A 106,403-nucleotide genomic window follows, 5' to 3' on the forward strand; every position below is an offset into this window, starting at 1 on the left:
CCGCGGTGGATATTGGCTTGCGCTGCGAGAAGGAAAGGGGGTAATTTAGGCCAATAATAATAAAATAGCTTGCGCTTGAATCAGCCAAGTCTTTGTGGTTTTGCTAACTTGGCTTCAAAATGTACAGAATGGGGAGTGTTTCTCCCTGAGGGAGGAAAAGAAAGAGAGAGAGAGAGGAGAAAGTTGATGAGCTGGGCGCCTGTAATCCGAACTATTCGGGAGGCTGAGATCTGAAGTTCGTGGTTCGAAGCCAGCCCAAGCAGAAAAATCTGTGAGCTTCTTATCTCCAATTAATCATCCTGAAGATAGATTGGTGCCGTGGCTCAAGTAGTAGTAGAGTGCCAGCTGTAGGCAGAATGCTAAGGGAAAGAGACCAGGCCTTGAGATCTGTACTGGAACCCTCAAGCAAAGAAAAAGGGGCGTGGGGAGAGGGAGAGTCTTCCCAACTAGAAATGCAAATTTCTGATAAGTAATAGAATGTGATACTTTGTGTCTTTTTTCCCTCGGGGCTGCCACTCTACCACTTTTGCTACAGCTCCACAATGAAGATACTTTTGTATCTTTATTTGTGAGAGAAGGTAGACTGAATTATTTAAGAGTTGCTTTATTCATTCAACGAATTTGGGTTAGCCCTGGGGATACCCCTGTGACCAGCGCAAAGATCCTGTGAGAATTGCTATTTTGTTTTTATTTTTTGGTGAGTTTAGGGTTTGAACTTAGAACTTCGCACTTGCTAGCCAGGTACTCTACCACTTGAGCCAGACTTGCCTCCAGTCCTTTTTTTTTTTTTTTTTTTTTGCGGGTCATGGGGCTTGAACTAGACCTGGGCACTGTCCATGAGCTCTTCAGCTCAAGGCTACCACCCTACCTTTGAGCCAAGTCCCACTTCGGTTTTCTAGAGGTTAATTGGAGATAAGAGTCTCAGGTCCTTGTGTTCCCAGGCTGGCTTTGAACCTCAATCCTCAGATTTCAGCCTCCTGAGAAGCTAGGATTACAGAAGTGAGCCACCACGCCCGGGCTGCAGTCTAATTTTGTGGGTTTTACTTTTATTTTTCGCTTCTCTGAATAGATTTAAACCCAGGGCTTCAATATACACATGACAAGCACTACTACAGAGCTTTATCCCAGCCTAACCCCTTGGTGATTTTGCTCTTTATTACTTATTTATTTAAATTAATTTTTATTGTAAAGGTGATGTATAGAGAGGTTACCATTACATTTTCTTTTCTTTTTCTTTTAACTTTTTGTTAAAATAGCATAATTGTACAGTTTGATTGTGGTATTTGCAACATGCAAATAATGTACATTGACCAAATGCAGACCACTCTATATTAAGTGCTTGCTTGCTTGACCTCTTTTCTTTCTTTCTTTCTTTCTTTCTTTCTTTCTTTCTTTCTTTCTTTCTTTCTTTCTTCCTTTCTTTCTCTAGTCCTGGATCTTGAATTCAGGGCCTGGGCACTGTCCCTGAGCTTCTTTTGCTCAAGGCCAGCACTCTACTACTTGAGCCACAGCACCACTTCTTGTTTACGTGGTGCTGAAGAATTTGAACCGGGGCTTCATGCATGCTATTATGTAGCTCCACCACTGAGCTACATTCATAGCCCCAGTGTGTTTGCTCTTAACTGCTGTATCTATAATACTTTTGTTATAACTACATTTTCCTGAAATTGCAGAAGGTAGAATCTCTCCCTTTTTTTAGCACAGGCATGAAATTTATCCAACTCATAAAACACAGGAAAATTAGGAAAGATCATGGATGATAAATGTCTTTCTCCAATGTTGAGTTTAGACATGTTGTTGTTTTTTTTCTTTTCTTTTGTCTGTCGTGGGGCTCTAATTTGGGGCCTGGGTGCTGTCCCTGAGCTTTTTTGTTCAAGGCTAGCACTCTACTATTTTGAGTCACAGTTCCCCTTCCAGTTTCCTGGTGGTTAATTGGAGGTAAGAGTCTCTTGGGCTTCCTGCTTATGGTGGCTTTGAACTGTGATGTTCAGATCTCAACCTCCTGAGTAGCTAGGATTAGATAGATGTGGCAAGTTTAGGATTTTTTTTTTGTATATGCGTTGTTTTCTATATTGATCCACAAGCAATCAATCTGGTTGCATTTTACTCTAAAGAAAATTTAACATTACAAATTTAACATTAAGAAACATGTTTTTGCCTAATGCATTGCCTCAAGCATGACTCTACTTTGAAGTCCTGTTTTTCTAAGTTGCATCATAAGTTTTCTATCATGATGGAAACTTGGTGTTATTTTGACCTTTACCCATCAAGTTTTGCTACCATTACATATTCATTTCCTGTCATCATCCCCTCTGTGGCCCCTATCTTCTTACTACTTAAAGTGCAGCAGTATTCTAACTATTCAAGTTTTTGACCTCTTCCTTAGCGTTTCCTGCATAAAACTTTATAAGCCATAATCCAAACATTTTATTTTATTATATTGTTGTATTTGTACAAATGAGTTAATAATACTTTGTAGTTAACGACATCAGAAGTAGCAGTTAAAGCTGGGAGCCTGTGGTTCATGCTGGTAATCTTAGCTACTCAGAAGGCTAAGATCTCAGAAATGTGGTTCAAGCCAGCCTGGGCAGGAAGGTCCATGAGACTCTTATCTCCAATTAGTCACCCTCCCTTCAAATATACTGAAAATGGAGCTGTGGCTCAAGTGGTAGAACGCCAGCCTTGAGGGGGGAATGTGAAGCTCAGGGACAGCCCTCAGGCTCTGAATTCAAGCTCTAGAACTGGCACACACACACACACACACACACACACACATAAGTGACCAGTTTTGAACAGAAAATGGGATGAGTATGATTTTTCACTTCTTTTACTTTAAATTCAATGCATGAGAAAATTCCATGTTAAAATCAAGGGTTTCCATGTAACCCAGATTACCCTGGCTTTGGCTTTCAACTGTTTGCAGACAGTCCAGCCTCCTGCAAAGTACATCCCTGGCTCAATTATTTCCTTGCACCCCATAAGGAGTCCACACCTGTTCACAAACAAGGCCAGTCCTGTGATATTCTACCAGGTGCTGCTTCTACTCCATGCTGTTTTAGCAGATGCTCATCTGTCCTAATGGTGGCTGAGATGCCTGCTTGAGAATAGAGGGAAATAACCTTTCCCTTTTTGTTGTGCCCCTCATATGCCATCATGTTCAGGAAATAGTTCTCTCAATTTTGCCTGTGCAATCCCTTTTAAATGTGGGAATTAAAGATGCATCCAGGTAAGTTGTACCAAGAATAAATTCAAGGACTATATTACTTCACTTTCAACTAAGACTGTATTCCTAAGTCTTAAGCCAGTTTCTTCTTACCTCAAAAATTATTCTGTTAGGGGCTGGAGGTATATATAGCTCAGTGGCAAAGTGTTTGTTTAGAAAGCATGAAACCCTACATTCAAACCCCAGTATTGATTTTAAAAAAGGGTGGGGGGAGAGAAAGGATGAGAGAGAAGGAGGGAAGGGAGGGAGAGAAAGAGGGAGGGAGAGAGGGAGGAAAAAGGAAGGAAGGAAGGAAGGAAGAAAGGAAAAACAAAAGCAAAAGAAAGGGGCCTGGTGTGGGACCTAGTGATAGAGTGCTGGACTAGCATACATGAAGCCCTGGGTCGATTCCTTGTACCACTTACACAGGAAAAAAAAAGTTGTGGTACTGTAGCTCTGGCCTTGAGAAACCCAATGGCAGTGCCCAGACCCTAAGTACAAGTCCCAGGACTGGCATGAGAGAGAGAGAGAGAGAGAGAGAGAGAGAGAGAGAGAGAGAGAGAGAGAGAGAGAGAGAGAGAGAGAGAGAATGAGAATGTTCTGTCCTGCTAACCTGCCACTTTGACAATACATGTTAACCTTGACACAATTGTTCTTAAAGTATAGATTTTTGTATTGGCAGTTAAATGTTGAAAATAAAAATTTTGGGGGCTTAGGGTGTGGATGGAGTGCTTGCCTAACATAGTCAAGGCTCTGGAAATAAAATAAACCTGCCAAATGACATGAGCTTCCTGTGATTCTGCTCCATGTAAAGTTTGATTATCATGAATCTAGCACCAAGGAAGCAATCTTCCCCACTTCTTTGGTAAGTAAATAATCTTTAGCAAAAGACAGTTTAAACCACTTCTGAACTTACCTTCTATATCCCATGTTCAATTTCACTACTCCGCCAAATTCTGCAAGTATTTGCTTGCTAGTCATGTTTGTTTAAACATTTGCCTTTGAGCACTGTGTGTGGATAGATTCATCTTTCGAGACTATCTTATCCTGATCTTAAATTATATTTTTATTTTGCTTTCCCATATTTGCTTGTTTTTGGCAATCAGTAGGGTCTAAACTCAGGGTTTTGCATCAGGTACTCGACTGCTCAAACTTCGAGACTTTTTTCCCATTTATTTCTGAGATAAAATCTAGCTTTTTGCTGAGGTTGGCCTGCATCACAGTCTTTCTATTTATACTTCCTTCTATTTGCATCTCATCTATGTCTGGGCTAGCCTTAACCCTGATCCACCAATTTCTACTTCCTGCGTAGGTAGGATTACAGACAAGAGCTACTAATATTTGGCTTTCTTATATTTTTCATGCTAAATCTATATCTCTGTCATCCACACTTTAATTTTGTTTTTACTTACACTTGAAATGTTTGAGTTAGCTGGTTGTGGTAGTACACATTCATAATCCCAAGAAACTAAACAAGAGTATCTAGAATTCAAAGCAAACCTGAGGTACATAGTGATTTAGATCCTGTCTCAGACAAAACAAAACAAAAGAAAAAGTTGAGCATATACAATGAACATTTCTGCCTCCAAAGGTATAAGAAATTCAATGCAGGGTTTCAGGCTTAATAGGCAAGTGTTGTGTTCTGCCACTTAAGCCACACCTCTGAGTCCAATTTTGCTCTCTTGATGGAAAGCCTGAACAAATCCCTCTCTCTCTCTCTCTCTATCTCTTTTTGTGGGTCATGGGGCTTGAACTCTGGACCTGGGCATTGTCCCTGAGCTCTTCAACTCAAGGCTACCAAGCTAACTTTGAGTCACAATCCTAATTCCCATTTTCTAGTGCTTAACTGGAGATAATAAGGGTCTCATGTCCTTTAGGTTCTTTAGTGCCCGGGCTGGCTTTGAACCACAGTCCTCAGATCTCAGCCTCCTGAGTAGTTAGGATTATAGGTGTGAGCTACCGTGCCCGGCTTAAACATACATATTTTACATCTAACCATGCTACATCTAACCATCAAGGATATCTTATAATCAAAGAAACATATTTTTTTTTCTATTTACTTGTTGACACTGACTTTCCAAATCAACTTAGTCACAGCCAGGTACCTTTAATCTATACCCTTAATTCCAGCTACTTGGGAGGCTAAAGCAAGAGGATAAGAGTCTGAGGCCACAGTAGGCAATATAGTGGTACTATGTTTCAAAAACAAATAATCAAATAAATAAAAAGCCAGATACACCCAATTGTGTCGTTTATTTCCACAATATTCTTTATTATGCGAGTAGTTGTCAAACTTTAGTGTCATTAACTCTGTGGGGAGCCTTCTAAAATGTCTGTTTCTGGGCTCCGCCCCAGGAATTCTGATTCAATAGCATTGGAAAAAAGCCCAGGAATTTGCAGATTCAATAAGTATCCTAAATGATTTTAATTCAGGTATTCCATTGGTCATTCCACTGCAAAACACGAATCTAGAACTGTATCAGATAATAACCACTTGCATTTTTGGGAAGTATAGTTGGTAATTGTTAATAGGCATAATGTAAGAGTTATGATCCCTTTGGATTATAGTTCTAATAACAAATGTCCATAACTATTTATTGAATATTTACAGTATAGTTCTTTGGGGGCACGGAAAGGAATGTTAAGTATGCTCGCACAGAGGCAGCCTGCTGCAGCAGGAAAGAAAATTATAAGACTTGGAATCAGAACCTGGTTCAACCATCTCCTAATTTTACAAGTTTAGGGAGATCAATTTACTTGACTTCAATTTCTACTTTTTTTTTGTAAAAGGATAAAGAAAAAAAGGCAAGGGGAAGTCATTAGCATAAATGATTTGCTATGCTGTAAGTGAAATGGAAAATTACAGCAAAGGGCTTATAACCTATAGGAACCTTTTGAGTATATTGTTATTCTGTGTGGTGTTGTTTATGTATGCTGTCTTTGTTCCCTGGATAATCTGAGAGTTTCTATAAAGTAACATATGATTCATTACACATGATGGATACTAGTGAAACAGGTTTTGAACTAAAATAGAATTGAAATGACTGGTGCCTCAGGAGTGTAGGAAAACTCCAAGGACTTTTTGGTCTAGTGCTTAAAGTGGAAGTCACAGATTCCAATACTGACTGGGATACTATGGGCCTGAGTGACATTAGATGAACCCAGTCCAAAGAGGGCAGTCTATGCTTACTTCCAGCCAGCTGATATGCAACAGTTCAGGTCTCTTTGAGCCTTGAAGTTTTTAAGAAAAATTGAAATCGTGGCTATACTAGGAAAACTCCCAGAGGTTGATTATTTTGATGAATAATTAAGAAAATAATTAACTGAAAGTCAAGCTAAACTTATCTATGAATATAATACGGGTTTTTGGAGCTATCAGGTTGTAATGTGTACTTTAAAGGCTGGGTTAATACTTTTAAGAAGAAAGGAAGAAAGATAAAAGACTTGGAGAGGGAAATGTTCAGGATTCTTTTGACATTTTCAAAAGCAGATGAGGTTAACTGTAACAGAGTTAAGAGGAAAAGAGAAAAAGACTAATCACTGAAAATGGAGCTATGGCTCAAAGTGGTAAAGCACTAGCCTTGATTAAAAGAGCTCAGAACTAACCAACAAACAAACAAAAAAAGAAAGAAAAAGAAAGAAAGAAAGAAAGAAAGACAAAGATAGAAAGAAAGTGAAAAAGATTAGGCAAATGAGTTTGGTTTGGGGCAGCCCTTCAATATTTAACTGATTTTAGGAAGTGAGAGAGCTTTGCTAGTTTTTGAATAAATTATCACTGAGTTCAATAGATGTGTTGGCTATCCATTTTTCTAAATACTGAAGTCCTGTTTTTAAGACCCTCATAATGCATTGTTTATACTTACCTTCAAGAATTATGAGGGCTACAACCGAGTGGTGGCCGGAGCGAGCGGGGCCGGAGCGAGCGGGGCCGGAGCGAGCAGGGCCGGAGCGTGCGGGAGCGAGCCGAGCCAGAGCCAGCGAGGCCAGAGCGAGAAGGGGCCAGAGCGAGAAGGGGCCGGGGCCGGAGCGAGCGGGGCCGGAGCGAGCGGGGCCAGAAAGAAAGAGAAGGGGGCCAAAAAAAAAAAAAAAAGAATTATGAGGGCTAGAGGTGTAGCTCAGTGGTATAGAGCTTATGGTGGTGTGGGAGGCCTTAGGTCTGATCCTGAGCACCAGAACAAAGAAAAGGGATGAGATCTATCTATCTATCCATCCATCTATCTATCTATCTATGATGCTGGGAATCAAACCCTGGGTCTCACACATGCTAGGCAAGCAGTTTATTACTTAGTTACCACTCCAGTCCAGGGAAGATACTTTTGTTGTACAGGTACTGGGCTTCAAATTCTTCCTTTGCTTTTTTTGCTCATGGCTGGTGTGCTCTACTACTTGAGCCATGGCTCCAGCCTAGTGCTTTGCTGGTTAATTGGAGATGGAGTCTCTCAGACTTTTTGCTTTGGCTGGCTTAGCACCCTGATCTTCAGAGCTCCTCCTCCTGAGTAGGTATGATTATAGACACAGCTGCCAGCACCCTGCTTAAGCACTGGGTTCGTTATAAAATTTAATTATAAAAATTTGCATAACATAATTGTTAGAATGAATTGTAGAGAATATTGTACAATACAAAAGGCCATGAGATATCTAGAAGTTGACAGCATCTCTATAGAACAGTAAAACTCATGTAACATCAAAATAATGTCTGCAGATAACTGTTTCCTAAGATTGCATTAAAATTGATTCTTTTTGTGTATCACTGAGGTTTTTGTTTTATTCATTTATTTATTTTTTGCTAGTCCGGGGGCATAAGATCAGGTCTGGGAACTGTCTCTGAGCTTCTTTTGCTCAAGGCTAGCACTCTACCATTTGAGCCACAGAGCCACTTCTGGCCTTTTCTGTTTATGTGGTACTGAGGAATTGAACTCAGGGCTTCATGCATACTAGGCAAGCACTTTACCACTATGCCAGATTCCCAGTTCCTGAATTTTTTAAAGGAAAAAAATAACTGCATTTTATCCTCTGTTAATTACATATATATCGTTAGAAATGAATGAACACTATTAATTATGGTAGTTTTGGCGCCAGAAGTTTGGCCTAATGGTAGAGTGCTTGCTGAGCATGCACAAAGACATGGGTTCCATTCCTTGGTACCACATACATAGAAAAAAAGCTGGAATCTGTTAATTACATATATATCGTTAGGAATGAATGAACACTATTAATTATGGTAGTTTTGGCGCCAGAAGTTTGGCCTAGTGGTAGAGTGCTTGCTGAGCATGCACAAAGACCCGGGTTCCATTCCTTGGTACCACATACATAGAAAAAAAGCCAGAAGTGGTGCTGTGGCTCAAAGGCTAGAGCTCTAGCCTTGAGAAAGCCCAAGGACAGAGCTCCATGACTGGCAAAAAAAATGGTAGTTTTGGAATTTCTGAGTCTAAAATATGGAATAAAATTACAATGATCAATTTCTCAAATCTAGAATCAAAGACATATTGTTTTTGAGGTTTTTTGTTACAAGCTTACTTTTGTGTTATATTAAGTTGCATAAGTTAAACAGAGCAAAATATAAGGAATTTATTTTTAGTGATATTTGTAGTGCTTTGAGCTAGCTCAAGCCAGATGCCAAATAGGTGAAGAACACCTAATTAAAAACCATCCATGACTTCTAGCACATGAAACACGAATGTAAAGAAACAACGTGAATTGCTGAACAAATGAACATGCGCCTTATAGGAGTTGGAGAGGTGACAGGTGAAGGTTTTCTTTACAGATGGGTATAGACAGTGAGGGTATTGGGGACATATTTTTTTTTTTTTGTACTGTAGATTAAAAACTGTCTGGCTTTTACAAAGGCCTACACTTTGACATGAAACTGCATGGAGAGGTCAGAAAGGTATCCCTTAAGCATGATGTCTTTTCTTTCTGGTGGTTGCCTGAGGGATCTATCAGTTAGGTGCCCATCACTGGTGGCTGTCGCGGCTTATAATTGAAGCTTGCGGGGACTGCTTTTGTTTACTTGGTGGCCGTGGTGCGTCACGAGAGGCAGAGCAAAAAAGAAGAAAAGAAAAACCACCTCCGTTTCTTGCAAAGGCGCGGAAAGCAGTCCCTCTTGCACCTTCTCACTCCCATTTTAGCCTAGGTGAGGTCCTCAGCACCTGTAAGACTCACCCTAGAGCTTTCACACCGGGAACCAGGCATCCCGTCCCGGGGGCGGGGCCAGAAGAGACCCCGCCCACAAACCCCGCCTCCTAAACTCAATCCCAGCTGTCCGCCGGCGGACAGGAAGCGGCGGCGGGCCCGAGCAGCCGGGGAAATGGGCGCTGTGCGCACGCGCGCGGCCCTGGGGCGCCTGGGGGAGGGGGTGGAGCGGGAGGTAGGGGCGCGGCCTCGCGTGCGGATTGGGTGCAGATGTGTCACGTGATGAGGAAGGAGGCGGAGGTCCGAGACACGGTGGGGCGAGGGGGGCGGGGGAGAAAGAAGGGAGGAGGGAGAAAGAGACGAGGCCAGGAGGAGGGAGGGAAGGGAAACGGGGAAGGGAGGAAGGAAACGGAGGAGGGGGAGGGAGGTCCCTGTTTTGGTGGAGCTCGGGAGCGTTGCCGGCCCCCGAAGTGGAGCGAGAGGGAGGTGCTTCGGCGTATCTCCTGCCGGGGGAGGTCCCGGCTTCCCGCGGCGGCTCCGGACCAAGCCCCTTCCAGCTTCTCCCTCCGGATCGATGTGCTGCTGTTAACCCGTGAGGAGGCGGCGGCGGCGGCGGGCGGAAGATGGTGTTGCCGAGAGTGTTAATTCTGCTTCTGTCGTGGGCGGCGGGGCTGGGAGGTGAGACACGACCACCCCGTCCTCGTCCCCCTTCTCCGACTCCCCCCACCACCATCTCCACAAGCGCCGCGGAGCCCCGCGGACCGCGGCGGTGGAGCGGAGCCCGGGCCGAGCAGAGCCCAGGCGCGGCGCGCGGCGGGCGCGTCAGTCAGTCAGCCCGGCCGGCCGGCGGCGCCACTCGGGCGCGCCGCGCTCCCCGCTCGCTATTGTCCCCCGCGCCCCGACCGCGTTCCCAGCGGTGGCGGGCAGAGGCGGCTGCGAGCCTCCAACGAGGCCTTCCCCCCCCCTCACGTTCCCCCCGCGGTCCTTCCTTCTCCTCCCCCACCTCCTCCTCCTCCTCTTCTTTTCTCTCCCCCCCAACCCCCCTTCCCCGGTGACAGGGGAGAAGCAAAGTCGGGGAGATCCGGGTCGTCCGTGGAAACCCAGGCCGGGCGTCCGCAAACCTTCCTGAGGGCGCGGACAGCTGTCGCGGGGCTGTCGTTGCCTCGCCGCCCTCGCTCGCCCTCCTCACCTTCCTCTCCTGCCCCTCGGACCGGGTGGCCGATGCCAGGAGAGTCCGCTCCTCCGCGCAGGCTCGTGGGAAGTTGGCGATGTGTGCGGCCCGGCTCGTTGTATTGTTCGGTCCCGATCGCGACGATCCAGACCGTTCCCCCCCCTCGCCGCCTCCTCCCCCCTTCCCCCATCCGCGGTGGGGTCGCCGGTGGAGTGGCGGCCGTCAGCGCCCGCTCGTCCCGCACGAGTGCTTGGTGTCCCGGGTTTGACCGGGTATCGAGCCGCCCCTAGTGTGTTTTGGGGAGAGAGAGAGTGTGTGAGAACTCAGGAGGGTGTGTTTTGTGCTGAGGGTAAACATTTCTGTCGCCCAGGGGAAAGGATTTGTTGGGGTGAAGGGCAAGTCGTCTCGGGGTGTTCCGTGATCTGTTGGATCTCTTTGGAGCTGAGAGGATGGACCGTGGAGGTGACCCAACTTGCAGAGTTTAAGAAAACTTGCAGGTGCAGTTCCGTGGATTGTCATAACAATGGTCTTCTTCCTCCCCCTCCCCCCCATTGGAGGTACATTGGCCTGGAGTGTCATTTCTGGGTGACTCAAGTTTTGAAGAACAGTGATGTTTAATTTCCCGTGGCATTGTTTTGCTCTGCGTGAGATGGTTTATTTTAGGTAAGCTTTTGACTTGTCCCGAAGTAGACTTGAAATCCTTAAAGTAGGCTTATCCTTAAAATATCCTTAAAGCATTGATTTGAACGCTTGGCGTGAGTAACTGTCTGTAGCCTAATTTGATCATTCAAGTATTGTATTCTTCTGTTGTATCCCTTTGTCCCCTTGACTTAAGACTGCAAGGCCAGGCATACTTCTATGCTGTTTCTGCTTAGTCTGTGGCTGGTATTGTGTAGGCAGACTTTTGTTGTTTGTAGTCTTCCGTTTGTTAAATGCACATTTTAGACCCAAAGCTGAGAATTCATGGTTAGTTTTAAAGTGATCAAAATTGGAGACTTCACAGGAATTCTTGCATTTAATATTTGTATTTCTGTTTTAATTTTTGTGGTTTCCAACACTTGTCTGGCTGTTTTTACTTTGTGTGATTATAGTCAGGAGTTAGACACTATTCTCCACGAAGTAATAAAAGACAAACAGGACAGGGGACACTTTACATGATTAATGAGTAGTGCCTTTTATTAGAGGTTGAAAGCAGAAACTGATGACCCCCCCAAAAAAATAAATTAACACCCTTACACAGACATTTAGTCCTGAGCTTTGAATTCAGGACCTTGAGCTTGCTAGGCATGTCTTTTACCACCCTTCAAGTTGTAATTTTTGAGTGCATGGTCATATTTGTAATTTTATGGAACAACTTTGGTTGTTTTGCAAGATGTTTGTGAGGTGTAAGTTTGAGTACATTCAAATTGAATATATATTGATTTTAGCAGGTGAGTTAAATTAATGTTTTCTATGAGATTAGGAGATTATACAGATACAGATTTAATTTAAAAGTATAAATCCTTCAGGTTAATAAACTACTAGTTGCTTTTTCCCTTTCCAATCTTATCAGTCACTGAATGTTTTCATACCTATTTTGGTCTGGAAAGCTGGAAAGGAGAATTAAAATTGAGTTTAGAATCATGAAACAAAATTTCCTAACAATGTTTATTCTAACATGGCCCATCTGTATTATCTTTGTAAAAGGATGGAATACCTGTTTCTATAGTTCAACAAGTGTCATATCCTTATTTAATAAATTATAAATAATACTTTATTTATTTATTTATTTATTTATTTTTTGCCAGTCCTGGGCTTGAGCTCAGGGCCTGAGCACTGTCCTTGGACTTTCTCAAGGCTAGAGCTCTACCACTTGAGCCTCAGCACCACTTCTGGCTTTTTTCTATGTATGTGGTACCGAGGAATCGAACCTGGGTCTTCATGCATGCTAGGCAAGCACTTTAACCGCTAGGCCAAACTCCTGGCCCCTAAATAATACTTTATTGTTTGGAACTTTACGGATTAGACAAGGGTTAAAATTGTAGGTGTGTGTATATTACATTTAAAAAAAAAAAGACTAGGTCTAGTGGTGTTCCCAAGTTACTTAAGCACTCAACCTCAGAGTCTTGCACTTAATAGACAAGCACTCTACCACGGAGCACCATCTCCAGCACTTTGTAGACCCTAGTGATCTTCCTTTCTAGTAGCTGGTATAGGGACTTGAGCACCTAGCCATCCTATCTTGCCTGGCTTCCTTAATTTCTGGCATTCTACCACTTTAGCCATACCTTCACTTCTGGCTTTTTTTTTGCAGGTAAACCAGTGATGAGTCTTTAAGATTGGTCTGCTCGGCTGACTTGTAGTATTCAGATCTCAGCCTCTGAAGCAGGTAGAATTTTAGACATAAGTCATCACTGGCCTGCTGGGTGTATTTATTTATTTTTTACTTGAAGTGTTTGACAAATCAAAAGGTATTTTAGTTGTAGTAATAAATGATATATAATGCTTTGGTGTGATAAAGTCACGTATGAAATAGTTGGAGTACGATATACTTCTGTATGAAAGAAACGTGGTGTAAGTGGTCTGCTTACCACGCACTGTAGAAATGGGTGATCTGGAAGTATGGCCAAAAGAATTGATTATTAAAGCTTAAGCTTAAAGCTTATTTTTTCTAACTTCTAACAGCAAGTTAGTGTCTCTGAGATTAAGGAAAGAAGTCTTTGTAAGGAGCTCTGGCTCCATCTCTTTAATTAGAGTTCAAAAGTTCAGTAAAAGCTCTTGTCACCTCAAGAAGACCCATTTCTAGCTATCCTCTCCTTGAACAATATCTTCTCTGTGTATGGATAGGACCTCCATTGGCAGGGGTTGAGGGCCTGGGCATGGCAGGCACTGCTTATTTCAGCTTATTTCAGACGTCTTAAGACTGTCACAGGTGTATGGTGTTGATTCACTTAAGTTTTCCTAATCGCTAGGGCTAAGTGTGTGGGATATGTGTGTAAAGGACATTTCTCTGATGTCTGTTGTACATCTGAAGCTGTTCTGGAAATTTCACTTTTCGACACTTATGAGCTAGGACAATACTTTACAATTGAGCAAATGGCAGCTTGAAGGGATAAGTATTCCAGCATCATCTACTGCTCAGTGGTGAAATAGAAGTGCAAATCATGCCAGAGGATTTGCAATATTTTTTGTTTTTGTTATTTTTCTTTTAAAGTCAGGACCTGGGTTGCTCTTCCTTAGCTTTTTGGCTCAAGGGTGGTGTTCTTAATCAGGTGAGCACCACTTCCAGCTTTTTGGTGTTTAATTGGAGAGAAGAATTTCATGGACTTTCCTGCCTGGAATGGGCTGGCTTTTAACCTCAGTCCTTTGATCTCCTGACTAGCTAGTATTACTGGTGCCCAGTATAATGTTTGTGAATTTTATGTATTGGTCACTCAAGCTTGTTTTTTTTTTTTTTCTTTTTTGGTGGCAGGGCTTTCACACATGTAAGACAAGTATTTTGCTGGGTGGGCTTCACACCCAAACACACACACACACACACACACACACACACACACACACCTTGTTTTTGTAAGTTGAATTTCCCTTATCTGGAAATAGGAACAGTCTAGATTTTAGGTTTTCAGAGATAGGATGCTCACTTACTAGAGGTGATGCAAATATTCCACAATCTGAAAAACTTCTAGCATCACATGTTTTGGATAAGGGATATTCAACCTGTGGAAAACAGTTTGTAGATTGTGTTTTTTGTTGGTTGTGGTGCTTGAACTCTGGGCCTGGGTGCTGTCCCTGAACTCTTTAGCTCAAGACTAGTGTCCTACTGCTTTGAGCCATAGCACCACTTCTGGTTTTGGGGTTTTTGAAATAGGGACTTTTCTGCCCTGGTTGGCTCTGAACCACAATCCTCAGAGTTCAGCCTCCAGAGTAAGAAGGATTACAGGCATGAGCCACCAGTGCCTGGCTCATGAAGATTTTTAAGAAAAAGTGATGGGTTATGATTTCACCACATCTCTTTATCTCAGTGAGAAAAAGAGACCATTTCTTTTTTATTGGGATGGATAAGAAACACAGAAAAAATTAGTTGAGGGCCATAGACTAGAAACCAATTTAGCCCTTTCTCTTTGGGATATAAGCAGAAACTCTGCTTTTGAAATGAAGGAAATGAAGTAAGCAATGTATTTAAGAGTTACATTTTTCGATAATTTGAAAATTCCTGTGTAATAAGTCTCTGAGAACAGACAAAGTTTTGGCTATTTTAGGTAGTTTTTCTAGAATGTATTGTTTACTGTCATCTGAAAGCAGATTGAATTTAGTCTTGGCTTAAATGTTTGAGGAAAACTTAGTTTGGGGACTGTATTGTTTCTAAGTTTTTTTTTCTGGAATGTATTGGCAATTTATCATTTTTCTAAATTTATTCTAATTATGCTTTTGAGTTTTATACCTAATTTTAACATTATGTCAACTTTTTGGTTCTGTTCCTTGGGTCCCTTAAAAACCTTGAGGATGCCACCTTCTAATTAGTTTCTAATTCCACCGCTTCTCCCCCCCCTTGCTAAAAAATCATACTTGCATGTGAAGTAGAAATAATTAAGTTTCAACTCTTCCATGGAGAAAGTATAAGTCTAGGTAGTTTTGCTGTTTTTTGTTTTTTTGTTTTTAATGTCTGTGTTTTCTCTTTGTAGAGTTCAGTGTTGGAGGTGTTTTAGTCCCTCTGAACAACTGGGGTAAAGTTGTACTCATGTGCTTCTTGATAGAGTGGGGCAGGATAGAGTGCAAACTGATGAATAACCTGGAAGACACAACAGATAAAGCCAAGTCTTAGACCTGAGTCATGAGTACTATGGTTTTAAACTAATGTGCTACATTATTGATACTCAACATACCTACAATGTACAATTGTAATACTATCTAAAGGAATGTAAGCTGCAAATTAAGAAAACATTTTTTTTCCCTCTGTACTTTAGGAAATTCAGTAAAAGGTAGATGGCAAAGGGTCCTGATTCTGTGTTTGCTTTTATTTTTACTTTGCATGTAGTTTGCATACAGTACCTCTGTGTTCCAGGTTTTGTTTTTTTTTTTTTTAATTGTATTTAAGTTCGATGTCTTTCTTGTTTGTTCACTTTTTTTTTTTTTGGTGATAGTCTGGGATCTTATGTCCCATCACTGAACTAGACCCCTCAGCCCTTGTCTTTTAACTATGTTACGATGGTTAGAAAGTGTGTGTGTGTATTTTGTTTTTGGTTTCAGTGTGTTCTCAAACTTGGGGTTTCAAGTGATCTTCCTATCTCATCCTTCCAGGTATCTGGGATTACAGAAAAATGCCTCCTTGCAGGGATATATTTTTGGAATGGCCTCATTTAAAATATAGTGTCTGTGAAGTACCAACCATATACTTTGTGTGTGTGGAGAGTGTTGGTGTAAGGCAGCAGCAATTATTGGCATAGTTGCTAACACAGTTTCAGTGAGAAGCCTGTGTGAACACTCATTGGGGTAGATACATTGTAAATAGGAAAGACTGTGAGCAGAGAAACATTGTGGTTTCAAATCTGAGCCTCAAACTCAAAATCACTGAGGCAAACCTTCCACATTGTAGTAATGTTCACATAGGCAGGCATGTGACCAACTTGGTAAAGAGTCTGGTGTTTGGTTTTGTTGTTGTTGGGTTTGTTTGTGTTGATTTTAGGAGGTATAGATTTGTTTAATGGCTTGTAATGATTCTTTCAAGCAATTCTGAAAAGTCTGCTCTTTCTGAAATAACATCTAGCAGTGGTAATTTTTTTTTTTTGCCAGTCAGGAAAAAACCCAATAATTTTATTTAAAGAAATGTTTCAGCCAATCTTGGAGGTGAAAGTAGAATCTAAGATTCAAAGCATAGCATCAGAGAATACTGCTTAGCAGTGGTAATTCTAAGTCCAGCTTTCAGTTTTACACTAAGGCAGAGAAAGCAATGTTAAGGATCAAGTAGAGAAATGACTTACTGATCCTACCAGCTAGATTTCCTCCAGGGTATCCACCTTGCTCTCCTATCCTGTGAAAGTATTGCTTTTATACCCCTGAATCTATGCCTGACACAAGTGGGTTTCACAGACAGCAAGGCTGAGAACAGTCTCAGAGGACCAACTCTTCTTTTGCTACTGAGTTCTTTTGCTACTGGGCAAACAGCATCTGAGGCTATGACAGTTCCACGTAAACTATGTAAGCTGTGCAGTGAGAACAATGCTGGTCAGACACCAGGGATTATTGTAGATCTGGCTGGTTGAGTTAGGAAGCCGCAGTGTTGAATGAGAAGAAAAGTTTTTTTAAAAAAATGCCTGAATTTATCAGAGTAGATGAAATGCCAGGATATAAAATAGATAGTTGCCAGCAGGGCACTGGTGGCTCACACCTATAATTCTACCTACTCAGGAGGCTGAAATCTGAGGATCATGGTTGGAAGCCAGCACAGACAGGAAAGTCTGAGATGCTCTTATCTCCAATAAACTACTCAAAAAAGTCAGAAGTAGCACTGTGGCTCAAGAGGTAGAGGGCTTGCCTTGAGCAAAAAGAAGCTCAGGGACAGTGCCCAGGCCCTGGGTTCAAGCCCCAGGACTGGCAAAACAAACAAGCAAATAAATGTATATATGTATATAGTTCCAGTTCCAATATTGTAGTTGCAGGTGAAACAAAGATTCACTAAGCTGCAGGGACATCAGGCAGTTGAGGAAGGACTTTTGGATAAAAGAGATCATGTGGTTATAGTAAAGTGCATATAGATTTCCTTGCCTGGCATATTTGGCTATGACAGGAAATTAGAAATGCTAACAGTCATGGTAACCAGGATTTTCATGATCTGTTTCTAGGCATGATAACTATTATGGAATGTTGGTTGCTCTCTATTTTGAGGAGTTGAGATATGGTACAATAAAGAATAGCCAGTTAGTGAACTGGGTGATTGAGTCTTAGTTATTGTAGAAGTAAATATAGAAAAAGAAATGATATGGAAGGAAAACTAGAAAAACTTGGCAAATGTTTAATGTGAGGCTTATAAAATTTGTTGAGGGCTCATTGTGTTGAATTTAGATCTTAGAGGCTTTTACATTGGAGAGAGTGTAGTTTCATGAAACTTTGAAGACTGTAGTCTTTGAAGTTGAATATGTCTTAAGATTTTGAGTGTAGCTAGAAGTTGGTGAGTTGGCATGGTTGTCATGCTTGTAAACTCCTGAAATATTCTGTACAACTCTTCAATAATTTGTGACTAGATATATGGGAAACACAATTCCCCATTATTATCTTTTCTATGTGCTATATTTTCAAAACAATTTTTTTCCCAGTCCTGGGGCTTGAACTCAGGGCCTGGGCACTGTCCTTGGACATGTCTTGCTCAAGGCTAGCACTCTTGAGCCACAGTGCCATTTCCAGCTTTTTCTGTGTATGTGGTACTGAGGAATCAAATGCAGGGCTTTGTGAAGGCTGGGCAAGCATTCTACCACTAGGCCATACTCCTGACCCCTCAAAACAATTTTTAAAAATTTCATTGCTCTATTTTCTTTTCTTTTCTTTTTCTTTTTTTGTGGGTCATGGGGCTTGAACTCAGGGCTTTGGTGCTGTCCCTGAGCTCTTCAGTTCAGGGCTACCGACCTACTCTTGAGCCAACCCCCACTTCCCATTTTGTCTAGAGGTTAATTGGCAATAAGAGTCTCAGGTCCTTTTGTGCCCGGGCAGGCTTTGAACCGTGATCGTCAGATTTCAGCCTCCTGAGTAGCTAGGATTATAGGCATGAGCCACCACGCCTAGCTTTCATTGCTGTTTTCTTAAATATGTACAGAGTATTTGAATCATATTCATCCCCCTTTGCCCTCTCCTTTTATCTTCTCCTGCTGGTTATACCTCCAGACAATTCCTGTATTTTTATACTTGTTACTCACATTTTTTAAACTTTAGATTCTGAATGTGAAAGAGAGACAATGTATTTATTTGTCTTTTTCAGTCTGGCTTATTTTGCTTAACATGTTGATCTGTAGTTCTGTTTATTTTCCTGAAAAATGACATAATTTTAGTCTTTATGGCAGAATAATACTTCATTGTTTTGTATATACATTTTATCTTTATATCGAACCTTTCAAATCAAAATACAGATAACTCTTAGTATTTGGAATATTGGAATATCATTATTAAATATTAGAAAAGTCTATGGCCATACTACCCTGAATGCGCCCGATGTCATCTGATCTTGGAAGCTAAGCAGGGTCGGGCCTGGTTAGTACTTGGATGGGAGAAAATAGAATTTAAGAAAGCCTATAATTCCTTTTCCAACACAGTTTCATCCTTTCTTTTTTTTGCAGCATGTTTTTTCTTCTTCTTCGTCTTCTTTTTTTTTTTTTTTTAATTGCCAGTTCTGGGGTGTGAACTCAGGGCCTGAGTGCTGTCCTTGGGCTTTCTCAAGGCTAGAGCTCTACCACTTGAGTCACAGTCCCATTTTCAGCTTTTTCTATGTATGTGGTACCGAGGAATCAGATTTGGGTCTTCGTGCATTCTAGGCAAGCACTCTATCACTAGGGCAGACTCCCAGCCCACAGCATGGTTTCTCTATATAATCCAAGCTAGCCTTAAACTTGCAGTCCTTTTGCTTTACACCCTGAGTGCTAAAATTATAGGCATTCACTACCATATCTGACTTTTATGCCTTTCTAATATTAATCATTTAGTCTTTTGAAATGCCCATCATGAATTTACATCATACTATTTGTAGAGTTTTGCGTCCTCTAAAAATAACGTGTTAAAATGAGCATGTAGGGGCTGGGAATGTGACTTAGTGATAGATTGCTTGACTAGTGTGCATGATCCCCTGGGTTTGATTCCTCAGTATCAAATAAACGAGAAAGCCATTAGAAACGCCATGAGAGCAAAAAAAGCTCAGAGACAGTGCCTAGGCCCTGAGTTCAAGCTCCAGGACTCTCCCCACCCTCCACCAAAAAAAAAAAAAAAATGTGCGCAAAGTAGACTTTTTGCCAGTCCTGGACTTAAACTCGGAGTTTTTTTGTTTACAGGTAGGGCTCTACCACTTGAGCCACACAGCTTCACTTCTGTCTTTCTTTTTTTCTTTTCTTTTTTGGTGGTCATGGGACTTGAGCTCAGGGCCTGGGTGCTATCCCTGAGCAGTTCTACTTAAGGCTACTGCCCTACCTCTTGAGTCACAGCACCACTTCCGGTTTTCTGGTGATTAATTGGAGATAAGTGTTTCATGGACTTTTTAATGCCTGGGCTGGCTTTGAACCGTGATCCTCAGATCTCATCCTTCAGAGTAGCTAGGATTACAGGCACGAATGATGAGAGTCCAGCTTAGACACAGTATTTATAAGTAAAATGACTCGAAAATATGTTAATCTTATTTCTGCTTAATTTTTTTCCTGTCTTATAGCTATCATAGCTTTTGCCTTGAAACTGCTTTATGGTGAATTTCCTGATCAGGATCTTTTATTACAATGGGAATTTCCCAGAAGGAAGTGATTTTATGCTTAGTCTTTGTACTAGAATCTAGCACAATGCCTCGCTTGTATATAGATTTATAATAAATGGCTTTATTAACTCCACCGGTTGCTAAGTACATTTATTGGGATAAGTGGACTGGACTTCTGAATAGATGTTATATATCCATTTTCATTCATAGCGTTTGTATTCTGTTGAAGCAGGCTTCCAAGTACTGACCATTACTGTGTATGGAGGTAACTTCATTATATGAATCTAAAAGTAATCATAATTTTTGTTAAAATTAGGTGTTCTTTTTGGGTGCAGGATGGTCTTGGGCCTTTAACTCAGGACCTGGGTGCTGTCTCTGAGCCTCTTGGAATCAAAGCTTGTTCTCTATCACTTGAGCCACAGTGCCACGTCTGGCTTTTTCTGAGTAGTTTATTGGAGATAAGAGTCTCATGAACTTTTCTGCCTGGGTGGCTTTGAACCACGATCCTCAGATGTCAGCCTCCTGAGTAGCTAAGATTACAGGTGTGAACCACCAGTGCCTGGCTTACAAAGAGTGTTCTTGTAATCCGAAAGTGACCTTCCTTATCAGTCCATTGTATTATTATCAGAATCTAAAATATGTAATAATAGAGTGAGGTGTTTTATTTAATCCAGCAGAGGTAAGAGAACAGTTTTCTTGCCAGTTTTGGAACCTGGAAATCCTTTATATTTTTGAACTGTTTCTGAAACCAGAACTTCATATCTATCATAATGTTATAAACTTAATTATTCTGTTACCCTCTAAAATATATTTTTACCCAAATGATAGCAGGAATGTCCTGTTAATTTCAGGGTCCCTTGGAAGAGTAGACCATGTAGTGGGTGGGGTTGTATAGCAAACTCTAGTGCAGTGATTCTCAACCAAGAGGTAATGAGGTGTGTATGTGTGGGGTGGGGGGTGGATAGAAAATAGTGGAGTGGTGACTGGAGCCTCTTTTTTCTTCACTTTAATTTTTTTTTGGCCAGTCCTGGGACTTGAACTCAGAGCCTCAGCACTTTCCTTGGGCTTTTTCCCCCAAGACTAGCACTCTGCCACTGGAGCCACAGCACCATTCTGGCTTTTTCTATGTATATGGTACCAAGGAATCAAACCCGGGTCTTCATGCATTCTAGGCAAGCACTCTACCACTAGGCCAAACTCCCAGAACCTTCACTTTTTTAAAAGTTATTTTACCTTTTATTAGTGTATAATAATCGTACAAGGAGTTACATTTGACATTTCCATACATGCATATATTTTGATCAAATTCAGTCCCTCCATTCTTTCTTATACCCTTTTTTGTGTACAAGCCAGAGTAATGTAGACAGTTGAAAGTTACAATGCTCTGTATGGTTCATACCTGTATTTGTGTCTGTGTTTATTTGAAATTGTTTTTGCTGGACGTGGTGGCTCACCCCTGTAATCCTAGATACTCACGAGACTGAGATCTGAGGATCTCTGTTCAAAGCCAGCCCAGGCATTAAAGTCCAGGAGACTCTTATCTCCAGTTAACAACCAGAAAACCAGAATTGGTGCTGTGGCTCAAGGTGTAGGGTGGTAGCCTTGAGCTGAAGATCTCAGGCCCAGTGTTCAATTCCCATTACCAACTGGGGAAAAAAAATTGTTTTAATAGAGTTTCAGATCTGATAGATATAAAAGCTAAACTATGTACACGGTTCCATCTTTGGGTTTTTAATATTGTGTTTTATGAGTGGTAGAAATGTAATATACCCAGTAGAATTAAATCATTCATGTTTTGTGTCCTTTATGATAGTTTTAGTTTATATGTATGAAAGAACTACTTAGTTTCATTTCTGAGTCAGTGACCTTATTGTTTTTGTTTTAGAGCCTTGCTTCTTTGAAAATGTGGGTGTGTTGAAATGTGCTTTTAATCTTGGCATACCCTCCTATCGCAGACTTTCACTTGTAACTGGGAAGTGGAGATACTGGCTTCTAGAAATGGTTTGACTGATTTTCCAGTGAAGAAATGGATACGGGCTTGTTTGAAGTCATGTTGAGGAAGCAGCTTATCTGAGTGCATTGAAGACACTTAAGTACTGCTGAATATAAACTGAATGATTCCTGCCTGGATGGCTACTGTTGATGTACAGGCGAGACTTTGTGGGTCGTACTCGGTGCTTTGAGATCAGAGTGAGAATAACTTTCAAGCTTCACCCTTCCTCATTAGTATGACATTTGAGGTGCAGTTGATGATTTAAGTAGAAACGAAATGCACTTTTATTCTCCTAGTATCCAGTATTGAAGCTGTAGAAGTGAAAAGTCTGTTGGAAATGAGTACAAGTTATTTTTTTGAAAAATGAAAATGTGCCAGCTTTAGCTTATTCTTTACACCTCTTCTCATTTATTTTAATAAGTTTTTCTGTATAAATAGGAAGATTTGTAAGACCAAAACAGTTTTGCAGATTCTCTTCTGCTCTTCTTTTTTTGTTTGGTGGGTCATGGGGCTTGAATTCTGGGCCTAGGCACTGTCCCTGAGCTCTTCAGCCCATGGCTCTCCCCCTACCCCTAGAGCCACAGCACTACTTCCCCTTTTCTAGTGATTATTGGAGATAGAGTCTCACAATCTTTAGTGCGCAGGCTGGTTTTGAACAGTGATCCTCAGATCTCAGCCTCCTGAGTAGCTGAGATTATAGGAATGAACCACCATGCCCAGCTTCTTCTGCTTTGTGTGTGTGTGTGTGTGTGTGTGTGTCTGTGTGGGTGTGTTGGCGGGGGGGGTCATAGGGCTTGAACTTGGCCTAGGTGCTGTCCCTGAGCTCTTCTGCTCAAGGCTACGGCTCTACCCTTGAGCCAAGCCCTACTTCCCATTTTGTAGAGGTGAACTGGAGATAACAATCTCTAGTCCTTTTGTGCCCAGGCTGGCTTTGAACCTTGATCCTCAGATCTCAGTAGCTAGGATTACAGGCCTGAGCCACTGTGTCCGGCTTCTTCTGCTATTGTTAAGACTAGAAATCAACTTATTTTTGGATAAAGAGAGGAGGAAACTCCCATATCATTATATTGATCCACCATCAGAGGGCTACACTGTTGTTTTACCCCTGTTGTTAATGAAAGTTCCATTCTTGTCACTCTATGGTATCTGTCTTCATATGGAGTGGATGATTCTAAGTTTTAGAATGAACGGATAAGAAGGAAGCTTTTATTTTCTAGAAGGGTTCCATGGAAATATGATTCTGCCTCTTGTTGGCATATGGAAAATAATTGTTAGCATCTGGTACTCTGCCAGGCACTGTTTTTAGGGCACTTGATATGGTACGATCAATACACACAGATTTAAGCACATGTACACACAGTATGTATACACATATATATATATAGATTTACATACAAACATATTTGTGCACATAAATTTACATACATTTCTAAATCCAAACACATACACATATGTGTAAGTATAAGGTGTTTATGCAAATATAAAAGGCATACATATATTTATATGTGCATAGAGACATATGCATGTAAAGCCGTGTACGTGTGTGTGTGTGTGTGTGTGTGTGTGTGTGTGTGCACATACATGGTGCTAGGGATTAAACCTAGGGCATCACACTTCAGAGAATTGCTTTGCTATTGAGCTACACCCACAGCTCCACAATTAAGTGCTTTTTCTTTTTAAAGATGAGTCTTGCTATATAGCTTTTGCTTGTACTTGTGACTCTCCTGCTTTAACCTCCTTGGTGCTAGGGTCACAAGTGTGTGCCTGGCTTTTCCCCCAGGTTAAACTTTTTTTCTTTTTTAAATTAAGGTGATCTGTTTTCTTCATTGTATTGATCCAGTCTAGTTTTACAAATAAGCATTTGTTTGATATTCTTCATTTTCCCTTACATTTTGATCTTGAAAATTTTTACACTGTTTGGATGGTTATAACTACAAAATAATAAAATTGCCATTTGTATCTATTTTTACATAAATGACTTTATTTTCTTTTATATTTGTTTTACTATTCTAGTATATATTCATGTTTTTCCTGACCTATTTGTTAGTAAGTTGTACCCTGAAAAATACTGTCTAACTCTCAAGGATATTGTCTTATGTAACTAAAAGATTATTATTATTATTACTATTGTTTTTTGAGACAGTCTTCTTTTTTCCATATATTTTTTATTGTAATTAATAGAAGGGTTACATGATATTTGCCAGATAGATGGTGCATTAATTCCCATACATTGATACCCTTTCACATGTCTTGGTCCCCATTTCCCTCCCCCCCATCCCCACCCTGAGACAGTCGTCTTATATAGCCCAAACTGGCTTCAAACTTGTCCTCTTACTTCACTGCCTTCTAAGTGCTGGGATGACAGGCATGTACCACTCACTACTCCTGGCTAGTTTTTGCTTTTTCTAGACAAGGTCTTTCTCTGTAGCTCAGGCTGGCCTCTAACTCTTAATCTTTCTGCCTCACACTCTTGAGTGCTGGTATTACAGGTGTGCATTATGATACCTTGATTATTTTTTGCTTTAAGTAGAGAACCAATGGTAAGCTTTTTTTTTTTTAGGGCATGGGACCTGAACTCTGGGCCTACCAGGGTGCTGTCCCAGGCAGCTCAAGGCTACTGCCCTACCCCTTGGCTTGGGTATTGTTCCTGAGCTCTTCAGTTCAAGGCTACCACCCTAGCCCTTGAGCCATAGAACAGTTCCAGTTTTCTGGTGATTAGTTGGAGATAAGAGTCTTAAGGACTTTTTAGTGCCTGGGTTGGCAAGCTTTTCTGTACAGGTAAAATAGAATACCAAAAAAGAAAGATGACACTGACAGAATAAATTATAAACTTTCATGTAGAAACAGTGGCACCATATGTGATTTTGAGATCATCACATGATTTTGGCCTATTCTGCTAAAGATATTGTTAAGGCTGAGCCTAAGCAAGTAGGGAGAAAAATCAACTGTTCAACTGAAACATTTGACACATAGGTAAACTTAAATTGTCTGGAAACTTTCCTGATGGGAAGTTGTCCTTTTCAACTGGTCTCATTGGAGTATTTTACTCTATACTTTACCATTATGTGGTAACACCTGTTTCTCTGTGGTTGAGGTTTCATGGGAGCAGAAAAAATAAAGGGAGTTTTAAGGTTGGCATCTTATCTTTTTGTTCTTGTTACTGTTCTGAGAATGGAGCAAGCATTATGTTCCCCAAATTCCATGTTCAGAATGATGGACACATTCTGAGTTCTTGTCATCTTCTCTTTTGTTCATTTTGCCCCAGGTCTGTATTTAGAGTTGACACTAATTTCTCTTTTATTGTTTTGTTTTTCACTCCTGGACTTTTTTTTTAACAAGTCTACTTGATATATATAAAAGATTTAAGGTAGATGAAGAAAAATAATCTATTATGGTGTACACACCATATGTTTATTAAAATGGTAACAGACATTTGGAAGAAATAGTTTCTCTGTTTGTACTAGTAGTTACTTTTATTACCTCTTAATTTAGTGATGACATCCATATGTTTCTGCTTAGTCCAGACATCGTTCTTGACTACCAGACTCCAGTATCTCAACTGCCTTCAGACATCTCTGGTTAAATATTTAATGGGCATCTCAGACATAACATGCCCCAAACAAAACGTCTGTTCCCCTGCATCTCTAACTTCTTTACTTTATTAGTCTTTTCCATGTCAGTAAATGGAAACTCCAGTCTTGAACTGCTTATATCCAAAACTTGGAGTCATCCTTGATTCCTCTCTTTTTTTACCGTGTGCATTACTTTGCACAACAAATCCTGTCAGCCTCTCCTTCAAAGTATGCTGACTTTAACTCCACTGCTACTTCTTGTTGACATGAGTCAATATCCATGGCTCTGGTAAGGGGTGAATGGTTCTCACCACTTTGTGCCTTCAGTTCCCTTAACACAGTAGTCAACGATCCTGTTCAAAATCTTGGCTTCATCTAGTTAATGGCCAACCAAATTGTATACTCTAGAATGGTTAAAATGCTGGGTTTTTTCGTAATGTGAATTTTACCACATTAAAAAAAATAACAGCAAAAACAATAACAAAATATATCAGTTGAATAATATACTGTTGTCAGTAAAATGTCAAAGCCCCCAGTCCTAGGTATATAAGTTTTTAAAAGAACATGCATTTTACAAATGCCAGTCTTATTAGAAAGTTTGATGCTTCTTGTATATGTATTATAGGATCACATATTTTCAAATGATGCGTTTATGGTGTTTATTCCTCACCCTGTTCAGTTTTACTGGGGGCTTGAATTCAGAGCTTCATACTTGTTAGGTAGATATAGTTAAGACTCTCTTAATCAGCAAGGCATAGTCTTTCTTTATAAATATGAATGAAAATGAAAATTCCTGTGAAACTTTGAGAAATTGTTTATATTAATATTTATTGAGCACCTCTTTTGTACTGGATTGTTCTAAGTGTTGAAGACACATAATTAGTGAACAATGCAAAGCCTTTGTTCTCAGGGAATTTGGAATTGGTTGTCTAGTGTTAGTAGTGGTGGAGATATATGTTAGTTAGAACTCACAAAGAAAAGGAAAGTAGGAAATTAGAATGAGAATGATGAAGATACTCACTTGCAGATAATATGATCAGAGAAGATTTGGACAAACTGAATGCAATTTCCACACTTGAGATGAAAGTAGAGAAACTTTTACACTTGAATGAAGTATAGAAGTCATTGGTGCTGGGCCGGGAGTTTGGCCTAGAGGTAGAGTGCTTGCCTTGCATGCACAAAGACCTGGGTTCAATTCCTCAGTACCCCACATACATAGCAAAAAAAAAAAAAAAAAAGCCGGAATTGTGCTGAGGCTCAAGTGGTAGAGTGCTAGCCTTGAGAAAGTCCAAGGACAGTGCTCAGGCCCTGAGCCCAGTCCCAGAACTGGCAAAAAAAAAAAAAAAAAAAAAAAAAAGAAGTCATTGGTGCTGTGGGGAAAGATGTTCCAGGCAGAGGGACAATAAAGAGTCTGTGTAGCTGTAGCACACAGGTAAGAGGAAAGTGATAGAAGACTAGGTAAGAGAGATGTGGGAGTTGGGCAGGGGAATGCAGCCTCTTACAAGGGTCATTTGTTCGGCCTCGTTAGCTAGTTAGGACTTCAAGTGAATCTGGACACTGGGGAAGGTTTTGGCAGAAAAATGACATCATTGGACTTTTCTTGAACAGTTACTGTTCCTGCTGTGTGAAAAGTAGATAAACAGATGTGTAGCTATAGAAGTACAAAGGAGGTCAGTTATTTATCATGGTTTATAACTGTCTCCATACTTCTGAAACTTGGCTGTGTTCGGTACATGTCAGCCTTATCAGTTTCATCCCCCTAATTTTTTTATTTTTTTTCCAGTCCTGGGCTTGGACTCAGGGCTTGAGCACTGTCTTTGGACTTTCTCAAGGCTAGCACTCTACCACTTGAGCCTCAGCACCACTTCTGGCTTTTTGCTATGTATGTGGTACTGAGGAATCGAACCCGGGTCTTCGTGCATGCTAGGCAAGCCCTATACCACTAGGCCAAACTCCTGGCCTCATTCCCCTAATTTAAACTTCCCATCTCTTATTTGTACCCAGAACAGAGGCATATAAACAGGTGTTATGAACTGGATACCTCTGATCTGAATAATCTTGGTCGACTGGGATTCTAATTGAGCAGAATGTTTACTTGCTGAAGTTCAGGCATATATGACAGCACCCCTCCAGTTGTTTTCAGGTTCCCTTTCTAATGTGGAAGTGGGCTCGGAGGATAGCTTAGCTTAGTGGTAGAGCATGTGTTTACCACATGTGAAGGCCTGGGTTCAATTTCTAGTACCACAAACAAAATACAAACAGGGTGGCATTAGTGTGGCACTTTTCACATATTTTGAGGGGCTTATGGGGATACCAAGCTAATCTTGAGGAAGATGAAAGGGAGGAGGATTCCATTATCCTAGTTGCTTTGTAAATAATAGATGATAGGCGATCACATTAGAATACTTCAGTATTTATGAGAAAAACTATGTTTTTAGGGTCAGTTTTCTGAGTAGGTATACTTTTTTTTTTTAAATTGTTGTCTGTTTTGGGACTTGAACTCAGGGCCTGGGCTGTCTCAGAGCCTTTTTTGCTCAAGGCTCATGCTCTACCACTTTGAGCCACAATGCCACTTGTTGTTTTCTGGTGGTTAATTGGATATTAAAAAGTTTTATTGGGGGCCAGGAGTTTGGCCTATTGGTAACATGCTTGCCTAGCATGCGCAAAGACCTGGGCTTGATACCTTGGTACCGTATACATAGAAAAGGCCAGAAATAGTGCTGTGGCTCAAGTGTAGAGGTCTATCCTTGAGAAAGCCCAGGGACAGTGCTTAGGGCCCAAGTCTTAGCCCCAGGACTGGCAAAAAAAAAAGTTTTACTGGGGCCTGGAGTGTGGCCTAGTGGTAGAGTGCTTGCCTAACACACACGAAGCTCTGGGTTTGATTCCTTTATACCACATACACAGAAAAAGCCAAAAGTGGTGCTCTGGCTTAAGTGGTAGATTGCTTGTCTTGAGAAAGCTCAAGGACAGTGCCCAGGCCCTGAGTTCAAGCCCCAGGACTGGCCAAAAGAAAAAAAAAGTTTTACAGACTTTTCTGCCCAGGCTGTATTCTAATCGTGATCCTTAGATATCAGCTTTCTAAGTAGCTAGGATTACAAGCATGAGCCACAGGCGCCTGGCTAGTGCATGTTGATTTATATGGAACACAAAACTTGGATTTCTACTTGTGTCTGGTGGTACTTCGCCAAGTTCATGATTTCTCTTGATTTGTTTAATGTTACAGAAAGGATCATATTGTAAGTATCAGGCCGTCTACAGATTGATAGAACCTGGATTGGAAGAATCTAGCAAATAACAAGGACAGGGCTTGAGTATGTGATAAGGAATTGGAGTAGAAAGGCAGCTTAACACTGGGGAGATCAGGAAATTGTTTATCACAAGGAGAAATCTGAAAAGTGAGTGGGTCAGAGGCTAAGCTTTGTTTAAATAGATATGGGTGCATGTTCGCAGGTTCAATGTGATTTGATGAAAGACTTGTGTTCTGTCTCTACTTTCCAAGTTTTTGACTGGTTGCTAAAGTATAGGAACAAATCTCAGTTGAGTAGGTCTAGACTCTGCATGTGGGAACAGGCAATTTTGTGGTGTCTGACTGAGGTAAGTATTGTAAGGGTTGGAGATTGGCCAGGGCTCCTGTGGAGTAAATCATGCCAATTGCAATTACTAGCTGTGGAAATCAAAGGTATACACACATTTTTTGTCTATAAAAGGTACATTCTTTTTTAGTAGTTTATTAAATGGCTTTCTACATCTTAAAAGTAGATGTCAATTCAATTTTAAGAAGGCTTGTGTCCTGTACTGTATTTTGATTTTTTTGTTCTTTTCAGTTTTTTTTTTTTTGGAGTCTCATCAGAAACATAACTTGTGACTACTGCTTATGATGAAGGCAATAGTATTAGAGATTGTGTCAAAATCATTGAAACTAAAATTACCTCCTTCCCATTGCCTCTTATTTGCTTTGTGACCTTGGACTTGTTATATATCCCTGAAACCTCAATTTTCTTTAAAATTGGCAAGCAGTTCTTCTACTATAAGCCTATGAGGTGGATTAAATGAAAAAGTGTAGAGAAGTACAGAACCTGCCAGATAGCAAGTACTTGATAAATTTTATCTAATGTCTTATTGTTAAGACAATTAATCACAGTTCTCAACTTGATTGTATGGAGAAGCATCATCACCTGTCACAGATGAGCTAAGCCTTAATTTAAATTTAGACAAATGGACCATTCACTCAAGTTCTGTAGTTAGTGGGCAGAGAAAATAGGCTGGTGAAGTGGACAGACACAAAGGCCTGAGGTGACTTACTGCAGTCAGATGGTCCAGAGCTTCCTGATGATTTTCTTCATGTCACTTTCTTTTTCTTTTTTCTTTCATTGTAATTAATAGAAGGGTTACATTATATTCACCAGATAGAAGGTACATTATTTCACAAATATTGATACCCTTTCTCATGTCATGGTCCCCTTTTCCCTCCTCCCTCCCCCTGCTCATCTTCATTTCCCCCCTTCCCTCTCCTATTTCAAATAACCAATTAAGCATATATAAAATATATCAGATAACAAGGTGAAATATTGTAACAATAGAAGATAACCAAAGGACAGCAAAAGAGATGAGAGATAACATAGTACATTAAGGACAATAATCACTCATTATATGGCTCTTGTTTCTATATCCTGGAGGTCCTTACATTTAGCATCATACTATATGGCCTTATGTATCTAGATTTTGTTCTATTGTGAATCTCTGCTAGGAGAGCCCAAGGTTTCTACTAATTATGACAAATGAGGGAAACCATTGAGCCTATGTTCCTTTGAGTCTGGTTTACTTCTCTTCATGTCACTTTCAAACACCAGGAACCATGTCCAAGAGTCAGAGAATCTGCATGCCCCTGGGGTAGCAGGGTGTGTGTCAGGAATCTAGGACCAAAGAAAACCATCTACACAACCTTGCCCAGAGGAGCTGGTGCCAGTCTGCTATGCTGGGGTTGTCTCAGTATCAACCTGATTGGATTGAGAAACACCTAGGAGATTAGTAAAGCACACACCTGTACATATCTGCTAGAGCATCTCCAAAGAGAATTAAGAGGAAAGAACCTCCCTAAGTGTGGGAGCCACCATACCCTAGCCTGAAAGTCCACATGGAATAAAAGAGGAAGAAAGAGGAAACTTGCAAGTGTAGGTACTCTCTCTCTGCTTCCGGTCCACCTTAATGTAGCTGCCCTGCTCTGCCATACCCTTCCCACCATAGTACACGGAAACCTGTAACTCTGAAGTTGTTTTTCCCAGTACTTTGTCATAGTTGACAGACTAACACGATTGTTTCATTAACTAATTAAACAAGACTACTTTTGTGATCATAAGCTATTGATGCATTGAAGAAAAAGACGGATTTTTATTTTTATTATTTTTTTAAGGAAACATAGGTAAGGTACAAGGTACTTCCTTTGGTCAGGGTCTTAATCTCTTGCCCCAGGATTAACCAGTCAGTTGAATGAGAGACTACCACTTAGCTGGGTTGTCACTATCCCAAGTTCCAAAGCCAGTCCAGTCACTGTGGCAGGAGACAGCACACAACTCCTCTGGGCTTTGGCATCTCATCTATAAACTTCAAATTGTATTAGCAATAAGCTTGCTATCAAGATTCTTTACGTGCGTGCTTGCGTGCGTGCGTGTGTGTTGATTCTAGGGCTTGAACTTAGGGCCTGGGCACTGTTTCTGAACTTTTTTTTGTTTTTTATTTTCTGGTCAAGACTAGCACTCTACCATTTGAGCCATAGCTCTTCTTCTAGCTTTTTGGTGGTTAATTGGAGATGGGTCTCATGGTCTTTCCTGCCTGGGCTGTCTTCAGATCTCAGCTCAGGATTACAGATGTGAACTACTGACGCCTGGCTCTAGTTTTGTTTTTGAATCTTGAATGTACTATATGTGTGTGTCTACATATATATGTGTGTGTGTGTGTGTGTGTGTGTGTGTGTGTGTGTGTGTGTGTGTGTGTGTGTGTGTACTATATATACACATAATTTCTAGGATATTTGCATATATTTTGACTAAAACAGATTAGACATTGTGCAATATTAGTGGAATAGCAGACACAATGATGGAAATTTTCTAATATGAAACAAAAAAAATTTTAGCTCATGCCAGGTCATGCCGGGGCTCGGTAACTTATGCCTGTAATCCTAGCTACTCAGGAGGCTAAGATCTGAGGATCAAGGTTCAAAGCCAGCCCAGGCACAAAAGGACCTAAGACTCTTTATCTCCATTTAACCTCTAGAAAATGGGAAGCATGGCTTGGCTCAAGGGTAGGGCAGTAGCCTTGAACTGAAGAGCTCAGGGACAGCACCCAGGGGGAGTTCAAGCTCCAAGACCCACAAAAAAAGAAAGAAAGAGGAAAAGCCCATCAGTGGAGAGTGGGAAAAGTTTCAACAGAGCAATATATATGTATTTGGAGTCTTTGCGGAAGTGATGAATAAACTTTTCCAGCTTTGGGAAGTAAGTAAACTAAAGCTTAGGAAATATCAAGAATACTATACCAAAGCATCTCATAAATTGCCCAAAGACAGTAGTAAAAAGGAAAGCCTTAAGGGCAAACTAGGAAAAGGCAGCATATATTTAGAGAGATAAGGAGGACTGATCATTTATTGTTAGAAAGAATACAAGTGAAAATGATGGAGCAACTTTTTCCCTCATCTTTTTTTCTTTTTCTTTTGACAGTACTGGGTTTTACAGGGTAGCACACTTTCTAGGAAGGTGCTCTACTACTTGATCCACTTTGGTCCTTTTTGTTTATTTTCTTTATGTTCAGGCTTGCCTGAACTTCAGTCCATTGCAGGCACATGATCCAGCCCTTAGTCATTAGTCCAAATAGGAATCTTCTCAAACTTTGCCTGGGTTGTTCTTGAACCTTAATCCCTTGATCTCTCCCTTCTTAATAACTAGGATTACAGGCTTGATTATTAGCTCTAGAGCATCATTTTTTTAAGTACGTAATGAAAAAAATTGTTTTTAAGAAAAATAAAAACAAAAGAAAACTTTATAGCTGTCAACCTTGAATCCCGTGTTTGTTGAGAATATCTTCTGAAAACAAAGAAAAAAAATGGGTGGAAAAATTTATCATACATGGAAAAATTTTATCACCACTGTGGAAGGGAAATGATGCCAGATGGAAATATGAAATGTTTCCCATGTAAAGGCATGATGGTAATCACTAGAAAATATAAATGCATACTTTTTTCTTATTTTAAATCTCCCTAGGAGAAAATTTTCTAGTTAGATGAAATTTTAAGTCTGAAGGTTTAAATAGAAATATATAAATTTATAAAGGGCAAGGAGAAAAATTGGCAATACACTAAGGTCAGGTCCTTATACAGAGTATCCCTTATCCAAATTGCTTGGAACCGACATGTTTTTGTTTTTGTTTTTGTTTTTTTTGCCAGTTGTGAGCTTGAGCTCAGGGCCTGAGCCCCGTCCTTGGACTTTCTCAAGGCTAGAGTTCTACCACTTGAGCCTCAGCACCACTGCTGGCTTTTTTTTTTCTATGTGGGTGGTACTGAGGAATCGAACCTGGCTCTTCATGCATGCTAGGCAAGCACTTTTACCACTAGGCCAAACTCCCAGCCCCTTGTTTTTTTTTTCTAAACCTTAAAATACGTGTGTGTGTAAATAAATCTAAACAAATTTTTTTGCTTCCTATGTACCTTGTATACATAGTTTGAAGACAGTTTTTTACATTGTTTATAGTATTTCTGTATTTTGACTATTGTCCCTTACATGAGATCAGATGTAGAATTTTCTACTTGTCATTAACAAAGTTTCAGATTTAGCAGGTCATATGGCATATACTTCTAAATCCAGTACTGAACTCGACAAAGATAATACCAGAAAACTACAGACCAGTATCATTAACACAGATAAAAATTTCAGATAAAGTTGGATCAATAATTGAATCTGACCAAGTGAGACTCATCCCAAGAAGGCAAAGTTAGTTTAACATAAACAAATCTGACAGTTTAAATCACCATATTAACAAAGAAAAAAAATAAATGATTGTCCTAATAGATAGAGAATGAGAATCTATTCCTAATAGTTTAAAATACACACACACACACACACACACACACACACACACACACACACACACATATTTGCCAGTCTTGGGGCTTGATCTCAGGGCCTGGGCACTGCTCTTGATCTTTCTCAAGGATAATGCTCTACCACTTGAACCAGAGCACCAGTTCTAGCTTTTTTGTATGTATGTGATAATGAGGAATCAATCCCAGGACTTCGTGCATGCTAAGGCAAGCACTCTACCATTAAGCTACACCCTCGGCTGTGATGTTTTGTTTTATTTTTAATTAGTAAAGAATGAGATAGGGTTTTTTTTTTAGTAAGTAAAATATGATAAAAGCAAACTTTCAGATGAAAGATATGTAAGACAAATCTACAGCTAATGGATAAACTTTTGTATATAGTTGGAATTACCATTGAAGTTTAAAAAAATACATGTGAAAACAATGGAGGATTCATATTACTACTGGGATTAGTAGAACACTTGTTTCATACATATTGATAGATAGTTGCACAATAAGGGAAGAGGTAGGGAGACCTTCAAGATGATACTAATTCAGACTTTTGTCTATTTTTCATAGGTCAGTATGGAAATCCTCTAAATAAATACATTAGACATTACGAAGGATTATCTTACAATGTGGACTCATTACACCAAAAACACCAGCGTGCCAAAAGAGCAGTCTCACATGAGGACCAATTTTTACGTCTAGATTTCCATGCCCATGGAAGGTGAGTAAATTTGTGATTATGTCTGACCCTTGCTTTTACTCAGTTTTAAAATGAATTTATACTGTTATTTTTTTTCTCTTAATGGGAACATCCACACTTGAAAATTCAGCTTCCATTGGATTTCAGTGTATACATTTTAAAAAGTCTTGTTTTAAATAGATTACCCTTTTATATTTTTAAGGAAACAGTCAAATTTAAATGTCTTTGAATTTATGAATCAAATCTTTGGTTATTCTACAGAAGACATTGTGTGTGTGTGTGTGTGTGTGTGTGTGTGTGTGTGTCTGTGTGTGTGTGTGTGTGTGTGTGTGTGTGTGTGTGTGTGTGTGTGCGTGTGCGCGCATGCGCATATGTTTTTAAAAAATATTGTAAAGGTGAACTAGGGTTACTTTTATGTAAGTAGGGAAATGAATGTGTGTGTGTGTGTGTGCGCGTGCGAGAGAGAGAGAGAGAGAGAGAGAGAGAGAGAGATATTAAGGAGTATTCTGTGTTCACATCTTCCCTCTTTAAAAAGAAATTTGTATGTTTCATGGTCAATCTTTCTTTTGATACCAATAGAAAAAGTAATTAGTTGTTTGCCACTGAGTAAATCGACTAATTTCTTCCATGAACTCAATTTTATCAGTTCTTAAATAAAACTTAATAGACAGATTACCTGATGTACTATTGCATTCTGAAAGGAGATTCTTAAGGAAAGGAGAGCCGAGGGGGAGAGGTAACAATCATTCTTATTAAGTGCCTGTTTTGTTCTCAATGCTATATATTTTCTTACTAATCTCAGCATCCAAAGGTAGTAGCTGTCTCTGTGTTTGAGGAAACTGGCTTTAGGGAAGTTAAATAACTTACACTAAGCACAGATTTGGACCAGATCTTGCAAACTCAAAAACTCATTTATTCTTTCTGTCTCTTGCAGGACTACTTAGATATGAAATCTTGTCGTCTTTGCCAGGCCTTCCATCTTATCTGCTGTAATTATTAAATATATACTCCTTTTTTTCTTATTCTTCTGGTGTAACCTGGACTGAGACCCATTTTATTCATTTCCTAGTAGGTCTCTTAGCTTTCAGTCTGTTTATCATTAAAGTTATTTTGAACTGGACACTAGTGGCTATAATCCTAGCTAATCAGAAGGCTGAGATCTGAGAATTGCAATTCAAAACCATTCTAGGATGAAAAATCCTAGAGATGCTAATCTGAAATTAACAAGCAAAGCTCCAGAAGTAAAGTTGTGGCTCAGATAATAGAGTGTTAGCCATGAACAGAAAGGCTAAACTAGAGTGAGAGGCCTGGAGTTCAAGCTCCAGTGCTGGTGGGGGGTGGGGGGAGCTATTCTCCTTATAGCTGCAAGCAATCTGATTTTTCCCTAGATGCATATCTCCCCTTCCTTCCTTCCTGCCTTCCTGCCTCCCTGCCTCCCTGCCTCCCTCCCTCCTTGCCTCCCTTCCTCCCTGTCTCCCTATTTCCCTTCCTCCCTTCCTGCCTCCTTTCTGTCTCCCTTCCTGCCTTTTTATGTGTGTTTCTGGTGATGGATCTAGGGCCTGGTGCATATGTGGCAAATGGTGTACCACTGAGATATACCTCAGCCTCCAAATTCTTCCTTTTTCATGTTTATTGCTTTGCAGTGGTCCACTAATGACTGTTAACCAGATTTCCTAATTTGCCTTCTCTGCAAGTCAGTCACAGACTGCTATTCTAAACTAACTTTATTCCACTTCCCAGTTTCTAGTGTCCTTTTCACTTAGAATATCCACCTGGGTTCTTGCTGTATATACATAGCTGTTCTTTATGGCATTTATGTTAAATTCTGATCATCTTTTACTTTTTTTTTTTTTTTTTTACCAGTTCTGGGGCTTGAATTCAAAGCCTGAGCGCTATCCTTGGGCTTTCTTAAGACTAGTGCTCTACCACTTGAGCCATAACACCATTTCCAGCTTTTTTCTATGTATGTGGTACCAAGGAATCGAACCCAGGACTTCGTGTATGCTAGGCAAGCACTCTACTACTAGGCCAAACTCCGACCTCCTGACCATCTTTTAATGTACAGTTCAACTTTTACTTCTTAGACACTTCATCCCTTCCTCTGAAGTTTTAAATTTCTTATCATTGATATTTGATTGTTACCTTTTTCATGTGTATATTTCTTATCTGTTTTTCTTTCTTTCTTTTGTGTTGGTCGTGGAGCTTCAACTGTGGGCCTGGGCGCTGTTCCTGAGCTCTTCAGCTCAAGGATCTCACTCTACCATGTTGAGCCCCAATGCCACTTCTGGTTTTCTGGTGGTTAATTGGAGACAAGAGTCTCACTAAATGAAAGGAAGTCTAGGATATGGAAACTAGAGATTTATCTTGTGTGATTATTGTTCTTGATGTACTATGTTATTTCCTTCTCTTTTTTTGCCCTAATGGTTAATCTCATATTGTTACAGTATCTGACTTTGTTACCTGATAAATTGTATATTTGTTTATTTGACATAGGAAAGGGAAGGGGGGAAATCAGTTGATTGGGAAGGGTGGGGAGAGGGAAATGGGAACAAAAACATGAGAAAGGGTATCAGTGTGTGAGAAGCAATGTACCTGCTACCTGACAAATGTAATTGTAACCCTTCTATATATTATCCCGACAAAAAAACCAAGAAAGAAACTGGGTATTTAAGAAAAAAAAAGTTTTACTTATATTTTTCATTATTATTGTTAATTACAAAGATATTTTTACTTCCTTTTTTATTGTATTTTGTTGTTGGGTTAACATACAGAGAAGTTACAATTATATTTGTTAGGTATTGGGTATATTACTTCATGATCATTTTACCCCCTCTCATGTTTTACTCTCATTTTCCTTCCTCCTACCTCCTCCCAATCAACGTGTTTTTCCCCTTTCCTTTCCTATTTCAAATAAACAAACAAACATATGTACAATATGCCAGGTAACAAAGTCAGATACAGTAACAACATGTGATAAACCATGAAGGGAAAAAAATAAGAAACTTCACATAGTACAGTTGTTCTTAATTACAAAGATTTTAAAATGCTCATTTATCAATTGATATCCACTGAGGAGGAATTTCATGTCAAATACTGAAAGGGTAAAATTAAATATAAAGCATCTAGGCACATGTAGCTCAGGCTTATAATCCTACCTATTTCAGCTACAATCAGAAAGATTATGTTTCAAGGCCAGCCTGGGCAGAAAAGCCCACTAGAGTTAATATTTAATGTTGAAAAAGGTGACATTGGTCAATATTATATTCATAAATTGCTTTGTTAAGTAGTGACTGCATTGTACATTACTTAAATATAATAACAACAACAACAACAAATGAGGGACAAAAGAATACTAGAATAGAGGCTGGGAGTTTGGCCTAGTGGTAGAGTGCTTGCACGAAGACCCAGGTTCGATTCCTTGGTACCACATACGTAGAAAAAAGCCGGAAGTGGTGCTGAGGCTCAAGTGGTAGAGCTCTAGCCTTGAGAAAGTCCAAGGATAGTGCTCAGGCCCTGAGCTCAAGCCCAGGACTGGGGGAAAAAAAAAAGGAAAGATAAAGAAAAAGCAAGAGAGAAAGAAAAAAACCAAAATAACCAGCATAAAGCCGAGCTGGAAGTGTGACCCAAGTGGTAGAACACCAGCAACTAAGCAAGCCAAGTGACCATGAGATTCTTATGTCAAACCCCAGGCCCACCAAAAAAGGAAAGGTAAGTATGAAGTAAGTACAAAGAATGAAATTTTATACTTTGAAGATTTTATACTTTCATCCACATCTACAAAATATGGATGGAATTCTAAGTTATGGAATAAGAGCCGGGTTTGAACTAGTTATGGGAAGCTCAGTCTCAGGATGCCTTCCATTGGATCTCTTCTGTCAGTATGGGAGAAACAGAATTGCTCATTTGACTTATCAAACTGATATTTTCCCCTAATAATAATTCAATCTCTAGGAATGATGAACAATTCTTACATGATTCTTAAAATGTCTGTAAGAGAAGACAGTTGCTTTGAAAAGCTGAAAAAAACATCTCCAAAAGGAAGAGTGAATCTGCTAGGGCAATAAGAACAGCATTTAAGTGGGGGTGGGGGTGGGTGAGGGAATCCCCTGGGTGAGAGCACTGGGAAGAACCAAGACCCAAGCACTGACGAGATGGTTAACTACTTTGCAGTGTCAACACCACTTTTACAAGGAAGGGAATTTTCATGTGCCAGAAATGAACATAGCATCCACGTCAAAGGCAAAAAATAAGTCAGTCAACAACAAGAGAATAAGGAGATTTTGAGCATTGTGTATTGAAAATAATAGCCAAGGAATATGCCTAGCTAGGAAATAAGATCCTCCCTCAGAATTGAAAAAGGGCTGGATTTAGGACTCTCTGGAAAAGCACCTACTTAGCAAGTGTGAGCTTAAACCTAAGAAGTTCATTTTCTCTACTAAAACATAAAATAAAAATTTCCAGAAGTGCCATCAAACTCATGAAAAGAAATACAGCACATGATAAAACAGAGACAGTAGAAGATAGTGCTGACCCTGTAAGAAGAGAACTTGGGGAATGAGAATGAGACAGTATGAGTGTTAGCTGAGAGGCTGTGTTGTGTTAGCTGGGAGTGTTTGTGAGTGGCCCCTACAAATGTACTACGTTCATTCTGGATAATAAGAAGAGGAACCCCAACTCTTCTCATATACACAAGAGACTTTGAATACCAGAGGAAGACAATTATTAAATTATACATTCCATATACCACTGCAATTATAACTTAATTTTTTTTTTTGGTGCCAGTCCCGAGGGTTGAGCTTAGAGCCTAGCCACTGTCCCTAATCTTTTGTGTACAAGGCTAGCACTCTTTTTTTTGTTTTAATTTCATTTTATTGTCAGGGTGATCTACAGAGAAGTTACAGTTGCATATGTAAGATAGTGAGTCCATTTCTTCTCTAACATTGTTACTCCCTCCCACATTTCTCTCCCATTTTTCCTTCCCCTCAATTCCTCCCTGTCCTCCATGTTGTCAAGTTCATTTCCAACGTATTGACAAGGCTAGCACTCTTGTCACTTGAGCCACGCCTTCAGGCTTTTTAGTGGTTTGTTGGAGATAAGAATCTCATGGACTTTACTACTCAAGCTGGTTTTGAATCTTGATCCTTAGCCTCCTGAGTTACTAGGATTATCTATATGTGTCATTACTTCCCAGCTGTCAATTAAATTTATATTGAAAAAAGAAAAAAAGAGTCATATACTTTCCTGCTGGGGCTGGCTTTAAACCATGATCCTCAGATCTCACGATCCTCAGATCTCAATCTCCTGAGTAGCTAGAATTTCAGGCGTGAGCCACCAACGCCTGCTTTCTTACCTGTTTTTCTATGACCATGTTTTTTGTTCCTTATAGGCAAGCATCCTAGTTGCAATTGAACATTTTCATTGTATTGTATATATGATACAGGTCCATAGAAAAGATTTTAATGAATGAAAAATCAAATTATCTAAAATATTATGAGACTTCTTTTGCATGTGTAATTTAATATGTTGCCCACATTGTATTCTACTGTGATTTGAAGAAGATAAAAATTGTGATGATGGCAATTCATATGCATTTTTATGATGCTTACCTGTAGATATTATAAAATTGTCCATTCTAGTGGGTACCAGTAGATAACACCTGTAATTCTAGTGGCTTGGGATGCTGAGATCCAGAAGATCAAGGTTCAAGACTAGCAAAGGCATACACAAGACCTTTTCATTCAATAGTCAGATGTGATGGTTTGTACTTGCCATCTCAGCTCTGTGGGAGTCTGAGATCAGGAAGATAGACTCTTTTCTTCTTTCGGGCATGGGGCTTGAACTCAGGGCCTGGGTGCTATCCCTGAACTCTTCAGCTTAAGGCAACTGTCCTACCCCTTGAGCCACAACACCACTTCCAATAAGACTCTTAAAAAAAAAAAACAAAAAAACAAAACAGTGCAAAGCAGGATTGGAGTTATAATGCAATGGTAAATCATCTGTCTAGCAAGGCTGAGGCCCCTGGTTCAATCTCAATACTTCCCGTCATAATAAAATTATAAATTCTTCATTATATCATGGAATAAGAAATAATTAGCTGGGCCGGGAGTTTGGCCTAGTGGTTAAAGTGCTTGCCTAGCATGCAGGAAGACCCGGGTTCGATTCCTCGGTACCACATACATAGAAAAAAGCCAGAAGTGGTGCTGAGGCTCAAGTGGTAGACCTCTAGCCTTGAGAAAGTCCAAGGACAGTGTTCAGGCCCTGAGCTCAAGCCCAGGACTGGCAAAAAAAAAAAAAAAAAAAAAAAAAAAAAAGAAATAATTAGCTATCCTAAGTTTTTAGTGACCTCTCAAAATACACTGGATATTATTTCCCATTATGGTTTGAGTGGTAAAAATGTAAGGTGACGTTCTGCCTACCTTTAGTTTGAATACCACCTTCCTTTTTTTTTTTTGTCAGTTATGGGGCTTGAACTCTAGTCCTGGGCACTGTCCCTGAGCTCTTCAGCTCAAGGCTACCGCCCTACCCCTGGACCTGGGTATTGTCCCTGAGTGCTTCAGTCCTATCCCTGGAGTCAAAGCACCACTTCTGGTTTTCTAGTGGTTAATTGGAGGTAAGAGTCTCATGGTCTTTAATGCACAAGCTGTTTTTTTCTTCTTCTTAGTGCAGATCTAACTTTATTCTACTAAATGTGCTCGCTAAATACAGATCGAGCTGTTACAGCCACGTGCACAAGCTGGTTTTGAACCATAATCCTCAAATCTCAGTCTCCCGAGTAGCCACCACACCTGGCTTCCTTTTGTTTTTAAATTTTTAAAAATTAGCTTCGTCAGACCAAGAGTGTGATCTAGTGGTAGAGTGCTTGCCTGGCATGCACAAAGCCCTGGGTTTGATTCCTTGGTACCACATGCACAGAAAAAGCCAGGAGTGGTGCTAAAGTGGCAGAGTGTAATCCTTGAGCAAAAAGTATCTAAAGACAGTGCCCAGGCACTGGGTTCAAGCCTCATGGCTGGAAAAAAAAATAAAATTAGTCTCTTCACATATTTCATGTAACATGATAAAGCCAGATCTCTAGCTCCTGTGTGTGTGTGTGTGTGTGTGCGCACGCGTGCGCGTGCATGCATATGCGTGTATATGTTTATGTGTATGAGAGCTAGCCTGTAAGCATGCTGTTACTTAGTCATCCCCAAACTATTTGCTGGTTAAAAGTTACTCCTTTAGCTGTAGATGATGGAGTCATATATCTAACAGGAGCAGTGAGGTGTGTATGAGTCATCGTATAGAAGAAAGATAATGATATGGTGCTTTAGAGATTCATGCTGGAGATTCTTTAAGGAGTTAGAACTTGTGGTCAAGGCTCTGAGCAAAGGACTGGAGCTAGGAAATCTGTGTAAAGTGGTCTCAAATATATTATTGACCCTTAGTAGATGATCATCTTAGAGTACTTTTAACAAAAATCTGACTACTATAGAAATAGACATTTTCTGTCATTGAACTAATTTCAGGTATCTTACTTCCCTGTCTCAGAATTTGCCCTAAAATATAGTAATTGTAATTATCGTCTAACATAATTCAGTTATAAAAATGTAATGAGGGGCTAAGAGTGCGGCCAAGTGGTAAGAGTGCTTGCCTAGCATGCATGAAGACTCAGGTTCGATTCCTTGGTACCACATACATAGAAAAAGCTGTAAGTGGTGCTGTGGCTCAAGTGGTAGAGCAGTAGGCCTTGAGAAAGCCCAAGGACAGTATTCAGGCCCTGAGTTCAAGCCTTAGGACTGGCAAAAAAAAAAGTAATGATATTGGGTATTGATGGCTCACACCTATAATCTTAGCTACTCAGGAGGCTGAGATCTGAGGATTGTGGCTCAAAGTCAGCCTGGACAGAAAAGTCCCTGTGAGACTCATCCAATTAATCACCCAAAAACAAGAAGTAGGGGGATGGGCAGAGTTTGGCTTAGTGGTGGAGTGCTTGCCTAGCATGCACGAAGACCCAGGTTCAGTTCCTCAGTATCACATAGAAAAAAGCTGGAAGTGATGCTGAGTCCCAAGTGGTAGAGCTCTAGCTTGAGAAAGTCCAAGGACAGTGCTAAGGCCCTGAGCTCCAGCCCAGGACTGGCCAAAAAAACCCCAAAACAAACAAAAACCCTCCAAAAGCTAGAAATGGAGTTGTGGCTCAAAGTGGTGGACCACTAGCCTTGATCAAAAGAGCTTCAGAATAGTACCTAGGCCCTCAGGTCAAGCCCTACTTCTGCAAAAGAAAGAAAATGATGGTTTTATTTCTCCTTTCCCTTAAGATAGAAGAATAAAATAATTGGAATCTTATAGATTTCCTACTAGGTATCTTCTCTATAAGAAGAGCTTCTTAATTACACTGTAACTCCTAATAGGGTTTTATGTCTGTACACATCATTGATTATTCTTCTAAATAATACCTTTTATTTTTATACACTATCTTTTATTTATATTTACTATGAATATAATTATGGAAGACTGTAGGCTATACTTAGCTATAGCCTGGCTTGTAAAATGTGTATCATTTTATTCACTGTGGTGCAATTTCTTATCTAGTTTTCATCCTTTAAGAAAGATCATACTGTGTCATAATCCTAGTAACTTGAGAGGCTGAAGTTAGAAGAATTGAGGTTCAACACTAGTCTGGACAGAAAGTTTTTGCAACCCCATTTCTCCTAGTAAAAGCCGGGTAGTGGTACATCTCTTTCCTATGTAGGAAACATAAATAGAAGTATTACAGTGCAGGCCAGCCTGGACGTGAATGTAAGACTTCATTTGAAAAATAACCTAAAGCAAAAAGGGGTTGTGGCTCAAGTAGTTAAGCATCTACTTGGCGTGGTCCTGAATAAATTCAAATCTGAGTAGCGTATTAACAAAGTGCATAGGTTCTTCTAAATTTGAACTGTCAAGAATTCTATGGAAAGCTGTTAACCTTGAAATAGACTTCAAAGCTTAGTACTAGAGTTTTGATGAAAGATATTTTAAAACAAAATATGTTAAAATTAGGTGGTAGGATAAAATATATTTTTTACCTTCACTTAGGAATTTTGAATCAGTTTTCTCAGGGTATGGTGGTCCATGCTTAAAAATCCCAGCATTTCCAGAGGCATGGGAACTGAGCATTAAAGGCCAGCCTGGGCAGATGGAGATAGACCATATCAAAAAATCAAAACTAAGCTGGGAGGGCAACTTAAGTGGTAGGACACTTGTCTCAGAGGCTTGCGGCTCCTGGATTTGATCTTCTGTACTAACACCCTCCCCCTGCAATTATCCGTTGTCTAGATTTCTGATTTTTTTTTCTTTTTGTGGGTCATGGGGATTGAACTCTGGGCCTGGATGCTGTCCTTGAGCTCCTCTGCTCAAGGCTACCGCCCTACCCCTGAAGCCATGGCCCTACTTCCCATTTTCTAGAGATTAATTGGAGATAAGAGTCTCAGTTCTTTAGTGCCTGGGCTGGCTTTGAACCAAGATCTTCAGATCTCAGCTAGGATTACAGGCGTGAGCCACTGCACCCCACTTGAGCCGGAGTCTTATTTACCTTTTTTACATAGGTGATGATCATGTTGAATGAATGAAGAAAGAAAAGAAAGAAAGAAGAGAAGGAAGAATTGTAAAAGGGAGTATAACATTTATGAGCATAAATTGCTGGCAGGGAAGTATATAACCAGAATTTTTTTTTTTTTTTTTTTTTTTTTTGCCAGTCTTGGGCTTGAGCTCAGGGCTTGAGCACTGTCCTTGGACTTTCTCAAGGCTAGAGCTCTACCACTTGAGCCTCAGCACCACTTCTGGCTTTTTGCTATGTATGTGGGGTACCAAGGAATCGAACCCGGGTCTTCATGCATGCTAGGCAAGCACTTTAACCACTAGGCCAAACTCCCGGCCCCTATAACCAGAATTTTTGCTTAGGACTTGCTCTAACTATAGAGTTTAATTAAAAGAAAATGAAACATCAGTTGCTTATGACACTTTTAATATTGTGCATAACTACACTAAAGTGTAAGAAGTTAATTTTCAACTTAAATATTTTTTCAACAGGTTTTTCTCTCCCCTTTCCCCAGTGTTGGGGATCAAACCCAGAACCTTCACTGCATGCTAGACAATCTTTCTATCCACTGAATTATGCTGCTAGCTTTTAGTTATTTTTCTTAACCACTCAGTGATTATTATAAGAATACTATTTTTTTTTCCTGTTGATCATGGGGCTTGAATTTTGGCCCTGGGTGCTGTCCCTGAGCTCTTCAGCTCAAGACTAATGTTCTACCTCTTGAGCCACAGTGCCACTTCTAGTCCCTGGTGGTTATTTGAAGATAAGTGTCTTGCAGACTTTTGTGCCGGGCTGCCTTTGAACCCTGATCCTCAGATCTCAGCTTCCTAAGTAGCTAGGATTAAAGGCATGAGCCATCAGTGCCTGGCTAAGAATACCATTTCTTAACTATTCAGTGGTTTTTAATAAGAGTTATCATATTATGAGATGTAAGACTTCGGTGATAATTTCTAAAAATTCATTTCCTCCTCAAAAAGGCATATGATGTCTAGACACTGGTAGCTTATTCCTATAATCCTAGCCACTGAGGAGTCTGAGATCAGGAGGATCATGGTTCAAAGCTAGCCTGGGCAGAAAAGTCTGTGAGATGCTTGTCTCCAAAATAACCAGAAAAAAAGGTCAGGCTGGAGGTGTGGGTGATAGAGCCACCAACCAAGCAAATGTGAATCCCTGAGTTAAAACCTTAGTACTGGCAATTCAAACAAGTGAACAAATGGTATGTGATGTGCCAGGTATTGTATGCTTTTTCTTGTCTTTTTTGTTCTACTTTTTTTTTTTTTTTTTTGCTAGTCCTAGGGACTGAATTCTGGACTTGAACACCATCCCTAAGCCTCTCTGTGCTCAAGGCTAGCTAGCATTCTACCACTTGAGCACCACTTTCTGCTTTTTCTGTATATGTGATACCTGGAGCTTCATGCATGTTAGGCAAGCACTCTATAACGAAGCCACATTACCAGCCCAACTTTTCTTAAATACTAAGTAGTAGATGACACGCTATATTCTGCCTTGTCATATATTCCTGACCTTAATATGTATTCCTTGCTTAACTATCATGCATTTTAGGCTTTCATAATACCAATGTATTCTAATTTCATTAGGAATTTTACTGATATGATTTTTTTGTGTGTGAAATACAAGTTTAATCTTGTTTAAGTCTTACGTCTACAGATATCAAGTAGTATTTCTATGGACTGGTTTGGAAGTGTCTTGGGCTTTATCTTTTGTCATGTCATAAGTACTAGAGACCTTTTAGCTCTGTTGACAAGCCAGCAGATATTGAGAAGTAGAGAGGTAGGAGTCCAGGAAGCACAAAGGGATGTCTGCTCATAAAAACAAAAAAAGACCTAGAGACTACATTTGGGTTGTACAAAATCCAACGTTACTATGGATGTTTAAAAAGAAACATTTGAAAAATACTTGGTAGATTAAATTCTATTAAAACTCACATGAATAATATATTTGTTTAGTATCTGTGTTTGTCACATACACATAATAGCTAACACAATAGATATAGCATATGCTATTAAAGTACATCTCACACTCTTTGTTTTCAGTGGTGGATATTCTAAAGTGTGGTATATTTCGTTCTTTCTTGCTGGATTCTTCATATAGAAGTTAAACTAGGTACTGGTGGCTCACGACTGTAATCCTAGCTACTCAGAGATCTGAGGATCGAGGTTCATAGCCAGCCTGGGCATGAAAGTTCATGAGACTCTTAACCTCTAATTAACCACTAGAAAACTGGAAGTGGTACTGTGACTCAAAGTGGTAGAACCTTGAGCTGAAGAGCTTAGGGACAGCGCCCAGGTCCAGAGTTTAAGCCCCATGGCAGACCCCCCCCCCCAAAAAAAAAGGAAAAAAGAAATTAAAGTCCTAACAAATAAATCTTAAAAGGAAATGTGAAAGGAAAAGGTTTTGAATTATAGAAGTATAAGATAAAGCCGGATCTGATATGTTTTATGTTAAGATTTTCATGAATGATTGCAAGGACTTGGTTATTGTTCATTTCTCTGGTTCAGACTAGTTTCTGTGTGAAGTATAAACTCATATTGTGTATCCACAGTGAAATCCCTCAGTTGTTCTGCTGTTATTTATAACCTTCTTTTTGTTCAATTTTGTTTTTACAAATGGTTTGCCCTCATCTGAAAAACTGAGTAACTTTGACATTGTTTGTCTTGAGAGACCTTAAGCTCACTTTATCCAAGTGTTTTTGAGATAGTTGCGCATTGCCACGTTTACTTCTGTGAGTCGCTCCTTTCAGGTTTCCTTCTGTTGGCATACTATTCTTGGATTTAATATTATCCACTCTGTTGTATAGGTCATCCCTTCACCTTGTCTCTTACCAGCAAGACCTGGTTTTCTATGTGGTTTAGTCCAGTTTAAATCAATATTGGTAATGCTTGATGTGTATTCAGTGATTTCCTTACTGTTAAAGTCACTCTTGGGTTTGGAAGGGGCCTAATTCAGAGTCTGTTATCTTTCTGGTGTATTTAGTTTGTGTGAGTGATGTAAAATTTTTTTGGGGGGTGGTATAGTGCAGGCCTTTTCCATTTAGTACAAATGTTTTTGAGGCTTTCCCCCTTTCCTCTTCCTTTCCCTTGCTACATAGAAGACTAATAATCTCACCATGGATTTATTGGTGACAGATTTGCTGGGTAATAAATCCCCAATGATAAATTAAGCTCTTGAATATTTAGTGTTTAGACTATTTAACGAAGATGGGCATTAAGAGATAGTACTCTTACTGTCAAAAGAGCATATAAATAAATGAGGTTAGTTAAAAAAGATAGTGTTATAATAAAGTGTAAGTGTAATGATAAATTAATTTTCAACATAACTCTCTTTATAACAGATAGTGTATGTATTGTGCTTATATATGCAGTTAAGAATTTCCTGTTAGTTGCCCAGAGTTATTATGAAAAGACAAAATTGGACAATAGTAATTCAGGCAGGAGTTTTTTTTTTTTGCCAGTCCTGTGACTTGAACTCAGGGTCTGAGCACTGTCCTTGGTTTTCTCAAGGCTAGCTAGAGCTCTACCACTGGAGCCACAGCACCACTTCCGGCTTTTTCTATGTATGTGGTGCTAAGGAATCAAACCTGACTCGGTGACATGTTTGACTTCAGTTACTTCCTGAAGTGAGTTTCTAAGGACTTATTTCATATCCTAGGGTCTCCAGTCACCTGGGAAGACCTAGGACATTATAACAGGTAGAAGGTTAACATAACATAAAGGATGCTAAAGGAAACATAAAATTACAGAGAAAATACACAACACTTATAATTGTTACTAATTTTTTCCTGGTACTAGAGACTGAATCAGGGACTTGTGCTTGCAAGGCAGGCACTTACTCTCTACCTTTTAAGTCACACTTTGAGCCTTAAAAGTGTTCAAAGAGTCAGATTGTTGGCTTTCTGAAACTAGTACCCTACTGTAGAAAGTACACCTTACAGTTCCCTATAGACGTAAAATGAAGTATGTTCACATGGAATATGGAGTTTGAGATGAATTTGACTTGTATAATTATCATTCAAATCCAGATAGAAGATTTTCCATCTTATCAAAGTTTTCCTTTATTCTTAGTGTCTCTGTAGGCAACTAGCAACCTGCTAGTATGTGTCACCACAGATAGGTTGACTACTCTAGAATTATATATAAATGGGATTACACTGTGTATATCTTTTGTGTCTTAATGAAAGTGCATATTATAAATAGTTTGAACCTTTTTTTTTTTCTTTTTGCCAGTCCTGGGCTTGAGCTCAGGGCCTGAGCACTGTCCTTGGACTTTCTCAAGGCTAGAGCTCTACCACTTGAGCCTCAGCACCACTTCCAGCTTTTTTCTATGTATGTGGTACCGAGGAATCGAACCCGGGTCTTCGTGCATGCTAGGCAAGCACTCTACCACTAGGCCAAACTCCCGGCCAAGTTTGAACCTTTTTATGGTAGAGTATTTTGTCATTGTATGCATAAGTCATAGTGTCTTTCATTGTTGATAGGTTATTTCCATTTGTGAGCTTTATGGGAAATATACCAAACACAGGCTGTGTCAGGAGATACAAACCACACATTAATTTGAAGAGTAAAAGTTATGTAAAGAATTACTGCCAGGTGCTGGTGGCTCATACCTGTAAACTGAGCTACTCAGGAGGCTGAAATCTGAGGATCAAGGTTCAAAGGGAGCCCTGGCAGGAAAGTCAATGAGACTTATCTCCCTTTAACTACCACAAAGCCACAAGTGGAGCTGTGACTCAACTAGTAGAGTGCTAGCTAGCTTGAGCAAATAAAAAAATAAAAAAATCTATGAGATAGTGCCCAGGCTCTGAGTCCCAGCCCCAGTACTGCACCTAATAATAATAATAATAATAATAATAATAATAATAAACAAAAATTACTTACTGTATTTGTGAGGATTAGTTACTATAAGGAGAAAAAAGAAGGAAAGAAAACCACTAAAGTACACTCTAAAGGCTCCTTGAACAGGAGGAGATTAGCCAAGAAAGCAAGACATTTGTAGGGGATTTCTTCCAAGTTATATTCAGGTAGGATTTTGTCAGACAAAGGATTTTGTCTCCCAGTGATCCATTTCCCATTCTTGATGATTATCTTTGCTATTACTTTCTTGTGTATTCTCAAGAAATTTGATGCATATTTTATATCACTAAGAGATTTCTCTACAGAACTGTGGCTGTATGTATTCACTCTCCCCCTTTTGTATTTAAAAAAAAGTACCATCAAGCCCCATGGCCAAAAAAAAAAAGAAAGAAAAATACCGTACTATATTCCCTTTTCTGTAGTTTTCCCCCTTCAAAATACCTATTGTAACTTAGAAATTTTGATTTTTATTATGTATAAAAAATTTGTATTTTTAGCATTGTGCTATGCAGTTGTATGATGTACTACCACAGTTATTAGTATAATTGTTTCAATCCTTTGCAACTATAAACAGTGCTATGATGACTAATCTTTTTGAGTGTTTTCTAATACCAGCAACCAGTTCTCTTCTCTCTCTCTCTCTCTGTCTCTGTCTCTCTGTCTCTCTCTCTCTGTGTCTCTCTGTCTCTGTCTCTGTCTCTGTCTCTCTCTCTCTCTCTCTCTCTTTCTATTGTTGGGGTAATGTATAGAGGGGTGGCAGTTACATTCGTCAGGTAGTGGGTGCATTACTTCTCAAACATGGATACTCCTCATGATTTTGTCCCCCTTTCCCTCCACCCACTCCCTCCCACTCATCTTACTTTTCTTCCCCTTCCCTTCACTATTTCAAATAAACAAACAATACACCAGGTAACAAAGTCAGATACAGTAACCACATGAGATTAACCATAAGAGGAAAAAGGAAAGAAATAACTTCATATAGTACATTGAAAACAACAGTCACAAAGATAAACCTCTTGTTACCAGTTCTAGTGTTCAGCAGTTCGGTTTAACTCACTTTGGCCAATAAGTACCTGGAGTTAACACAGACTTAAGAGCTAGGTTCCACAACCCCTGCCCCTGTTTGACATGGTCACACAAATCAGACATGGTCATAAATCCTCAGCCATCTATCATGCTACCAACCTATTGTCAGTTGTGGTACCCATGGCCTTTTCTTATGGTTAGTGTGCTAAAATGACTCACAGAATTTAGGAAAGCAGTTCCCTTATTAATAATAGTTTATTACAAGGGCTACAGCTCAGCAGTAGACAGATATAAGACCTTGCCGGCACATTCCTTTCTAGTACCTCAGTGTTCACCATCCCTGGAAGCTCATCACAGGTCATTGTGTAATCATGTTTATAGAGCTTCATCTCCCGTCTCTCTCAGTCCCCCACCATTGATCTGACTGGGACTGAAATCCCAATCCTCTCATCACAGTGTCTAGAGTGACCAGCTCCATCCTGAGGCCACCTGGAATGCCAGGCTTAGTCAGGCTTCTAGTCCCTGTATTAGCATAAACTCAATGTGGTTGTTTTAGACTTTTAGATAGATCCAAAGTGACTCCTGTCATACAAGACATTCCAGGGGCTTTAGGGGCTTTTGTTTCCTCAGGGCCACAAGGCAATATAGTTGCTATTATACCATAATCTTGTAATATGGAAGTGATTTCACTTGTGTGCAGGTAGGCATAGGATGAATTCCTAGGAGTAGAATTCTTGTATCAAAGGCTATGTACATTTATAATTTTGATTGCTTTTGTTTATCTACTTTTAGCAGGTTTTCCTATCAATTTGTTCAGATCATATATACAGTGACTGTTACAACTCATACCACTCAAACTTATATTAGGTTTTAAACAAGGTATTGTTTTGTTTTGTTTGTTGCCGGGAATTGAACCTGAGCTTTTTTTGTGTGCCTGATAGGTAAGTACTATATCAGTGAACTACATCCTCAGCCCAGCAACAGGCTTTAATGGTACTCTTCAAAATATCTACTTATAAGGAAAAAAAAGTTTTGTAGTTTTCATAAAGATCATTGAGTAAAAGTTCTGTTGTAGGCAGACTTCTATGGCCATTATAAAAGACACTTTTAAGAGGTTAGTAGTGATAGCTAATATGTTGCCTTTTTTGTACATCTTCTTTGTGCCAAGATTTTTATTAATTACCTACATTATAATCTGTAATTCTTAAAAATAATCCCACATAAGAGTTTATTATCTTCATTTTTCATACAGGAAGCTTGAGCTTATAAATATTAGGCTTAAGATTTGTTTTCATGTCAATTCTTAAACCTAGATTAAATCTTCCACTGAATCTTTCACAATTCTCCTTTTAAAGCATACTTTTATAAGAAAAGTTTGGTTAGTATATTTCCCAAATAGACATTGTATATATTTTGTCCATATTTTGCAAATTAAAAAAAATAACTTGCTTAAATCCTTTAAATCCTTTTAAATTTGTTTTTATTTCCCTCCTCCCATCCCATTTTGCAGACATTTCAACCTGCGAATGAAGAGGGACACTTCTCTTTTTAGTGATGAATTTAAAGTAGAAACATCAAATAAAGTACTTGATTATGATACCTCTCATATTTACACTGGACATATTTATGGTAAGTTAACAACCATTTACATTGATTTTTTTCTATACTAGGAAATACATGCTTGCAAATGTAAGCAAAGAAAAGATGGTATCCTTTCTTAGGAGAGGGAAAACAGACTTCAAAACTCTGGAGGCAGAAAGCAAGGCAGATTTGCTTTCCATTTGGCTCTCTAAAATGTCCTAGACTCAGACCCTCAAGAATACAGCCTGTTGATTTGTCATTCAGGGTCCTTGAATTTGGGGTTTTGCACTCAGCAGACTATTGCCTGAGCTCATGTTCAGTTTTGGATGAATTCTAAGAATGTCCATTAGATGAGAGTGATGCAATACAGAGCTGGGAAGAAGTGACTGGGGATCTGACAGCTGATCCAGACTGAAATTGACTGCAGGCGGCCACTACTTGGGAGGTGTTATCAGTGTCACAAGACAATACTGGCTGGTTTTGCATGTCCTCCTGTAGCTTCCCACAGATCAGTCCACCTCCCCCGAGTGTCTGAAGTCAGATAGTAGTAAGCTTTAATAAGGTGTCAATCACCTCTTTGGCCTTTATGACCAGGTCCAATAAATATGGTAAGTTTTGCATGTTCTTTTTGCTGTTTTATAAAGCCTTGAGGAGGGTGAGTAAATGGCCTTTGAAAGCTGAACTGATCTTTGGACCTATCTATACATGTAAGTTTAATAGTGAATTTTAATGTTTAGAAGTTGGAAATAGGGGCTGAGAGTTTGGCCTAGTGGTTAAAGTGCTTGCCTAGCATGCACAAAGACCCGGGTTCGATTCCTTGGTACCACATACATACAAAAAAGCCGGAAGTGGTGCTGAGGCTTAAGTGGTAGAGCTCTAGTCTTGAGAAAGTCCAAGGACAGTGCTCAGGCCCTGAGCTCAAGCCCAGGACTGGCAAAAAAAAAAAAAAAATGAAGTTGGAAATAATTTTGACTTCAAAGTGCTAGTTTTCAAAAAATTTTAATGACTTTTATAATATTCTGATCTTCCAAGGAAGAGATTAGCAGTAACTACTGTTTTATAAGAAATTAGGGATATTCTTTAAAAAACAAACTTAAGATCAGCCCAAAATAATAAGACAAAATTATTCATAGAAAATTCTTGCCAGCTGGGCACTGGTGGCTCACATCTGTAATCCTAGCTACTCAGATATGGGGCAGTAAAGTTCCTGGGACTCTTATCTCCAATACACTGCTCAGAAGAAACTGGAAGCGGCCTTTGTGGCTCAAGTGGTAGAGCTCTAGACTTGAGCAGAAAGAAGCTAGAGACAGCACCTAGGCTTCAGAGTTCAAGCCTCAGGACTTGTTGGGGAGGGAGGTGAGGAACTTACCAGGTCTCTCAGAATTTATTTGCTTTTCTTCTCAGTTGTAACAAGTTTCTTGCACTGTACCAGTTTAAAAAGGTGGAGTGAAGTGGGTACCACATATAGCTCCTTCCTTCCTCCCTCCCTCCCTCCCTCCCTCCCTCCCTCCCTCCCTCCCTCCCTCCCTCTCTCCCTTCCTCCCTTCCTCCCTCTTCTCTCTCTCCTTCCTTTCTTTCTTTCTTTCTTTCTTTCTTTCTTTCTTTCTTTCTTTCTTTCCTTCCTTCCTTCCTTCCTTCCTTCCTTCCTTCCTTCCTTCCTCCCTCCCTCCCTCCCTCCCTCCCTCCCTCCCTCCCTCTTTCCTTTCCTTTCCTTTCCTTTCCTTTCCTTTCCTTTCCTTTCCTTTCCTTTCCTTTCCTTTCCTTTCCTTTCTTTCTTTTTCTATCATGGGGCTTGAATTATGGGCCTAGGCATTGTCCCTGAGCCTCAAGGCTAGCCCTCTACCACTGGTGCTTAGATTTTGTGATTATCTTTAGAACTGAAAGTACATTGTTTTCCCTTTATTTTCTTTTAGTAAGGAAGTAAATTGTCATGACCATATCACAAATCTCGTCAGCTATAATAAAAAGGATTGTTATACATTCGTTCAAATGTCACATGTATAGCATGTCAAGTGTGGAAACTGGCCTTTTCCTTATAAATAAGAGTATCAAAAGATTTATAAGGATGAGAGAGAGAGAGAGAGAGAAAGAGAGAGAGAGAGAGAGAGAGAGAGAGAGAGAGAGAGAGAGAGAGAGAGAGAGAGAGAGAGAGAGAATGTATGCTTTATTACCTTGCCTTAATTATATGAGCATGATATTTTTGTTACATTTCTACATGTTTACAATGTATTACAGTCTTAATCCCCATTTCACTCTCCCTTTCCCCTTTTCCAAAATAATTTCAACAGGTTTTATTTTCTTTTTTTATTTTTTTTATTGTAATTAGTAAAAGGGTTACATGATATTTGCCAGATAGAAGGTGCATTAATTCACATACATTGATACCCTTTCACATGTCTTGGTCCCCATTACCCTCCCCCCCACACCCCCCTACAGGTTTTATTTTCATAGTTGCAAAGAATCTATTTCAACTGTATTCAGCCTCCTGTTAGCCCAGCCCTCTCCTGTTAATATTCAGCCCCCGGATAGAGCCTATTTCTCTTTCCTTGACTCAATTTCCTATTGGTCAAAAGCTTTCATTGATGTGAAATCAAGTATTTTTTCCCCTAAGTTTAATTGCACAGTTACTTAATGAAGGACTACTGCATGTTTACCAGTGCCAGGCACTAGGAATATGATTGTCATATAGGACATATGTTCTGATTTTCTTTGTTGTTAATAAGTAACTGTATATATGTTTTAACTAGTCACTGGTTGCTATTCGTATTTCAGATTCAACTTGATGTATTTCATGTAAGAATTTCCTCCTGCAGATTGATATTCAGACTATGTGAAAAATAGATACAATAGAAAAATGGCTTTTTAAAGGGAACTGAATTTGCCATTCATGTGCAAAACTGATTTTTTGTGAATTTGTTGCTTTCAATTACTAGGTGAAGAAGGGAGTTTCAGCCATGGGTCTGTTATTGATGGGAGATTTGAAGGATTCATCAAGACTCGTGGTGGCACTTTTTATATTGAGCCAGCAGAGAGATATATTAAAGACCGAATTCTGCCATTCCACTCTGTCATTTATCATGAAGATGATATTAGTAAGTATTTAAAACATGTGGAGACAAATGAAGCATGAAACTCCCCTCCCTCAAGCTAGAAAATAGTTGTAATGAGCAAAATTTGAATTGAATGAATAATGAGGAATTACAGTGTGGCAATCGCCAATGCCTCTCAGTCCTACTTTGTTGATAGGAGACAACACATTCTATTTGAGCTACCAGTCAGCCAAGTCTGATAGAACTGGAAGTCAGATTCTGATAACAACCAATCTTTTCAGTGTGTGTGGCCTAGTAAAGGCACGTCATTATGTTTTTATGGAAATTTCTGTGGATATTTGTATGATATTGGAGAGACACTTTAGATATATTTGGTAAGTTTCTGAAGCATTTGAGTGTTTCTTTTCGGAATCTTGAAGTAGATGACTTTACTTCAGTTTGGTAAGATTCAAGGTTTATCATGGATTTCCTCTCCCCCTTCTACCATATTCTTTCTTTTTTTAATTGTAATTAATAAAAGTGTTACATGATATTTGCCAGATAGAAGGTGCATTAATTCACATACATTGATACCCTTTCACATGTCTTGGTACCCATTACCCTCCCCCCCACACCCCTACCCTGTCTTGGTTTTCCCCCCTTCCCAATCAAATTTCAAATAACCAAATACAAATAAATTCAATATATCAGATAACAAAGTGAGATACTGTAACAATATGAGATACCCAAGGGACATCAAAGGAGATGAGAGATAACATAGTACATTAAGGACAATAATCACTCCTTATATGGTTTTTGTTTCTATATTCTAGAGGTCCTTTCATTTAGAGTCATACTATATGGCCTTATGTATCTAGGTTTTGCTCTATTGCAGATCTCTGCTAGGAGAGCCCAAGGTTTCTACTGATTATGACAAATGAGGGAAACCATTGAGCCTAAGTTCCTTTGAGTATGGCTTACTTCACTTAATATGATTTTTTCTAAGTCTTTCCATTTCCTAACAAATGAGTCGATGTCGTTTTTTCTGACAGCAGCATAGAATTCCATTGTGTATAAATACCACAACTTGTTGATCCACTCATCAACTGAGGGACATCTAGGTTGGTTCCATATCTTTGCTATGGTGAATAATGCTGCAATGAACATTGTTGTGCTAGTGGATTTAGTATGCCCTAGATTCTACCATATTCTTTCTACAATGGTAATTTATCTGGAGAATTCTCTTTCTGTGTCTTAAGAATAGAAAATAATACTATAGTCTTTGTCTTTTAATCCTGCCACTGTCTGTGCATCCATAGTCATCCAATTATGAGAATGCTACATTAAAATAACACAAACATTTCTCTAATCTATATGCTTCTTGAATACTCTTTTCTTTTTATTGTAATTACGAGAGGATCTCCATTTTTGTCTATTTTCCTAACCTGGCAACTTCCTTCCAGACTCATTTTCTTTTCTATACATAGGAAACTATTATCAATACTTCAGTCTCACTTATAAATTGCTGACAAAAACTTTAACCATTTTTATGTTTTGCTCCATTGACTTTACAACTCCAGTTTTTTTTTTTTGTTTTGTTGTTGTTCCTTTAGTATTACAAGTATCATTTATTTCTACAGCATGTTCTTCATAAATACTTGCTAAAATCTAAAGTTTTCCCAGAATGTTTTCTCAAAATCATATGAGACCTTTTTTTAGAAAACACAAGAGAAGCAAAGAGTAATTTGACAGAGTATCTTTTCCTCACAATCATACTGTAATCACACTTTCTCTTTGCTTCCACTTGTCTTCTGTCTTTTCCTGCTTGTTGTGATTTTTATTACTGTGTTTCCTCTGTATTTCCTCTTCATGTTATCTACTTGTATATTGCTTAAACACATTCTGTTTTTTGTTCTCTATTTTTGTTTCTTCTTTTATTAGAATTAACCTTTACTCCATGTTGCACCCCATATTAACTTCCAAATGTCTTCATTTATGTCAGTATTTCTTAATTTGATATCAGTGATAGTATCAAACTTAAAATTTGCTAGTAGTATTTAGAGTCATTTTGTTTGTGACATTGCTACTAAATAGAAATGTAGTGACATGAGGATCAGAGGAGTGGAAGGCACTTCCTGGAGCCTAATTTCTCCATGTTTACTAACAGGCAATTTCCTTTTCTTTTTTAAGACCTAGTTTTCATATGTTACCTAGACAGACCTTCCTGTGTCAGTCTCCTCAATAGCTGGAATAATAAGTATGTACTATTCTGCCCAGGCTTAGTTGCTTAATTTTGAAAAATTATCTGAAAAATCTGTCTACTTAACCTTGATTGGATTTTTTTTTTTTTGGTTGGTCATGGGACTTGAACTCTGAGCTCTTCAGCTCAAGACTACCACCCTACCCCTTGAGCCACAGTGCCACTTCTGGTTTTCTGGTGATTAATTGGGGATTGGAGTCTCACAGACTTTTTAGTGCCTGGACTGGCTTTGAAACAAGATCATCAGATGTCAGCCTCCTGAGTAGCTATGATTACAGGCGTGAGCCACTGCATCTGGCTTTTTTTCCCCCCTGGTCATGGAGCTTGAACTCTCTGGGCCTGGGGTCTGCTCCTGAGCTCTTAGCTCAAGGCTAGTGCTCTGCCACTTTGAGCCACAGCGCCACTTCCAGTTTTCTGGTGGTTAATTAGAGGCAAGAGTCTTTTAGACTTTTGTACCTGGACGGGCTTTGAATTGTGATACTCAGATGTCAGCCTCCTGAGTAGCTCGGATTACAGGTATGAGCCCTGGCACCTGGCTTAACCATGAATTTATCGTATTTTATTTTATTTTGCTAGTCATGAGGCTTGAATTCAGGGCCTGAACACTGTCCTTGGGCTTTTCTCAAGGTTAGCACTTTGCCACTTGAGCCATTTCCAGCCTTTTCTGTGTATGTGGTACCAAGGAATCGAACCCCAGTCTTTGTGTATGCTAGGCAAGCACTCTACCACTAGGCTAAACTCTTGGCCCATAACCATGATTTTTTAAAAGCATGTATTACCCTTTTAGCTTCTGAATAGTAAAGTTACTGTAGTCCAGATTTTAGGCCAAAACTGGTAAGCTTTCTCTGTACAGGGCCACTGGCTTCGGAGCCATGTGAATTCTGTTTAAAACGGCTAGAGAATCATAATATAACTACAACTGTTTTCCAGTACAACTTTATTGACAGTTAAATTTGTTTTTTTTATGATAGTAAATATCATTCTTTTGATTTTTTTCAACTGTTTGATAATATAAAGGCCAACTTTAGCAAGCATGCCAACCAAAAGTAGGTAGCAGGCTTTACTGGTCCTACAAGTGGTAGTTTATCTGTTCTCATTCTAGGTCATGAACATAAGTTTAATTTGCTCCTTAACCTGTCTGTATTGGAAGTTTCTAAGTGACCTTAGTAGTTAGAATAGTTAGTAGTTAGAATAGTTGTTCCTTAGTATGTACCTGCCATTATTAAACTTGAATTGTTTTTAATTTCATCCTCATAATACCTGTGGAGTGTAGGAACATGTATTATCCCTATCTTATAGGTGAGGAGTGTTAGGTCTGCCTGGGAGAAATGATTGCTTCCCTTGGCGTTCTCCTGTACACCCTGGAAATCCCCGCCAAGACTGTAACCTTGGCAGTTGTCATGTCTGGAGGCAGTGGGAGGTCCCCCAGTCTGAAGTATTTCTTCATCCTCTGAGGTCATATCCGCTTCAGCTGTGGCTACACTCCTCCCCTGTATAATCTTTCACTTCTGGCCATAAGGCCTTCTTCTGCCTTACTCCATCTTGTGTGGCTGGAGGTCTGTTTTCTCTCTTTCTCTCTCTCCCTCTCAATAAACCCTCGCCTCTTAAACTGCGTGGAGTTGCCTTTCTCAGTTCGAGGTGGGGTGGGCAGAAGGCGGATTGACCTTCCGAGAAACCGAGGGGATTCAGCGACTTCCCGGGTTTCAGCACCAAGTGTAAGGTTTGCTGAAAGGAAACTCCACACAGTTTAAGAGGCGAGGGTTTATTGAGAGAGGGAGAGAGAGAGAAAGAGAGAAAACAGACCTCTAGCCTCACAAGATGGAGTCAGGCAGAAGAAGAAGGCCTATGGCCAGATGTGAGAGATTATATAGGGGAGGAGTGTAGCCACAGCAGAAGCAGATATGACCTCAGAGGATGAAGAAATACTTCAGACTGGGGGACCTCCCACTGCCTCCAGACATGCCAGTTGCCAAGGTTACAGTCTGGGTGGGGATTTCCAGGGTGCACAGGAGAAGGCCAAGGGAAGGAATCATTTCTCCCAGGCAGACCTAACAAGGAGAAGGCTTGGAAAATGCATGCCACTTGACCTCATGTTCTTTACTATGTGCTCTTTTGCTATACTCATGAAGAAAAATTAAATTCTCACTGCCTCTTACTTGAAGGACTTCTGGGCTTTTACTGAAATCTGTTAGTCCCTCTAAACTCACGTTTGCTTCCGTTGCTATTTTAGGCCAGATTCTTTCCTTAATATACTTAGTGATGGATCCTCTTCCCCTATTCCATCCCATGTTTTTGAAAACTAGGTCCACTGTAGCCCAGCCCAGATTCTCTACTGGTGACTACCCTGCTTCAGTGTCCCAAATTCTGGGGTTTCAGATGCATAGCACCATGTCTAGTAGGAACAGAGGTTTTATTTTTATTACCAATTTTTTTAAAGAAGTGTGCTCTTTAAGGTGTATTATTATTGTTTTATAACTTACTGAAGCACCAGTGGTTTATTCTCACAACTAAAATACTATGTGCTTGTTTATATGAATACTGTTTTGGCAGCTATGGGCCTAAACATATGAAATCACCATGGAAAATGATCCTATTAAACTTAAAAATAGTATTGCTTGGAATCACTCCTTAGGGAGTACTTTTGTGGTCATACCCTAACACAGACACAGCTTTTAGCAAAAAGTATTTAATAGCTTCTCCAGGTGCTTTGATGTGCTGTGATAACTACATCTACTTAGTGGCCTGAAATTCACACTTGTCCAGTTCTTCACTGAGGTAGTAAAAAGAACATTCTCCTAGGACACAGAAGTGTGAAAATCATGACAAGGTAAGAATATCACTTAACTCTGTCCCCCCATCCCCAGCACAGCTTGTTTTGAGGAAACTGAGAAAAATAATGTCCTGCCTACTATAGAAGTAACCTCCACAAAGACAGTATCTAAGAATGTTCAAATGTCATTGCTCAGAATCATTTTCTATATTAGTATCCCCTGATATTTGTTTGGGCACTACCTATTAATTTTACCAGACTATGCATCTAGAGAAGTACGCCATCTTTGAGTTAAGACATTTTAATTAAACATATAAAGCTACAGGATAAATAGACTAGTGTATTTTTTTCACATTAAGTTTGTAAATATTTTCCTGTGTGTGATATAGAAGAGCCCTTTAAGCTTGAATTTACTTGTGTCTCTTTGTAACATGGACACTTATTGTCTGTGTCTGTACTGTTTTCCTTTTCCTTGGGCTTTAGGGAGAAGGCATCTAATTCCTTGTATTTAAAAGTAAGTGTTGAACTTTTATTTTACCTACCTTGTCAGGGGCCTCATTTATGTAGATATCTACTCAAAATTTATGAAAACCTAAAATAATCAAATAGTTCTATAGTGTGCTTTTGAAGTTGTGGTCATGAGTTCCTAAAGCTTCCAGCTCTTTTTCTTCTGTGACATATGAGTGGTCAGGTGAAATGGGCCAGAAGAAAGAATTGGATTAGAAAGCATCAATAATTGCATGCATTGTTCATGTCTGACAATACCAGATTGTAATTTCATTCATAACATGAATTTTGAAGATTGCCTTTCAAAGTAATTTAGCCATACTCAGGTCCAGTCTTGAGCTTGGAAATATGCTTCTGCAAATTGAGTTGTGACTAATTATGTTAGGCAAGCTGCTATAGATGAGCTATGGAAAGTGAAGATATGGAGGACTCTGATCGACACTTACTTTAGTAGCAAAATTGTTAAAATGATGATGATGACGATCTGTGAGTTCATAATTCTGACAGTGCATAGAACTGTATTAGATAATCTATACTATATGATTTGATTTGCATTCTTTTTTTTTTTTTTTGCCAGTCCTGGGCTAGAGCTCTACCACTTGAGCCTCAGCACCACTTCTGGCTTTTTTCTATGTATGTGGTACCGAGGAATCGAACCCGGGTCTTCATGCATGCTAGGCAAGCACTTTAACCACTAGGCCAAACTCCCGGCCCTTGATTTGCATTCTTTATTCAGCTTTATTTTTTTTTTTGACAGTATTGGAACTTGAATACAGGGCCTTATGCTTGCTTGGCAGGTGTTCTAACACTTGAGCTACTTACTTAACACAGAGACAATCTATGTCAAAAGTATAAAAATTTAAGGTATTTTGTTGCTGCTTTTGCTTTTTACTAAGTTAATTTCTAGGACATTTAAATTCTCTAAACAGCTCACGGACAGAAAAACAAATTGAGAAAGCTATGAGCTATGATAATCACTAAATATGATATTTAATTAGAAATAATGGATCCTTAAAAATCAAATGAAAAGAAGTCAGGTTGGTGGCACTCACCTTCATTCTCTTTACCACTCCGTTGAAGTGTGAAGATTAAAGCCAAGCATGGCTGTACATTGGGGAAAACAACAAAAAAAAAATCAAATAAAAAGAGAAAGTAAGAAAAAAAATCCACAAAGTGTTACCAAACATAGAAATGTCTTAGAAAGTAAAATTATATTTGAGAATTTTCTGTTTCTTCTAAGAGCTGCCTTTGTATGATTGTATTTTACAGTGTTTAGTAAAAAGAATCAGGATCTTAACTTTACAGTCTAGACGTTGTAGTTATGATGCATTTTTATCTGTCTATCTATCTATCTATCTATCTATCTATCTATCTATCTATCTATCTATCTATCTATTCAGTTGTGGGACTAGAACTCTGAGCCTGGGTGCTGTCCCTGAGCTCTTCAGCTCAAGGCTACTGTCCTACCCCTTGGCCTGAGCATTGTCTCTGAGCTCTTCAGCTCAAGGCTGCCACTCTATCCCTTGAGCCACAGCATCACTTCCTGCTTTCTGGTGATTAATTGGCGATAATAGGACTTTTTAGTGCCCGGGCTGGTTTTGAACTGTGTGATTCTTAGATCTTAGCCTCCTGAGTAGCTAGGATTATAGGCATAAGCCACCATGCCTGACTATGATGCAATTTTAATCGTGGTTTTCAATGTACTTGAAAGTCAGTGTTTGTGTTTAAGAATAGATTAGTTGGTCAGTATTAGATTTGTAGTGAAAAAAAAATGTATTTGAAAGCTTTTATTTAAGTCACGATTAGGTACATTTTGAATATACCTAAATCATGGCTGTAATCACAGCATGGGAGGTTGAGATCTGAAGGATAGTGATTGGATATCAGCCCTGGACAAAAGTACTCTCTAGATCCCATCTCAGCTAATAAACTGCTCCCGATCCCAGTTCTGGGACTTGACCTTAGAGCCTGGACACTGTCTCTGGGCTTCTTTTGCTCAAGGCTAGCACTCTACCACTTGAGCCATAGCCTACTTACAGCTTTTTCTGTTTATGTGATACTGAGGGCTTCATGCGTATTAGGCAAGCACTCTACTACTAAGTCACATTCTTAGGTTTAGCCAGTAAAACAGGGTACAGTGGCACTTGCTTATCATCCCAGCTATTTGAAAAGCATAAATGGGAGGATCAGAGGCCCGACCAAAAAGTGAGACCTATTTAAAAAAATATCAAAATCAAAAACCCTGACTAGAGTGACTGCCTAGGAAGCCTAGGAAATACAAGGCCCTAAGTTCAACCCTAGTACTTCCCTCTTTCAAAAAGAAAAAAAAAGCATATTTTATTTTAAGGTAGTGTATCTTTATCATACCTAGTCAGCAGATTGTTTATAGAAAATAGAGTTGTTTGCAGTCAAGCAGAAGATTGGCATAGTGCTGACCATAACAGATTCAATAATTTTAGGATTGCACTAGAATTCAATACCCTGTAGTTTAAGGATGATGAAAACTGCAGTTTAAAGAGGTTTAGATCAGTGTGTGAGGTATGTTATGACAAGGGCCTCTGCCTCCTAGCTTCCACTCCCATGGTTTATTGTTTGTTTTGTTTTGTTGCTTTTGTCTTTTTCTGTTGTATTCAGAGGAGAGAATAGTGTTTTGAGTGTTCCTGTTTTTGTTTTTATCCTGTGCTGGAGATAAATGTAGGGCTTTGGATGTGCTAAGCATATAGTTTAACACTGAGCCACATGTCCAGCCCCTAGCATAGTTTAAAGGTTGATGAAAGTGAAGGACTCAGTAATAATAATTGTAATTAAATGGATTTGGATTAAACAAATAATAAGTTTAGGGAAAAGCTAAGATTTTTTAAAGTTTGCATCATATTGCCTTAATAGAGTAATCAAATTCACTTCTAAAAAATAGAGCAAATTTATAGTTCAGATCCAAGTTTTATGAATGATTATAGAACAAAACATTATTTAGAGGTAAGTAGGGAGAATTGGAGGTAAAGGCTAGTTTTCTGCATTATTATAACATAGTTCAATGATTGATGTTTATACTAATTAGAAGGCTTAAGAATGTCTGTGCTCCCCCAACCATCCATTTGAAGAATTGCTTTTAATGTTGTGTGATCTACTTTATTATAAAAGTGTTCGATTCTAGTCATTCAGAAGTAATGTTCATTCTTATGGTACTTGTGTTTATACCCTTCACCAAACTCATGATCCTTCACAATGAAACATGGGTGTAATCTCTCCAATTTTCTGACTTCTCAGTTCTGGGCACTCTATTGCTGGGCTTGTATTGATGAGTTCTCACTGTGGATTTTTGCTGTTTTTAGTTCATGTTCTCTGTATATTATTTTATATGATCAGAGGCACATAAGCATTGTACCTTTGTGTTCAGTGTGTTTTGAATGCAGCAGTTTGCATGTCTTTTTGGCCACATGGTTGACCTTTGAGAAGAGGCATGGAAGAAACCTGGCTAGATAAAATCCATTGTTTAATGCAATGTGGATGCTTACAGAAGTGCCTTAATGGATTACCAGAGGGTTAAACTTCAGTGTGATTCTGACACTGGACCATAAGCTCTTTTGAGTGTACCTGTTCTGTGACATTTATTTTTGTACCTATATTGTTTGTATAAGATACAAACAATTGTATGTATAAGATACATATTCAGTGAAGAAATTTGTATGTATTCAGGATTTTTTTTTTCTTCAGTGTTGGTGATTAAACTCAGGACCTGTCTTTGGCTACGCAAGCACTCTGCCACTAAGCTGCTTCAAACCCTGCCCTTAGACCTTAATTTTGAATTGTGTGCTTTGTAATACTGGATCTGAAAAGTAGTTAGAGATTTAGACTACATTTTCCAAAATGTAGAAACAATTTAAAGTGGTAGATAAATGCTTACCTATTACAACTGGAATAAAGGCTAAAAGGAAGTTATTAGACCCAGCATTTTATAGGTCATTGAGTAATGGATGACCTTTTAAAAAGAGGTATAGAAATGATATTTCTGGTTGAAAAAATGAATTTCAGCCAATATTTATTACCTGTGAATGCGCTGGGGTGATTAAGACTTGTAAAGAACATCTGAGGGCCAGTTCTCAACGATTAGGCCAGCATGTGATAAAAAAAAAGTAACACAAATGTCATTAAAGCATTGGAGACTATCTTACAGAGATTAAGGAGTCTTCTCAGTGGAGGTGGCATTTGGTTGGAACCTTGAAGATAACTGATAGACTTTGAGCTGCCACAGAAAAGAATCTGTGAGGATGGGAGCTATTTCTCTGCAACAACATTTTCTCTTACTTGCTACAGCTTGGGAATTTTAGAAAAGAAGAAACAAATTGACATCTTCCTGGGATGTCTGGGAGCCACCCATTTACTGCTGTGGATAGATTTACAGTACAAGTTGAATACATATAAATCTGTGTTCATTATATGTTTCAGTTATAAGTTTTACAGGTTTTGTGTTAGATTTCTGTCACTGTGACGAAATAGTTGGCCATAATCAACTTACAAGGTGAAAAGGTTGATTTCTGGCTCATGGTTTTGAGGATTTCAGACCACGGCCTATTGGACCTATTGCTTTGGATATGTGTTCGCACAGTACATCACAGATGGGAGTTCAGAGGAGACCTATTCATGTTATGATTGGAAAGCAAAAGACAAGGGGAGGCAAGAGGCCTGGGCCTCAACGACCTAACTTCCTTCTACTAGGCTCCTAGAAGTACTACCATCTTCCTGTAACTTTATAGATGATCAACCAGGCCTTTTACACATGGGTGTTTAAGGTATGCATCTACTCCATAACAGATTTAATGATTGATTTATTTCTTCATTGACATTTGAGAGCCTAATCAGTACAAGACTTTGGAGTCCACTGATACAGTGGTTACTAGTGGGATGTGGGATTTCAGCCTCTGATAATTCTGTTTATAAATTTCCTGTGTCGATTTGACTCCCATGATCCCTTTGGTTCCCTGCACCAACCTTTTCTTAGAAAATTAGGAGTGAGGAATGGCAGGCCTGGTCCAGCTCCTGCTGTGTTTCCTGGGAGAGCAGTGTTGTATTAGTGATTAAAGGGGGCTGTCCTTGGACCGGGCGCGGTGGCTCATCCCTGTAATCCTAGCTACTAAGGGGGCTGAAATCTGAAGATCGTGGTTCAGAGCCAGCCTGGCAGTGAACACCGTGGGACTTTTATCTTCAGTTAACCACTACAAAACCAGAAGTGGTGCTGTGGCTTAAGGGGTAGGGTGGTAGCTTTGAGCTGAAGAGCTCAGGGATAGCACCCAGGCCCAGAGTTCAAGGCCCATGACCAACCCCAAAAAAAGGCAGGGGCCTGTCCTTAACCTTCCTTCCCTTTTCTGACTCACTATGCCACTCTTGCTGTGCTCCCTGCCTTCCCAAAGCAGATACTATACCTGGGGGTTGGAGTGGGTAATGGGGAGAAAGGGACACCTGGTCCACTGGGGTTAGAAGAGAAAGAACCACTTGGTGGCCTTCCTGCCCCTCCAAACTCTTCATCTTTTGGGGGCAGGAAGCCTATTCCTTCTTTTATCCTTAGTCCTTGTTATTTTTTCTCCCACAATTTTGGGAATTAATATGAGTTTTCCTAGGTAAAGACTCCACCTCATGATTCCCTCCTAATGTATTAACCAAGTAATTGCTATGCATTAGCTGCCTATAGAGTCATTCTAGTTTAATTTCAACTAATGTTTGATTGGATGAGTTGATTCACAGAGTGTTGTTGAAGAGATTACAACCACCTTTGACCATTAGTTATAATCAAGTCTTGAGTCAAGTTCTGCCAGTCTTGCAGATGAGGGATGCCCTCCCCGGAGCAGTGAGGTGATAGGAAGTGTGTCTAGTATTCAGTGTTGAGCAGAGTATCTGAACTTTCAGTGTTTTCCTTTGGTGGATTGGATGTTTGAGAGTTAACTAGAGCAATTTCCTGTTTGAGGTAGTATCACAGTATATGTATTATCTATATTTGTGTTTTTTACAACAAAACAAAAGCAAGAGTTTTACATGCAGAGGAACTGGAAGAAAGGCCATAGATCCACAGCTGATCTTTGTCTTGAACAGGCTGGGTATTCTACCCCCATGACTCATTCTTTGTGAAAGAATATGCTGTTTGGCCTTTTCAGGGAACCACAGTGCATCCTATGATTTTGCATCTCAATGAGGGCTTATTCATTAGTTGAACAAAGGCTTTTTCTAGAAATGGGATTATATTGTCAGTAATTCTAGAGAGAAAATGTCATTGTCTGTTTTTTATAGTTATATGGTGACTAGGAAAATGGGCTCTTTTAGAAGTTTGGGGGAAGTATATGGGAAATATTTTATACTTGACCTTTTTTTTCTCTTAAGAGAGTTTTGTGCTGGCAGAACTTGAAACATATAATAAATAGTGCTTTGTTGCTTTGGGAATTTAATTTTACCCTGCATATCAAGCTTTCAAAAGAAATTGTGATACACAAAATGCAATTTACAAAGAAATAAAATTCGAATTCTGTTTAAACACTAATCTTGATGTTAATTTTTAAATTATAGTGTGTTTAATAAATGGTTTTCTTTCTCTATATGGTAATAACCATACTTTCTGCATTTTAATAGCTTAATTGTTTTAATAGCCATAGTGTTAACAATAGAGTTTTATTAACTAAAAGCTTATAACATTTTTTAAAGGTTTTAGAATCATAAAACAATTTTATTTTCTTCCATTTGTCATTGAGATCACTTTGCATAGTTTCAAAAGCTTTCAGAATCAGTTTTCTGGCCTATGTTCCTGTGACAAAGTGAGGACTGACTTGTATTACCTAGGCAAGTGAGTTGGGAGTGGATCCAGAAGAGATGTCAGTCCCAGGGGCATGAGGAACTGCTTCAGGTTCTAGGTCATGACTTCTGAGTGATAATAGTCATAATTGCCAGCTTTTCTCTAGAAGTGGAGGCAAGGAGTTGAATTTAAACAAGATTTGGTTGAGTATGAGGAGTTAAGTTAGAAGACAGAGGATTTGATGATGAATGCAGTCATTATGATAATAAAAATAGTGGTCAAGTATGGAATTTAGATTCAATAAGGAAGAGGAAGACTGGTGAGAGATGGCAAACAAGGTGATAGCACTGGTAGAGCTAAGGCTCTCGTGTTAACTCATTGTTAAGCAGAAAAGATAGTGGTGAACTCCATTGCTGAAATTTGAAGTTTTAAAACAATTTACTTGATCAGTAATATTTTAAAAACAGCCAGAAATGAATAGCCAAACCAGTGACTCCTAGAATGCCCCAATTCTCTGTCTGAGTATTTACTCATGATTAGATTCAGCTGACATACTTGGCAGGAATAGTGTATAGGTGAACTGGGACATTTTTACTGTGTCATACCAGGAAGTGTGTAATAGCAGGTTGTCTTAATAGTGATGCTAAATCACTTGGTATATTAGTGGCTATCACTGTATCTCTTTGGTCTGAATGGGCCTTCCCTCTAATAACCAATAGTTGATCTGTGTGTGTGTGTGTGTGTGTGTGTGTGTGTGTGTGTGTGTAGTTGTCTGCCTTCACAACTTCGACTTTGTTTTTTATTGTATTTTATTGTCAGGATAATGTATAGAGGGGTTACAGTTACATTTGTCAGGCAATGGGTGCATTACTTCTCAAAACTTGATACCACTTCACATGTTTTTTTGATGAACTTTGATGAACTTAGCCAAATCAGTATATACTTTTTTCTGCCTTTGCCTTTGATGAACTTTGCCAAATCATTTTGTGTGTGTGTGTGTGTGTATACACGTACACATATGTAGGTATACATATATATGTAAGTATATATATATGTATGTATACACATGGGGTTGCATAGTGGCTTAAACATATGACATTCTTTTCACATTTATTGATGAACTTTATAGTTGACTTTTTTTTTCTTTGTTGGTTGTGGAGCTTGAACTCTGGGTCTGGGCACTGTTCCTGAGCTCTTCAGCTCAAGGCTACTGCCCTACTCCTTGAACCACAGCACCACTTCTGGTTTTCTGGTGATTAGTTGGAGATAAGAGTCTCAGGCCCTTTAGTGTCTGGGCTGGCTTTGAACTGTGATCCTCAGATTGAAACCTCCTGAGTATTAGGATTATAGGTATGAGCCAGCAAGACCAGCTTTAGTTGGTAAAATATTTGACTTCTGATTAAAGTTAATTTAAAGCTTAAATCAGCTGGGTGCTGGTGGCTCATGCCTATAATCCTAGCTACCCAGGAGGCTGAGACCTGAGGATCGAAGTTTGAAGCCAGCCTGGGCAGAAAAGTTCCCATGAGACTCTTACCTCCAATTAACTATCAGAAAATTGGAAGTGATGCTGTGGGTCAAAATTGGTAGTATTCTAGTCTTGAGTAAAAGAATTCCAGGACAGCATCCAGGCCCTGAGTTCAAACCCCTCAGCCAACATAAGAAACAAAAAGTTTAAATCAGAACTGCTCTATCAATGTATGGTAGTTTGTCTGTCACTTCCTCACTTATCTGATAGTTCAAATTTCCTTCCTTCCTTCCTTCCTTCTTCCCTCCCTCCCTCCCTCCCTCCCTCCCTCCCTCCCTCCCTCCCTTCCTTCCTTCCTTCCTTTGTCCCTCCTGCCCTCCCTTTCTTATTTTGTCTGTACTTGGGTTTGAACTCAGAGCTTCTTGTATGAAGACAAGCATAGATAGGAACTTTAATGCTTGAGCCATGTTCCTGACCTTTTGGTATGGTTATTTTTTAGATAGAATCTTACTTTTTGCTTGTCTGTGATTCCACTATTTATTCTTGCCACTATAGATTGGATAACAGGCATGTATACCATATCTAGTTTTTTTCTATTCAGATGAACTCTCAGAAACATTTTTTTCCCACAGTCTTGACCTCAGCTTCTTGTTCAAATTTTTTATTGTAGTAGTTAATATTTCTAGTGAAATAGTTTAAACTGGTACTGATATTAAGTACTGAATATTTATTTATTTATTTATTTATTTATTTATTTATTTATTTATTTGTCATTGGGCTTGAACTCGGCCTGGGCACTATCCCTGAGCTCTTCAATTCAAGGCTACTGTCCTACCCTTGGGCCAAGCCCCACTTCCCATTTTCTAGAGGTTAATTAGAGATAAGAGTCTTAGGTTCTTTTGTGCCTGGCCTGGCTTTGAGCCTAGATCCTCAAATCTCAGCCTCCCAAGTAGCTAGGATTACAGGCATGAGCCACCATTCCCGGCAAGTACAGAATTTTCTTAAGAAACTAACTGGAATGTTTATATTTCAGTATGTTGTTTCACTTACCAACTACTTAAGAATTGTTCAGTGCTCCTTCTCATGGGATTTTATTTTGCCAGTTCTCTGTGTGATTAATAGATTGGATTATAAAATAGATTCATGAACTTAGAGGACCTTAACTATGAACTATTTAAAATTATAAGAGTAAACATTTAAATGATTAACTAAATTGAACAGTTAGGGGGGTAGAGGAGGGAAAGTGGGAGAAGAAAAATATGGGAGGGATAACAATGTCCAACAAGAAATGTATCCACCATCCGATGTATGTAACTGTAACCCCTCTGTACATCACCTTGACAATAAAATTAAATTTAAAAAATTGAACAGTTAGTTGGGAACAGAACCAATTTAAAGGATAAGTTTAATCGCTGTGAAGAGAAAACAAATGGTAATTATTATTTTTCAAAGCATTCACTTGAATTACACACTTAAACTTGGTGTATTTTTGCCATTTCATAGAAACATTTTTCTTCTTCACTTTCCTTGAGGCCAGTTTGTATTCATAAAAGGAATTCAAGCCAAAATTAACATTATATTAGCCTAGCTATAGTTCAAGTGAAGAAAGCTTTTATATATTTGCAGAATATAAAATGTAATGTATGATGAGAAAGTAATAAATTACAAAATGAGGTAAATTGCAAAATGAAGATGCTGCATTTATCCAAAGTAAGAAAAGTGGGGAAAGTTAAATCGAGAATGAAGAATGATGATTTGTTTTCCATGGCCAAAAATGCTTTTTGTTGTTAGATGGACCTGCTGGACTTTAAAATTAAGGCACTTAGCATCATAATTTTTTTGTAGGAACTTAATAAGTATTTATGGCATTCATTAATTATAACAGTTATAACAGTTGGTTTTGTCTAAACATGTCACGGTAACAATATTTCTTTTTGTACTCTAGATTATCCCCATAAATATGGTCCACAGGGAGGCTGTGCAGACCATTCAGTATTTGAAAGGATGAGAAAGTACCAAATGACTGGAGTGGAGGAAGTGGCACAGGTAAGGCTTTTTAACACTAGTTTGTTGATTTTTTTTTTTTTTTTTTTTTGCCAGTCCTAGGCTTTGGCTCAGGGCCTGAGCACTGTCCTTGGACTTTCTCAAGGCTTGAGCTCTACCACTTGAGCCTCAGCACCACTTCCAGCTTTTTTTTCTATGTATGTGGTATCAAGGATCAAATCCAGGTCTTTGTGCATGCTAGGCAGGCACTGTACCACTAGGCCAAACTCCCGGCCACTAAAATTTTTTTTAATACTAAAGAAATAGGAATGATTTGGGCGCAGTGGTTCATGCCTGTAATGCTAGTTATCAGGAGGCTGAGATCTGAGGACTGTGGTTCAAAGCTAGCCTGGGCACTAAAAAGTCTATGAGACTCTTATCTCCAATTAATTGCCAGGAAACCAGAAGTGGCCCCGAAGTGGCTCAAGGGGTAGGGTGGTAGCCTTGAGCTGACGAGCTCAGGGACAGCACTCAGGCCAAGGGGTAGCAGGATAGCCTTGAGCTGAGGAGCTCAGAGACAGGGCCTAATCCAGAATTCAAGCCCCATGATCAACCAAAAAAAAGAAAAAGAAAAAGAAATGAACTTGAACATGGAGTTTTGCATTTTATAATGTATATTCTAAAATTTTTGGAAGACATGCCACTATGGTGCAATATTTATGTTTTTTAAATACTTATACCACGTAACTTGCCAATAGTGAAGTGATGGTACTAAGATTTGAATTCAGGTGTGTGTGTATCAAAATTAAAAATAGGTGTATCAAAAAATAAATGCCCCCAATATATTTTTCATAACAAATTGAATCAGAATTGTTTTATGTAAATGTATTTGTAATTATTAAAATTAGGGGTTTGCCTGAGTATTCTTTCTTTTTATGTTGTTGTTTTTGAGACAGAGCCTCTCTATTTTTCCCAAGCGGACCTTGACCTCAAGATTCTTTGGTCTCTGCTCCTCTCAGGACTAGGATTATAGGCGTATGCATAGTATTATCATTTTAACATTGAAAATCTTGTATCCCGAGAGAAACTAAGATGATTGTTTACACTGTCTTTGGGCTTTCTCGCGGCTAGAGCTCTACCACTTGAGCCTCAGCACCACTTCCGGCTTTTTCTGTGTATGTGGTACCAAGGAATCAAACACGGGTCTTCATGCATGATAAGCAAGTACTCTACCACTAGGCCAAACTGCAGGCTCCCTATAAGGAACTTTTAATAGCTTTAGAAACACTTATGGTAATGCATAACAACCCATAATATGAAGTTGCCTGATATACGTACTCAGAACTATAAAATTAGGGTATTAATGCTTGCTAATTGTAGAAATGACTCTTTGATGTATAGACACCTCAAGAAGAACATGCTGCTAATGGTCCGGAGCTCCTGAGGAAAAAACGTACAACTTTAGCTGAGAGGAACACTTGTCAGCTTTATATTCAGACTGATCATCTCTTCTTTAAGTATTATGGAACACGAGAAGCTGTGATTGCTCAGGTATTTACTACTGCACACTATTTTAGAAGTTCTCATGTTGTTTTTTATTATATGTACATTTTCCCTTGACTAAAGTTAATGCATATCTCTTGGAAGAAAAGAGTGTTTTCAGTTGTGATGTGGCCCATTAGGTAAGCTAAGTGCGATACAAGGGAAAGACCAGTTAGGATAGATATTTTACTCTCCTTCAAAACAAGTGCTAAGAAAGGGATTTCCTGAAGGAGCTCAAGATATTGGAATTTAGCTTTGCAGTTTGTTTCATCTTTTGTGTGAAGCTCTTGTGAAAGCAGTACAGTTTAATTTGTGTTCTTTTTTCTATTTCAACATTACCTCTGAAATTTTATTCTCTCTCTCTCTTTAAATTGATAGATATCCAGTCACGTGAAAGCGATTGATACAATTTATCAGACCACAGACTTCTCTGGGATTCGGAACATCAGTTTCATGGTGAAACGCATAAGAGTAAGAAACTTTAGTAGTATAAAAACATTTATTCTGGGGAAAGTGAAAGAAGAGGTGATATTGTTCAAGAAGAATTATACTCATTACCTGATTTAGGGGATTATAACCCCTCCTTCATAGTAACAATGAAAGTATATTTAAAAAACAGCAGTGAAACAAGTAAAACAATAAGGATGAATGGTTACAAAGAGATAAGTACTGGTTTTTAATTTCAGTTGTATCTATTGCTGATTTATTTAAATTATGTCTGCTGCTCTGTTTTTCTTTTCTCTGTTTTTTGTTGTTGTTGTTGCTTTTTTTTTTTTTGCAAGTCCTGGGGCTTGAACTCAGAGCCTGGGCACTGTCCTTGGACACTTTTTGCTCAAGGCTAGTGCTTTGCCACTTGAGCCACAGCACTACTTCCAGCTTTTTCTGAGTATGTGGTACCGAGTAATAAAACTCAGAGCTTCATGCATTGCTAGGGTAAGCATTCTACCACTAAGCTGCGCTACTGGCCTCCCTAAGCTTCTTTTTGTTCAAGGCTGGCACTCTATCACTTGAGCCACAGTATCAGTTCTGGCTTTTTCTGTTTGTATGATACTGAGGAATCAAACCCAAGGCTTCATGCATGCTAGGAAAGTCCTCTACCACTAAGCCACATTCCCAGCCCTGTTTCTGTTTTTCTTTACTTCTGGTGCGAGCACGTGTGCATGTGCACGCACGCGTGCACACACACACACATATACATGCACATACAGGAGATGTGGATTTCTGATTTAAGACTTAAAGCTGAAAGTGGTGCTGTGGCTCAAGGGGTAGGGCAGTAGTTTTGAGCTGAAGAGCTTAGGGACAGCACTTTAGGTAAGCACTCTACCACTAGGCCACACTCCTAGCCTATATACCAGCTTTTTATCTGGCAAACACATCATTAAGGCGGCTTACCCTGCCCCTGGTAACTTCTTGATGCAGTAGGTATTGTTAGTTCCTCCCCAGAGGTTTAAGCTTCACTTGTGCAACACTGCACAGTGCATGTCCCAGGGTGTGTCACTGGGGAGGGAAATGCCACAGGGTTTCAGTGAAACTAGAAGTTACTAGAATCTTGAGAATTCACAGCTTTCAAGTTTTGAGAAGTCTTTCAGGAAAGAAAGCCATATCTTTCTAAATTAATTTGACTGTGGAATCTTTTTTCTTTTTTTTATTATTGACATTGCTTGAAATTCCAACAAACTACAAAAACAAAAAATAAAATCCTATTGATCTAGAGCTAATGGGCCACTGGTTCACTGTTATAAATACTAAAATCGCACTGGAAAAAATTGGGCTTATTTCAAAGTGTTTTGAAATATATATCTATATCTACATATCTATGTGTATAGATTTTTATCTATCTATCTATCTATCTATCTATCTATCTATCTATCTCTGAATTTGAGAGTGAGGGAAGGGATGATATTATCCAAAAAGAAATATACTCATTATCCGACTTATCCAACTATAACTCTTCTTTATATCACATTTATTTATTTTTAATTTTTTGCCAGTCCTGGTGCTTGAACTCAGGGCCTGGGCACTGTCCTTGGACACTTTTTGCTCAAGGCTGGTGCCCTGCCACTTGAGCCACAGCACCACTTCTGGGTTTTTCTGCATATGTGGTACCGAGGAATTGAACCTAGGACTTTGTGCATACTAGGTGAACATTCTACCTCTAGGCTATGCTCCCAGCCCCACCTTTATTTATTTTTTTAGGAGTGAGCAATAGTAGCAGGGCGGTGGCTCATACCTGTAATCCTGTAATCGTAATCCTAGCTACTCAGGAAGCTGAGATCTGTGGATCAAGGTTCAAAGCCAACCCAGGCACAAAAGGACCTGAGACTCTTATCTCCAGTTCACCTCTAGAAAATGGGAAGTGGGCTTAGATTAAGGGTAGGTTAGTAGCCTTGAGCTGAAGAGCTCAGGGACAGTGCCCAGGCAGAGTTCAAGCCCCATGTCCCACCAAAAAAATAAATAAATAAATAAGTGAGCAATAGTTTAATAAGCTATGGTATTTATAAGTAGTTTAATGAAACCATAGCATTTATAGGGTAGTCAGATGGCTGCAATATAAAATCTGTCATAAAAGTTAGTGAAAGATGCATTCTAATACTAATACAATGATAGCAGTAGCAAGTTTTGCAATTTCTTCTTTTTTGGGGGGGTGTCAGTCATGGCTTTGAATCGCATTCCTCGGATCTCAGCCTCCTGAGAAGCTAGGATTACAAGTGTGAGCCACCACACCTGGCTTTGCAAATATTTACATGATATCTGTAGTTTTGATACAGGGTTTCTCAGTCTTCCTGACCCTGTCTTCAAAGTAACTGGGACTACAGGCTTATATCTCTGAGCCTGACCAGAACCTTTATTCCACAGTAATTGTCAGAATTATTTGGATCACACAAATACTGCATACAGTGATTAATATTATAAACACTGTACATGCCAATAAAATATTCTGTTATAATACTTAACTGTTTTTGCTTTTGTTTTTTGGTTAGTGATCATTCCTTTTATTTTTACATAATACAAAAACAGCAGGTTAGCTGGGCATGGTAGCTCACACCTGTAATCCTGTAAACTCAGGAGGCTGAGATCTGAGGATTACAGTTCAAAGCCATTCTGGGCATTACAAAGCCCATGAAACTCTTATCTCCAATTAATCACCAGAAAACTAGAAGTGGCACTGTGGCTCAAGAAGTTTCCTTGAGCTGAAGAGCTCAGAGACAACACCCAGGCCTAGAGTTCAAGTCCCACAATGGACTAACAACAAAAAAAAGCAGGTTTAAAAAAAAAAAAGCAAAAACTTTTGGGGCCTCGAGTTTGACCTAGTGGTAGAGTGCTTGCCTAGCATGCACAAAGACCCAAGTTTGATTCCTTGGTACCACATACATAGAAAAGGCTGCAAGTGATGCTATGGCTCAAGTGGTAGAGCTCTGGCCTTGAGAAAGCCCAAAGACAGTGCTCAGGCCCTGCATTCAAGCTCCAGGACTGGCAAACAAACAAAACCCACTTTTACCAGAAGCAGATATGTCTGTTTAATTTTGTTTACTTTTCATCCAGAAACATGTTATAAATGTAAACTGTGTCTTAGGTGCTTATTGTCTATAGGACTGCTGCTCTCCAGTCTCACAATTTTTCAACAAAATTATTTGCATCTTAAAGTAATATTTTTCTATGAAAACACAGGCGTTTCTAGGAAATTGCTGAGTTATCTTTCTGTCTTAAGCTAACTGAAGTATATGTCAAGGATATCATTTTTGTAGCTGCTTTCTGTCAAACTAAAAAGTTCAATGATGATCTGAAGTCTTCCTGAAAGCTGTAGAGAGCTTTCAAAGCTAATCCTAGGATTGGTAGTATCACCTTTATAATAACAATTTTAAAAAATCTGTGTTTGTTAACTAGGCACACAACAGGATTTTAAAATGTCAAACATCATCCTTACACAAAAATTTTGTTTTTTACTTTTGCCACAGGGTTTCCTTGTATTTCTACTTAATATTTTTCTTAAAACATGGTTGACTGGATAAAAAATACATAGCAGAAAAGATTTATTGTATATACTGTATAAGAAACATAGCTGACAGAATTATAGTTAAGTCTTAAGCTGGACTGGCTTTGGTGAAATATGGTTTGTAGATTTGCATTATGAGGCTTAACCATCCTCATTTGTTTTTATGTATTTTGAGAGACGATAAACCCTTAAAAGAGCAAGTGCAAGTGTCACATAGTTTAAATATTGCCATATAGTGGACAAAATGTATAAAAAGTAGAGAACATCTGAAACAGTTTTGGTGAAGCTTTTTTGCGAAATGCTTTGCATTACAAGAAAATTCTGGAATATTAATAATGTGACAGCTGGTTGTTTTCAGACCTTAATTGAGATTAAAACTTCACTTTAAATCTCATCTGCTGAAGATTATGACTTGTTAAATAATGCAAAATTTGTATTCTACCAGTATTATTTATATATGGACCAGTCATTTTTAATATAGGTAACTAAAAGTTAGATACAATTATTATAGCCAGTGTTTCAAGAATCAGAATATTCCCTCTTCTCCCATTTCTTTACCTCCCCAGCCCTCCACCCTTTCCCCTTCTTCTCTTTACATTAAATGACTGTCTCTAAATGTTTTTACTTAATTGTTAAATTAAGTAAATTTTACTTAAACTCATTGTCTCCACATCTTGCTGGATAAGCCAGATTTTTCTGAAGTCTGTCCTTGGACAGATGCTTTCAGCTGCGTTCTTACCTTCTTGCTTCTGTGCCTCTAGGTTTTACTTGAGGGCAAAGATCATAAAAACAACCTGTAGTTCTCATTATCAACCATATCATCTCTTTATTACCAGCATCTTTTCATGTAGACTGAAGTTTGCTTCTAGAAGAACATTTTCTTTCATAGCTGTCCTTTAAAATCTCTATCAAGTCTTATGTGTAATTCACTGACTACCTGCGGAAGGTCAGACTGTCTGAGACTGCCTAGGACAAGCAGGGTGCCTGGAAGCAAGAAGACATTAATAAATGAAAGCTTTTTTCAGTAGAAGTTTGGCATTAGACTGTTCTTCATATCATGAAGGAAGAATTGACACAAGGATAATGTTATCTAAATATCCAATGAAAGAATCTGTAGTAACTTTGTAAAAGATATGAATTGAAAGTAGAAAGAAGGAGCCAGGCATGGTGGCTCTCACCTGTAATCCTAGCTACTCAGGAGGCTGGATCAAGGCTCAAAGCAAGCCCAAGCACAAAAGAACCTGAGACTCTTATCTCCAATTAACCTCTAGAAAACAGGAAGTGGTAGCCTTGAGCTGAAGAGCTCAGGGACAGTGCCCAGGCCAAGTTCAAGCCAATGACCCCCCCCCCACACACACACACGTAGAAAGAGGCTGGGAATGTGACCTAGTGGTAGAGTGCTTTTCTAGCATGTATGAAGTTCTGAGTTCGATTCTCAGTACCATAAACACATAAAAAGCCAGAAGTGGTGCTGCGGCTCAAATGGTAGAGGAAATAGCCTTGAGAAAACCCAAGGACAGTGCCCAGTCCCTGAGTTCAAGCTCCAGGACTGACAAAAAAGAAAAAAAGAAAGTTAGGGGGAAGAAGGGAGAGTAAATTAGCTGGGCTTAACTCATTCTTCTGACACTAGGAAAGGAGAACCAAGAAAATGACTCATCTGCTGAACTGACAGTCTTAGTATTGATACCTATTTCATGTTATAGTGATTAGCTAAGATATAGTGTTTTCTATCTTTTTTTAAAATTTTGTTTTGTGCCACTTGTGGGGCTTGAACTCAGACCCTGGGTGCTGTCCATGGACTTTCCTACCTGGCTATCTTTGAACTGCAATCCTCAGATCTCAGCCTTCTGAGTAACTAGGATCACAGATGTGAGCCACTGGTACCTAGTAGGGTTTTATATATCGATATGTGGCACCATCTGTAGGAGGCTAACACTAACAGACACACAGATGACTGAATTTGTTTATTAGAGTTTTTGAAAGCAAAACCTATTCCTTCTTTCCAAGTCTTCCTTGTTTAGGCATCTAGTAAATACTTGCTTGGAAATTTGACGTTCAACTTTTTTTTTTCCTTTCCTTCTTTTTCTTTCTTTCTTCTTCTTTTTTTTTTTAAATTTGTAGTCCTAGGGTTTGACCTCAGTTTTATGCTTGCTTGAGCCATGCACCAAACCCAATGTCTTCAGTTTTTTTTTTGGTGGGTCATAGGCCTTGAACTCTGGGCCTGGGCACTGTCCCTGAGCTCTTTTAGCTCAAGGCTACCACCCTACTTCTGAGCCACAGCCCTACTTCCCATTTTCTAGTGATTAATTGTTCTTTCATTCTTTAGCGCCAGGGCTGGCTTTGAACTGAGATCCTCAGCTCTCAGCCTCCTGAGTAACTATGATTATAGGTATCAGCTACCGTGCCCGGCTATCTTCATGTTTGTTTGTTTTTTTTTGCCAGTCCTAGGGACTAAACTCAGGGTCTGAGCACTGTTCTTAGGCTCTCCTCAAGGCTACAGCTCTACCACTTGAGCCACAGCTTTTCTATGTATGTGGTGCAGAGGAATGGAACCCGGGTCTTTACCCATGCTAGGCAAGCACTCTACCACTGGCTAAACTCCCAGCCCAATATCTTTAATTTCTATTCCTCTGCACTGCCTTTCTCTTTTACTTTTTTTTTTTTGATCTGCTTGTTTGTGTTTGTTTTGTTTTGTTTTGTCAGTCGTGGGGTTTGAACTCTGGGCCTGGGCATTGTCCCTGAGTTCTTCAGCTCAAGGCTACCATCCTACCTTGAGCCACAGCCCCACTTCTCTTTTACTTTTGTCATTTTTCTTTCTTTTTTTTTTTTTTTTTGCCAGTCCTGGGCTTGAGCTCAGGGCCTGAGCACTGTCTGAGCACTGTCCTTGGACTTTCTCAAGGCTAGAACTCTACCACTTGAGCCTCAGCACCACTTCCGGCTTTTTCTAGATATGTGGTACCAAGGAATTGAACCCGGGTCTTCGTGCATGCTAGGCAAGCACTTTAACCACTAGGCCAAATTCCCAGCCCCCTTTTGTCATTTTTCTCACTCACTCACTCACTCACTCACTGGCTTGGCTGATCAGCTAAGGGATGTGGGCAGTAGGAATATGCAGGTGCTTATCACTAAGATTTTGCTGACATTTATTACTTATTTAATAACTGTTTTGGGTTTTAGATCAATACAACAGCTGATGAAAAGGACCCCACAAATCCATTCCGTTTCCCAAATATTGGTGTGGAGAAGTTTCTGGAATTGAATTCTGAGCAGAACCATGATGACTACTGCTTAGCCTATGTCTTCACAGACCGAGATTTTGATGATGGTGTCCTCGGTCTGGCTTGGGTTGGAGCACCTTCAGGTACTTACCTATGTCTTATCCTCATACTGGAAGTAAACAACTGTTTTCAGAGAAGTCTGAAATTGATAAAATATAGGAGATAAATAAAGGGAGTACATATGCCTCCATTATGCCTTAATCTATATTACTCTTTTCATTTTTATCTTCATTGTATTTTTCAGTGATGACTATATGGTAAAATCTTATATTTCAATTACAGTTGGGTGCTGGTAGCTCACATCTGTCATCCTAGCCACTCAAGGGATTGAGATCTGAGGATCATGGTTTGAAGCCAGCCTGGACAGTAAAGTTCATGAAACTCTTATCTCCAGTTAACCACCAAAAAGCTAGAATGGAATTGTTGCTCAAATGGTAGACAACAGAAAAGTTAAGTAAGGAGCAGTGCCCAGGCCCTGAGTTCAAGCCCCAGTATCAGCACCAACAAAAATTACTGACCTTGAGTTTTAGTGTAGCTAGATATGATATATCCTTACTTACTGAGTTTCTGGCAATATTTAAAACTAAGTAAAAAAACTTGCAAAAACATTAACTATAAGTTATAGAATTAGATACAGTATTTTAGTTTTGTCTTGTATAATTTAAGGTACATATGCTGTAAGTCTGTAGCAAATATGAAACTTTAATGTAAACACTACTCACAAAAAAGTTATTTAGTAAGTTAAGCAATGTATAAGTTACAAAGACATTTTTAGAGTGCAGTCAGATTTATAGATAGCTTCCCTTAAATTTGCTAGACCTTAAAAATACAGAAAAGTGTTTGTCATTTAAATGTGTGTGTGTGTGTGTGTGTGTGTGTGTGTGTGTGTGTGTGTGTGTATTCTGTTTACAAAAAAACAGGAAAGAAAACCCAACCTTGTATTGTGGAGTATTCTGTGCTTAATTCAAGACTGACAATGGACCAGGAGTTTGGCCTAGTGGTAGAGTGCTTGCCTAGCATGCACAAAGACCCGGGTTCTATTAATTGGTACTATATATATAGAAAAAGCCAGAATTGGTGCTGTGGTTCAGATGGTAGAGCACTAGTCCTGAGAGAGCCTAAGGACAGTGCTCAGGCTTGAGTTCAAGCTCCACGACTGGCAACAAAAACAACAACAAATGCGTGGCAGTCCACTGGACAATTATGTGAGTCCTAACCAAAGCAGGGGGATTAATGTACTATTTGCTTGAATCATAAAAGTGGGTTGTAACTAGTCCATGTGCAATAGATACTCATAGATACTCATACTTGCTCCTTCCTTGAATGTCTTTGGACATTGCTGGCTCCTAGAGGTCCTTAGGACTTTCCTTTAGGTTAAAAAAATATATTAAATATTCCTAATCATTGAGTATTTTCCTCTCTGTTCGGTTGTCTGGAGAAAAGGTAGTAATTGTAAAGCACCATAAAGATTTGTTCCATTAGATCCGCCGATGGCTCAGTCTTTCAATTTTCTTTCCTGCAAAACAATTCCAGCTTCTAAATCATCTCATAGCAATAATTCCCACTTATATTTGCTGCCAGGAATTCTCATGTATTTAATAGGAGCAAGGCAACAGTGGTGTTGTAGCATTAGCTTATTCTTATAGTTCTGTTTAGAGCTATCTGGCATTGGAAGCTTTATCAGGGATTTAATATAGAACATTTTCTTCAAGTGGTTTAATAATATGGTTATAGTTTTGTGTACAGGTAGCTAATTTGAACTGTTTTCAGAGTATTGTAATCCATTTGATTGTATCTTTTCAAATGTCAAACAGGAAAAATTTGTCTGTCTGCTGTTTGTCTGTCTGTCTGTCTGTCTGGCTACTGCTGGGGATCAAGCATCCTAGGCAAGCTTCCTACTTCAGAGCTACATCCTCAACCTAGAAACCTTTTTTTTTTGGTCGGTCATGGGGCTTGAACTCTGGGCGTGGACACTGTCCCTGAGCTCTTCAGCTCAAGGCTACTGCACTACCTTTGAGCTACAGCGCCACTTCTGGTTTTTTTGGTTAATTGGAGATAAGAGTCTCATGGACTTTAGTACCCAGGCTGGCTTTGAACCATGATCCTCAGATCTCAGTCCCCTGAGTAGCTAGGATTACAGGTGTAAGCCACTTCACCCAGCCTAGAAACCTTTTAAATGTCGATGTAAACTGAAGAACTTCTTAAAGTCCTTTTAAAAAAAGTTCACAGAGAGCATAGCAGGTATACCAGGGACTGAGGCGGGAGGGAGGAAAGTTCTGTGCTTTAAAAAGGGAGACTTTAAAAAGAAAGTATAGTTTCCTCAGTGTATTGATTGTAAAGTTGTAATCCCATTGACTACCTACCTAGTTTGTGGTTATTCTGCTGGTTTTCGGTATCTTACAACTTTTGTTTGTTGTTGTTGTTTCTAAGTCTTGGGGCTTGAACTCTGGGTCTGGCCTCTTTGTGCTCAAAACAGTGCTCTACTACTTGAGCCACAGTGCCACTTCTGGTTGTTTTTTAATAGTTTATTGGAAATAAGAGTCCCAGGGACTTTCCTACTTGGGCTGGCTGCAAACTTCTATTCTCAAATCTCAGCCTCTTAAGAAGCTAGGATTATAGGCCTGGCTCTTAGAATGGTTTTTACATGTGAAAGCACTGTTAAAGTAATAGTAAGCTCAGTGTTCTTTATAGTCAACCAGTAGCTATAAAATGACTTCATATGTTTAATATAAGCAGAAGTATGAGTTTGAGACTGTTATAGGGTAGAATTTACTAAAAAAAAACAAAAAGGTTTTAGAACAGCTGAAGAATTATATAAATGGTACACGAAATACTGATTAATCCAGACTAATGTTTTTCCAAATTTATTTTCTGTATTTTCTTCTCATTTTCTCTTCAACTCCTCTGTTTTTGGAGGAATAGTTTGGGTGTGAACTGAGGGTCTGGTGGTGTTTAGACACACTTTTCTCACTTGAGCCACATCCCTACCCCTTTGGAGTTAATTTTCAGAGGTAATTGGTCTCTGTTTCTGTCTGTCTCTGTCTCTGTTCCTTTTTTTCTTTCTTGCCTGAGCCTCTTTTGCCTGTGTGGGCCTCCCACACAGCTGGGAGCATCGGTATGCACCACCATGCCTGGCCTGTAAGATTTTAAAAGATGAAAAGGTATAGGCTTTGACTCACATAAATATTGATATATTTAAATTTAAAGGAAATGTAAATACTGTATTGCTAAATGAAAACACATTGATCTTGAAGAATCAGGATAAAGGCAGTGTACTTAGTCTGGGGAGTTTCTTTTTGGGTGCCATTAATGTTTTATTTGAAATGATTTTCTACTCTTGAGCAAAAGAGTATTTGAGTACCAATTGTGTTTAAAATGGTTCTAATTTAATATACAATTTCAGTTCATATTTACCTGCTTGAGCGCTGTGGGGGCTAGGTAATTCATTTGACATTTTCTGTTGTGCATTAGGAAGCTCTGGAGGCATCTGTGAGAAAAGCAAGCTGTACTCTGATGGTAAGAAGAAGTCCCTGAACACCGGGATTATCACTGTTCAGAACTACGGGTCGCACGTGCCCCCCAAAGTCTCTCATATCACGTTTGCTCACGAAGTCGGGCATAACTTTGGATCTCCAGTAAGTACTGCCACATGACTTAATTTTCAAAAATTTAGTAGCCTGACTTTTTATAATGAGTGATAAAAACAAACGTGAATTAAATATACACACGAGTTTTAATTTCCATTCATTTATCCTGAGACAGCATCTTACACTGTATAGCACAGGTTTGCCCCATATTCTCTCTATATATAGCCCATGCTGTCCTCAAACTCTCCGGGCTCATGCCTCGGCCTTCCTGAGTATTGGGATTGTAGGAGTGTACCATGGTGTCAGGGTGTTGTATTTTCAGTGACAGAAAATATTTTTTTCTGTTTTTTTGCTAAACTAAGTTATACTTTCTTTATGAAGTTTTACTCTGGATTTGAATTCTCATCACGTTTTAGGGGCCCTGTCAGCCTTTTGTTGTTGTTGTTATTGTTCTGTTGTGTTTTGCTTATTTTATTCACTTGTCTAAGGATGGCAAACGGGACAAGTTTGCTTCCACCTGTCCCTTCCTATCCCATAGCCACTACTGCCACTCCACGAAACGATCCTTAAACAAGTCATACTTGACAGATGAGGCACAATTGCTCTCTGTCTTGAAGGTCCCTGGAGAGACTGGGATAGTGCTCATTTCATCTCTGCTGTTAATGTGTGTTAGTAGATACACTCTACTTACATGTGTGGCTTCCAATGAGTGCAAGATGGCAAGATAATCAGCAATATATCATTGACTATTCTCTAGTGGTGAGGAGAGCACAGTACCATTCCTCTTAGAAAGTAGGTTGGATTCTGTAGAATCATCACCAGTGGTGTTCTGAAGCCTGTATAGTCCTCAATAAAGGCTTGTTAAAGACCATCTGGAGTCAGAGGGTATGCAGCAAGGACTCAGGTGAGCCTGGGCCTGTGGAGGAGAAAACAGTGAATATCTGAATGGATGCCTTGGAGTTCTGGTTCCTTCCAGAGAACGGTGCTGTTGAACGCTTCAAACCAGTATGTCACTAAGTAAAATTATTTTATCCCCTTCTACCATCATTCTGAATGCTTGAGCCAAATGATTTATTCTCATCCCTGAACTTTGCAGGAGTGCCGGGGCAACTGGGCTCAGTGTGATCACATAAGAGTACGATCTTGGGGAGAGTTCAAGGACATGCCCTCTGATTACTGTATGTAATCAGTACTTGAGACTACTTCTGCAGTGTACTCAGACTTTGTCTCCTGTATGTGTCCGATTCTCTTCATTTCAAAGTAAACCACTGTTTCTGTCCTTAATTATCATTTTTACTCTTTCCTATGTACTGGTTAATAAATGAGCTGTTTTAGGTTCCTGTTCTATGTTTTTCCCTACCACAATCTGATATATGGATATATGGATATTATGTTATTAATATCCATAGTAATACTATTATATATGTAATTTTCTTTTGCCAGTCTTGGGCTTGAGCTCAGGGCTTTAGCACTGTCCTTGGACTTTCTCAAGGATAGAGCTCTACCACTTGAGCCTCAGCACCACTTCTGGCTTTTTTCTATGTATGTGGTACCGAGGAATCGAACCCGGGTCTTCGTGCATGCTAGGCAAGCACTCTATCACTAGGCCAAACTCCCAGCCCCATATAAATTTTTTTAACTTAAAAAAATTTTTTTTAAACCAATGTTGTGGCTTTTGCTTGGACTGATTTTGACTCACAATTACAGGCTAAGACCTCCTGAGTAGTTAGGATTATAGGCGGGAATCACCAATACTTGGCAATTTACCATATGTTTAAAATAATATTTAGTAGTTTTAAAGCACTTGTATTACTTTTCCTAGTTTAGAAGAGTTTAGATGGATTTCCTCTTAATGACAATTTATTCTCAATTTTAGTGCCTGTTTACAAAGTTCTAAACCATAGCCTGCCTTCCATGATTCCATGTCTTCTGTGATACTGGCCCCTAACATGTCTTCCTGCTCCCTGTATAAAATAATGTAAGATCCTTTCTAAAGGGGAGTCCACAGCTTCCCTTAGTCTACTGATGAGAAAGTGCCATTTGATCAGCTGACCTGCAAACCTTGTTTTATTTCCTGTTTCTGTAACTTTCTACTTGGCAGCATGATTCTGGAACAGAGTGCACACCAGGAGAATCTAAGAATTTAGGACAGAAAGAGAATGGCAATTACATCATGTATGCAAGAGCAACATCTGGAGACAAACTTAACAACAATAAATTCTCACTGTGTAGTATTAGAAACATAAGCCAAGTTCTGGAAAAGAAGAGAAACAACTGCTTTGTTGGTATGTACATTTCTCCAGCATTTGTATCCTACTGTATCTTATAATTTTTCATAAGATTACATTTCAGTATGCAAATGCTGAGGCCCTGTCATGTTGGTTTAGAAAGAGTACCCCAAAATGGGCTAAATAAGAATTGAGGGAGATTTCCAGATGAAGTCCCATCTTTTGTTTTCAGTTAACATTTTTACATAGATAATGATAGCCTCACATTCAGTTATAAGAAGCAGTAAACTCTCTGTATTCTTCACCCAGTTTCCCTATACTGGGACTTTCCTACATATCTATAATACAGTAGTATTATAATCACAACATTGTCATTGATAGATACAGTCCACAGATCTTCCAATTCCCAGGTTTTTCATATTCTCATTTCTCTTGTTCTGTATAGTTCTAAATAGTTTCATTGTCGGTGAAGGTTTATATGTCCTACCACCACCGACAGAATTCAGAATGGGCCAGCTGCCGCTGACTTACACTTGTAATTCTAGCTACTTAGGAGGCTGAGATCTGGAGGATCATGGCTTTAAGCCAGATCCTGAGCAGAAAAGTAAGTCCTCAAGACTCCATCTCCAATTAGTACAATGCTGAACTGGAGGTGTGATAGAGCAGCAGCCAAGAAAGTAAGCTGAATGCAGCCCAAAGCCCTGAGCTCAAACTCCTACAGTACCAGCCAAAGGTGGGTGGGGAAATCCTGTCTTTGTAGTGTTAACGGATTCAGATGTGATTGGAATGTGTTTTCTCTGCTCGTGCAGTTCCCATTTGAATCTTTGCTGGGACTTTTACCTGATTCAGTGCACAGGGTGCAGTCCTTAGAGACCCTGAGTTTTGTCAGTTTTGCTCAAAGTCATAAACTCCTGAGATGTTAGTTTTCTTTTTTAGAAAACAAAGGCATAAGCTGGGTGCGGTGGTTCACACTTGTAATCCTAGCTATTCAGGAAGCTGAGATCTGGGGATTGCATTTCAAAGCCAGCCCCATCACTAAAGTCCATGAGATTCTTACCTCCAATTAACCACCAGAAAACCAAGGTGGCGTTGTGGCTCAAGGGGTAGGGTGGTAGCCTTGAGCTGAAGAGCTTAGGCAGGGTCATTGCCCAGGCCAAGAGTTTAAGCCCCACGACCAACAAAAAAAAAGGGGGGGCGTGGGGTAGGAGAGGGAAATGGGGATAAAAACATGCGAAGGGATATCAGTGTGTGAGAAGTAATATACCTAGAGCCTGATGCATGTAACTGTAACCCCTCTATACATTATCCCAACAATAAAAAAAAGAAAAAGGAAAACAAAGGTATTTGTGGATTCTTGTCATTCCCAATAGATGATTTAAAGTTCTGTGATTTTTTTTTTTGTAATCTTAACAAAGGCTAGCATTGCTAGGACTTTTTGTTTATTGCTGTTTTTACTGTGCTCATGATTAAATCCATTGTTCTAATTGCATAATCCATTGGAAAAAAATCAAAGAACTCTAGAAGAAAGCTGAAGATATTGTCTAGAGCCATCCACTATGCTTCAACTGGACTGTCTAACTCTAATTAATGAAGATGGGGCCCAATACAATTAGGCTGCAAGGGAATACAAAAGAATACATGTTCGTTCCCTTGAGCAGCTTGATCTAGCTGAGAAGCACAAGTAAGGGAAGTCTAAAAAGTTACTTATTGAGTGTAGTTATGGTCACTCATTCCACAGGACAGTGTTACCTAACTTCTTCAATGAATAAACATAAAGCAAGAGGAAGAGTGAATCTGCTACATATTAACATAATAGATGCTTGAACTAAAAGCTACCATGAGGGAAAGGGTCTGAGTGGGAGAACCGTGTTTGTAACTTAATTCGGATTAACCAATTATAAAGAGACAGCTGAGGAGATTGAATGTGGACAGGCTGTTAGATGCTATTGAGATCTTGTTGATTTTGCTAGATGTGGTAATTGTATTATGGCTATGATTTAAAAAGAAGAGCCCTCCTTATCCTTTTGAAATGTATCCTAAAGTATTTAAAGATACTCAGGAAAAGAGTTGTTGGGGAGTAAGGCAAGACCCAGCCGTTAGATGTAGGAGTTCACTGTGTCTGTCCTTTTGCTGCTTCTATGTATGTTTGAAATTGTCTGGGACAGAAAGCTTTCATTTTGTTTGTGGTTGATGCAGCTCTAACCTTGTTTGCATGTGTGTGTTATAAATAGTGGAGGCATGGTTCGATACAACCCAGCATAGCATGGCCCAAATAGTGAGTAACTTGCTGATTCTGTAAGGACCTTAGAAGAGATGTTAGGTTAGATTCTTTCACTGTGCTGATTAAGATGCACTAGCCCCTGTGAGGAAGGAGCATGTCGGGTGCCATGGCTCCTAGTACAACCCTTGGTATATCTGCATGTCCAGATTTCCACATTGTGTGCTCGTTTTGCCTTACCTATTCATCAGAGTCTCCTTTCTGTGTTTGTTATGAAGCTCTGGAGAATAGTTGATTAAAATAATGTGTGCACATAATGCTTAATCTGCTGTGCGTTTTCCCCAGAATCCGGTCAGCCCATTTGTGGAAACGGAATGGTGGAACAAGGGGAAGAATGTGACTGTGGCTACAGCGACCAGTGTAAGGATGAGTGCTGCTTTGACGCCAACCAGCCTGAGGGGAAAAAATGCAAACTGAAACCTGGAAAGCAGTGCAGGTACCCATGACACCTCTGTCCACACTTTGCAGGCAGAACTGAGCCCAGAGGACACACACATGCTTGTCACACTTTGTCCTGACATGCCGTGCTGTTGTTTTTCTTCAATGGCACGTGGCACTTTTCTGTGGGATGTTTGAACTACTGAAAATTTGTGTGGTAGGTTTTTAGAAAGGGACGTGAAAAGGATACTGCCTTACATTAAAATGTGACCACCTTCTGTATTTTTAGACTCTGTATTTTAAATATTTAGGTATCATAGAGTAGGTATTTTTGTGATTTAGTGACAATCAATTATTGCCCTTATCAAATTCACTAGTTTAGGTTATAACCAATACAATCTAGTTTGTATGATATTTTAAAAAATGTCTGGTCTCTATTTTAGTTTGATTTTAGACTAAAATATGAGAAAAACATACATAACACATAATGTAATACATAATGTAGTTATGAAAAAACACTAAGTTACTTCATAAGTCCATTTTCTATTACAGCATTTCACAAAAGACAAAGTATGCTGAGAATGTAGTGTTTTGAGCATATAAACCAGATGCTCAGTCTCTTTTCTATACTTACTGGATTGTTCAAATATGCTAGTTTCTTATTTCAAAGATGAGACTTGCCAGGTATGGGGGCAAGAGTGGTGTTTGATGCCTATAATCCTAGCTGTTTGGGAGGCTGAGAGCTGAGGGTTGAGATTTCAGGATAGTGTAGGCAGAAAAGACTGCTAGACTCTAATTTCAAAATAGCCAACATGAGTCTAGAGTTTGGCCTAGTGGTTAGAGTGCTTGCTTAGCACACATGAAGACCTGGGTTCGATTCTTCGGTACCACATACATAGAAAAGGCTGGAAGTGGTGCTGTGGCTCAACTGGTAGAGTGGTAGCCTTGTGCTAAAGAGCTCAGGGACAGCACCAAGGCCCAGAATTCAAACTCCATGACTGACTCCCCCCCCCCCCCAAAAAAAAAGCTGGGCCGGAGGTGTGGCTCAAATGGCAGAGTACCAGTTCTGAGCAAGAATGTGAGTATAAGGCCTAGAGTTTAAATCCCTGGTCCCAGCACCAAAAACAAAACAACTCAACAATAACCAAAACAGACTTACAATCTAAAGATGAGGCTAATACTTACATATATAGAAAACGCCTGGCGACTTAACTCATCTGCTGTTCTTCTAGTCCCAGTCAAGGTCCCTGTTGTACAGCCCAGTGTGCATTTAAGTCCAAGTCTGAGAAGTGTCGGGATGATTCTGACTGTGCAAAAGAAGGAATATGTAATGGAATCACAGCTCTCTGCCCTGCATCTGATCCCAAGCCAAACTTTACAGACTGTAATAGACACACACAAGTGTGCATTAATGGGGTAAGTATTTGATGTCATGGTTTAAGTTTTAATTTTATAAGACCTATCTTTTCAGAATGATTATTGACACTGAAAGCTACACAAGTGATTTATCCTAGCATGGGGTGGTGATGTACACCTATAATTCTAGCATTCAGGAGGGTAGGATGGTAAGTTGAGACCATCCTGGGTTACTGGCAAGTTCCAGACCAGTTTGAGTACCAAGGGAAAAAGTCTTGGTTTCAGTAACATCCCTATTTGTTCTTCTACAAGCCCATGTGCTTGGTGACTTTTTCCAGTGACACGTATCCTATTCCCTAGAGAAACATCATGGCACAGCAAAGCATTGACCATGTCTGTTCTGCTTTGAAGATTTCTAACTTAATACCCGAGCTCCTTCTGCTCATTTTCTCCCAGTGCTTTCATGGGTGTCACTTTCCTCTGCATAAGGAAGATTTCCTTTTCTTCTCCTGATAGAGGAGTCAGAATAAGCAATGTGGAGTTGGTACTCATCTGATCTCTTTCTGCATGGATTCAGTGCAGTGTTTGTTTTGTGTGTGTGTGTTTTTTTTTCTCGCCGCTGCTTTAAAGGTAGTGCTGTCTTACTCACATTTACTCTCTGTCAGTGTTTATATGATCCCAGTGCTGATTCATCTTTGTGTTTCCCTTTTTGTTTTGCCATCCTGGGGATGGCACATGCCAAACAAGCACTCCCCCACAGAGCCACACCCCCAGCTTTGTTAGTTATTAATTTGTATCTCCACGTTTTTGCTTTGACATTGGAAGCTTAGCTCTGCCGATCTATGACTGTGAGTAATTTATGTCTCTTGCCAGCAATGTGCAGGTTCCATCTGTGAGAAGCATGACTTGGAGGAGTGCACGTGTGCCAGCTCTGACGGCAAAGATGACAAGGAATTGTGCCATGTCTGCTGTATGAAGAAAAGTAAGGCTTGTCCCCTGCGGGAGGCCAAAGACCATTTTCTCTTACATTTTAATTGTCCACCTTCAGCATCTACTCTGGACAATTGTGTGCAGCTAATGCTATCCTCTTAAGGCAATTTTTTTTTCTTTCTTTCTTTCTTTTTTTTTTTTTTTTTTTTGCCAGTCCTCAGCTTGAGCTCAGGGCCTGAACACTGTCCTTGGACTTTCTCAAGGCTAGAGCTCTTCTACCACTTGAGACTCAGCACCATTTCCGGCTTTTTTCTATGTATGTGGTAGCGAGGAATCGAACCCGGGTATTCATGCATGCTAGGCAAGCACTCTACCACTAGGCCAAACTCCCGGCCCCAACAATTTTTAATCAAGCATAGTATTATGTCTGTAGCATTATGGTCCTTGCAATGCTTTGAAATGATACTTTGCTGGCTTTTTATGGTAGTGATTTACATGAGTGTGGGAGACACTAAGTCAGCACTTCCTTTTGTCGTTTATATGGTCACATTGAAGGTGAGTTATAGACAGCAGTGTCCTGCGTCACTAGTGGAAGTCCCTTGAAACATACCCTGGTGATGGTTTTAGGCAGTTCCTTCTTCCCTCTCCTCACCCTTCAGCTTACACATGGCCTTCTTTTCCAGTGGATCCGTCAACTTGTGCCAGCACAGGATCTGTGCAGTGGAACAGGCAGTTCAGTGGCCGGACCATCACACTGCAGCCTGGATCTCCTTGCAATGATTTCAGGGGCTACTGTGATGTCTTCATGCGATGCCGATTAGTAGATGCTGATGGGCCTCTTGCGAGGCTTAAGAAGGCAATTTTCAGTCCACAGCTCTATGAAAACATTGCTGAGTGGATTGTGGTAAGGATAGTTTTTCTTGATAAAGGAACCCTAGCTTAAAGTGATTTGATCTGAATTTTACTTGATTAAAGGTCACTGATGTGGGGAAAATGCTCGTTTCCTGTTTATACGGAATTACTCTATGTGCAGATTTTTGAACCATAGTGATCAAAATCTCCACCTGTGCTCATGCATAGTGGTATCAGCTGGTGGAATCTTTTGTTCCAGTCTATTCCTTCCTTTGTGGCTCATGGTATAGGGCATTTTCATGGGAATTCTTCCTTAAGTTGTTAAGCTCAGCTTGCATTTTATATTTGTCCCTCATATCAGTATGACTGCCAGCCAAATCTGGGTTCTCCTTTGCTGAGAGATGAGCAAGAAGATGGTGATTTCTGAAGGGTCTTTCCCATCTTTTTAATATATTTTCTGTTCGTGATGGAAAATGTTAAGCAGGACAAGGTCAGATCAGGGCCTTTTGCAAGTAATTAATTCTGTTAATGATTATTGAGGCTCATGAACAATCTGTGAACTGGATTAATTTTTAAGTCCATGTGCCTCCAAATTTGGAAACATACAATTACCTGGAATGTTCTTTCCATTTATTTAAGTTATTAAACACTAATAATGCATAGTAAGTTAAGTTAGACTAGTACATTTATTTTGCTCTGATTTGTCATCAGCTATTTGTAACTGACCATAGTAACTAATATCTGTCTGTTTCATATGTAGAATTACTTTCCCAGAGTTGATTCAGTGTTTTGGTTTTTTTTTTTTTAAACTCCCAGGACATGTCTTTTAACTTGGTACTTTTTCTTTGTCTTATAGTTTTCTTTAACACTTTCGTGTCAGTGCCAGGTCAGAGCCTGGCACAAAATTGACATTCAGTAAATGTGGACTGAATAAATGACAAGCCTCCTCTCTTCTAGACTAGTAGATAAATTGTAACCTTTTCTTCTGAGATAAAATGTATTTGCACTTATTAGATTAGGCAATTTCTTCCATCTTATAATACCTAAAAGATAAAACTTGTATTTTAACTCCCTTTGATAATTCTCTTTCAAATGGAGCATTAAAAAAAAAAGAAGCAAGCCTTGCAAAAATGCCCATACTTTAACACATGCTAAAATCTACCACTGTTTTATCTACTTTTCCTTGCTTCTTCTACACTGCCATGTTCCATTTCCCCAGGCACTAAGTTCTGAAAAATCTAGTGGCATTGGCACTAAAACTTCTCAAGCTTTGGGCTTCTGAGCCATGAGTTACCTGGAAAACCTTGTGCAGGGATTGGGAACACTGCTTGCTACCCCAGAAGCTCTTGAGTGCTCAGATGCTCCATGTTAGTAAATATTTATCGATCAGACACTATATTTGTTGTGCCCTCTTTGTAGTCTATCTTGGAGTTCTTTTTTTTTCCTCATATATTTTTATTGTAATGAATAGAAGGGTTACATTATAGTCACCAGAAAAAAGGTGCATTGCTTCACATACATTGATACCCTTTCTCATGTCTTGGTCCCCATTTCCCTCCCCCCACCTCTATCTTGGAGTTCTTTGGTGGGCATCTTTAAGAGATTTATGTAAAGGGATGAAGTTGATTCTATATTTGAAGTCACCTTAGCATTGGTAGCCATGCAATAGCAGGGAAGAGAAAGAAACGTGTTAGGGAGCGTGATGCACATCAGAAATGGAAGCATGTCCTATACCAGAATAGCTGCCAACCTGGAAGTAGTAGGAAGACTCTTGACCCATGACACTGTCTCCCCAGAGGGGACCTGCAAATGTACTGTAGTTGCTATAGTAACTGAGGGGCTTTGCTGATGTTTAATATAGATTGGGGTTAGAGATTGCTCAAGATGGATTGAAGGAAACCTTCCACTCTACCTCTTGATACTAACATTTGAGGATTAATAAAAAATAGAAAAGTTCATAGAAAACATAGAATAAGGACAGAATTCTGCAGTTATTTATTTATTTTTTTGCCAGACCTGGAGCTTGAACTCAGGACCTGAGCACTGTCCTTTGGCTTTCTCAAGACTAGATCTCTACCACTTGAGCCACAGCACCACTTCTGACTTTTTTCTATGTATGTGGTACCGAGGAATTGAACCTGGGTCTTGGTACATGCTAGGCAAGCACTCTATCACTAGGCTAAATTTCCGGCCTTCCGCAATTTGTTTTCTATAGGAAACAAAAAAAAATTATAGGAAACAAACTTTACAGCCTCAGCAGGATATATGAAATAGCTTTTAAAAAGTAAAGGCTGGGGGTGTGGCTCAAAAGGTAGAACGCCAGTCGTGTAAAGTCAAGGCTGTGATTTTAAGCTCCAGTACCACAGAACAAAGTAAACTTGTGATTTCCAAGCCAGATTCAGCCCTGTCAACATGTTTTGTATGACTACCCATTGCTTTTAGAAATTTTGAATGAGTTTTCCAGCATTTAAAAATAGATTCACTTGAAGAAATAGGCATAGGAAATGATTTTCTGAATAGCATTCCAATTGCTCAGGAAATAGCAAGAATTGACAAATGAGATTACATCAAATTAAAAAGCTCTGCACATCAAAGGAAACAATTTACCAGAATGAGGAGATAATATAGAATGAGAAAGAAAAAAAGCATTGTTATTCAGTGAACAAAGGATTAATATTAGCATATATGGAGAATTAAAAAAAATTAAACCACAGCATAATCCAAATAATAACTGGACAGATGATAGTTCTTAAAAGAAGTATGAGACAAAATACAAAGACAGATACATGAAGAAATATTTAACATCCTTAGCCATAAAGGAAACGCAAATGCAAATTTAAATTCCATCTCACTCTAGTCAGATGGCTAACATTCAGTAAATGAACAAGAACAAATGGTGGGGGAAGGTAAAATAGTGAAGCCACTATGGAAGTCAGTATGGAAGTTCCTTCTGAGTTTACTTTAATCTGTAAGTAGTTGTACAAAAGAATTTTCATTCAGTGTATCAATTTATGGGTGCAATGCATCTTGTTCAATTGTTGCCCATTCCATCATTCTTCCCCATTTCTCCCCTGAGTTCACCTTTAAAACTACGAAACACATTCCTCTTTCCTTTTGGATCCCTCACAACTGGCACCCAGCCACTCAAGCCCTACACCAGTTCTGAATGTTCTTTAAAAATTGAGATGTGGGGACTAGGAGTTTGGCCTAGTGGTAGAGTGCTTGCCTAGCATACATGAAGATCCAGGTTCAGTTACTCGATACCACACATATAGCAAGTGGTAGAGCACTAACCTTGAGGAAAGTCAAAGGACAGTGCTCAGGCCCTAAGTTCAGTCCCCAGGACTGGCAAAAAATAATTAATTAATTTAAACAATCAGAAAAAATTGATATGTGATAGATTCTGGTGTCCATACTCCATTTTAGAATGTTTTAGAGTTTTTAAATGGAGAAATGTGTCTGTCTTTAGGCTCACTGGTGGGCAGTGTTACTGATGGGAATTGCCCTGATCATGCTAATGGCTGGATTTATCAAGATCTGCAGTGTTCACACTCCAAGTAGTAATCCAAAGTTGCCACCACCCAAACCACTTCCAGGTAAGATGTTCCAGCTAAGGTGTGCCTCCACCGCTCACAGGTATTTAGCAAGGTGCAATTATCGATGAGGCCTTAGGAACGAAAGCTATAGAGCTTTCAACTGAAGAACGAACTCTTGTGTGACTGACTCAGCTTGATGTTTTAACAGTGTTTCTTATCAACCCAGTCTACCAAATTGATGCTTAACATCCAAAAAATTCTTACAACTAGAAATCTTGAATTTGGGGGTGGGGGGGGAGTTGTTTTCTTGTTTTGTTTCATAGGCTAGTCTTTTTTTTTTTAATATAATGGTAGTTAAACTGCTTTAAAATGACAGGTTTTTCTGTTTTAATAGCTGTGTTGATGTTACTGCTTTTAATGTCTGCTCTTGAAATATTTTCTATCCTGAAAGGTCCTCCCTTTCCCTATGGCTCAGTGAAGCCTGTAGGCAATGCAGATCCCAGTGTGTGGGAGAGTCTCATCAGAGACTCAGTCAAGGCATGCTGCTCTCAGGACACCTGATGGTTTCAGGTGTGAGGAGACCCTGACTGGGGGACCGTGTAACCCCCACTTCCCAGGAGGGGACTCTCCTGCCTCTTGTCTCAGGCCATGTCTACCCTGCAGAAAGAAGTTCACAATTAAGGATGTTCTTTAGATTTCTCTGTTTTTCCATGTAGTTACCTGTTTTAGGGCAAGGGAGCCCAGAAACCACATTAGGGAACAGGATTTAATTTGAGATCAGAGGAAATAAGGTTTTGATAGCATTGCTTTTCTTAAGTTTACAGGATTAGCACACTGAACTTGGGTAAGTCTTACGGCATTTCCAAGGACAAAGTAACACGGTACAATGACCAATTGCAGATATATTCAGTGAAATCAAGATTTTATTGTGAATTGGTTTTATTTTATTGGGGAAACAGCTGTCAGTGGTGGATTCAGTAAATGAGAAGTGTTAAGACTTTCACAGAAATCATCCAGAAACTCCTGTGCAGGCTGTAAGTCAGTTGTGGCTCCTGTTGTACACACCAGGAACTCAGAAGTGAAGCCATTTTCCCAGTCACTTAGTAGATTCCTCATTGTACAGCCTGTGATGAATGCAGGCCTAGGAATCCTTTTGCCTCCCAGGGGCCATTTGCATAGAACGTCATTCCCTCCAATATTTTTGAGGGCCTTCTACAGCCTCGGGCTGGCTGTGCCTCCTGTTCTAGATTTACTTGTGACTACTGAGCACTTGAAACATAGCTCGCCTCAATTGAGATGTACTCGTAAATATGAAATGTCTACCAGACTTCAGGACTTAGGAGGAAAAAGAAAGTATCTCATTAAAGATGTTTTATATTTGAATTCATCTTGAAACAGAGGCTATTGTGTGTTAAATGCGGCAAATACTGAAATTATTTCACCTGGTTCTTGTTTTTATCTGGCCACCCGAGAGTTAAAAGTGTGTCTGTGGCTGCTAGTTGTGTTGGACAGTGCCGAAAATAGCCTTGCGCCGCGAAGAGCAGCCTACGGTCCATTCACCTCTCAACCTCTGTCCGTGACCCGCAGGCACTTTGAAGCGGAGGAGACCTCCACAGCCCATTCAGCAGCCCCAGCGACAGAGGCCCCGGGAGAGTTATCAGATGGGACACATGAGACGTTAAACTGCAGCTTTTGCCTTGGTTCTTCCTAGTGCCTACAATGGGAAAACTTCACTCCAAAGAGAAACCTATTAAGTCATCTCCAAACTAAACCCTCACAGATAATAGTTGAAGAAAAAAAAAATGGCAAGAGATCATGTCCTCAGACCAGGTGGAATTAACTTCAATGCCTGAAAATTCCAATTTGGGGATGGGGTGGGGTGGGATGGCAAAGGAACTCAAATTTTCTTATGGATAATATTTTTAACCTAATGGCACAAAGTCTTAGAATATCATTCTGGGCCCGTGTTTCCTGTTCTTCGCTGCTGCGTTGTCTTCACTTGCAGTCAAACTTGGCTCTCGATAAACTGATACCACAAAGTGAAATAGATCTATTTTTTTTTCAACTGCCAATCGCGGATTGGAGGCTCGACCACCTCAACATTGGAGACATACTTGCCAATGTACATACCTTGTTATATGCAGACATGTTATTTCTTACGTACATTGTACTTCTGTGTGCAATTGTAAACAGAAATTGCAATATGGATGTTTCTTTGTATTATAAAAATTTTCCGCTCTTAATGAAAAAAACAAACAAACTTACTGTTTAATTGACATACTCAGGATAAACAGAGTGGTGGTATTCAGTGGTCCAGGATTTGTAATGCTTTCCACGGGCAGTTTGGAACCGAGAATCAGTTTCCCTTTTCCTTACGCTGGAGTTGGTTCTTCGTGCATTTTCCTCTGGTGGAATGGCTGCCATGAGCTGGAGGGGCTGTGCTGGGCAGAACAGTGGAGCGTGGTCAGACTGGACGTCCACATACACAGCTAGCTCTTCGTGTACATGTCTGCTTTCTGCTTACAGATGTGATGCCTCCTAACCCGATTCCTCTTTTGAATTGCTTAGGTGAACATGGATTTATCCTTTGGTAGCAGTTTTTTCCGTGAAATGATTTCCTTTCATTTGTAGCCTACTTATTTTTGTCTTTTTTATCTGTCTAATGTATGCTGATATACTTTTTGTTTGATAAGGAAAAGAGAAGCTGTGTCTTCACAGAAACATTTGAACAGGTTTTTCAGCGTATTGTCACTGATCATGGCTAACCACTACAGACAGGAGTAGTTCAAGTTGTAGATAGGCCTTCTGATATTCTTTCCCTGAGATCCTTTAATAGAACTGAAGGCAAAACAGCACAATGTCCCATTCCAAATTTATTTTGTAAGCAGATGTAAATAACTGGCTTTTTTTTTAAGAGAGAAAGCAAAAGCATTTGATGTATTAACAGGCTTATTGCTATGCAGGAAATGGAAGGGGCATTACAAGAAACTTAAGCTTGTGATATTATTTACGGCTTCTGTTTTCCAGCTACATCATTTCAGTTAGAAATAAACAGCTATGACTTTCCTAGCTTCATGCAAGAGGCAAATTTAGGGAAGGCTGAGATTTCTCTGGTTTGGCTTTTTTTTTTCCTGTTGTTGCTGTTCCTTCCTTTTTCTTAAGAGTATAAGGTTTACACAATCATTCTCATAATGTGACGCACGCCAGCAAGGCCAAAAAAAAATGCTAGAGAAAATAATGGGATCTCTTCCTGTTAACTTGTACAGGATGTGGTGACTTTTTTCAAAATACAGCTTTTTGTACATGATTTAGAGATAAAATTTTGTACATGAAACCCCAGGTAGACTATAAATAATTCTCAACAAACCAGTAGGTAGATAGGTATGAAATTGCTTTTAAATCATTTAAATGCCTTTGTTTTTGGACTGTGCAAAGGTTGGAAGTGGGTGTGCATTTCTAAACTGGTGACTTTTATTCTGCAAGAGTTCTTAGTAACTTTTTGGGTGTGGTAGACTTTGAGACATGTACATTTTTTTTTTTTTGCTTGTAATGTTATCCTGTGGTAGGGTTTTTGGTGGGAACAGACTGCTCTGCTTTATTTTTGAGTCTAAGTTAAATGTGTTCTGAATGGAGATACATGCACTGAACTCTTTCCACTGCAAATCAAGATGTGGTAAAAAAAAATGCAAAGATCAAGAGAAATGAGATCTAATACTACTGTCAGTTTAATGTCCACTGTGTTTTATACAGTATCTTTTTTTGTTCACTTTGGAAATTTTTACTAAAAATTGCAAAAAAAAGTATTGTGCAAAGATGTAAGGTTTTTTGAAACTTGAAATGCATTAATAAATAGACTTGACGAAATCAACTTGAAGGTTCTATGCTCTTTGAACTCTGGGAACTGTCAGAAGAGTTTCCCACAGGCAACTTTTCCCTCCTAAATGAAAGACATCATTAAGCAGATAGATCAACTTTTCCCATACAAGTGTCGGTAGTTTTATTCTTAGTTTGGAGTCCGTGTAGGGGGGAAAAACATTTTAAAACATTCAGTATGAGCTGTTTTTCACTGTATCTAATCAATATTCAGTACTTCTCTTACAGGAAGAGTTGAGTCATACTAGAAACTTGTGCTCTTATTTTTTGAAACTTGGAATGCTAAATACTTCATTTATTTAATTTTATTAATTTTATTTTATAATTTGTCAGTTGTGGGGCTTGAACTGAGAGCCTGGGTACTATCCCTAAGCTCTTCAGCTCAAGGCTAGCGTTCCACCACTTTGATCCACAGCACCACTGATGGTTTTCTGATGGTTAATTAAAGATAGTGTCACAGACTTCTGCCCAAGCTGGCTTTGGACCACAATCCTTACATCTCAGCCTCCTCGTGGCTAGGATTATGGGCATGAGCCAGTGGTGCCCAGCCAAAAAAGATTGTTTTTTTCTAAATTTATTTTTTTGTGTGTGTAACAAGGTTTTATCTTGTGATCCAGGCTGGCTTTTTTTTTTTTTTTTTTTTTTTTTTTGCCAGTCCTGGTCTTGGGCTCAGGGCCTGAGTATTGTCCTTGGACTTTCTCAAGACTAGAGCTCTACCACTTGAGCCTCAGCACAACTTCTGGCTTTTTTTCTATGTATGTGGTACCAAGGAATCGAACTTGGGTCTTCATGCATGCTAGGCAAACACTACCACTAGGGCAAACTCCCAGCCCCAGGTTGGCTTTGAACTAATGATCATTCTGCCTCTACCTCCTGAGTACTTGGATTTCAAGTACTTGTCACATTTTCTCAGCTTGCAGTGTTTTTATATTAGAGTTACTTTTGTGTGTGTGTGTGTGTGTGTGTGTGTGTGTGTGTGTGTGTGTGTCATGGGGCTTGAACTCTAGGCCTGGGTGTTGTCCCTGAGCTCGTCAGCTCAAGGCTACCAACCTACCCTTTGAGGCACAGCCCGCTTCCCATTTTCTAGTGATTAACTGGAGATGAGAGTCTCACGTTCTTTTGTTTCTGAGCTGTCTTTGAACCTTGATCTTCAGATCTCAGCCTCCTGAGTAGCTAGGATTACAGGAGTGAGCCAATGCGCCCAGCAGTTACTTTTTAAATTGAGGATCACCAAAATGAATATTACATCTGGTTATTCATGAAACTTTCCTTCTTCATTAATAGAGATAGTTACCAATTTGTCTTTTCCTATAATTATTTCAAATCTGTTTGGAACTTTATTTGCATTGGGGCAATTTTCTAAGTTTAGACATAAAATCACAAACAACAATAACAAAATGTTTACTGGTTTTGGACATAGCATGTTCTCCATCGTATCAGGCTGTTGTTTTCAGAAAGATGTATTTAAAGAAAAGATAGCTTTAAGCCAGTTGCCAGTGGCTCATGCTTGTCATGCTAGCTACTTGTGGCTGAGATCGGTAGGTTGCTGTTTGAAGCAGGCTTGGGCAGGAAAGGCTGTGAGACTCTTCTCTCTAATAAACTATTCAGTAAGAGCCAGAAGTAGCATTCTGTCTCAAGTGGTAGAGCGTTAGCATTGAGCAAAAGAAACTCAGGGACGGCATCCAAGCAAAAAAGAAAAAAAAAAAGATAGCTTTATATGATTCATCTTGCTTTGATTTGTTGTTGTTTTGCTTTGTTTTATTGGTTTGGCTGGTTGGGGTTTGTTGTGCCTTCAGTGCAGGGTGTTAAGCTCTTCCTTGGCTTTTTCACTCAGGGCTAGCACTCTATCACAGGAGTCACAGCTCCCCTTCTAGCTCTTCAGTGGTCAGCTAGAGATAAGAATCTCTTTGATTTTTCTGCCCGGGCTGCCTTTGAATCTGTGATCCTCAGATCTCAGCTTCCTAAGTGGCAGGCATGGTCCATTGACCCCCAGTTAGTTTCATGGTTTCATATTCTTGATTAGAAACAACTTGTAAACCAGGCACAATGGTGTGCATCTGTAGTGTGAAGTATCACTGGAGGATAGGAGTTCAAGACCAGCCTGACTAACTGAACAAGACAAACAAAACCCACCATCCATTAGTGAAATCTTTTCATTTATTATTAATGTAATATATTTCAATAATTGTTTCTGGATCCAACCTTTAAGATACAAATTGAGCCCTTCTGTTCTATATTGTTACATTATGTGTTTTAGATTTAGATACACATATACTACTGTTTCATTAAAAATTTATGTATTTCATAATTGGTAAGCTTTTCTTTCTTACAGAGAACAACCAAATGTTAGGTAAAAATAGAGGGCTGAGTGAAATATTTATTCAGTTCTGCTCTTTGTAGAAATCGCCACTAAAATGGGGATAATCCAATGAGGAAAAGATGAGTAGAAGAGAAGAAATGAATGAGAAGAAAAATCTGTAAATTGGGAAGCAGATTGAGAAATCCTATTTTGTCAGATCTACAAAAGCAAATCTGAATGCAGCAGAAATGGAGTGATGGAATTGGCACAGTTAAGATTTAGGGATAAGCCAGACATGGTGTTTCATGCCTGTAAACCTGGCTGTTCAAGAGGCTGAGGATGGAGGTTCGAAGCCACCCAAGTCAGGAAAGTTCATGAGGTGCTTATCTCCAGTTAACCTTCAAAAAGCTTGAAGTGGACTTGCGGCTCAAATGGTAGGACACCAGCCTTGAGTGAAATAGTTAAGGAATAATGCCCAAGCTTTGAGCTCAAACTTTATTAGCAACACACACACACACATACACACACACACACACACGAAGATTTGGGGGCGTGTTTCCCGTCCCCAGGACTGAAAACATAACAGACATTGATATTGTATGTGATATTGTATTAATGACTAAATATTTTATTCTATAGTTGCATTTTTTTTGTTAATCACTTCCCCAGTACTTAATAGGTACTAGGTTGTTCATTATTTTTAACAATCCTGTGTGGAAATCCTAAGCCTAAAAAGAAAATTCCACAGAGTGAAATTTGGGAGTTAAAGGGTTTTTTAAATGATTATTTTCAAGGTCATTGATAGAAAAATTAGGATATTGTCTCTCAACTTGAACATACAAGTATAATCTTTTTAAAGAGTGCTCTCTGCTTAAAGAAAAATCTGTGAATCAAATTCATAGTCACTCAGGACTGTTTTAGCAGTAATTTCATGGTAATAACTGATATTCCTAATGATGTTTTTTATAATGATCTTTTTAGTGGAGTTAAACTTGAACCAGTCAAGCTAACATAATTAAGTATATTCTGCTCCAGTTACAATGAATAATTGATTTAGACTGTTAGGGTGAATTTTGAAGCGATCAGTCACTCGGTACCCTTGCCTTCTAAATTGACTATGGCTTGTTAACTATTTAGGGAAAATAATTATTTTCTGCTAAACATGTCAAGAACTATGGTTAGGTTATCCACATTAAACTTGCATGTCCCACTTGGGGACAGATGGTAAGTACAGTTTTATATACAGTAAACTAGATTCTTCTATCCTTTCTTGTTTGAATAATAATGACCCTTGGAAGTGGAAAAAGATACCTTAAAACTTGTCTTTTTTACTCAGCATGAAGAAATGAGAAAGAATTTGTATAGTGTAGGATCTTGTAGGATGAGTTGTAGCAGTCATTTTGGAAAAAAAAAAAAAAGGAAGCCTGTTACTGTTGACAGATTACATCATTTCACATGTCATTCTGACTGTGTGTTTTCAGTAACTGCACTTCCAGCTTTTTGATGACTAGTAGGAAAGAACAGTCATGCAACTCGATTGCCTAGGGCTGACTTTGAACCTCAGATGTCATCCTTCAGAGTAGCTAGGATTATAGATGTGAGCCACCTGTGTCTAGCTTTCTTTAATGTGTTTTACTATCCCTTTCTTCCCTGACTTTGGGGTGGGAGTTAACTTTTTGTCTTTCTAAGCACTTAGTTAACTGGTTCAATAGGTTGTGTTTATTTTTTGCCTCATTTAGTTTGTGATTGCCATTTGTTTTTGGTTTTCATGCTTATTTATTAGCACCATCTCTTAACTGAACCTGGCCTGTCCACCACCTTGTCTTTCTAGCCCAAAGCCCTCTCCAGCCTGGTTTAGAATTCTGTAGCTCCTAGTTTATGCAAAAGCTGACAGTTATAGCCCAGTTCCTCAGTCCTTTGTGGGTCTTGAACTCAGGACCTGGCCACAATCCCTGAGCCTCAGCACCACTTCCGGCTTTTTTCTATGTATGTGTTACCAAGGAATCGAACCTGGGCCTTCATGCATGCTAGGCAAACACTCTACCATTAGGCCACACTCCCAGCCCTATCCCTGAGCTTCTTTCCCTCAACGCTAGTGTTCTACTAGTTGAGACACAGGGCCACCTCAGACTTTTAGTTTTGATGTTGTTGTTTAATGGAGATAAGAGTTTCATGATTTCCTGTCCAGGCTGGCTTCAAATCACAGTCCTCAGATCTCAGTCCCCCGAGTAGCTAGGACTACAGAAGTGAAATACCAGCACCTAGCCAGTCCTCTTACTTAAATACTTTGCTAAGCAAGGCCTCCACTAGATGGTAAAAATAAAGTAGCATGTGTCACCAGTAAGGTAAAGCAGGCATCTTATCTTGGAGCTCACTGCTCCCTTAGCTAGATCATCATGGGAATCAGTATGCAAACCCCACAAGGGGTGAGTGGTCGGAGGAAGTCAATGACCCAGAGCTAAGAGAAGCCTCAATTCATACAGGAGATAGGACCTAGACATTGCTTGAGGGTAAACAGGGGGTCCAGTAGAATCAGTAGTACTTTTGATGTAGATTGACTACTGGACACTAACCTAATTTTTCTCAGGGGAAAAGTGTAATACATTTTGTTCTTGCTTTTATTACATGTAAGCTTAGCCATTCCTATGCATTGGCTTATCTTTTCAAAATGATCTTTCCTCACTAGATACAGTGATTCTGATGGGAAGCAGAAGGTAAAGAGGATTGCACAGCTCAGTGGTAGAGAGAGTACCTGCCAGGCAAGTGTGAGGCCCTGGATTTGAGCCCCTGTACCTCCAAATCAATCAATAATGATCTTTCATTCTTGCTCCACATTGTATTCATTTATACAGAGCTGGCAAGCCCAGTGGTTAGTTTCCATATTGGTTATTCTCCTTAGGATATTGGCCCAGGATTCTGGGAGCAATGGAAGCCTTTGACCTTTCTCAGCCTGGCCTAGGACAAGTATCCCTGCTCCCAGGATGGTCCCCAGAAATTCTGTCAGTCCATCTCAGCACTTGTAGCATCACACCACTACAAATAAAATCCTCACTCGACCAGGCCAAGTCCTTCAAAGTCATCTAGAGGCACTCAGAAACAAAAAGATACATACATGTGCACACACGCGTGCCTGCGCATGTGCGTGCGTGTGTGTGTGTGTGTGTGTGCACGCACATGTATGTCCACGTATATCTCCATTACCAGAATTCAAACTCAGAGCCTTGTACTCTTACAGCTGGTACTTTTCTACTCCTAAACTAACCTGATACCCTAGTAATGGACCCCAACTTACATTCTTGGAATAATACCTTCCATTTGTGTGTGTGTGTGTGTGTCTTGGGATTGGAAATCAAGGCCTGGGTGCTGTCCCTGAGCTTTCTTCACTCAAGGCTAATACTCTACCACTTAACCACAATTCCACTTCTGGCTTCTTTTCTCAGGAATTGTCTTGCCTAGGGTGACTTTGAACTATGACCCTAAGATCTCAGCCTCCAGAGCACTTAGGGTTACAGGCATGAGCCACCAGTGGCTGGCTATAATATGTTTTTTAAAATTTCATTGCTGAATTTCTTTTCCTTTATTTTCATAAAAGAAATTGGTCCACATTTTGGGAAAGGACTGTCATTTTCATACTTCGATACTCCACAGTTTTTAACTATGGTCTTAAATAGTCTGGATAACATTATGATGATCTTTTATTTTTTTTTAATTAGAAAAATTCAGCTGTGAAACCATCTGGTCCTTGTGCATTTGCATGTACAATTCTTAGAATTTCAGCTTTTACTTGTTAGTTGCATACGTTTACTACCATTTTATGTGGTGTGTGTGTGTGTGTGTGTGTGTGTGTGTGTGTGTGTGTGTAACATTTTAAGCCAGAGAGGCAGAGGCTTACATACAATAATGAATAAAATAAAAGCACAACATTAAAGTACAGGGGAACATCAAATGCTAACTCTGAATTCTAATGATTCTAAGGCAGTTGAAGCAAATGCACACATGTATCATGGAAAATAAGATGAAGCAATAGGAATGCTAAGTAGGACTCTGTTCAACATTACATTTAGATATAACTCACAAATGGGGTGGGGAGAAAACTTCAAATTAACTTCAGTGGTCAAGAGAAACTAAATTGGAGAATGGAAGTAATCATCTCCATCCTAGAAATATTCTTCTTTAAAAATATAGGTAGCATGGGCCGGGAGTTTGGCCTAGTGGTAGAGTGCTTGCCTAGCATGCATGAAGACCCAGGTTCAATTCCTCAGTACCACATACGTAGAAAAAAGTGAGAAGTGCTACTGAGGCTCAAGTGGGAGAGCTCGAGCCTTGAGAAAAGTCCAAGGACAGTGCTCAAGCCCTGAGCTCAAACCCAGGAATGGCAAAAAAAATAAAAAATAAAAATTAAATTAAATTAAAAAATATATATATATAGTGTATATATATTGTGGCCAAGCCTGTAATCCTAGCTACCAAGGAGGCTCATATCTGAGGTTTTGTGGTTGGAAGTCAGCATAGGCAAAAGAAATCCATGAGACTCTTACCTCCAGTTAACAAAAAGCCAGAAGTGAACTGTGGGTCATTGCTAGCCTTGAGCAAAAAAGCTGAGACCCTGAGTTTAGCACAAAATACAAAGGCAAAAATTAAGATACTGCTAACAATGGGAAATATGCAGCCATCAATAACAATGATAATAATTCAATAATATAATAAACTAAATATTAACACCTTGAAAGATGTTGTTGATTAGCCTTCAGGAGATTTTCTTGAGTTACAAGATCGATTTACTCAAAAGACCAGGCAATCTTACACACATACACGATAGTGGTTCCATGAGACTTTGATGGAGTTCCCTACAGCCTAGAGTCGTTGTAGCTATTGCAACCCCTAGTGCAATTCTCCTGTGTGTGCTGATGCTTGAGCAAATAAATCTGTGCTGGCACTCATGTAAATATAAACCATACAATTACCTGATAACGATAGCAAATTGGCTCATAATGTATTAACAGGAGAAAAAGACACTGATAAAATACCTAATAAATTCATTTTCTATGGTAGCATTTCATGAAAGGCAAATAATGAGTGCTGAATGTAGTGTTTTAGACTGAACTAGATGCTCAATCACTTTTCTGTACTTATTCAAATATAATCAACCATTTTTCCAAAGTTTCAAGTTCTGTACTGGGAACATACTTACCATTTAAGAGGTGAGATTTGCTGACACAGGGACCTCACACCCGTAGGCCTAGCTTCTCAAGAGGCTCAACTCCAGAGGGTTGGAATTCAAAGCCAGTCTGGGTTGAAGGCCAGTTTGGAGTCCACAAGACTCCCATCTCAGTTAGCCAGCAAGAAGCCAGGTTAGAGGCATGGCTCAAGTGGTAGAGCTCCAGACAAGAGCAAGGAAGTGGAGCAAGTGCCAGGACCTGAGTTCAAGTTGAGGTACTGGCGTGCGCCTGTGTGTGTGTGTGTGTGTGTGTGTGTGTGTGTGTGTGTGTGTATGGGTGTGCATGTACGTGTGCAAAGTTGACTGTAAAACAGCAAACTGTTAGTTGACTGACTTACAGAATCAACTGTGGAATGGTTCCATATAATCCTGTGAAACTGACAAGGTTGGTGCCTTTGACCCCTTTTAGAGGATTAAGTGGATCCATCAAGACTCTACTTTCATGACCAATTACTTCCCCAAAGCCTTATCTTAATGGGAACATGGGCCTCAACAAAAGAAATTTGAGGAGCACTAATATTCAGTCTGTGACAGATTTGTTGAGATATTCTGAGGCTTTCCTCAGCTTTATTTTAACCATTATTAAAAATGGAATCGCATTTATTTTATTAATAATCAACTTTCCATCATTTCCTGTTTTCACTATAGTTTATTAGAATTCTGCTTCCATGTGTTTGGAGCCATGAAATAATTGTGTGATTCGCATATCTATTCAAGTAGATTCTTTTTTATTTTTTAGTAATCTGTGTTGTCTTGAAAGGTGTGTGCTTTGGTACACACAATTAGCAATTCATCGGAGTTTTTTTTTATTGAAATGTGAGTTACAAAGTTGTTTTTTTTTTTGCAAAAACAATTGTTAGAATAAACTAGGAAGGAAGTGTGGGCAAATGGACTTAATTGCAAAACACTGTAAATTAGAATAGCAGATCTTAAATGGATCTTACATTTGTACTTATTTGCATATATTAACTTTAA

At 39.3% G+C, this 106,403-nt stretch overlaps 1 protein-coding gene across 1 annotated transcript; it reads left to right on the top strand.

Moving 5' to 3' along the window:
- Positions 1-9,719: 9,719 nt before the first annotated feature.
- Adam10 (ADAM metallopeptidase domain 10) lies at positions 9,720-97,906 on the top strand. The gene is made up of 16 exons (XM_090358318.1): positions 9,720-10,012; positions 34,130-34,280; positions 51,220-51,338; positions 54,224-54,382; positions 70,042-70,142; positions 71,481-71,630; positions 72,000-72,092; positions 78,793-78,976; positions 82,365-82,528; positions 84,582-84,765; positions 87,272-87,422; positions 88,597-88,780; positions 89,594-89,702; positions 90,334-90,554; positions 93,972-94,098; positions 95,626-97,906. The coding sequence occupies exons 1-16, from the start codon at positions 9,958-9,960 to the stop codon at positions 95,718-95,720; spliced, it is 2,247 nt and encodes a 748-aa protein (XP_090214444.1). The 5' UTR covers positions 9,720-9,957; the 3' UTR covers positions 95,721-97,906.
- Positions 97,907-106,403: the final 8,497 nt, after the last annotated feature.

The sequence above is a fragment of the Megascapheus bottae genome, chromosome 25, assembly GCF_031878675.1.
Source record: "Megascapheus bottae isolate mThoBot1 chromosome 25, mThoBot2.hap1, whole genome shotgun sequence".
Lineage (NCBI taxonomy): Eukaryota > Metazoa > Chordata > Mammalia > Rodentia > Geomyidae > Megascapheus > Megascapheus bottae.

Coding starts and splice junctions, on each gene's coding strand:
- Adam10 (XM_090358318.1), top strand. CDS start 9,958: ATGGTGTTGCCGAGAGTGTTAATTCTGCTTCTGTCGTGGGCGGCGGGG. Junction 51,339..54,223: donor TTACACTGGACATATTTATG/GTAAGTTAACAA, acceptor TTCAATTACTAG/GTGAAGAAGGGAGTTTCAGC. Junction 94,099..95,625: donor ACCACCCAAACCACTTCCAG/GTAAGATGTTCC, acceptor CGTGACCCGCAG/GCACTTTGAAGCGGAGGAGA.